This window comes from Lagenorhynchus albirostris, chromosome 3, assembly GCF_949774975.1.
Source record: "Lagenorhynchus albirostris chromosome 3, mLagAlb1.1, whole genome shotgun sequence".
Lineage (NCBI taxonomy): Eukaryota > Metazoa > Chordata > Mammalia > Artiodactyla > Delphinidae > Lagenorhynchus > Lagenorhynchus albirostris.
In genome coordinates, this window is record NC_083097.1 from 110,023,608 (window position 1) to 110,153,019 (window position 129,412).

Below are 129,412 nucleotides of genomic sequence, written 5' to 3' on the forward strand. Positions count from 1 at the left end.
ATATGGAATCTAAAAAAAAAAAAATGGTTCTGAAGAACCTAGGGGCAGGACAGGAATAAAGATGCAGACGTAGAGAATGGACTTGAGGACACGGGGTGTGGGAAGGGTAAGCTGAGATGAAGTGAGAGAGTGGCATTGACATATATATGCTACCAAATGTAAAAAAGATAGCTAGTGGGAAGCAGCTGCATAGCACAGGGAGATCAGCTTGGTGCTTTGTGACCACCTAGAAGGGTGGGACAGGGAGGGTGGGAGGGAGATGCAAGAGGGAGGGGATATGGGGATATATGTATGCGCATAGCTGATTCACTTTGTTATACAGCAGAAACTAACACAACAATGTAAAGCAATTATACCTCAATAAAGATGTTAAAACATACCTCATATGATCATCTCATTAAATGCAGGAAAAGCTTTTGACAAAACTCAATATCCATTTATGATTAAAAAAACTCTCTAGAAAGTAGGTATAGGGAAACATACCTCAAAATATAATAAAGGCCATATATGACAAACCCAAAGCTACCATCATTCTCAACAGTGAAAAGCTGAAAGCATTTCCACTAAGATCAGGAACAAGACAAGGATGTCCAATCTTGCCACTCTTATTGAACATAGTTTTGGAAGTCCTAGCCACAGCAATCAGAGAAGAAAACGAAATAAAAGGAATCCAAATTGGAATGCAAGAAGTAAAACTGTCACTGTTTGCAGATGACATACATAGAAAATATACATACTATACATGGAAAGTAAACATACAATACATATAAAATCCTAAAAATGCCACCAGAAAACTACTAGAGCTCATCCAAGAATTCAGTAAAGTTGCAGGACACAAAATTAATGCACAGAAATCCCTTGCATTCCTATACACTAACAACAAAAGATCAGAAAAGGAAATTAAGGGAACAATTCCATTTACCATTGCAGCAAAAAAAGTAAAATACCTAGGAATAAACTTACCTAAGGAGGTAAAACACCTGTACTCAGAAAACCGTAAGACACAGATGAAAGAAACTGAAGACAACATAAACAGATGGAAATATGTACCATGTTCTTGGATTGGAAGAATTAATATTGTTAAGATGACCATACTACCCAAGGCAATCTGCAGATTTACTGCAATCCCTATTAAACTACCAATGGCATTTTTCACAGAACTAGAACAAATAATTTTAAAATTTGTGTGGAAACACAAAAGACCATGAATAGCCAATATAGCCTTGATAAAGAAGAACAGAGCTGGAGCAATCACACTTCTTGACTTCAAATTATACTACAAAGCTAGAGTAATCAAAGCTTTGGAACAGAACAGAGAGCCCATAAATGAACCCACACATGTATAGTCAATTAACCTATGACAAAGGAGGCAAGCACATACAATGGAGAAAAAACAGTCTCCTCAAAAAGTAGTGCTAGGAAAACTGGACAGCTACATGTAAAAGAATGAAATTAGAACATTCTCTAACACCATATACAAAAGTAAACTCAAAATGGATTAAAGACCTAAATGCAAGACCAGATACCATAAAATTCCGAGAGGCAAACATAGGCAGAAGACCCTTTGCCATAAATCTTTGCAATATTTTTTTGGATCTGTCTCCTAAAGCAAAGGAAATAAAAGCAAAAATAAACAAATGGGACCTAATTAAACTTAAAAGCTTCTGCAGAGCAAAGGAAATCATTGAGAAAATAAAAAGACAACCTATAGAATGGGAAAAAATAATTGCAAATGATATGGCCAATAAGGGGTTAATATCCAAAACATATCAACAGCTCATACAACTCAAAGAAACAAACTCAATTAAAAAATGGGCAGAAGACTTGACTAGACATTTTTCAAAAGAGGACACGCAGATGGCCAACTGGTACATGAAAAGATGCTCAACATCGCTAATCATCAGGGAAATGCAAATTAAAACCACAGTGAGGTATCACCTCACACCTGTCAGAATGGCTATCATCAAATAGAACACAAATAACAAATGTTGAGGATGTGGAGAAAAGAGAACCCTCATACACTGTTGGTGAGAATGTAAACTGGTGCATACACTACGGAAAACAGTATGGAGGTTTTAAAAACATCTAAACATAGAATTACCATATGACCCAATGATTCTGCTCCTGGGTATATATCCACAAGAAACAAAAACACTAATTTGAAAAGATAAATGCACCCCAGTGTTCATAGCAGCATTATTTGCAATTGCCAAGAAAGTAAAGTAAGCGCCCATCAACAGATGAGTGGATAAAGAAAATGTGGCATATATATATATATATGTATATACTCACGCATATATATACACATACAATGGAATACTGCTCAATCATAAAAAAGAATGAAATTTTGCCATTTGCCATAACATGGATGAACTTGGAGGGTATTATGCTAAGTGAAATAAGTCAGACAAAGACAAATACTGTATATCATTCACATGTGGAATCGAAAAATGCAACAAACTAGTGAATAAAAAAAAAAAGAAACAGACTCACAGTTATAGAGAATAAACTAGTGGTTACCAGTGGGGAGAGGGAAGTGGGGAGGGGCAAGATAGGGGTAGGGGATTAAGAGGTACAAAGAATTATGTATAAAATAAGCTACAAGGATGTACTGTACAACACAGAATATAGCCAATATTTTATAGTAACTGGAAATGGAGTATAACTTAAAAACTGTAACCTACTATATTGTACACCTGCAACATCATATTGTACATCAACTATACTTCAATTAAAAAACCCTCAAAATTTCAAAGGTAGAGATGAAATGGTGTTAGACAAAAAAATATTGAACCATTATTTCCACCCAGAGATATCAAAACTTTATTGATGTTAGGGTCAACATTTCCCTTGACCCAAGTTGGTTTCAACGTGTGAAAAATTCTAACTTAGTGTATCAATGTCAATATCCTAGTTGTGACAGTATGCTATAGTTTTGCAAGATGTTATTGAGGGAACTGGATAAAGGATACATGTGATCTCTCTATTATTTCTTACAATAACATGTGAATCTATAATTATCTTTAAAAAGTTTAATTAAAAAATTCTAAAGGTAAGATAATTTAGTATTCATTCAGCCTGCTTATGTAGTACCACCCCAAAATGTATTCCTCCACAGAATGTTCTGTGGTGCTGAACGCTCACTGTTGGAACTTAGGATAATAAAGGAAGTCTCCATTTCTCGTAGGTGATATATTTTTCCCGGAGCTGAGGACATCAGACTCTGTTCTTAAGCACACACAGCACCTGCCCATAGTCAGTGTTCAATAAATATTTATTCAATGAGCTAATTATTTCTGAGAATGCCAAAATGACATCCAGGCACAGGCTATGAACTCCTAACACTGCCAGTCACAGCACTTCAATGTGCAAAGACACCAGCACCACAGACAGGTCTGTAAATGACTCTGAACTGTTCACAAAGCACTTATTCTTAATAAGATGTCCAAAATATACAGCTGACTCTTATCCACATTTATCTAGTTACTCAATTCTTCCATACAAGTTGTATTACGTAGTAAGGTAGAACGAAGAAATTACTGTCAGGCCATCTATAAAATCCTGTTTTTTAAATGGATATTGAAATAGTCCTAGTCTTACTGACCAATCAAGCCCCTTTCCAAAAATTGACTAGTATAAATGGGGTTTGGGAAGGACATCTCCATCGGGAAGTAATTAACCACATGAAGAGAACCTACTTGGCTTGTCAATTCTGGTAAAGGATGAAGTGTCTAAATCTCCAGGTTGTGTTTATTTTTCCGTCTATTTATAGAACAGTTAATGTATAAAACAGCATACTTTTCTGCTCTATCATAATCCACTCAGCCAATCTCTATATTTAAGGAATGTTTTGGGGACTTAACATCCTCTAAATATTCTAAAGAGTATTTTAAGTGTTTTAATTTCATTTCAATTATTTTATAAGTTACAATCTCTCCAAAGTTGCAAATTGAAATCAATTACTTAAAATTTTGATATAAACCAAGTTCTTCTGTCTGAGCATTTTTCTTTTATCACTTTTATAGTCAGGAATACTTCCTCCTTTACCTCGTGAAAGAGCAACTTAATTTTTCCCACAGGCTGTCTAAATTGAGTTCTGAACCAACTCGAGCAGCTGCTGCTCCTGAAGCTGATTAGTAAAACAAAGTATTCAGCGTAACACAGGAGTTGATTTAAACCGATAAAGAGCAGGAAACTCAGAGCTGAAGGAGAACCCAGCTCCTGACATGGCCCATTGTTCCTTGGTACACTAAGGCACTCATCAAGTTAGGTGACCTCGTATCTCATCTGGACTAAATACCAAAGCTGAATGCACCTATTTAAGGCAGATGAAGCCTCATCCTTGAATTTCCAGATCTAAATCACTATGGTCCTTTCTCATTTATTTTCTAAATTGGCAGCTTTTATAAGAGTAACTGAAGAAACACAGGTTTCATACGGAGAAGGCAGTTAGGAGACTAGTGTATCCTCCTCGATTGTGTAGAAGAGAATCTTTGAAGTTTAAATTCAGCAGATATAGAAGCCCTGCATATTAGCGCTGTCCTCTGAATGAAAGAGACTAGATTTACAAATAAAGCCTAAAGGGATGGGGGAAGTAAAGCTTACGGTTTTCAAGCTATCATTACTCAGCTATAGCATCAAAACACTGTGCAACTGTTTTAAGTCAGTCAATTTTAGAACTTACCTATACGGATGAACTATAATATTTATCTACTCCTAATTTTGGCATTGACCCTAATACTTAACTTCCACCAAAACTACCCCACCATTTTCTTCTTTTCAAAACCTCTGATTGCCGACCATATTCCATACTCAGCCACAGAACTAGGCCATGAAAAAAAAAAAAAACCACCCCAAAACAACAATAAAGCAAAACAAACTCCCCTGTTTAAGGGGAAAAAAAATGTCAGTTTTGGGCATTTGGGGAACTATGAGGAATCCTTAAAGTTGATGTAGATTTCATGTGGTCCATTTGAAAACAGCCATATTTAAGGGAGATTTACCTTTAAATAAGCTCAGTTGTACCTTGCCACCATCACTCGTGCCCTGGCCATTCCAAATATTTTTTTACTCCTAAGAATGACAGAGAATGATACAAAACCCTGAAACACCATTTTATCTCTTATACTTGCAGCTTCATTTACCCAAGAGTAATGACTCCTTCAAGTTATACAACAGATGGCAAAGTTATTTGGAAACCAGGCCACCTAAAACTTTTCAGTCCCATTTTTTGGAAAAAATGTTTTTTGGAGGGAAAAAAATCATGAGCAGATAGAGCATTTTGGACAGTGTGTGCAGGTTTGTAAGGTGTATACAAGATAACACCAGGAAACAATTCAAAAATAAAGCTAAGAAAACAATTTCATTCCCAACAGCATCAAAAGAGAATACTTAGAAATAAATTTAATAATGTAAAGTGCAAAACATACTCGAAAACTACAAAATATTTTCTAAAGAAATGAAAGATCTAAATAAGTGGAAAAACTTCTCACACCTGTGGATTGGAAGACTTAACATTGTTAAGATGGCCGTACACCCCAAACTAATCTATAGATTCAACACAATCCCTATCAAAATCCCAGCTGACTTCTTTAGACACTAAGCACCAAGCAAAAATCATTTACAAGAATGAGAAGTACTTGCATCTTGGAGTTACTTTTGGTTTGTAGATAAGGGTTTTACAAACTCTGAAAAAAATCACTGCATCGGCCCCGGACTCTGCGCCTCCAGGGCTTTCTCAAGGTAGGTTTACTGAAAACCCACATAAAAGCCCTCATATCCAAACAAGGCCTGCTCTGTAATATAACCTGGTCACTGCCAGCTTAATTTAGTGCTAACAGTGCTATATCCACCTGGAAAAAAAACCTGTCGGGGTGGAGTGATAGGAGCTGAGGGAAAGCAGCAAAAACAAGCCAACCAGCCAAGAAGAAATGCTTCTTGACCTCCTTGCAATGGGTCAGAGTTTTAAAATATATAAAGGAGAAAATACATTTTAAAAACCTTGAACTCTGCATTTTCTTGGGAAAATTTGCAAGGCTATTTCCTTTAAATAAATGGGACAAATGTTATTGTTTGACATGAGTCAACCAATTTATATAAGCCATCTAAGGAGCAGAGTTAGTACCAATCACTAATACAACAGATATGGGTTATATTGCATACTCTCTAGTCTAATGACTCTCACTTCGTCAGGATATAGAGAAGTTAGTCTCTCTCACTCTGAAAAAGGGATAGTAAGTGGAGCTGAGACTATCTTTTAGACACATTTCCTCTCCCTCTCAAATGACCATTTAAAAGCAAATCTTTAATTAAAACCACACACAGAGAAAAGTTATGCCACTCACAGGAATTTATGGTTCCATTAAATAAGACTATAGCAATCTGAATTGTCTATTTAGAGCTGCAGTTCCATCCAAGATTTATGCTAATTAAGCTTTTTTTTTCTTACATCAAAAACAAGACTCCTACAAAAGAAAAAAATAATCACTCAGGGGAAAAAAATTTAAAGCTTTCCAAAGAAGTACATTTTATTTACATTTGGAAATGAGAAAGGCAGCTGTTATCCCTTTACAGTGATAGATGCCACAGAATGTGCTAATCTACACAGGCTCCTCCTTACACAACACACTGCATTACATTTAGAGATTTGATACATGAAACTTTCTCCCAAAGGCAGACAGCCGCACGATATTTACTTTGGCCAGGAGACTCACGGTTTTACTTGAGAGGAGCCTATGTTAACGACAGGTGCACTTAGTGGCTATCATATCTTCATATTCTTTATAAGCGATTGAGCCATCAGGCTCAATTGCCAAAACACTCAAAGGGCTGTACTTGGCAGGTACACAGGATGGTCTCGGCACTGAGGAATCGAGCTTCTCATGGATGATGTTCTGCACCATGGTGTGAACCGGAGAGCCATACCGATGTCCGACCGCCCTGGGACAGTCCCCTTTACAGTATCGAGGGTTGTATTTGTGTGGAGCCACAATCCAGTTGTCCCACTTCAGCTGACTAAAGCTGAGTCTAAAGTCATGGAGCTCACACTCATTTTGGGGAAAAAGAAACTGTTTGAAGTATTCACTCAGATTGAATGAAGCTGGAACCAGAGGCTTCTTCAATTCAGAGCTGACAGTTTCCTGATCTCTCCGGTGACGGGACGATCTTATACCCTCAGCAGCCTCTTCTCCCATGGGATAGGCAGACAGCTCTCTCTTCTGGTCAGGACCCTGTGAAGGCCTCTTTTTATAGTGGAGGGAATACCACCTGTGATAAGCCTGAGCACTTGTGTCATTCAGATATAAAAGCAGTGAGGGGGCTACCAGAAGAGTCATGTTAAGTGGACAGTCCTGCGCTGAAGGATGCTGCAGCTGGTCTTTTACACACGTAACGTTTACAGACATGTGAATACTCCTCTTGTTGGAGGCCACTAGAGGCTGAAGGAGAGCCGTCACATCAATCTCAATCCATCTGTATTTCTTTCTAAGTTCAAACTGTGAGTGAAAGGTAAATGAGTATGGAACTCTTGGGAGAGTCTTGCTAGAAAACTCTGGCTCTTTTATCACCAGGTTGCACACACATTTAACAGGAGAGGGAAAAGAAACGGAGTTGTTGAAAGTGTATAGCAAGACTGACTTGAGTAAATGTTCAACAGCAGTAACACGATCCAGGTTAAACAGCAGGTCCACTGATGATGGGAGGGTACCTGAGGAGAAAAACACGCCACCAGTAATGCTCAATACAAATCGAAAGCAACACAAAGTCAGATCAAGGAATTAGCACCTCAGAATGTGCTTCCACCCTTCTTTTCCCACTTTCTCAAGTCTCAAAACAAAAGTTGGGGTGGGATGGGTGTTATAAAAAAAAAAAGCAGGTAACCAGTACCATAACTAAGTCCCAGCACTTACAGCTGGATACTTAATCACCAGCAATTCAGAACAGCTCTGGTGGTGAATTAAAACCGGGACTCACTACATTCTGAAGTTTCAGAATCTTAATAATTTGCTTCAAACATAGAGGAAGCTAAGGAGGAGAGCAGTATTTTTCTCTTGAAGAGTCTCTAAGGGGAAAAATGTAATAAAGACACTTGCCAGGCTTGTTAAGAAAACGTTCAAGTCCTTATGGACAGAATCAATAAAGAAAACATAATTGTCTAAGTTAATTTGGAACACTTGAGACCGACAACAAATGGAGGCTCTAAACCCACTGTAACAAAACAGGACATCAAGGAAGGAGGAAGGGTTTTAAATAGCCACAAAGGACCTGCTGAGTTAGAAGGGTTTTCTGTAAGTTATGAGCTAGTGAATATAGATTCTGTTTTTTAATAGTGCTGTTCTGTTCTCTCTCACACACAAAATTGTTGACTAATGCTTTGTTCTTATAAGGATCTACTGTTCCACGTAGGTACTTAAGCTTTCCTCTCACAGAAAGCAACAAACATGGGTAAATATCCTGTTTCATAAAACACACCAACAACTGAAAAAGATTCTTTAGGCACATATCCAGGCCAGAATTGGTAGAATGAGAAGAATATGCAACTAGAAGTCAAAATACCTCTTTTCCAGTCTTGATTTTGTGACCTTGGACAAGATGCTAACCTCCAGCAGCGCTTTCCCAGCCTTTAGGGCCATTAAGTCTCTTCTATCATATTAGCGCAGCTTAACCCATGAGAGAGCATTAGGAAGAAACAATAAGATCAAGTACCAGATTTGTCTGGAATTTGATATTGAGTATCATGCAAAGTAAAATGTAAGTCAAGGAGCAAGGGCCAGATCCTTTCTGTAACTGAAATGCAGAAGGTCTATCTTCTTCCCTCCACACATTAACCAGTCTGCTCCTACACACCTGTCACCTGGTCCCCAGGAGCCTGCTTGTGCTGGGCACAGGGGGTGAAGAGCCGAACAGTGTTGTAGAGGTGACTTCTGTTGGATTTCGGGATCCCCTCCTTGGTAGCACATGCCTTATAGAGCCTCTTCATATAGTGCAAAGCTCTGTCATCTGGCTGCAGCCTGGGGGCCTCCATTTGCCCATCGTACAGAACCTTAAAGAGAGGGGAAAGGAGGCCAGGTCTGTGTCTCCCATCTAGAGGCTGCAGAGAGGACTGAGGCTCAGCCTCAGTTTCCAATGGAGCACTAGCTGCAATCTGAGCTTCTCCCCTAGAAGCCTGAGAACCAAGGCTAATAGGAAAACAGAGCCAGGCAAAGCAGCAAAAACAAAGGAAGAACTTGCTGGGAAGTGCCATGGCTTGGAAGAATTAGCAAGAAACACGTTTCCCCATACCAGTCTTCTTCCTAAAAGCCAGGAAGAGCCTCTGTTGGTCTCTTAAATAAATGTTAGGTGTGTGCGTGGGCTAGGTTCACTTCTGTAATCAGACATCAAGGATGCCTAGCTGAAGGTAATTTTATCAGCTGTATGTCAAACAGCTGATAACACCCTCTTTATCCAATTTTTCCTAACTAGATACAGATTTACTTGGTTATGTAGCTTTCCTTTTCCTTTTCCCTGGCATTTATTTAAAATCGCTTAAGTTAATGGACTAGTTATGTAGCTGAAAGGCTAAGAGGAATTGAGGAAGGCTCTTAAAATAAAACCACCCATTTTCTGAGAGAGATTAGCATCCTTAAAGTGTTCCTTAGGTGCTTGCTGAAACTTCCAAGGGACATGGAAAGGCTAACTAATTATTCATGATGATACACAGATCTGTTGGTATGCAACTTATGGTATTCGGTTTACTCTCCCTCTCTATTCTCATCACCTCTCCCACTTCCAGGTGCTTAGAATAATTTACTGCATGTTGATTTGGAGGGTGAGAGAAAGTCACAATTGGCAATGAAATTCCAGAGAGCACAGAACTATTAAGTTGCCTAGTTCTCTCAGGTAGCTTAGTAAGGATATGTACTTGGAATACTGCAATATGCTTTTAAAAAGGAGGACATCGCCTTTAATCCTGACTCATTTTTAAATATAATTATCTTGATGCCTTTACTTTGGTCTGCACATTCATCTATACATACTTTAGTTGAAAGGTTTAGAGGTGTTTTCAGGTGCTAGAAAATAATTGAAAGTTTTATTTTTTATTAATCACTCTAATGGTAGTAGAATTTGCTAGGATATTTTTGTTCTTAACTGTTATAAGTATTTATGTTCTTGCCTCTGAGCTAAAATCAGGTTAGAGATTATGTTTTAGAAAAAATGAGATGCGTGCACAATGAAGAGCTGAATATACTCATGGTATAAGATACAGACCAGTCTATGCAGTACCCAGGCTGATAAAACCGAGGTATATTTGTAAATATTTTTAAAATAAATTTATTTATTTATTGTTTATTTTTGGCTGCATTGGGTCTTCATCGCTGCACGCGAGTTTTCTCTAGTTGCCGCGAGCGGGGGCTGCTTTTCCTTGTGGTGCACTGTCTTCTCATTGCGGTGGCTTCTCTTGTTGCGGAGCACGGGCTCTAGGCGTGCCGGTTAGTAGTTGTGGCACGTGGGGTCAGTAGTTGTGGCTCGCTGGCTCTAGAGCTCAGGCTCAGTAGTTGTGGCACATGGGCTTAGTTACTCCACGGCATGTGGGATCTTCCTGGACCAGGGCTCGAACCCGTGTCCCCTGCATTGGCAGGTGGATTCTTAGCCACTGCGCCACCAGGGAAGTCCCTATTTGTAAATTTTAAGTTCATTGCCTGCCAAGCCTCCCTGGCCCGTGGCTGGTAAGCAGGATTATAAAACACAGCCAAACTGTTGAATGAGAACTTAGTCCTAGATTACACATGGCCAGCAATGCCATGAACAAAACATTCACAGACATGCTGCATCAAGTGGAAAAGTCAGTCAGCTGTACAGGACAGCGGCATCCTTAAGCAGACAGCACTTTTCCGAAAATGGAATCGCTTCCCTCCTGGGAAGTGGAGTGAACTGTGGGCAACGTGACATCCCGCCCGCGGCAGAACCCTGTCCGAGAGAAGCCGGCTGCTGTGGAGGTCGCTTCTTTCTTCCCTCCTACCACCACTAACAGCTGTTCAGCAGTTGCTGGACTATTACTTGAGGGCTCCTGTGGCTAAATTTGAGGAAACATTTTTATTCTCTCTTGGGAAAGTCTACACCCTGCCAGTGGATTCTAATCCGGTGGGTGCCAAGAGAAGTCCCAGATCCGTGTCCCTGATTCGGGGCCTGAGGTCGCTGAGAGCTTGAACATAACCGATTCCTGTTCCAGCTACTGGACAAAACCCTACAAAACGTAGCGTCGGCTGCCAGGCGGCGGCTTCAGGGGCGCTCTCCACCACGGGAGAACACCCGACCCTAAGCGCGCGGTCAGCGAGGCCCTCGAGGCCGGCGGGGCCCTGGCTCTTCAACTCTTAGTCCGTGCGGCTCCCGGGAAAGGCGGGAACCGAGGAGAAGTTTGAGAGACTCGAGAGGGTGCCCCCAGAGCCCACTCAGTCGCGCTTGGCCCCACCCCCAAGCAGGCACCACCCACCTCACGTCACTCGGCCGGGGCGCTCCTCTCCCGCCCGGTGAGGATGGCGCCTTCCTCCGGAGACAGCCGAGAAGGGGTCCTCCCGGAAGTGACCTCACTGCCTCCTAGCGCGGCGTCCGATCCTACCGGAAGTGGTGGACGGAAGCCGGTGGATCCCGCGCTGCGGAGGGCGAGGTGACCTCGGTGCGGGAGTGGGGTCCGGTAGTGCGGTCTCGGTGGCCCTGGCGGGGTGGGGGCGCCGTCTAGGCTGGGAGGGATGAGGAGCGCCGGGGAGAGCCTCGGGTTGGGGGCGGCATGTCCGGGGCCTGAGCCCAGCGCCTTTCCACCCTCCGTCCTGCAGGCGCCACCGCGACCATGGGCCGCGAGTTTGGGCATCTGATGCGGATGCGGCATGTAATCACCTACAGCTTGTCGCCCTTTGAGCAGCGCGCCTTCCCGCACTACTTCAGCAAGGGCATCCCCAACGTGCTGCGCCGCACTCGGGCGTGCATCCTTCGCGTCGCACCGCGTGAGTGTTCTGGCCGGGCGGGGGGCTGGACTCCCATCCACAGTGGGCACTGCGGGTCCCTCACTGAGCACTCTACAGCTCGCCATACACACGTTTTCTCATTGAATAGTCCTGAATGACGTTGAACTGGTCATATCCTCCCCATCTTATAGACGAGGGAGGTGAGTCATAGAGAACTTAAATGACAGGCCCAAGGTCACTTGTGTGACTCCAGCGTCTCCCTCTGAGGTCATCTTTACCCACTTCTTAGCGATGAACTGTTTTGTGTTAAAGGTGCAGCAGACAGTGATGATAGTTGCACAACATTGTGACTTTGCTAAAAACTACAGAAGTGTACGTTTCAAAATGGTTAAATGATGAAGTTTATGTTATGTGAATTTGATCTCAGTTATCTCATTAAAATATTTTAAAATGTGCAACAGGGGAGCCATAAGGGAAGAGTTGGTCACCAATTTTCCTGGGTAAACCCCTTTCTTTTACACACCTGTAAAAATGGGTTTGTAATGTAACTTTTCTTGATCGTCTCGTTTAAGAGTGGTTTCTTAAAAACTAGAGACAGGAAGGCAGAATATGTTGTGAATCAGAAAAGAGGACTGAGATCCATGTGTCTTGTAAGTGCTCACTGCTTATTTTCATTTATTATTTTTATAGCATTCGTAGTGTTTTATCTTGTCTACACATGGGGAACCCAGGAGTTTGAGAAATCCAAGAGGAAGAATCCAGCTGCCTATGAAAATGACAAATGAACAACTCATCTGGATAATAGTTCCTTGTCTCTGAAAGACCCTTCTCTGGGAGAGGAGTCTACATTGCAGTGTCTTGAAGACACAATAAACTTATTGTAGGCTGCACTGTTATGATTTTGCGTTTTGTGTGAGCAGAGTCCTTGGATGTGACTGTTACTTTTCAAGTTCATGAATTCCCCTCCCCAGCATGAGTCCTGAACGGTTTTGGCTAGTCTGAGTTTGGTGAAGGATTGTAGCTCGCTCCTTGTTCCATAACCTACAAGAATGTAGCTGCAGCTACTCCTGTAGCTGAACAGTCGTGGATGGCATCGACTGTGGGTAATGTTGGCTCCCTGCCCACTATTTCCATACTGACAATAAAATCTAGTAGTTACAGTGTGTCAGGTACTCTTCTTAGCCCTTTACACAAAAAAGTTCTTTTAAACCTCACAACTACCTTTGGTTTTTTGGGTTTTTTTCCTTCAAAACTACCTTTGAAGTATCATTATTACACTCATTTTGCAGATGAGGACACAGGCACAGAGACGTTAAGTAATTTGCCTCAAATTATACAGCTAGTGAATGGTAGAGCGCTAAAGTTTGTGCTCTTAGAGCTGTGCTGTACCACATGATAGGAAGTCAGCTATGAAAGGAAAGGGTGAGGTGACCCCTTTGCCTCTAGAGCTGGGGTCAGCAAGCTGGCTGTGTTTGTACCAGGTTGCTAACAGTGGTTTTTAGCTGTGTATGGAAGGAGATTTCCTGCTGGTCCAGAGCAGCAACTTTCACAGGGCAGCCAGCATCTGGCCCAGGCTGTGTCTTTCCTTCTTATTCTAATGATTGTTTCTGCCTTTCAGGAACCAAAACTACCTCAAAACAAAACAAAAATCAGTAAGATGGCACTGATCGTGAGGCAGGAGAAGGAGGTACAGCTGAGACTGACAGACTTGGGCCCATAGCCTTTAACTGTTGCTTCCTCAATGTGTTATCACACCCTCATTCCTTAGCTGTGAGCTTCGCATTCATCAAATAGATGTATTAAGACAAAGCCATAGGTCTGAGGTTAACAGTGAAATGAGTGGCGTGTAAGAGTCTGGCAGGGTGGTACAGGCTTAACAAAGGACAGCGGTGTGATGAAAACTCTTGTCTCACCAAACATAGTCTAATTTTCCTGTTTGGCTTTTTGTCCAAGTTTATTCCCAGGGCTTGCTGCCTGATCTGCAACGTATATGGGTTATAGACTCCTTTGAGAATCTGGTGAAAGCTGTGGGCCTGAAGAAGGTATAAATGCATCCTTAACCTGGCATAGTTGGAACAGGTTCACCGGCCAGGGGAGGATCGATCACTGCCTTGACAGGCCATTGATCTCTGGGTTTTTTTTCCCTCCAGTTTTAGCCCCAAGCTTCCTAGGGACTATGGCCACCCTTCCTTATCCCATATCTTGGCTTCATTTTACCCTTAGACTTTTATTCTGGTTCTTTTGAGTCCTTTGGAGATATCAGCCCAAAATCAAACTTACCCTTTCTTAGCCCAGACCAGGCACTGAGCCTCTTGGTCTGAAACCTTTTATCCCAGGAGTGCTCTACGGAGACGACTGTCCTATAAGCCCTTGCTAAGCTTCTGCTTTTGGATAAAATTGTTAAAGGCTGCTTTAAGCCTGTCCCTCACCAAGGGGCTTCCCTCTCTACGCTTGGAGACCCAGAGCTCTGTGTAGCAGGTTCCTGCGGGGGTGGTGTGGGGCTGGTGGATGGTGTGGAATATGAGTTATATCTCAGTGCTCCTGTACATGATATGTATGGGATCTGGGATCATTTTATGGTTTATTCTATCTGTAGAAATCCATAAAGAAAAGGAAAATGGGTGAAGTCTCTTAACGAGGGATCACTGTTGTGGGCCTCTGTGCCTATAACCCACCCACCTGGAGCCTCCAGCCAGGGTGTGGCTCCTTCATCTGCTGCTGGGGCACAATCCTGTGTTCATTTAGCCCTTCTTTTCCCCAGCAGTGCACTTGCTCCCACAAGGGCTTTTATCTCTGCAGAATGCGGCAAAGGGGATTTTTCCGTCGGCCAACAGAGTCCCAGAGATACAGGCCCAGAAGTCCGTGCCAGTTCTAGCCAGTAATTGAGCAAATACACTTTGACCCTTTGTTGAAGTTTTACCTGGAAAAGTCTTTCCATTTCAGAGGCTTTCATTTTTCATTAGGCATCTCCTGCTCAGGGGCAGCAAAAGTTTCCAATTACTGTCAAGCCCTTCATGATTTCCCCTCTACCTGGAATGTGTTTCAGATAGCTGCTCATATAGCTACACACTCTGTCTCCCATTTCACCCTAGGCACTTAACCTCAGAAACACTTGTATTGTTGTATTCAGAGTTTCCAAGCTGTAAGCTATCAAACATGCTTCAGTCTCACTTTCTTCTTCTAAATTAATCATTTGAACCCCCAAATGTCAGTGCCTGAGGGGCCTCAGAGATATGCTCCCATCTCATTGACAGAACAAGAAACTAAAGCCCAAAGAGGGGCAGGGCTGGCATCTGGTCAGCTCCCCTACCTGGGCCCCTGGCTCCTGCCTCCCAGCCAAGCATTTCTCCTTATGGACGCCTAGACCTTTCTGCTGGAGGAAGGAACATGTACTTTGGGTTGATTCATTCAGCAAAATACTTGATTGTAGAGAGCCCCTAGACTTTTACAATTTTTATTTTTTAATGTCAGGAACAGGCCACAGCTACTCAAGGGATGTGGGATGGCTGTGGACAACTTCTGTCACTTCAGTTTAATGCTGTTTGGATGCTGCTTTGCTTTTAAAAGTTTGATTTTGCTCCATATTTAAATAAAACAACTACAGAGTTTGTAGACACATGAAATACTCTCCCTCACAGTGATTCCTTCCACAGGCAGTAACTAATGCATCTTTTCTTTTGGGAGGAGGGATGGCATACAAGATAGAGGCTTAAGGGACTTCCCAGACGGTCCAGTCGTTGAGACTCTGCGCTTCCACCTCAGGGGGCACGAGTTCCATCCCTGGTCGAGGAACTAAGATCCTGCATGCCTTGCGGTGAGGCCAAAAAAAAAAATAAGAGGCTTGAGCTACAAAGGCTTCTGCAGTGTTGTCACACCCATGATGATGAATAGTCCTTCTCCCCGCGCACAGAGGGGGCCCAGAGCCTCAGGCCCTTATCCTTGGCTGTCGTATTGGCTTTATAAGTTAATACAAAAGGCTACTTTGATTTTCCTTGAAATACAGGAAGGCAAAAATGGAGGATTAGGAGAAAGTATCCGTCTTTGGAATCAGCACTTTCCAAATCCCATTTGGCACATCCGTCTACGCTCAACAGGAGGCTGGCACTCAGTCCACAGACCCAACTGGCTCTAGGATATCACGCTGTTCAGTCTTTCACTTAATCAGATTTGTGTTCTTACCCAGTGTTCACTAGGTCACCACACAGCCTCTTCCCCACCCCACAAAAGTTCTAGCTAAGCCCCTACTTGGGGTCATTCTGTATCAAAGCTCAGGAGTAAAGGGAAGGAACAGCTGACTAGTCTCAAAATTGCAGGATTGCTTAGGTGAGTTTGGCATAGTTCTGCTTCTCAATGTTCCTTAAGTGCAAGCAGTGGTATCTCCCTCCAGGCCTTGCCTGGTCCTGAGAGGACTGGAACCAAGCAGACAGATCTGTGGAGTCACAACCCGCCCAATCCCAGCTCTGAGGCCCACCATACCACCCTCTTCTCCCTTGGCAAGAGGATTCGTGACTGTCCTGTTCCACCTTCAGCTGTGCCACATCTCCTCCACTTTTCCTTGGGAACAGGCAGGCCCTCACCACATATCCAACCTGTGAAGATGAGAAGGGCTTTGGGAAGAGGTAACAGCCAGGTGTTCAGGAGGACACAAGGCTGAAGAAAAATCTTGTTGCATTTGTCTTCTTGGCTTTTCCTTCCAGGTTATAGGAAAATCTGAAGTCCTATTTATCTTACTCAGAATTCACACCTTTCCACACAAATTTATTAAAATGTCTATGTCATTTAATGGGTACCCATAACTACTCATGGTTTAGGTACATGCTCTTTCTTGGTCTAGAAACTTGTGTTGGTTCCTACTTAAGGTGACAATGTTTTGGGCTTTGGAGAGATCTCAGCCCTATGCCTGCTTCCCTGAGGCTGCTGGAAGGATGTGCTCTGTAAAAGGCCCAGTCAGCTACTGGCAAGAAAGCTAGTAATTCAAGGTTGACAATGTTTATCACCACCATCAAGCTCTCTCACTGATTTAGGGGCCCCTGCTATCTCCTCATTCACATTTTAAAAAAGGAAACAAAGTCAACCTATACTTATTCATTCAATTCACCCATGATTGAAACAACCAGTCAGTCCTGATTGCCCTTCCCCTGGGAGATGGCAGGTAGGCCAGACTTTGAACTTTCTGCAACTGGGTTTCCATTCTTTACAGAGATGATGTGGAACAAATAATTAGGGTGATAGTCCATCTATACAAATGGGGATCTGGGGCACTTGTAGACCATGCTTGCTGAAGTATCCTCCCACAGATGGGAGATAAGGGCCTTATCCAATTGCCTGTAACAAAATAGGTCAGTGCTTTCCTAGACAAGGCTGAAAGGGGTCAACACTATTTCTGAAGACCTCATTATTAGAATTCTGTTTTGACTAAAGTGATCTCACTAAGCTATTTTGGAATCAAAACGTGGCTAGGTGTCTGGTCTCCCTCAATGGCTTCACGTGGCTTTTCAAAGGGGAGGCGGTAGTGCTGACTTTTGGCAAAATGGGTGGAAAGGTCCACGCCAGCAACAGATCACTCAAAGTCCAGATGAGGGATCAGTAAATACTACATGCCTGAAAGGCAGGCCTTGAGCACATTCCTCTCTGGTAGACATTAACTTATTAAATTGACCATGACTGCAAATATAAACTTTGCCCCCATCTCACTTGGCAACCATAGAAGAGGCAGATCTACCTATAAAAGGGAGTGGGAACTGTCTCCAGCCTTCATGATCCAATATCCCATCTACTGAGATGTGGCACCTCAAACTCTTTGCAGTACTCCTGGTCTGCCTGTTGCTGTTAGGCCAGGTAAGAAGAGAAGGATACATACGTGGGTGGGTGGGGATGGTAGTGGTGGTGGAAGAACTGTAAGCAGACCTTGAGCACCAGACTCAGTCCTGAGGAATGGACCCTCTGCTCTGAGTCTACAGTATCTGGTGGGGGGGGGGGAATCATTATTCCAAGTTGTACAGCAAGGCTTCAACTCTTCCATACCTGAGGTGAATCTGTCTTTGTCCTACAGGTATATGGCTCCCCAATACCAGAATTGAGTTCAGCAAAGAGAAGGCTGAGGAGAATGACCCCATTTTGGAGAGGGGTTTCCCTCAGGCCCATTGGAGCCTCCTGTTGGGATGATTCTGAATGTATCACAAGGCTATGCAGGTACTCCACAAACCTGGGCCCAAGAGGCCTGGGAAGCTGCGCAAAGGAGAGATCAGCACATACACAGACCTAAAAATAAAACTGGGGTGGAAAAGTGCCTGGGTTGAGGTGGGAGCTCCACGGGGGAGAATCCCTCAAGAGTTAAAAGCCAAGAACGGCTCCACACAGGTACCATGAAAGAGTAGTTCCTTTCCTTTCTTCGCTCTACCCTGAGATTGGATATCAAGCAGAGGAAGGAAATGCAGTAGACGTGGCTCTGGGCACTGCTAGACCTCTGTCTTAAAAATCACCTTTTCTTTTCCCTTAGAAAAAGACGCTGTTCCCTAAATGTGGCCCAGGAATGATGTATATACACCAGGGGAAAAGAGGACAGCACTTACCTACAACAATGCTCCGTTCTATGGAATATTGATTAACTGCATTTGGTTGGAGGCACTTAAGTAAAGCAATGTTGTGTTTTTAGATGTTTAAAGACAGGTGTATGCTTTAAATTGGTCTCCGTATCTTCTTACAATGTTGATATGCAGATAAGCATAACTAGTCAACTTAAGAGTTTATTTTTCTATGTATACTATAAAATGTCTCAAACTGAAATTCTGGCAGCCTGGAATTCATGCTTTTGAGGGGAAGAAGGATTTATTTTGTATACTATAGAAAACCCAGCAAGGCCTAATAATGTGTTAACTTCTCAATCCGGAAAGCGCAGTGAGAGTTAACATTTCTTGAAGAAATAAAGAACACAATGGCAGGCTAAAGGCAGAAGTTTACTAATAGCTAGTGATTAACCTCGGCAAGTTCATAAACTATGGCCCTGGATCCTAACCCTTCACTCCACGTAAAGAACATTTCAGTGAAGTGTCAAAAGACAGGCGATACTGGCACTCAGTGATGTGCCCTAGTTTGTCTATGAACAGAGAACTGGAAGAAAATGAAACAATAAAAGCCCAAGCCATGAAGAATAACAAAAAGGATGTGTATGAGATTTCTGTTGGAGCAGGGTGAATTCTGATCTATGCAGAAGGACCCAGCCAGTTCAGAATTTCTATAATCAGAAATTAAGACCTGGACTGATGGGACCAGACTTTTAAAGAAGAGTAGCACTGGACCCTAAAATACAAAACAGAAATTACACGAAAAGGGCAAAGTAGGAGTTGAAGAAGTGTAGAGAGCAGTGTTTATAAACTTTAATACAGAAAATCTATTTGATATTTATTAAACTTCGTTTCTCCAGCTATGGTTTGGCATTATACAAAGCATCTTAATGACACAGTAGAGTTAAAAAGATCTTTACAAATTGAAATGTGATACCCTTGTCTCCAAATATTTTAATTGCCATAAATTTGTTTAAAAATACACATTAAACGCATGTTTGACACTCTAAACTTTCTATAATCTCAATACCACAAAATACATATAATATACTATACAGATGTGGAAAAATCTAGTTAGTATATAATACTTTGCTCACCATTAACAGCTTTGTTATGTGAAATGCACATACTGACTTAGAAATCCTAGCTTTTGAGCCCCAAAGTACCTCTGAAATTTTAATGTATTACAACAAATAAAAATCACAGTATATAATTGAAATTTTGGTTGAAAATGTCAGATGCCTAAATATTTTGGATAAAAGAAATGTAAAACAAAGATTTGGATCATGTACAAAACAAAGGCATTCTATCAGACACTAACAGTACCTTTCTGCAGAATCAACAAGGCTTTTATCAGCGGCATTACCTCCCCTCCAAAACCCTCCCCAAATATCAAACCATTATTCACCAAATAATTTTAATTTCAAATAAAAGGATTTTCAATAAATATATAAGTATTTCCCTCCTCCATATACAAAATTTCTTAAAACCATTCAAAACGGAGGCTAGATAGAAATTTTCATAACTGTGCTTACCAACCCTACATCCGGTCCTCAAAGGTGATGCCTTTTCAGGCACTACCACCTGGGCCAGCTCTGTTGGTGAGCCCCGTCCCGTCCCGCCCCGACCCCAGTACTGCTGAATGCTCATGTCAATGATTTGCCAGGTGTGTGCATAAAGTTGTAAAATGGGGACACTTCTTGAACAGCAACAACAAACTCAACAGTATGGATAATCATGGCATTGATTTGAAAGGCAGCATTTCCAAATAGATATTTTCCAGAGAGGAACACAGCAGGTAGAAAATTCCAATGGATAAAACCTGAAAAGAAACCCTATGTGGAAGCAGTAAGAGGTCAAAACTGAATATTACTAGAATTTCTGGGTGAGAGCTTTTTTCCCCATGCTCATTTAGAGAGCTTTTTAGCTGTTTCTTTTTAAAAATGGGAATTTATGCTTAGCCGAGCAATGGTGGCAAGGAGAGGTCCAAGCTGACATTCCTGAAAGTCAACTTCATTATATGACGATTACTTAGGTTGCTATTTTAGGTTGCTTAAAGATTGTAAGACTTGGTTTAGACTTAACTCTAATGCCTTATTCTGTGACCAAATTCTATCAAACAGAAGAGACTGAGATATTCTTTCCATTCGCTTTTCTGGAGACTGTAAGTTCTTTTTAATTAACCATATGGTTCGAGTAAATAGAATCTGTATCTGCTTTACCAACTGTTAATAACTTACTTCCTATCACTTGCCAGCTTAGTTACAGGGTCTAGGCGTCTAAAATGAATTTCTCTATTAGTGAATATGTGAAAGATATGCTCACAAACATGAACAATTTGGCCTCTTGTCACTACATATTCTAAGTCATTCAATACTTATCTCTTCTATTTATTTTACTGAATAGCAACCTTAGATGTGCAATATTATTTATTATTGGAAAAAAGTTTGCCTCTCCAAGACATAGATAGATACATGAAATTGAAATGAAATCTGTGTTCCACATAATTAGGGAATATGAGTTATAGGAATCTATATGGATTTGAAATGTTTTGCTTCCCAATTTATTTAGGAAAAATAAAAAATCATCACAATCTGCCTAAAGCATCATTCCCAGTAGATGTTCGTGGGACCCAGAGGCAAACTTCTATAATTCAAAATACATTATGAGGCCCTTTTGTTCAATTAGCAACTGGAAAATTAAAATCCTTCCCACCCTGTAAGAGCCCTATTATACTACGGAAGGGCTCAAATATATTTTAAAAGTTAATTTACTACAAATCATAGTAATTAAGCTTTAACAATCTAAAAGGAATATACATTGCACCCTTGAACATTAATATTCAAGGTGTCAACAAGAAAGTGTCTTAGATCAATTTAATAAATAATGTGGAAATAGTTGCACTAAGCTAAAATACTAAACACACACATTTTTGACAAACTAACTTCATGTTTTCATACATACATACATACATATATATAAAGTGTGTATGTGTACATAATTTTAAAATCCAAAGTCGCATACCCTCACACTTCTAAGAGTGCACAGCGTACCTCTCCCCTACATAACTAGGCATCACTGACTGGAGCGATCACGGGCTGTGCTGAAACTCCGCAGAGTGCTGCTGGCCTCCAGAGCCAGAGATTTCACTTAGAACAGGTGTGTTTTGTAGGCTCTTGCTTCACAATGCAAGCTTATTCAATAAGGTAATTTCTCGAAGTTACTGTCATTAAATATAAAAATGATGCTGTCTGATCTAGCTGATTAAACCTTTCTTTAATGAAAAGAAACAAACAACAATTAAAAAACAACAACAACAGCGAACCTAATAAAGCCATAAGTGTGTCGCTCAAAGTGCAACCCAGATGCCTGTGGATCCACCAGCATGAGAGCCCCACAGAGCACAGGCATGTGTGGGCACGTGCACACATTTCTCTAGACAGCTTTTACATTGGAGAGTTAAACTAGTGATGCTCAACCTTCTCTACTCTTCAGCAACTACAGCTGTAAATTTATCTGAAGTACTCATTGCTTATAAAGTCAGTTCTTAACTACTTGCCCAGAAAAAGGTGGCACTGAGGCAAGAAATGGGCTGAATCCTCCCCAGCCAGACCGGACCTGTGCTGGATTGAGGAAGCCTGAATCACCTGGAGGGGAGTGCTCCCCACAGCCCAGCCTAGGCCGGGCAAGACTATACCATGTGACAACTTCATCCACCATAGTATGTTCGTTGGTTGCCTGTAAAGAGTCCAGTGGGGTAGGCTACTGCCTCCTGGCATACAAGTGTGGTCTTAAAGCAGTCAACAGAGTAATTTTTTAAATAGCTGCTATTTTTATAATTAACTATATTAAATACAAGTCTCAGACTAAGTAAGTTTTTAGCTATTTGTCAAAATCAGTTGTAAATAGTTAGAGAACACTGAAGACACCTACTGAGGAAGAAGGAATGGTCGCCTGTGAAGGAGTGCAAAGTATGTGCTGGAACAGATGAAGACAGACAGAACTTCTGAGGAGATGGACACAGAGGAGAGGGAGTGGTGTTTCCAGAGACTATTACACTGAAAATACAATTATTTAGAAAAGGATTTTGATCCATTGCCCATTACCACCTGGTGGGAAAAACCCTCAACAATGAAAAGCTTATAAAAATTCATTTTCCAAGAATTAACACAGTTTTAGAGAGAGAGTACTTTACCACAGCACCAAAAAACATGCAGGAAATTCTGCTTTAACAAATTATCACTGTGATCTGGGAAATGCTCCTGCTACCTCTCAGGACCCACAAGAGACTAGAACACACTGGAACTCAGAAGTGCCCCACTGGCTGCTGTTGCTGGAAGTCTAAAAGCTCAGAGGATACTTTTTCCATTTCTAAGATATCATGGAAAATTAAGGAATCAGAGTCAGAGAAATCAGAGAAGAACAGGACAAACATCTACTTGATTAACTGTGGCAAGTTTCTTACTGAATAACGATCACTGAGAAGCTGTTCTCTTAAGGAAAACTGTTCCTAAAACACACTAAGATTAAGTTAGCAAGGTATCAGAGGCAATTTCTCCAAGGGAAAATTGTTAAATTCAGCATAATTTGGAGATCTGAATCTTCAGTGATATGCAAAAACAACTTGAGGTACAAAACCATTAAGAAGCTCTATAGAGGCCACAGGACAATGAAAGTTCACTAGCTTCATAAGTAACTGTAGACTCAGATGCAGAGGAGTCATTATACCACTGGGCTTGGAGATTTTCTATCCCTTCTTTCCCATTTCAAGCCTTAGCAATCATCTATAAATAGCAAGGCAATCCTTTTTTCTGATTGGATGGATTCATTTTTGAAATTGGGAGAAGGACAAACTATTTTTTGAAGCAGCATTACCCAACAGGTTAGACTAAGTCATGTACCAAAGCATTAGCTTTTCTGAAAGAATTAATCTTTATGTGACCCTAAAGGACGATTGAAAAGGAAAGAGAATTTAACATTATTACTACAGAATACCAACCATACGGGTGATCTGCAACTAGTGTAAAACTTCATCTGTAAACAATCCATAGACCCTTCATTTAAAGGTAAGATTTAAGGCACACCAGACATGATAGGGGCACTAAAAACAAAAGATAGAAGGTATATTTCTCACTTTTGACTCCTATATGCACCTTATAGGGAAAGGTACTTTGATATACAACTCTTACAGAGCTGGCTTCTCAAGCTCTACCCCTGCTTCCCTCTCCTTCCCAAGAGAATTCATACTGAACCAAGTTAGGTACTTTTCTAGTGTGAATTTTCTGATCCCATCAGAAACATACATCATTGATGAGGGCCTTCATAATACAAAGGTAGTAAACACAAGACAGGTTTAAAAGGAGAAACTGATCATCTCTACATCAGGCATTAGAGCTCTAAGTTGTATAGCAAAAGCACACACACCAAAGCTCCAGCCCATTCCTACATCAGTCACTGAATGCTCCTATCAGAGCATCACAATCTAGTGTGGGAAAAAAATTTTAAATTAGAATTCTGAAGAGAGATTTTACCCTACAAACATCATCAATGCAAGAGATATAGGCAGCAACGCTCAGGAGTTAGATCATCCTTTGTTCAACAGTAACTTATTCTGTTTCAGTTAAGTGTCAAATTATTAGTAACAAAAAACCCCAAAAAACAAAAAACATGGTTTTAATAAAATCCATAAGGTTCAAGATTGTCCTTTTATGAAACCCTTCACATGATATGCTTCTCCTAGAAAGTTTGCCTGCCCTCTTTTGTAATGCATTAAATGCAAGTTATAGTCACCTTGTGATTGCTATAGTGTTATTAACACATGTTCACAGTTCTTGAAATAATGCATACCAAATCAGACACATTTCCTTGAACATCCATGTAGAACGCCATCTTCTCATATTTAAGTGATTTTTCATGTGTAGAAGAATATCCTTAATACTAAGTATAAATTCTGCAATAATAAAATTGTACTTAAGATCTGAAGTAATATCAGGTAGTAGGTGTAGAAAGAACATGTCCACATTCTAGATGAACCAACTCTTACTCTTAGAAGAGTTACCACAAAAAGACATTATTTTTAGGTAACAAAGCTCCCAAAGTATATAAATAAAAATGCCTACATTAAATTTACACAAAATATTCAACAGAGTAAATTCATAGGCAGAAATAACTAAGTTTTAAACTAGCCCCAATCTGGGCACTTAAAAAAATTAAAATAAATAGAATTTCAACTGATTAGTTATGAATTGCAACTGAAATTTCAATCTTATTACAGATCATTGAAACCAGCTTATCAACGTGCTGCAGATTTAAAAGCATTTAAATAATTTTTCATATTGGGAATATTGAAGGGGTCAAACTACATGATGGCTTTGGGTTATAAAAAACAACACATGAACCAGGGAGGAGAAAACCATTCCTCATTCTTAGTGTCGACTAGGTGGTATGTTATGGCAGTTTTCCTTCGTGATGTGACACAGTGTTGTGGAGAAAATCAGAGGCAACAAGAATGTGTTCAGTTCAGGATATCAACTTGGCATCCTGGCGAAGCCAGTGCAGTCCCTGCCGGGTATAACGAACTAGGTCTGTCATGATGCTTGCGTTAAAGATGAGAGGACCCATTACTTTATCCAGTTCAGCAAAGAATTCTAGAAAACCAAAAACACTTATTAAATGATGCACACTCTTTTAAATAAGTGCTTTATAAAGTTTTTAGTCTAGACTGTAAAATGCTATTCATATAAAGTAAAAAGCACTCCCTCCTGCACTAAAATAACTCTTCGTGTTTTAAAACAAATCATCCCATAGTTTGTCAAGTTATATTTTTTCCCTAAGTCACGAAACATTTTTAAAAGACTATATGGTCAGGAATTAAGAGTTACACATATAAACAAAATGTCACTGATGGAAATTGCTAGTATGCAGCAAACATTATTAAAATGGAGACCTAATTCTACAATGTACTATGACTCAAAACATTCTCTGCGTACTGTTTTTGTATAAGAAGCAAGTGGTACAAAAAAGGAGGATGTTATCTGCATTTTTCCCGATAAGAGCCACTGTGAGGTTAGACAACCTTTCTGCTATAATCATATGTCATACAACTTTGATACATTAAATCTCATGTTTTAGACAGTAGTTTAAAAATGTAAGAGACAGAAATGAAAGGATTCTTCCTATGCAAACAAATACAGACTGATGTGCATGTAAGGCAGGGTGCAGAGAGGAGGAAGGAATGATAATATCCTGACATTTGATCCCAATGCAATTTTGGAAGAAGACGGATGTAGGACTCAGTAAGGAGAGTTTTTACATGTGCAGTGATGACAAAGACCTCAGTATACTTAAACAAGATAAGAAGTAATCAAACAGTTGAGGAGAAAAGAATCTTCTTTATAGAATTCCAGCTAATAAATTCCTGATGAATTTTCTGTTTCCTAATGGAATAGCACATGTAGGTGATGACCATCAATGGATGCTAAAAGCCTAAGTTAAAGTTTAATAGGGAATCTTAACATCAAACTGAGTCAGGCCGACACCATCTGAATGAACCAATGGTCAAATCTTACTGACACTAAAAAAGGGATAACCATTACATGCCTCGTAATATGATGTAATAGGAAATATAGAGTAACACCTATGAAAAGTTCTTATCTAAAATAATGAACTTGAATCTAATCAAGTCTCAAGATATAACTATCAGCATGAACGAAATGAGGTGGACAGAAGAGCAAGCTAAATGTACCATGAAGAAGTAATCAGCCAAATCTAGACTATGACACATGCTATGCTGCAGTTTCTCCTTGACATCAATGGCATGCCTGCCCCCCCACCCCCCAAAAAAAAAGTGGAGAAGAGGGAGATACTTAAGAGACTGATTAATGAATGTTTGGATCCTGTTTGAAACAAACCCAACTGTTTAAAAAAAAAAAAAAGGCATATTTGAGAAAATAGGGAAATCTGATGGGAGACTATGTCTTAGATGACATAAAGGAGTTATTGTTAATTTTGGTGGCTGTGATAAAGGCATGGCGGTCATGTTTTTGAAAACTCCTTATCACCTAAGGATGCGTACCAAAGTATGTTCAGGAGAAATGTCGTATCTGATACATGCTTTAAAATACACAGGGTAAAGAAAAGTAGGACGGGGGGCAGTGGGGAGTGGTCAAGGGTGGGAGATAAAACAAGATTAGCAAAATATGTTGCTGAAGCTGAACTTGAGTAAAAGGTACATGGGGTTCATTATACCATTCTCTTTCCTTTAGTCAATGTTTGCAAACTGCCACACAATAGGTAGGTAGGCAGACAGGCAGGCAGGCAAGTAAGTGTGTAAGCAAGGAGCCCGGGAGAGAAGAAAGAAATGAGGGGGGAAGGGTTGGAGGGAGGGAGGGAAAGGAAAGGAAGAATGATGCCAGAAAACTGGCATCAGGGAGAAGAATGTAAAGTAGGGATGACTTAAGAAGAATTTCAGCTTTGTAACCTTTCCTGAGTAGCACTGACAATATTTAAAATTTTAGAAACAAATTAGGTTTTCAAAAACACAACTTTTTATTGCATGTTGGGGTTCCCCTTCTACCTTTCTCCCACTATTATCCCTCTTTAGGGATAGGAATTTTTCATTTTCATCTGATTACCTGTTCATGCTATAAGTATTTAAATATACTCTGTGACAAAAGGACACTTGATTGATTTGCTACTTCAAGTGTTTCTCTACAAAGGAACTGCCTGAATAGATGCTACACACACATATTTACTAAAAACATCTACTAAAATAAGATGGTGTTTATCTTGTTCTTTTCCAAAGATCCTTAATACTTTCTAATTCTCAGTGTTCTTAGTTTTGGAGATAACAAACAGGGTGCAAGACCTCAAACGACCTAATATTAAAGAATGTTATACGTCTATTCATTTTGTAGTCTCTTTTATCATATAAGTTTCTTCCAATATACCTAAAAATTCAATATGAACATGCTTTCTTATATATTAAACATCTCATATGTACAAGATGTCTGGATGTAATCCTATGCCCATAGCCAAATTTACTGTTAACTATCCCAGAGTAGAATATACATTTTATTACTTTTACAGTATAAGCTGTAATTAAATTTGCCTGAATAAAGGCATATTTGTCTTAGACCAAAAACTATTTTTTGTTTAGTTTGTGTCACCACTATAGTACAAGGTATTTTTTGACTGAATTCAGTATATTCACGATTGATAAGCAATGGCAATCAGCAAACTGATTGTCATTAACTCTAGACTAGATAATAAACTAAATGCATACCAGAGACTTATACTTAATTATATCATAAAAGCTCTTTTTAACAATTCCATCATTCAGATTCTCTCCAGAGACCTCCCTACCTTTCTGTTCTTTGGAAAGCTGTTCAGCTTGGTCCCAAATTTCGGTGGCATAGAGGAAGTTGGATGTAACCTGAACATAGCTGGCTGCCATGTGGTGGATCCTCTGTGGAATGGTCACTGAAGAACCACTTGCTGAAGCACTACTGGCCCCAGAAGAATAATTTCCCGAATTGCCTGGTGACAGCTTTGGAGAAACAGGGGAAGGCATCCCAGCAGCTTTGCTACACACAGAGAAATAGGAAGTTTATTCTTATGAATATGGTGAATGTGAGGAAATCAATGTACTACTGGCTCTTCCTACATGAAGACTTTTAAAATTTAAAGATTCTTTTAAACTAGAAGAATTTCAAGAGAAGTACAATTTCTTTTAAATAAATACTTAGCTCACTGAAGACCACTGCGAATTATCATTTTATCTAGACTCTTTCCTTTAACAAACGGCAACAGAACAAAAGATGGGAAAGAAGTGAGGAAGTCATATACCTTAGTAGTAGCGGTTCCAAGACCTAGAAGCTACATCATCTCACTCCCAGCTCAACACACTTTCCACCTATTTGGGCAAATAATTGGGTACTTTCCAACTGTTTCATAGAAAGCTGGTTGGATTAACAACTAACGCACAAAAAAATGTGGTAGTAGATGGAAACATCTTATTTTGAACTCCATAATTTCTGGTACTTTCCTAGTTTAACCAACTTATTCAGAGCTGACAAAGAAGAACAGCTTTCTCAATCAACTGCAATCATCTCAAGCTTCCTGTCAATTAAGCATTTCCTAGAAAACACATGTTGAAATCTGGCAGGTTCATTTCAGCAGTACTAAAATTTCTGAAAAGGCCCAAGACCGTAAAAAAAGGAAAATCAAACAGTAGTTGAGGGGAGAAAAGCTATTTGTTAAGAATATTTTTATCTGCACATTTCGCACTTTAAATGTGGTTAAGAAAATACATAAAGGCAAAAGACAGACTGTTGATTAGCATAAACAAAATAATTGAACAAATAAACTTAGGAAAAAAAGATTTCATGGTGTTTTTCCTCCTTTTTGTGGGTGGGTGGGCTGGGAGTGATGTGGGAATGGAGAAGAAACCGTAATCATGCCACTGTTATTAAATTCGTGTCAAAACATGAGTAAAGATAAGCTCAAGGTGATAAAAACCAGGCTAGCCACAGAAATCAAACTGTGAGAAGGGTTGAGGTGCTGTAAAAAACTTAAGACTTCTGCAGGTGAAATGTCCCCTCTTTAATCTTTCTAAGATCATGTTCATGATATTTTCAACTTAAAAAAAAAACAGAAAAAAATACTTTAAAAAATACATTATTAGACATGGCCTTAATTTTTTTTTAAAGTTGTCATCTTTCCATTTTTGGAAAGTGGCCAAACCCATTCCACTTTTACATAAAAATAAATAAACTTGTCACATAATATTTTATAGAATAAAATTTACCCACCTTCCCAAACCTGGTGATGGTGCTTGAGAATTATTATAAGAATTCTGTAGAGAAAAGAGAACGTACTTAATAAAAAACAACAACAACAAAAAACACTACTTATGAGGTACTAAATATATTCAAAAGCTTTGGGCCAGTACTGATCTTACGAAAGTTTACAAACTTAAGAAACCAAAATGTGTGTGTGTGTGTGTGTGTGTGTGTGTGTGTAAATGTGCAACAGAAGGAAGTTATTTAGATGGGAGCTGGGGTGTTGTGGAAAACTGAAAGGGAGAGACAAAGAATGAGTAACATTCAGATGGATAAAGAACAGGGGAGAAGGCAAAGAGAGGTAAGTCATACTATGTACAAAGGCTGCAGAAAAGAGAATGTATATGACCCATACAGTTTATCTACAGCAAAGGTTTAGAAAAGGAACGAGAGAACGACAGAGAGAGAGAGAGAGAGAAATCTTGAGGGCCTTGCAGGTCAGGGTAAGAATCTTTGACTTGACTTGACTCTGCAAGGAATGATAAGCTATGAAAGGGTTCCAAGTCATAATCAGGGCAGAATTTTAGGAAGACTTATGTAGTGCTATCATGAAAAAACATATGAAGATATTTTAGGAAACTAAGAGAAAAATTTAAGGAAGGATGGTAGTGAAAACAAAAGACCATTTAAAAAGTATAAATTAGGTTTTGTGATAAAAATAGGCTACATCTACTGAAATATTATTAAGAGCTACTGAATATGGCTACATAGGTTCTACAATCAGATACTTGTGCAGTTTAAACATCAAATTATTTGAAAGTTCCCAAATAGTAGCTTCTCCCCTGCTCTGGTAGGGAAAACATGAGGGCACTTCTGGGGTGGAGATAGGAGACTTTATAAGTTTTTTCCCCTGGGAAACAGATACTCCTCTTTTGCACACTTACCTTCAGGTGCTCTGTTAGTGTCTTTGAATACTTCAGAGCAGTTTCTTTCTTCAGTTTGAATAGCCTCAGGTACAGCAAAGACTGGCATCGCAGGCTAGCCAATGGAAAAGGGCAGCTTATTTACCAGGACAACAGACTCTGGCCACATCTGTATAGACAACCTTTGCGTCGTGCCAGACTACATGACTGGCTCATGTGAGCAGACCATGGCATAAGGACAACAACACTAACTCTTAGGCAAAACCAAAAGATGTGATCTTCTTATGGTACATACCCTAGGGAGAGGAAGGAAGGGGAAGAGACCTAGGACTAGCCTCCTATTTGTTGACATTCAAAAATCAAAACCTCACCTACAGGACATCAACATGTTATTATAACATATGGACTAAAAAAATCCCTGCGGGGAAATTCCCTGGCATCCCAGTGGTTAGGACTCAGTGCTTTCACAGCCACGGTCTGGGTTCAATCCCTGGTCAGGAAACTAAGATCACGCAGGCCACGTGGCATGGCAAAAAAAAAAAAAAAATCACTTTGGGGCAGAATCTCTACATCAAATTACAATATAAATAATGTAAAATAGTAAAACTAGGAACTCAACTATGAATATCACAATTCTTTCCTTTTTATACATTTTTATTGGAGTATAATTACTTCATAATGCTGTGTTAGCTTCTGGTGTACAACAAAGTGAATCAGCCATATGCATACATATATTCCCCATATCCCCTCCCTCTTGAGCCTCCCGCCTACCCTCCCTATCCCACCCCTCTAGGTCATCGCAAAGCATCGAGCTGATCTCCCTGTGCTATACTGCTGCTTCCCACTAGCTAAATATTTTATTTGGTAGTGTATATATGCCAATGCTACTCTCACTTTGCCTCAGCTTCCCCTCTCCCCGGCCCCATGTCCTCAAGTCCATTCTCTATGTCTGTCTCTTTATTCCTGCCCTGCCACTAGGCTCATCAGTACCATATTTTTTAGATTCCATATATATGCATTAGCATACAGTATTTGTTTTTCTCTTTCTTACTTCACTCTGTATGACAGACTCTAGGTCCATCCACCTCACTACAAATAACTCAATTTCATTTATTTTTATGGCGGAGTAATATTCCATTGTATATATGTGCCATATCTTTTTTATCCATTCACTGTTGATGGACATTTAGGTTCCTTCCATGTCCTGGCTATTGTAAATAGTGCTGCAATGAACATTGGGATACATGTCTCTTTTTGAATTATGCTTTCCTCAGGGTACATGCCTAGTGGTCAGATTGCTGGGTCATATGGTAGTACTATTTTTAGTTTCTAAAGGAACCTCCATACTGTTCTCCATAGTGGCTGTATCAATTTACATTCCCACCACCAGTGCAGGAGGGTTCCCTCTTCACCACACCCTCTCCAGCATTTACTGCTTCTAGATTTTTTGACAATGGCCATTCTGACCGGTGAGAGGCGATACATCATTGTAGTTTTGATTTGCATTTCTCTAATAATTAGTGATGTTGAGCATCTTCTTATGTGCCTCTTGGCCATCCATCTTCTTTGGTAAAATGTCTGTTTAGGTCTTCCTCCCATTTGTTAATTGGGTTGTTTGTTCTTTTGATATTGGACTACATGAGCTGTTTGTACATTTTGGAGATTAATCCTTTGTCCATTGTTCCATTTGCAAATATTTTCTCCCATTCTGAGGGCTGTCTTTTCGTCTTGTTTACTGTTTCCTTTGCTGTGCAAAAGCTTTTAAGTTTAATTAGGTCCCATTTGTTTATTTTTGTTTTTATTTTCATTACTATAGGAGGTGGGTCAAAAAAGATCTTGCTGTGGTTTATGTCAAAGAGTGTTTTTCCTGTTTTCCTATAAGAGTTTTATAGTGTCCAGTCTTACATTTAGGTCTTTAATCCATCTGGAGTTTATTTTTGTGTATGGTGTTAGGAAGTGTTCTAGTTTCATCCTTTTACATGTAGCTGTCCAGTTTTCCCAGCACCACTTATTGAAGAGGCTATCTTTTCTCCATTATATGTTCTTGCCTCCTTTGTCGTAAATTAGGTGACCATATGCGCGTGGGTTTATCTCTGGGCTTTCTATCCTGTACCATTGATCTATATTTCTGTTTTTGTGCCAGTACCATACTGTCTTGATTACTGTAGCTTTATGGTATAGTTTGAAGTCAGGGAGCCTGATTCCTCCAACTCCGTTTTTCTTTCTCAAGATTGCTTTGGCTATTTGGGGTCTTTTGTGTTTCCATACAAATTGTAAGATTTTTTGTTCTAATTCTGTGAAGAATGCCATTGGTAGTTTGATAGGGATTTCATTGAATCTGTAGATTGCTTTGGGTAGTATAGTCATTTTCACAATATTGATTCTTCCAATCCAAGAACATGGTATATTCCTGCATCTGTTTATGTCATCTTTGATTTCTTTCATCAGTGTTTTATAGTTTTCTGAGTACAAGTCTTTCGCCTCCTTATGTGGGTTTATTCCTAGGTATTTTATTCTTTTTGTTGGAGTGATAAATGGGGGTGTTTCCTTAATTTCTCTTTTTGATTTTTCGCTGTTGGTGTATAGGAATGCCAGAGATTTCTGTGCATTGATTTTGTATCCTGCAACTTTACCAAATTCATTGATTGGTTCTAGTAGTTTTCTGGTGGCATCTTTAGGATTTTCTATGTATAGTATCATGTATGGTATCTGCAAACAGAGACAGTTCTACTTCTTTTCCAATTTGTATTCCTTTCATTTCTTTTTCTTCTCTGATTGCCGTGGCTAGGACTTCCAAATCTATGTTGAGTAAGAGTGGTGAGAGTGGATATCCTTGTCTTCTTCCTGATCTTCGAGGAAATGCTTTCAGTTTTTCACCATTGAGTATGATGTTGGCTGTGGGTTTGTCATATATGGCCTTTATTATGTTGAGGTAGGTTCCCTCTATGCCCACTTTCAGGAGAGTTTTTATCATAAATTGATGTTGAATTTTGTCAAAAGCTTTTTCTGCATCTATTGAGATGATCATATGGTTTTTATTCAGTTTGTTAATATGGTGTATCACATTGATTGATTTGCGTATACTGAAGAATCCTTGCATTCCTGGGATACATCCCACTTGATCATGGTGTATAATCCTTTTAATATGTTGTTGGATTCTGTTTGCTAGTATTTTATTCAGGGTTTTTGTATCTATGTTCATCAGTGATATTGGTCTATAATTTTCTTTTCTTGTGATATCTTTTTCTGGTTTTGGTATCAGGGTGATGGTGGCTTCATAGAATGAATTTGGGAGTGTTTCTCCCTCTGCAATTTTTTGGAAGAGTTTGAGAAGGACTGATGTTAGCTCTTCTCTAAATGTTTGATAGAATTCACCTGTGAAGCCATCTGATCCTGGAACTTTTGTTTGTTGGAAGATTTTTAATTATAGTTTCAATTTCATTACTTGTGATAGGTCTGTTTATATTTTCTAATTCTTCCTAGTTCAGTCTTGGAAAATTGTACCTTTCCAAGAATCTGTCCATTTCTTCGTGGTTGTCCATTTTATTGGCATATAGTTGTTTTTAGTAGTCTCTTATAATCCTTTGTATTTCTGCAGTGTCAGTTGTGACTTCTTTCTCATTTCTAATTTTATTGATTTGCATCCTCTCCTTTTCTTGATGAGTTTGGCTAAGGGTTTATCAATTTTGTTTATCTTCTCAAAGAACCAACTTTTAGTTTTTATTTGTTTATTTATTTATTTATGGGCTGCATTGGGTCTTTGTTGCTGTGTGCAGGCTTTCTTTAGTTGTGGCGAGCGGGGGCTACTCTTCGTTGTGGTGTGAGGGCTTCTCAGCGTGGTGGCTTCTGTTGCGGAGCACGGGCTCTAGGTGCGTGGGCTCTGTAGTTGTGGCTCGCAGGCTCTAGAGCATAGGCTCAGTAGTTGTGGCTCACAGGGCTTAGTTGCTCCGCGGCATGTGGGATCTTCCTGGACCAAGGATACCCATGTCTCCTGCATTAGCAGGTGGATTCTTAACCACTGCGCCACCAGGGAAGTCCCAACTTTTAGTTTTATTGATCTTTGCTACTGTTTTCTTTGTTTCTATTTATTTCTGCTTTGATCTTTATAATTTCTTTCCTTCTACTGACTTGGGGTTTTCTTTGTTCTTCTTTCTCCACTTGCTTTAGGTATAGAGTTAGATTGTTTATTTGACATTCTTCTTGTTACTTGAGGTGAGACTGAATTGCTATAAACTTCCCTCTTAGAACTGCTTTTGCTGTGTCCCATAGGTTTTGGGTTGTCACGTTTTCATTGTTATTTGTTCCCATGTATTGTTTTATTTCTTATTTGATTTCTTCAGCAATCTCTTGGTTACTGAGTACCACACTGTTTACCCTCCAGCTATTAGTGTTGTTTTACAGTTTTTTTCCTGTAACTGATTTCCAATCTCATAGAGTTTGTGGTCAGAAAAATGCTTGATATGATTTCAATTTTCTTAAATTTTCCAAGGCTTGATTTGTGACCCAGGATGTGATCTATCCTGAAGAATGTACCATATCCACTTGAGAAGAAAGTGTATTCTGCCACTTTAGGGTGGAATGTCCTATAAATATCAACTAAACCTATCTGGTCTATTGTGTCATTTAAAGCTTGTGTTTCGTTATTTATTTTCTGTTTGGATGAGAGGTCCATTGGTGTAAGTGAGGTGTTAAAGTCCCCTACAATTATTGTGTTCCTGTTGATTTCCCCTTTCATGGTTGTTAGCATTTACCTTATGTATTGAGGTGCTCCTATGTTGGGTACATAAACATTTATAATTGTTATATCTTCTTCTTGGATTGATCCCTTGATCATGATGTAGTGTCCTTCCTTATCTTATAACAATCTTTACTTTAAAGTCTATTTTATCTGATATGAGTATTGCTACTCCAGCTTTCTTTTGATTTCCATTTGCATGGAAATATGGAATATATTTTTCCATCCCTTCACTTTGTCTGTATGTGTCCCTAGGTCTGAAGTGGGTCTCTTGTAGACAGCATACATATGGGTCTTCTTTTTGTATCCATTCAGCCAGTCTGTGTCTTTTGGTTGGGGCATTTAATCTATTTACATTCAAGGTTATTATTGATATGTATGTTCCTATGACCATTTTCTTAATTGTTTTGGGTTTGTTTTTGTGGGTCTTTTTCTTCTCTGTGTTTTCCACTTCGAGAAGTTCCTTTAGCGTTTGTTGTAAAGCTGGTTTGGTGGTGCTGAATTCTCTTAGCTTTTGCTTGTCTGAAAAGCTTTTGATTTCTCTGTTGAATCTGAATGAGACCCTTGGTGCGCGGAGTAATCTTGGTTGTAAGTTATTCCCTTTCATCACTTAAGTATATCCTGCCACTCCCTTCTCCCCTGCAGAGTTTCTGCTGAAAGATCAGCTGATAACCTTATGGGGGTTCCTTTGTATGTTATTTTTTGCTTTTCCCTTGCTGCTTTTAATATTTTTTCTTTGAATTTAATTTTTGTTAGTTTGATTAATATGTGTCTTGGTGTGTTTCTCCTAGGGTTTATCCTGTATGGGACTCTATGCGCTCCCTGGACTTGGGTGACTATTTCCTTTCCCATGTTACGGAAGTTTTCCACTATAATCTCTTCAAATATTTTCTCAGATCCTTTCTTTTTCTCTTCTGCTTCTGGGATCCCTATAATTCAAATGTTGGTGCGTTTAGTGTTGTCCCAGAGGTCTCTGAGATTGTCTTCAATTCTTTTCATTCTTTTTTCTTTATTCTGCTCCTTGGCAGTTACTTTCACCATTCTGTCTTCCAGCTCACTTATTTGTTCTTCTGCCTCAATTATTCTGTTATTGAATCAGTATTTTTCATTTCAGTTATTGTGTTGTTCATCTCTATTTGTTTGTTCTTTAGGTCTCCTAGATCTTTGTTAAACATTTCTTGTATTTTCTCAATCCGTGCCTCCATTCTATTTCCAAGATTCTGGATCATCTTTACTATCATTACTCTGAATTCTTTTTCAGGTAGATTGCCTATTTCCTCTTCATTTATTTGGTCTTGTAGGTTTTTACCTTGCTCCTTCATCTGTGACATATTTTTTTGCTGTCTCTCTCTCTTTTTTTTTTCTTTTGATGGTTGGGATTGTTTTCCTGTCTACTGGTTGTTTGGCCTGAGGCTTCCAGCACTGGAGTTTGTAGGCTGTTGGGTAGAGCTGGGTCTTGGTGCCGAGATGAGGACCTTTGGGAGACCTCACTCTGATGAATATTCCCTGGGGTCTGAGGTCCTCTGTTAGTCCAGTGGTTTGGACTCGGAGCTCCCACAGTAAGAGCTTTGGCCCAATCCCCAGCTCGTGAACCAAGATCCCGCAAGCCATGCAGGGTGGCAAAAAAAGAAAAAGAAAAAGAAAAAAAGAGCAGAGCAATAACAAAGAGTGAAAAATAAAATGAGACCAGGAAACTAACAGATATGTTAGAAAGAATATAAAAATACAGATGAAACAACAATCGGAAGGTAAAACAGAACCACAATAGTAAAAAAGGGGGAAAAAAAAGGAGAAAAGGCCTTGGCTGTGTGGGTGGGGCTTAGGCAGGGGTGGGGTTTTTAGGCTGTGGGCAGGGCCTATGTTTAGGACCCACAGGGCTGGAAAAGGCCCTGGCGGGGGGCGGGGTGGGGCCTAGGCTCAACAAAACAGAGGGGTCCAGGCGTGCCCCTGGTTTGCCCTGAGTGGGCAGGGCAAATGCCATCCTCACCTCTCCTGCTCCTCAGGTCCTGGAGGGTCCCTCCCACTTGCCTCTCCTGTTCTCCCCCGCCTCCCTCCTATGCTCCCAGGACCCACAGGGCCTGGGAGGGGCCTGTGGAGGGCTGGGGACCCAGCCTGGGAGCCCAGCAGGCTTCCTAGGCTGAGTGGGCAGGGCAAAGCCCTCTGCACCTCTCCTGCTCCTCTGGTCCTGGAGGGTCCCCCCACCTGCCTCTCCTGTTCTCCCCCACCGTCCCTCCTATGCCCCCAGGACCAACACAGCCCGCAGCGGGCCTCTGAGGGCGTAGGATCTGGCCTGAGAGCTGGGCAGGCTTTCCGGGCCAACTGGGCAGGGGAAACGCTAGGTGCACTCCCCACTGATCCGAGCCCCTGAGGGTCCCTCCAGGTGTGGGAACCCCTCCCCCATCCCAGCCACCCCTCAGCAGCATGGTCCTGTCCCGCCTCCACTTCTCCTCTCCCCTCAGTCCCCCCACATCCTACCCGGTCGCTTGGGGGTTCCTCCCGTCTCCTTGGGCGTCAAGGTCTCCCGCCAGCGTCCGGCAGGCGCCCTAGTTGTGGGGAGACGCTAACTCCGCGCCTTCCCATGCCGCCATCTTGACTCCTGGCTCTGAATATTACAATTCTGATGTAACATATATAAACCCAACACGGCTTACAAAGGCCCTGCATGATCATCACTGCCTACCTCTCCAGTTACTTTCACTTACTTCTCCCTGTCTTTTAGTTCCTTGACAGAAAGTTTCCAGTTTCTTTCCACTATCCAGCTGTGTACATGTTTCCTCTACCTAAGGATTAAGTATCCCTACATTTTACCGTTATAGTTACATAAACTTTTGCTTCAAAGTACTTAATTCATATACTTGTGTGGTTATTTGATTAATTTCTGTTTTGTCACACTAGACACTAGACTCCATGACAAATAGGACCATGACAGTTTTTCCCAAGGCTGCACTCCCAGCTGTTAAACATGTGCCAGGTAAAGTATATACCCACAACAAATAAACTATCCCTCTGGGAACAAGCAAACAAACCATATTCTTTATCCTGAGCAAGCTAGATGTTTGCTCCCTAAGGTAAGGCATATGTATATGTAAATGGAGAGAGAGGCTACCAAAAGAAAAAAAGCCTGGATTTTTTATGGTGTCCACCTTTACTTCAATACACAACAGAAGTCTGAGAGTAATAAAAATAAACTATAGTTAAATATAAAAACCAAAAAAAACCCCAGAGCCTGAATAAGTGACCACTTAAGACAACAGAAAGTTCTCATATCAGTCCCCCTCTACCAAGGCTTTTGCCAAGAGGGCAATGGATCAGAGACTCACAGCAACTAAAGTATTTCTGAAGGAATTCTGAGTTATTTTCTACTTTACCCATAAAGAACAGATTTATGACTGAGTTATGGAAGGAAGATTCAAGGATAACTTTCAGAAGAATATAGCACAATTCATTATGAAACTGCTTTGTCATCTAGCAGAGGCTAAAACACATAACACTTACCAAAGTACTGTGAGTCTTTTATCTGCAGCTGTAGCATCTGGTGCCAAGTAATTCTTTAGCTTCATGGTGTATCTGTGAGATAATATAAGAAACAAATGACACAAAATGAAATACTTCATCTGTCTTATGACCTCCTTAGTCCTCTAAACATTAGAATCAAACCTAAATAAAGGCAAAAATACCCACTAAAGCAGAGGTCCCCAACCCCTGGGCCACGGACCGGTACTGATCTGTGGCCTGTTAGGAACTGGGCAGCACAGCAGGAGGTGAGCAGTGGGCGAGCAAGCGAAGTTTCATCTGTATTTACAGCTGCTCCGCATAATTCGCATTACTGCCTGAGCTCCATCTCCTGTCAGATCAGCAGCGGCATTAGATTCTCATAGGAGCATGAACCCTACTGTGAACTATGCATGTGCGGGATCTAGGCTGTGTGCTCCTTATGAGAATCTAATGCCTGATGATCTGAGGTGGAGCTGAGGCGGTGATGCTGGCTCTGGGGAGTGGCTGCAAATACAGATCATCATTAGCAGAGAGGTTTGACTGCACCGAGACCATAATAAATCAATTGCTTGCAGACTCATATCAAAACCCTATCGGTAGGGCTTCCCTGGTGGCGCAGTGGTTGAAAATCTGCTTGTCAATGCAGGGGACACGGGTTCGAGCCCTGGTCTGGGAAGATCCCACGTGCCGCGGAGCAACTAGGCTCGTGAGCCACAATTACTGAGCCTGCGCGTCTGGAGCCTGTGCTCCGCAACAAGAGAGGCCGCGATAGTGAGAGGCCCGCGCACTGCAATGAAGAGTGGCCCCCACTTGCCGCAACTAGAGAAAGCCCTTGCACAGAAATGAAGACCCAACACAGCCATAAATAAATAAATAAGAGTAGCCCCCGCTCACCACAACTAGAGAAAGCCCACATGCAGCAACAAAGACCCAATCAGCCAAAAATAAATAGATAAAATCATTTAAAAAATAAAAAAATAAAAATAAACAAAATAAAACCCTATCAGTGAGTGGCAAGTGACAATTAAGCTGCATCTTACAGAGTAGACGGGACATAAGCAACACACTTTGGGTGTGACTGTCTCCCATCACCCCCAGATGGGACCATCTAGTTGCAGGAAAACAAGCTCAGGGCTCCCACTGATTCTGCATTATGATGAGTTCCATAATAATTTCATTATATATTACAATGTAATAATAATAGAAATAAAGTGCACTATAATGTAATGCGCTTGAATCATCCCAAAACCATCTCCCACCCCCAGTCCGTGGAAAAACTGTCTTCCACGAAACCAGTCCTTGGTGCCAAAAAGGTTGGAGACTGCTGCACTGAAGGGTCTAGTTCTCCTTATCCAAGGACAATAAAGGACTAAGGATCCTCTGTAGCTTTACTGTATATAACTATATTAGTCTTTTCCTAGAAGGACCAGAGAAATGTTATTGCCAGTGATGTGGCAAGTCGTCCCACTTACTTGATGAGCTCCACTGTCTCTGAATACATAAGGAATGGGGATTTGGATTCCTGAGCATTTTTCTCTAATGCATTCCCACATTCAATGAAAGATACCACAGCATCAAGATAGTATACAGCTTTCTCAAACCTATCAGACTGAAGAAAGGAGAATAAAGGTAAATGAGAGCCGCACTGATGTACTATGAGAACAAATGAAGATTTAAGTTAATTTGATTAAATATATAAATGTGAGGAGAATATTTACATACCAATGCATCTGCATTGTGCTTTAGCTTTTTTGCTTCTTGTAAATAATGGTCTGCTGAATAATTTCTGCAATGTAAATTTTTATTAAAAGTAAAATGGTAAATATTTTCATGATACTAGTTCACTTTAGTCTCTAATATTCCTCAGTTTTCATGTCCTCAAGTAAAGAAAATGAACTATTACTAAACATTCAATTCAGTTTTTTCTGATGAATGTTTAAATTGGGTTAAGAGCATAAATCATTTTGGCCAACTTGGCAAATTTTCTACTAGGAAAACAGAAATCAAACTCCCTAGTATTAACTGCTAACTTACCCAAGTTGTTTGAAAGATTGAGAGTAAACAAAATGTGGGTAGGAAACATAACCTTTTATCAAAATGGAGGGAAAAAAAGCAACATTGCTCTTACTTATTTAAGAAAGCCCTTATTTTAAACAGTAAAGTCAGCAGCAGTAAGATTCTACTGGAAGGTACATTATTCACATTCCCCATGAGAATCATGGAGTTAATAAGGTAAAGGAGCAATACTTGGACTAGTAGGTGCCTTTCAAATTAAAATCTGAATATTCTTTGATCACAATTCAATCAATTCTTCTGGTCACTGACAGAAATTAAAATGAGTTTTTTATATGCTGACTGGAATGACTTCTTGAATGCATAAAAATTCATATTTATCTCACCTGTCATCAAAGGCAAGCTTCGTTCTCCGAGGCTTAGAAGCATCAGGAGTTGGTGTAGATGGAGGACAGTTAGAAGAGCTATTTGGAGCCTTTTCCTGACCAAAAAAATATATATAACTATGTTGAAAATTGTGAGATTAAAATTAAAAGTATTTGAGCCAGTGGTTAAAAAGCAAACAAAATTCCATTGCCTTTGGTAATTAATTTCCTTGTTATAAAATATTAAAATTTCAGAATGTAAATGTCCTTTTTATGGAATAAGCCCATTTTATATAACCAAAAATATTCTTTATAATATCAGGGGTCTACTATGTGCCAGGCACTGACCCTGGCACTTGTAAAAACATAAGGAAGACACAAAACTATTATCAATATAGCAGTACTACTTAAAACAAAATTTACTGGTAATAACTGGTCGATGAAAACAACAATAATATCTAACATCTACTATGTGCCTCCTACTTACTAGGCACTCAGTTAACCAAGTACTTAGCACAATCATTAATCCTTCAACAACCCTATGAAATATGTACTGCTATTAGGATAGAATAAAAATTAGTCTCAAGGAGGCTGAGTAACTTGTCCAAGTTCAAACAGCTTTAAGCAGTATTCCTGGAAACTCGGCTTTAAGTCCAGATCTGTCAGATTTCAAAAGCCTGGACAGGGACTCCCCCTGGGTCCAGTGGGTAAGACTTCATGCTCCCAATGCAGGGGGCCCGGGTTTGATCTCTGGTCAGGGAAATAAGATCCCACATACCGCAACTACTGACCCCGAGTGCTGCAACAAAGACCCACCGCAGCCAAAAAAGGAGCCTGGACACTTTCTTAAATTTTATTCTGCCTTCTATCAACATGTCCATCCTGTCTCCTATCAACACAGACCTCTATGCAATGGCTATGACCCTGTCCTCCCAACTGCTTCCCCATCCAGCCCTATGACACAGTAATATATATTTTATTACTTCTGCTTAAAATCTATTTTTAAAAAACCATGTAACCATTTTTTTTTCTTTTCTTGTAAAAGAGTCCTTCAGTTCCACCCATTACAGTTTCCTTCAAGAATGAAAATAAAAGCCCTGAGATTTGAGAAAATGCTAAGCTCTTTACACAGTCTGCATGTTTATGAAATTGCTTCCTAAATACTGTTGCAATCTAACATTACTTGGACAGCTTTCCCTCTGTGTTTTATAAACAGATCTACAAATGCCTAAGTTTAAGTTTATTGATGGAAAACTGAAGTTTCTGAAAATAAAAAAAGAAATTACTATGTGTGGTAAGAGATGCTAACTAGACTTACTGCAGTGATTGTTTTGCAATATATACATATATGTAATCATTATGTTGTACACCTGAAACTAATATAATGTTATATATCAACTATATCTCAATTAAAAAAAACGAGAAGAACTTCTCTCAGTGGACAACAGGACAAACTGACAAAATATCAGTCAGCATATAGGTGTGAAAACATGATTAATCTAATTGAATTATATAGCTCCCTGTCCCCAATTCATGTGGAAGACACAGTCTTTTCAAACAAATATAGAACATTACAAAAATCTACCGTATACTATGCTCTTTTATAAAGCAACTCTTAACAAATATCAAAAGACTGCTACACGCAGATCACTTTCCAGCCCCATTGCAACTAAGGTAGAAGTACTAACCAAAAGACAACTAGAAAAATCTCTATGTTTGGAAAGTGAGTAACACACGTTTAAATAAGTCTTGGATCAAAGATGAAATCAGAAAGGAAATTAAAAAACATTTTAAACTGAATTATAAAAATATTATATACCATATCTTGAAGATTAAGCTAAAGCAGTATTTAGAGGAAAATATATAGTCTAACTGCTTATATTAGAATATTAGAGAAAAAGGACTGAAAATTAATTTTAAAAAACTTGAGCTAGGTATCCATCTTTAAAAGTTAATAAACAGAGCAGCAAAACAAAAAGAAATTAAAAGGAAATTATAAAGCATGTAAGTTAATGAAACAGAAAACAAAAATAAACTACAGAGAATAAAGACAAAGAAAGGTTGTTTTTTGAAAAGACAAGTAAAAGTGATAAGCCTCTGATGAGACTGATCAAGGAAAAGAGAAACATGGCACAGAAAACTAATAACTAAAAATAAAAGAGAATCATGGGCTTCCCTGGTGGCGCAGTGGTTGAGAGTCTGCCTGCCGATGCAGGGGACATGGGTTCGTGCCCTGGTCCGGGAAGATCCCACATGCCGCGGAGCAGCTGGGCCCGTGAGCCATGGCTGCTCAGCCTGCACGTCCGGAGCCTGTGCTCCGCAATGGGAGAGGCCACAACAGTGAGAGGCCCACGTACCGCAAAAAAAAAAAAAAAAAAAAGGATCATAAGTAGCAATATTATAGATATTAAAAACATAAGAGACTATAATGAACAAAATTTATGCCAGCATATTTCAAAAATTTGATATGAGCAAATATCTAGAAAAACAAAATAAAAATTATATGTAATTTTGGTTTTTCACGTTATCTAATTTTTCTTTAGTTGACATGAGAAAGAGCATATTTTCTAAGTTAATTATAGAATTTTCTTTAATAAACCCATATATAATTGCCTAAACTGGAAACTGCCAAGACTAACATTAACAATTTTAACAACTGTTAAGTGCCATAAGATCTTGAAATCAAAGGGGTCAGGGCCAATACATTTTATATTCTGTTGATAACAACAAAGAACCAAATAACTACATTTGATCCAAATGTTTCCTCATTATCCAGTAAGTTAAACACTGGATAAAACACAAAACATGTGAGATACAAATCCCTGCTTTCAAGAACCTGACAAACCAATAAGGAAGAGACACAGAGAGTGTTACCTATGAGCTAACAGAAGCCAAATGAGCAGGTGAACTCACTTAATGAGTGCATTGAAAGCGAGAGACAGAGACAGAGAGAGAGAGACAGAGACAGAGAGAGACAGAGACAGAGAGAGGGAGAAGAGATTTAAAGAAAGAAGCACACAGGCCTGAAATCCTACAGTTCCAGGATGGGAAATGGAGAAAGAGCCAGTCAGGAGGTAGACAGAGAACTGGGACAGTGAAAGAGGCCAAGAGGACAGGTTCCTCGAGGGCACTAGGACTAACTCTCTAAACTACTACGGAAGAGGGTCCAGCAGGAGAAAACATCTTCTGTATATCTCAATTGAGATGTTCACCATTTAAATTACCTCAAAATTTGAAATATTTAATTACCACATTTAATAAGCACAACTAACTGCCTTTAACAGTCAATTTTTTTCAACTCTTAAGTCTCTGTTTATTTGTCACAAATAATTCAGTAAATTATATACTTAAAAATCTAGGTATTTTCTTAATTTTGTCAGGTAGTTTGCTCCTGATCAGAACACTTTAGAAAGCAATACAAATAACCTGGTAAACAAATTCAGGGTGAGAGCCTAAAGTATAGCCTTGAAAAAGCTTCTTTGATCTAATTACATACCCACAAACATTAACAGTATTCCCCCACATTATGATCATACTCTAGAAATAATTCCAGTGGTAGCTCAGCTAAAGAAATTTTTTCTTCTTCATGAAACCAAATGGTTGCTTTATCACTTTATAAGTAGTATAACTTGCTTGTAAAATCTAATTCTAAAAAATCCAAAGTCCATTTAAAACTATAGATAAGAACCCAATCAGAACAACTGGAGCTATTTACAAATTTGATCATAATCAACTGTTTTTCCATAACCAACTTTTCCAATTATGGGTTTCTACCCTAACCAATATGCATATGGCCAGATGACTTCATTCCTTTCATGGTCTCAGACCACTGCACAAGTTTATTAACAAGATTATGACATTTTGAGAGTAAAAATGCACAGGTCTACAAAATTAAGATGTTTACGAAATTTTCAAAGCACAGTGTCACCTTGGAGAAGTCACATGGCAAGGAGATTTTTTTTCAAAAGGCTCAAGCCCCCAATGCCTTACCTTGACCTCCTTAGAGCTACTGGAAGTCTTCCCTTCAGTCCTCTTCTGCTTTGATGTGGAGGAACTGTTTTTGCTGCTGCTGCTATTTTCCTTGTTGCTGTTATTACTTGACTTTAAGGAAGAAGACTGACTAATAGTCCTCTTCCGAGAACCATGCTCTGTTTTTGGATCTTTTGAAGGAACAGGCCCAGCAGGAGAAGGCAACAAATCTTTTTCTTTAGCAGCACTCTGTTTAGATGACCTGCCAAACCAAACAAATGCCCTCATTTCTCCACACGGTCATACAGGAGTGATGGATTTTTTCCACTTGACTTTGCCTGCTTTCAAGACAAATTTGTTTTTCCCTATTTGATTACTAGAACACATGATTTCTGCAAAACAAAATAAAACTGTAAATTTCATGAGGGCAGACATTTTGTCTGGTGTTTCCCCCCATCATGGTTGTATACCCAGTGCCTAAACCTTGGCCTGCCACACAAGTATTCAATAAATAGTGGTTGAATAAATTAACGAAAAGATGAATGGTGAATGATGATATTAATGCTCGTAAGTCTCCTGCAAGTTATACCTAAGTTTGTCACCGAGCCTGAAAGTGGTAAAGCTTTACTTTAATTCTTATCCTATAAATACCTCCTATTCCACTAAAAAAAGGAGAGAGGAAGATGTGACTGAATCTTAATTGCTTTTCATCCCAATTAGCTAAAAGCAAAACCTCCCACTATTTGGTATATGACTGTGTATAGATGTGTATGACATACACTTACTAAAAGGAACAGTCTAAGAGCATGTTAGAAAGTACCCAATAGCAAATAACAGATTGACACACACGTAACATGTTTTGCAAACGTACTCTTTGTTGCTGGATGGCTTGTGGCCTGCCGAATTCTTGTCTTCCGTTTTGGGTTTCTTGCTCTCATTGGCTCTGTTATCATCTTCATTCTGCATGAAAAATAGAAAAAAAGCAGCTAGGTTTGATTTCTATTCATCAAATTTCAGTTTCCAGTACTAGTTACCCTCAAACAGTTTATCTCTGATAAACTTCAGAAAGAAGATAAATGTGAAGTGAAAGAATTCATTTGAACGATGTTCAATAAATTCGGTTTTAAGTCTGAGAAGGAGCCTCCTATTTTAGATGAGAAGAGCTGAAATGCTGCAATAGCCTTTTAGTGGCATCTTTTCAGCCTAATGATTTGGGGAGGGCTGGGGATGAGATTATAATTCAGATATAATTCACATACCATAAAATTCCCTTTAAAAGTACACAATTCAATGGCTTTTAGCATATTCACAAAGTTGTACAACTATCACCACAATCAATTTTAGAATATTTTCATTATTTCAAAAAGCACCCTGTTCTCCATTGGCACTCACTCCCCATTCGCTCCACCCCCAGATCTGGCAATCACTAATTTACACATTTTGTCTTTATGGATTTGCCTATTCTACACATTTCAAAAAGTGTAATCATACAGTATGTGTGGCCTTTGTGTCTGGCTCCCTTCACTTAGCATAATATTTTTAAGGATCATCTACGTTGTAAGATTTGTCAGTACTTTATTTCTTTTTATGGCTGAATATATGGTGGTATGGATATACCACATTTTATTTATCCATTCATCAACTGAGTTGTTTCTACTTTTCAAGTACAGGTTTTTGTATGGACATGTTTTCACTGTTCTTGGGTATACACCTATGAGTGCAATTGCTGGGTCATAAGGTAATACTACATATTTACTTTGTGAGGAATTGCTAAACTATGTTCCAAAGTGGCTACATCATTTTACATTCCCACCAGCACTGCAGTTCTCCATATCTTCACCAATACTTGTTACTGTCCATCTTTTTGCTTATAGCCAAGCCTAAAGATTTTTGAAAAACGTTTTTGCTGAAACAAAACCTATGGGCCTGTCTATAATCCCCAAGATACTTGCTTGATGCATTTAAGATTTCCTATTGACTTAAATATCAGGGCATGAATATTGCAAACTTTCTGCCATAACAAAAGAATTTGTTCCCATACACAAATGATTAAAGTTGGACATGTGAAAACATGCGAAAAAGGAATCCACATTCTTCATTATCCTTGGCTGGGTCTCTTCTCAGTACTATCTGCTGTATCTTCAGGAACTGCCCCTGACACTTAATTTTACCAAAGCAGCAAATCTCAAAAATCATCACTGGGAATTCCCTGGCGGTCTAGTGGTTAGGACTCGGTGCTTTTACTGCCGGGGCCTGGGTTTGATCCCTGGTCAGGGAACTAAGATCCCGCAAGATGCGGGATCATCACCCAGTTTCCTGGTGATATACATACATTTTATAAAATCAAAATTTGACTTATAGGTATTGATATAAAAAACCTGTGAGGGGGCTTCCCTGGTGGCGCAGTGGTTGAGAGTCCGCCTGCCGATGCAGGGGACACGGGTTCGTGCCCCGGTCCAGGAAGATCCCACATGCCGCGGAGCGGCTGGGTCCGTGAGCCATGGCCGCTGGGCCTGCGCGTCCGGAGCCTGTGCTCCGCAACGGGAGAGGCCACAACAGTGCGAGGCCCGCGTACCGCAGAAAAAAAAAAAAAAAAAGTGTGACTTGGTCTGGGTGTTAAGAGAGAAAAAAGTGTTAGGGACTGTGACAACCTGAAGAGTAAATAATCCCAACTAAAGACATTGAAAACCAAAATTTAAAGAATGTTGTGAAGGCCAGTTTGCAATCTCTGCTTCACTCTCGCCTCTATACTGGCCAGCACACATCATGAACAGAAGCACTGGCTCATTTCTTATTTGATTAGAAACTATAATTCTTTACTAAAGGAGACAGGCAAAGGCAGAATGGTCTTCAAGAGTCTCTTATGTCTGGAGCTTCATTGGGGCTTTAGGCTCATCTCTATTTTCCCTCATAGCTGACTCAACTAGCTATTTTTTGGCTCACTGAGATTTCCATTGCATTTTAGATGCTGATGTTCAAAAAACAACAACAACAACAGAAACCCTTTACAAACCTTATGTTTCCTTTTGCCTTTGTTGGAAACTTTTTCTGAGGCTTGTTTCTGAGCCTCTCTTGTGTGCTTTTCTGGAACATTTTTCTTTTCCCCCTTGGGTGTCTCTGTTTCTTTGTAAGGCTTTCCTGGTATTCTAGTCAAGAGATTCAGGTCAATCTTCACAATAAGTGGATACCTGTCATCAGGCTCACTGAGGGGTGAAAGAAGTTCCTTCTCTTCCATAGGAGAGAACATTCGTTGCCGAAAAAAGCTATCTTCTTCCTCCACTGAGGAGGGCTTAACGGGAGTCCTATTACTCTCAGGGTACTTAGGAGTTTGTGAGGAAGGAGGAAGGCTCTCGCTTTCATCCGAATCTGAGGATGAGGTATCTGTTTCTATGATTTCCCTTGATTTCTGGGAAGATTTACTTGTTGACTTGTATTTCTTTTTCTCTGCTGAAGGTCGAGGGGAAGATTTGGACTCCTTTTTTATATTGGGTTTCCTTGAGCCTTTGGTAGCTGCTTTGTGTCTGCTGGAGGGCATGCTGGTAGCCATGTCTACAGGAGTTTCACTCTCTATCTTCAGGCCTCCGCGGGGCTCTTCAGCAGCTGCCTTCTCAGTCTTTTTGGGTTGTTTTTTGCCTACAGTTCTCCTCTGTGCTGTGCTGTCACTCTGTGCAGGAGACTTCTGCCTCCCACGCCCACTCTCTGATCCCTTTTGGACAGTTTTGGAGTCTCGTCCAGGAGTAGCAGAACTTGTTTCTTTAGGACCACCTGGATCAGTATAGCTATTCCCTGTGCCCTGTTCTCGGCCTTCCTTTTTATAGCCTTGAGATGATGGGATATTACTGTCCACAGAAGAAGCTGGTGACACTTTATGTGGGTTCACTTTATTCAGCCAATTATCAAGTTGCCATTTGTTTGTGGGTGGTGGTTCAGGCTGAAAAACAGAGAAAGAAGTATGCTTTTTCAGTACTGAAACTTTCTCCTTCCTTTAAAATCTCGAGGAAGAGGGAAAAACATAATGCCTAATGCCACAAAGGCATTTGTTTTTCATTGTTCTGACTGAACCAAAGCAAAAGGCTTAATGTTATATATAGCATTTAATTACTGAATATCCCTGTCAGGAATCCAAATGACCATACAGTACATTTAATTCCAGAAAGTAAACAAATGATGTAGGTACCACAGAGATTTTTAACAACATTTTATCAACCTATAGTGAAATTATACTATTTAAGACTTTTTTTCCACCATAACTAAATAACATTACCAGGTTGAAACAAAAATAAAACCCAAAGTAAATAAATCCAATATTTTAGTGACCTGAAATATGACTGCAAATAGTCCCTATTCTAGACCAAATATGTTCACATAACAAGGACACTGAAGTATCTAAATTTCCTCCAAGATACACAGTTCAGTTTCTTTTTGTCAGAATATGTAATCTTCTTTCCTTCATTTTTATATTTGAAACTAGTGTTTACTGGCCATCACCAGGGGCCTTCCGAGGGCCTATGGAAGGCACCCCCTTGCCCCCCTCTCACCTCAGGAGATGCACTCTGGGATGGCTCATTTGCCTCACTGTCACTGGAACTACTTTCACTCTCTGAGTCAGATCCAGAGCTGCTTTCAGATCCACTGTGGCTGCTAGAATCATCCCTGGAGTTATCTGCCCCTTCACTATTATGGTGTGAAGGTTCAGAGTTACTAAAAGAGATAAAACATATAAATGACCAAAAGTTTTTTTTTTTAGAGGGACAACAGGTAAGCATTCAAATCTGACAATGAACTTTATTTAAAATGTTTACTATTTGTTAAGCTCTTATAATTCTATGAATCTAAAACTTCATTATAAATGAAATAATACTTCCTTAAAAATATCTGAAATGCAGCTCAGCCATTAGTACTTACCTTTAAAAAACAGTTTTACTGTGGTATAAATTACACACCATAAAATTCACCCATTTTAAGTATACAATCCAATGATTTTTAGTTAATTTACAGAGTTGTAAAACCGTCATCACAATAGATAATATTTACTTTATAATCGATAATATTTACTTTTATAAGTATATTCAATTACTCTATCACTACACTGTTATCAGACTGACCCTTCCAGTCTAAATAAAACAAGAAATAAAAGGATGCCTACCTTCCAGGTGTACTCCTTGGCATTGTCTTATCACAATCCTAAAATTAAAAAATGAGAGGAAATCTGTGAATGAATAAATAGTACTCTATCTGCTTGATGTGAACAATATCTGAAATCTTAATAGAAAAACTGGCTTCTCTAATGTATGCATCAATGGTCACTTAACACTTACAAAAATACTGTTTTTACCTAAAGAATAATTGCCAGGATAAGATTAAAAGCTGTGTTAATAGTTCTTGTCAACAATCTCATGCTTCATGAGTATATTCTGATATATGATAAGTATTAAGGAAAAGCCAGTTTTTTTAAATAAGAAAAAAATGGAGGTTTAAAGACAAAGTGGAAAACTATAACATTCTAGTGTCAGACAGCAGGAAGGAACTTATTTTAAATAACTGAATCATAAATGTATTATTCAATTATAATTCTTATAAACTACAATGAAAACACTGTATGAAACTGGCAAAATTATATAGTAGTAGACACACCTGTTCCCCATCACTGTCTTCACTGCTGCTTAGTTTTAAGTCATCTTTTAACATACTAAAAGGAAAACGCAGAAAGAATTATTATTTTTGGAACTTCATCATGGCATACCAGAGTATTAAATATCTACCAATAATTCTAGGAATAATCACTGTGGTAGCCAAAGATTTACTTGAAAAATAAAGAAAACAACAAGTAAGTCTTACTCTATCTGGTCTGGTGCACATCTAGAGTAAAAAATTAAGAAAGGTGGAATTTAACAGTTTTGGAAGCTCACTTTTCCATAAGTACAATATTCATCTTTCTTTTCTAATTAAACAAAAGCTACCTTCCACAAACTCTTATACTCACTTCTGTTATCTCTAGCTTTTCTCCAATTGCATACACACAAACTCTTCCATTATTAAAACAAATGACCATATGCATACCCAACAGTCCACTAGAGAAATATAACTCCTAAAAGGAAGGAAGATAAAATGAAAGCATCAGCAATTCTCTTTCACTGTCCCCAATGTTTCATGAAGAGATATGTACACTTGGGTGATTGTGAAAACCAGAACACACAGTCAAAGTTCTAGTTCATAAATGCCTTGCTATGAAAGACGACTGATCCTTGCAGATGTAACAATTTTGGGTAAGAACCTTGGTTATACAAGAGAAATAACCATGCATAAATTAAAAATAAACTCCAGTCTCCAAATCTTCCTTGATCAAAAAAACCACAAATAAATACTATAAGTTGATAGTTTCTGGAATTAGTTTTTGAAAGTAAAATTACAGATTTAAATTTTCCTTAAGGCCATAAGACCAAAATTAAAAACTGAGTAATGAACCACAAAACACTCCTTGCCTTTTTACAAGAAAGGAAAAATTAATACAAAGCTTAGGGAGAACTACAACTAGAAAATGTTTAATTTCTCATTACCACTAGCTCCATTTACCTTTCTTCTTAAAATTTCATGACAGTCTCCAATCAGCGGAAAGGAAATCTTCTTTCACTCCAACAACTACTTATACTCCCCGCTCAAAGCTTAACCTGAGTTTCTAAATCTGATCCCAAATTCAGAGTACCACATAAAAGATCACCTTGAAACAAAGTAACCACATGCTTACAGAATTAGAAAAAGTGTTCTAAGGATGACCAATTAAGTGGGACAGAGAGAAAGAATTTTTTCTTTTGGACAAGGGCTTAGTGAATCTTTATGACTGATTTCCTGTAAAGAAATGTACTTACTCTGAATTCTCTCAGCCCTTATGCTTTAATAATGGCAGCTCAGTGAACCTGTTTACACATGTGAATATGTCAAAGCTTTTACCAGACCGCTCAAGGTCCTTCATGCTTTTGTTCTGTCAGCAACCAAAGTGATATGCACATACATGGTAAGCTCCCATCAGTTTTCTGCCCATGAATAAACATGATAAATAGGAATTTACATAATTTGAATTCTTCAGCAGTGAGGCTAATCTCCTTGCATTCATATATTTTCATTCTCAGCTCCCACTATGTTTAGCTGAAGAGGCTGAGGTTATCAGTATAGACTGTGGTTATGGTATAAAGCTAGCACTGTGGCCAGTTTCTTTAGAATTTTGTTTTAATCATTGGGTTAAATTGTGGTCTCAGGAATTCAGTAGTTAGTTCATTCTTTAAGCTTGGAATTTATTATCATCCAATATACAACCCTATCGTATTTTGATTTATTGGGATGGCCAAAAAGTTAATTCGGGTTTTTCGTAAGATGTTATAGAAAAACCCGAATGAACTTTTTGGTCAAGCCAATATATTCCTGGGTCTACCTACAAAATAAAAGCAGGAAAACTTATACAGTATGAACTATGTTGCTTTAATATTCTACACTTAGTGGTCAAATGGAGGGCATACTAAGAAGAATCCTATACTTTTTCATGTTTTTTTTAAAATTAAAAACAAGCTATCAACACACACAAACACACACACACTTCTGAAAGATGAGAAAAAAGTGTAATCGCAATCGCAGATCAGGGGTAGGCAATCTATGATCCACAAGCGAAATCTAGACCTATTTTGTAAAGGAAGTTTTATTGGAACATAGCCACACCCATAGTCTATGGCTGCTTTCATGCTACAACTGCAGAATTGAGTAGTTGAGACAGAAGCCATTTGGCCCCTAAAGCCTAAACTATTTCACTATCTGGCCCTTTATATAAAAGTTTGCCTACCGCTGCCTTAAAAGATTAAGTACATATTTCTAAGTGTTGTTCTAAATATCGAGACTACAGTTAGACTTTTAGCAAAAAAAGACAAACATTAAACTTACTAAGCCATAAACTTACGATTTAGACTGGTGCCCATTGGAAGTTTTAGAAGAAGGATTATATCTTTCTGGAACAAAAAGGAATGCAGAAATCAGCAACTATAGTATGGCTATTTATATTTTTAAATATCTATCAATATAACCTCAAAGAAATATAAATCATAAAATTGGGATAAAATTCTTCATCCATCAATTTGGTTAACACCTTAAAATGCGATAATATGAAATACTGGTGGAAATAGGCATGTTCCTATGTCATTGGTAGGGCTCTAAACTCATACAATCTTTCTGGAGAGCAATCTGATAATATTATCTTACCAATACTGTAAATGCACATATCCACTGACCTAGCAATTATAAGGAAAGGAATTTACCTTACAGGTATATCTAGAGGAATACATAAACACACAGACACGCGGACACACACAGACACACACACACAGTTTATTATAGTATGATTTGCAACAGCAAAAACTGGAAACCAATGTCCATCTACAGGGGACTAGATAAACAAATTACAATACTTTCAACAATATAATACAATTTTGCTTTTTAAAAATAATGAACTAGAGCTTTATACTGATATAAAAACAGTTCTAAAATAAATTAAGTGAAATATACAGGTAATAAAGAGTAGGTGAAGCTTATGAGCCCAGGTGCCAATAGGGAGCTTTGGGGAGAGAGAATGGGGGAAGGGGAGAAGTAAGGATGAGACATTCTTAGAAGATTTTAAGAGAAAATGTAAACTTTCTGGCCTACAGCTAGCTATTTGCTGTATATCAACAATGTTGGGTCCTTTTTTTCCTGTAACTGCAGCTTTAAGGCAGAACGAAGAAACAGATACATAAAAAGTTTGTTAACCTTAAAATGGATATTCTTCTAGTTTTGTCTCTGCTTTAAGATCACTAAAGACAACTAAGGATTAAAATGCTCCACATATTAATCTCCCAAAATAGCTTATTACCAGAGTAAATCTACCTGAAAAGTTATTGCTCTTGGCAAAAGAACATTTGTTTTGTTAAAGAGCTATATGGTGAAGCCCAAACATTTGCAAGGTTCCTGACCTTACCATTACCAATTCACACAGCCATCAACTCTTTGAATCACACTTGAATTCCCCAAGGCTATCTTCCCCTCAAGTTCTTTTGAGAGGCCAAGAGAGTGGAGGTGGAGGGGAGTTGTGTAGCAGACAGGAGACTTTCTTCCCAGCCAAAAACACCCAGGAAGAATAGATAAATATAGATATGGGAAGAGAAGAGCCATGGTAAGCTACAATGACTCCTTCTTGCCTGGAGTTTTACCATAATAGAACCCAGTATCTTCATGAAGGAGATGGAAAGACAGAAGTATGGCTCTTGGGGTTATGAGGTGCCCATCAAATTGAATTCATGAACTCTGAACTATTAGTTCAAATACTTAGTAAAAACAGTTAATTTTGATCTCCAATGATCTTTAATTCTTCATCTTTCAAGCCAAGATTCAGTTCAATCCATTACTGATCATCAGATAAACACTGGGATAAGGGACTTCCCTGGTGGTCCAGTGATTAAGACTCCTCGCTCCCACTTCAGGGGATGCAGGTTCAATCCCTGGTCGGGGAACTAAGATCCTACATGCCATGCGGTGTGGCCAAAAAAATTTTAAAAACTGGGATAAGACATACAAAAGAATTATTAAAGAAATACATGATGTGACCATGAGAAATGAATGTGCAACAAACAGCTTAATTTGAAAACCAAGAGGAAAAGAAATACTCACTTTGTTCTCCAGGGCCAAAATTGGACTGCTGAGACTCCTAAGAAAAAGGGACATAAAATTGTATAGTGACATTAAGAGAAAAAGGTTCATTAGAGAAAAATGCTTCAAATTAAACTATTCAATTCCAGCTAATTCAATGAAAGATCCTGTTGAGTTCCTAAGAATGCATAAAAGAAAAAAACACCAAAAGAATTTAATGATTCCATCTGATCAGCCTCAGCAATTTTGTGGTCAATAACAGAGTTTCCCAGAGCTTAATACAAAAAGCATCAAGCTATGTAAGTCTTTATCATTCATTTCTATTCAGCAGCATTCATGGTACTCATATCCTAATTTAATTCTTGGTCTTAAGAAAATATTATTTTTAAAAAAGTAATACTAATAACCATATACTAGAGTGAAAATAGCTGTACAAACTATATAGACTCAAAATATACCACTTTTATGAACTAGTAACTCCTACTATGTTATTCCCATGTCATTTTACTTCCTCTCCCTGCTCCCAATATCTTACAATTAGCAAACTGAGGAAGAGATTTTCCATACTCGTTTTATATACTTCTTTGTAAGCCCTACTAGCACAGTGCCTGGCATTCAGGAAGCATCCGTAAAAAGAAAGTCAAAAAGAAAAGAAAACCAAAACGTCACTGTCCGTGAAAGAAACATGACTTTCCAAACTCAACTTTCAAGATCAGAACAGCTGTTTCACAAGTGCAAATTGTGCATTTTTCTAGGTGAAGTCTGTGGTACACAATGTAGTACTAAGATTACACAAATATCCCTAACATCTGTAACAGCTTACTTAAAAATAAGCACAATCTTCCTTTAATGACAGAATTATCTGTGAAAGAGAAATCCTAACAGTATTTAAGCTAAAATATAGTTTTGGTGTTAAAAAAAACTGTAAACCTACATCAATTGTCAACTGATTTTCAACAAGGGTGTGAAGACCATCCAACAGGGAAAGAATTCTCTTTTCAACAAAAGGTTCTGGGACAAGTGAACAGCCATATGCAAAAGAATGAAGTCGGATGCTTACCACAGACAATATTAAAAAAAATTAACTTGAAATGGATCAAAGACCTAAATGTAAGAGATAAGAGATAAAACTACAAAACTCTTAGAAGAAAATGTAGTGCCCAAATCTTAATGACCTTGGATTTGGCAAAGAATTCTTACATGACACCAAAAGCACAAGACACAAAAGAAACAAACAGGTAAATTGGATTTCATCAATATTAAGAACTTTTGGGCTTCTCTGGTGGCACAGTGGTTGAGAGTCCGCCTGCCGATGCAGGGGACACGGGTTCGTGCCCCGGTCCGGATGGATCCCACGTGCCACGGAGCGGCTGGGCCTGTGAGCCATGGCCGCTGAGTCTGTGCGTCCAGAGCCTGTGCTCTGCAACGGGAGAGGCCACAGCTGTGAGAGGCCCGCATACCGCAAAAAAAACCCAAAAACAATATTAAGCACTTTTGTACTTCAAAGGACACCATCAAGAAAGTGAAAAGACACTACCATAAAATAATAATAATGCCAATAAAAACAAAAATATTCTAAGAAAAAAAAGTGAAAAGACAACACACAAATTGGGAGAAAATATTTGCAAATCATATATCTGATAAGAGACTGGTATCTACAATATATAAAGAGCTCTTACAACTCAATGATAAAAGTCAAGTAAACCAATGATAAAGGGGACAAAGGATCTGACTATATATTTCTCCAAAAAAGATATACAAACGGCCAGAAAGCACATGAAAAGATGTTCAACATCATTTGTCACTGGGGGGAAATACAAATCAAACCCACAATGAGATAACCACTTCACACTTACTAGGATGACTAGAATCAAAAAGACAGATAATCACAAGTGTTGACAAGAATGTGGAGGAATTGAAAGCCTAATGGGAAATACAAAATGGTGCGGCTAGCTGCTTTGGAAAACATTCTGGCAGTACCTCATATGATTAAACATAGAGTTACCATATGACCCAGCAATTCTGCCCCCAGGTGTATAACCGAGTGAAACAAAAACATATGTCCACACAAAAACTTGCATACAAAGGTTTACAGAAGTATTATTCATAGTAGGCAAAAGCTGAGAACAAAACAAAACAAAAAGCTCAAAACAACCCAAATGTCCATCAGCTGATGAATTCAGAAACAAAATGATATACATCTATACAATGGAATATTATTTGGCCATAAAAAATAATGAAGGAACTGATACATGCTACAACTTGGAAGAACCTTGAACATTATGCCAAGTGAAAGAATCCAGTTGCAAAAGACCATATATGATATGATTCCATTTACATGAAATGTCCAGAAAAGGGAAATCTATAGAGAACAGATTAGTAGCTGGGTAGCACTGGGAGGGGAACAGAGGGGAAAAGGTTGATAGCTAAACAGTAGGGAGTTTCCTTTTGAGGTGATAATGTTCTAAAAAATTATTTATTTATTTGTTTGTTTGTTTAGTTTTGGCTGTGCCATGTGGCTTGTGGGATCTTAGTTCCCCGACCAGGAACTGAACCCAGGCCCTTGGCAGTGAAAGCACAGAGTCCTAACCACTGGACCACCACGGATTTTCCAAAATGTTCTAAAATTGACTGTTGTAATGGTTGCATATGTCTATAAATATAATCAAAACCATTTAATTGTATACTCTGAATGGATAATTTGCATGGTATGTGAATTATATCTCAATAAAGCTATTCTAAAACACTCTTTAAATACAGCAGTGGCCAAGAGGTCACTCCTGTGAATCTTATTAAAAATGAAGAGAATTCTCCACCCCCCTTGAAAGGCTAATTGTCTTATACTCATTTACCTAGTAAATGGCCTAAAAGTTTAATAGCCCAAGCTTTTAAGTAATCTCTGACTCCGTCCCCTCAGCTCTGACAATAATCAGTCAGCTAGTTACCAATGCTACTGGATTCTGTCTCCAGACCATCTACTACATGCAACACTTTCTCCTCTCCATCTACGCTGCAAAGACTTTAGGTCCTCACCTCTCTTCATCTACGATGGCCATCTAATGGATTTTCCTGGCTCTAGTCTCTCTCTCCTTCACTCAGCTATAGCCTCTAGTTGACCTTTCTAAAGCCCAAGCCCAGTATTTGTCATAATTACTCCTATTTTTCACAGAGCCTCCAATGGCTCTTTGTTTTTCCTAGGGATGAAACCCAAACTCCTTGATAAAACATTCACTCACATATCTAAGTACTGGAAAAACAGAATTAAGCAAAAACTAACATGGGCCTTGTCCTCATGGAGCTTAATGTCAATGAATATCTTTGCAACTACTCATGCAAATCACGGTAAAATAGCAATTGTGTTAAGTACAATGAAGGGCAAATGCTTACACAGCATTATAAAAGAGCTTACAATTGTGTGTGTGTGTGCACGCGAAACAGACACATACAGATACATACATACACGCACAAACACACACACACACACCCCTGATTGGGAAAATGAACAAAGGCTTCCCTGAGTAGGTACTGTTCAATATGAAATTTGACGGTTATGTAGGAAGTAAACTGGGAAACGAAGGGAAAGGTTAAGTGTTTAGGGTAGAGAGAAAAGCATGTGTAAAGGCAAGAAAGAACAGAAGCACAGCTAGTATAAAGAACTTAAAGGCAGCCCATGGGAGGAAAAAGTACAGAAGGAAGAGGGTTAAGAAACTAGACTCAGGACCAGAGAGGCTAGATCACATAGTTTATAGACTTTATAGACCATATTAAAGATTTGTGTGTGTGTGCAATTTACTAAGCAGAAGAATTATACAAGCACATCTGCATATTGTGATGATTACCTTGGCTATTAAGTAGAGAACAGCTTTGAGAAATCTAGAATGGAAGTAAAGATATTTGTTAGGAGATAACTGCAGTGGTACAAACAGGAGATGACAACAGCTTAAACAAACTGGTCTCCAAGCTTTTTTGATCATGTACCTCCCACCACTAAGAAATTTTTGCATTTGTATCTCCCAAATACGTATACTGTATGCACTGTTATTTAACTAGTATATAATTATGTAAAACCAAAATACTGAAATTTTAAAGGGCTCAGATAATATTCTAGAGTAATTTAAAAATTATATTTATCAATGACAACAACACTTTTCTTACACACACACAAAATATATAGTGCTTCAAAGGTCTGACACCAAAACTGGCTTGATATTTGGTTTCATTGGACATCACAAAGACACAGCTATACAAATGGAAGTGCTATACTTACTAAATCACGATATCAAAATTTCAATTTATACCTTAATTATGCAAAGGTTTCTGTTGAAATTGAGCTAATAGATTTCCAATGTTCAATGATACAAAACAGGTTTTCAAGAAAATAAAAGGTTGTGGTTTAATATTTTTAGGAAATAGGTTCAAAACCCACTGAAGTTAGAAAATTCTGTTTCTAAGTCTTTAAAGTTTGCACATATGACAATCGTCATAGTTTCTGTCAACAATAAAAATACATAGTAATGACATTATTTTTTAAATCCTGTTTTCCTAGCTTGAGGCAGTCACTTTTTCACTCATTAAGACATCACTTTTATTCTAAGAAGAGGGTTTAATTTATTATTATTTTAAATATGTTATGAAAAGATCTAATGTATTTGGGACTTGTGTGTGAAAGAGTGAGAGGGAAGAGGGGAGAGGGAGAAAGGAGTGAGGGAGGGAGGAAGGAGAGAAGAGGGAGGGAGAGAAAGGAAGGGAAGGAGATGTCTAATTCATGGTTTTTTTAGCTTGAATTATGCGTTTATATAATTCAAGATAGAGAGGTACAGAGACTACATTTATTTTTGATGTGATTATTTTAAAATACTAACATTGTAGTGGTTTGGGCGACTAGGTCAGAGCCAGATATTCTTCAGAATCATTATGGATTAAGCACTGCCTTTCGATGAATTCTTTTCTTTTTTTTTTTTATAAGTGAGCTAACTTCTTATGTCATTAAACAATCAGTGAACTTCTGCATTAGTATAAAAGGTATCTGGGAGTGCCACACAGGTTCTCCATGAAGGAAGGAGGAAGAAAAATTATTTATACTTTAGGATTTAACTTCTGTTATATCTTTCTTTGAGTGGTATACACACAAAAAATTGCTTTTCAAGTATTTTATAACTAAAAAAGAATCTAACAATATCTTAAACTACCAGAAGCACCTGCACTTTCATCAATCTATATATAGCTAACTTTGTACACTGCATGATTTATTCTAATATTTGTTTCTTGAATCTTTAGCTTTGCTTTCTAAGCCTGTTTCAATAGTGTTTCCTGACAAAAGAACGCATTTTAGTATGTTTTCTCTGTGTTCTCTCTGTAGTGGATTTCAGTCATTTTCATTGGAGTAAAAAGACTGAGTTTTTAAACAAAGATTATAGAACACTGGGAGAAACATCAAAAGAAGTTTTTAATAAAATTTTATTAGGCCTGATCTACGTATAACGACTGAACTGAATACCACATAATTCAAAATATCACTAAGTACAAATTATGATGCTTTCAGTTTCATCAGTTACTATCTCAAGGCACTTGCTATATACACTAAAGGCAAGGTTAATGATAAACATGCATTTTTTCTGCTTATGGCATCTTTGTTTCTACTTTGTAGTGGCAGATGAAGAGCTCATAACAGGAGAAGGACAATCTCAACTCTGCCATTTTCTTGTTTGGTCAGAAATGCATTTTAGTGTTACTTTCATCCAGTAGTTTCACTGCAGGTAGGTCTTTTAAGCCATTTGTGCATTAGTGAAGATTAGTTGAATTAAAACCAGTTAATACAATCTGTAAATCATCTTAACCAAGCACACTTAAAACTGCAATATGACACAGCTAGGAAGAACAAATGAATGAAAACAACTCTATCAATTTTCCATATTGAAAAGACCTAAACTTCTCTTGGGATACCTCACATACCAGACATAAAATGTGACCATCTGCCATTTGGATCAAGAGACAGCAAAATGTACGTATTTGATTTTTCTTTTAAAATTAAAAAGCAAATAAATTGGGATTTTTAGAACTAAAAAATAAGAATAAACTTTTCACCCCCATCCCCCATTCTCTAATGCACACAACACTGGGGTATATGTTTTCCACTCTGGAGACCACTGACTTACCACAGCGGTAACAATAAAGATGGAGAAAAATGAATGAAATTGAAATGCATTAAAGGAGTTAAAATCATTAGGACTTGGTGACAGTCTATGAGGTGTGATGAAGAGCAAAGTGCCAAACATAACTCCTATAAGGTTTTCTAGCTTCACTAAGATATGGAACAGCAGAAGAGAACCATGCTTGTTTTTCTCTTTGCTTTTTGGTTGGGAGAAAAATGACTTCTCCTCATGTTTAACTGTGCATCCAATTAAACACTAACATGTAATTCTTTTTTCTTTCTTTTGTATTACTTCATTTCCACAACCAAATGCTTGACACATTGGCAGAACACATTTCTTCTTTTGAATTCTCTTATAGTACTCAACACAATGCCCGGAAAACTTACTTTTAATGGTAGAGGGAGAGACAGAAGAGAAAAATGAGCAACTGAAGAAACAAAGTAAATCTAGATGAGCAGTGTATAGTGGGAGACAAGGAAGAAATAGGTTAAACAACATTCAATACTCATGAGAAGCTCAATGAAGATAAAAAATGAAAAACATTAATTGGAGTTGCCAAAATGGGCCCCTGGTGATCTTAATGTTTTTGGTGAGACACTGAGAGTGAAAGCAAGATCAGCTTGCACTGAGGATTAAATGGAGGAAAGTATATAGACAGCAAATATGAACCACTCTTTAATAAGATTAACTCTAAAGTGGAGGAGTAGCTGGAGAACAACATGGAACAGACTGGATTTTTTTGTTGTTGTTGTGTTGCTTTTAAATGGCACAGATAAAGAATGGTTAAGCAAATGATAGTGATTCACTAATAAACTAGCTCTCCAAGTATGTTCTTAAACTCAAATTCTCACCCATGACTGTGAACTGCTCTTTCAGATCTGTTAATGGGTAGGAAATCTTCTCTGTTGTGGTCCTCTTCTTCCCATGTGCTTCTGGCACTCCTGCACTTCCCGCTCTAATCCCGGTTGTTGTCATCTTCTCTAGGATGCCGTCTCCAAATTCCCTGAGTATCAAAACTTTGTCCCTTCTCTGTCCGCTCATTAGACTTAGTCCATACGGTCAGTGCACAAGGAGAATAAATACCTATTAAAGCTTCATATAAAGCTTTAAGCTATATTATATGTGAAGCTGTATTCACTGAAAATTCAGAGCATGAGACAAGCTATAAAAGAGCAAAACCCTGTAAAAGCAACCCAACCAAAGCAATAATCATTAAGCAGCTAACTGAGCTGTTTAATAAATATCAAAAATCTAAACATAGTTACCTGAGTATATATACCCAAATTCAGTCAATAAACATTTACTGAATAGCTATTATGTGCTAGGAACTATTCTACACATTGACGCCATCTAAATGGTTCAGTGCTGCGTGTACAGCACCTAGAACACTGCCAGGGATTGTTCAGAACATACAGTGAATATGAGTAAAGGCAGTCAAAAGCTTTAGTTTGCTTGAAACTATCACTGGAAAATCTACCTACCTATCTCTAACTACACCCATTCACTCTGCTTTCCCTCCTGTGAAAAAGAATGACCTAATTGTGCTCTATTCTAAGGCCAATCTTCTCTACTTGGGCATGAATGTCAATCCCTCTTGTGGAGATTTCCTAAGGTTACCTTCTCTCTTTCCCATATATCACTTGTTTTTCCTTTTTTACAAAATCATTTTCATCAGCATATAAATACGATAAAATGTCCTCATCTTATAAAAAATGCCCCCCTGATAATATCACCATACCCTTTTGGCACCACCACATTTCTCTGCTCCCTTTTACAGACAATGCCTCAAAAGAAAATCTCCATTTATATAATCATTGCCTCCAATACTTTTTGAGCCCACTGCAATCGTTCTTTTGCCCTCACCTTTCTAACTAAAAGTGTCACCAATAAAGAATACATTGTCAGGGATGTGATGGTGGTCCAGTGGTTAAAAATCTGCCTTCCACTGCAGGGGACGCAGGTTCGATCCCAGGTTGGGGAACTAAGATCCCACATGCTGTGGAGCAACTAAGCCTGCGTGCCACAACTACTGAGCCCTTGCACTCTAGAGTCCGTAAGCCACAACTAGAGAGAAGCCTGCATGACACAACAAAGAGCCCACACACCACAATGAAAGATTCCACATGCCGCTATGAAGAGCCCACGTGCCACAGCTTAGACCCAATGTAGCCAAATAAATAAATAAATATTTTTTTAAAAAAGAATACACTGTCAAGTACCATATGATATCACTTGTATATGGAATCTAAAATATGACAAACATGAACTTACCTATGAAACAGAAACAGACTCACAGACATGAAGAACAGCCTTGTGGTTGCCAAGGAGGAGGGGGTGGGAGAGGGATGGATTGGGAATTTGGGATTAGCAGATGCAAACTATTATATACAGAATGGATAAACAACAAGGTCCTACTGTACAGCACAGGGAACTATATTCAATATCCCATGATAAACCATAATGGAAAAGAATATGAAAAAGAATGTATATGTTTGTGTAACTGAATCACTGCTATACAGCAGAAATTAACACAACATAGTAAATCAATTATACTTCAATAAAATTTAAAAAAAATTTTTTTAAAGCTGGAAAAAAAGAAAAAGCATTGCAATAAAAAATACATTCTCGGGAATTCCCTGGTCGTCCAAGTGGTTAGGACTCCACGCTCTCACTGCAGAGGGCTCAGGTTCAGCCCCTGGTATGGGAAATAAGATCCTACTAGCCCTATGGCGTGACCAAAAATACTGTAAATAAATAAAATTTTAAAAAAATACATTGTCAAATTTAGTATCTGAAACATAGTAAGAACTTAGTATCTGTTTGATAAAACACATAAACATACCAGGTTTACAGAGATGAAAACTAAAATATCTGAGATTAAAAATATGTCAAATGGGATTAATAGCAAACTAGACAATGCAGAACAAAAGTTTACTGAACCTGAAGATACAGCCATAGAAAGAACTCAAATGAAACAACAGAAGATAAGAGATTGAGAAAAATGAAGAGCACATTGCTACACTGTTGAACAACTTCAAGAGGCCCAATATACATGTAATTGGAGTCTCTAAAGAGGAAAAAAGAAGTGAGTACAGAAACATATTTTGAGGTAGTAATAGAAAAATTTTTCCAAATATGATGAAAACTATGAACCCAAAGTTCCAAGAAGCTAAAATCAAACAAACCCAAGCACAAGAAAGATGAAGAGAATCACACCAAGACACATCATAAATGAACAACTTAAAATCAGTTGCAACCAGAATACTCTTAAAAGCAGCCAGAAAAAAAAAAAAAGACACATTATACACAGATGAAGAAAGAACAACAATAAATTACTTATCAGAAACAATGCAAGCCAGAAGACAATGGATCAACATCTTCAACCTAGAAATCTATATTTAGTGAAAGTATCTTAAAAACAAAAAAGAAAAGGTGAAATAAAAATTTATTTCAGACATACAAAAGCTAAAAGCATTTATCACCAGCAAATAAGCACTATAAAGAAAAGTTAAAGAAGTCCTCCAGGTAGGAGGAAAATGATACCAGAGAGGAATCTGGATTAACACAAAGGAAGAAAGAGCAAATGAAATGGTAACTATATGGGGAAATACAAAAGCCTTTTTTTCCTATTATTTAAATCTCTTTAAAAAATAACAGACTTTAAAAATGATTAACAATTTTGTGGGGTTTATAACTTACATGAAAGTAAATGTATGCAACAACAGATGCGGAGAAGTGAAAAACACAAGCATAATGTTGAGAAATTTTTATATGATAGAAAAGAATGGCTTAGTATTACTTGAGACAGATTTCAGTAAGTTAAAGATACATTCTACAAACCCTGAAGTAAACATTCAATAACACAAGAATGACAGCTAATAAGCCAAAACTGATATGTAATAATAAGAAATACTCAATCCAAAAAGAAGGCAAAAAAGACCAGATGGGGCAGGTAGATATCAAAAAGCAAGATGGCAGAGATAAACCCACCCATATCAATAATCACATTAAATATAAATGGACTAAATACCCCCCAAAAAAGGAGAGTGTCAGACTGAATACAAAAAAGCTCTAGACAAAATTACGTTACCTATAAGAAATGCATTTTAAATGTAAGAACACAGGTTAAAAGTAAAGGATAGAAAAAGGTATACAACCTAACATTAATCAAAAGAAAGCTAAGTGGTTATATTAATATCAGGCAAAGTAAATTTTATAGCAAAGAATAATATCAGGATTAAAGGGAGGTCATTTCATAATGATAAGGGGCCAATTCATCTAGAGCTAATCACAATCCCAAATGTTTAAGCACCTAAAAGCAGAACTTGAAAAAGCAGGAATGAATAAGTAAGGACAAAGAGACAAATTCAAAGTAATAGCTGGAGATTAACTATAAATTAATAATTGGCAGAACGAGAATTAAAAAGAATAAAAACACAGAAAACTTGAATAACACCATAACTAACTTGATCTAATTGACATTTACAGGACACTCCACTTGACAATGGTACACTCTTTTCAAGGGTACACGAAACATTTACCAGAAGAGACAATATTCTGGGCCATAAAATAGTCTTAACAAATGTAAAAGGATTCAAGTCACACAAAGTATGTTCTCTGACCACAATGGAATTAAACCACAAATCAATAACAGAAGATATATGGAAAAAATCTCCAAATATTTGGAAACTAAATGACACTTCAGAATAACCCACAGAACAAAGGAGAAATCAAAGAAAGCAGACGTTTCTGTTGACGGAATTCCCTGGCGGTCCAGTGGTTAGGACTCCGTGCTTCCGCTGCAGGGGGCACAAGTTGGATCCCTGGCCAGGGAACTAAGATCCTGCATGCCATGCATGATGTGGACAAAACACAACAAAACAAACACAACAACAACAAAAAGTTATGTTGAACTGAACAAAAATGAAAACATATCAAAATCTCTGGGATGTAAACAAAACATTACTTAGAAGGTAGTTTATAGCATTAAAATCCTATATTAGAAAGTGAGAAAGATCTCTAATCAACAACCTTAGCTTCCAGTTTAAGAATTTTTTTAAAAAAAGAGCAAAATAAAGCAAAACAAAGCAGAACAAAAAAGTAATAAAGATCAGTGTAGAAATCAATGCAACAAAATTGAAAAACAATGGAGAGAGGGGAAAAAAGCAGTTTTTTAAAAATAAGATCAATAAAACTTACAAACCTCTAGACAGATGAAAAAGAGAGAGAAGAAACACATTACCAATAACAGGAATAAGAGAAGTGGCATCACAACAGATTTTTAAAAGTATAATAAAAGAAAATTATTGAAAACTTCACATCAATAAATTTGACAACATTTGACAATGAGTGGATAAAATGGACAAATCCCTTGAAAGACACAACTGCCAAAGCAGATGCAAGGAGAAATAGATAACATGATTATAAATTCAATTTTTACAAAACTGTCCTACAAAGGAAACTCAATACTCATAGGGCTTCACTGGTTAATTCTAGCAAACATTTAGGAAGAAATAATATTAATTCTATACAAATTATTCCAGAAAATGGAGAAGAGAGAATAATGTGCCAACTCATTCCATGAGGTCAGCATTACTCTGATACCAAAGCCAGACAAAGACAACAAGAAAAGAAAATTACAGACCAGTATCCCTCAGGAACATAGGTGCAAAAATTCTGAAAAAAAATTTTTTTGAAAATCAAATTCAACACTACATAAAGCAGATAATACGTAATGACTAAGTGCAGTTTTTACCAGGAAATGTAATGTTGATTTAAAAATTTAAAATTAACCAATGTAGTCACCATTTCACAGACAAAAAAAAAAGGAAAATCCTCTCACTATATCAATAAATTCAAAGAACACATTCAAAAAATCCAAAATTCATTCCTGATACGAACCCTCAGGTAAATAAAAATAGAAGGGAACTTCCTCAACTTAATAAATGACAGCAGGCTTCCCTGGTGGCGCAGTGGTTAATGCAGGGGACACAGGTTCGATCCCTGGAATCTGCCTGCCAATGTAGGGGACACGGGTTCGGTCCCTGGTCTGGGAAGATCCCACATGCTGCTGAGCAACTAAGCCCGTATGCCACAACTACTGACCCTGCGCTCTAGAGCCCGCGAGCCACAACTACTGAGCCTGCATGCCACAACTACCAGAGCCCACGTGTGTAGAGCCCATGCTCCGCAACAAGAGAAGCCACTGCAATGAGAAGCCTGCACATCGCAATGAAGAGCAGCCCCCGCTCGCCGCAACCAGAGAAAGTCTGTGCGCAGGAACGAAGACCCAATGCAGCCAAAAAACAAAAAACAAGAAGATCCAGTCACAAAAGACCACATGTTGCATGACTGTATTTATATGAAATGTCCAGAATAGGCAAATCTACAGAGATATAATGTAAGATTAGTGGTTGCCTAGAGGCTGGGGGGTGGGGAGTGGGGCTGGAGGAAACAGGTGGATGACTGCTAAAGGGTACAAGGTTTCGTTCTGGGGTGATGAAAATGTTCTAAAATAATTGCGGTGATGGTTACACAACTCTAAATATACTAAAACCCAGTGAATTGTACATTTTAAATGGATGAACTGTATGGTATGTATATTACATCTCAATGAAATAGTTACGGAAAAAAAGGAAAAGTAGCTATTAGCCAGAATTACAAACTTATATTCAAAGTCTTCTGATAAACTCAAGCTTTAACTTACAACTAAAAAAGAGGTATAGTTATTAAATAATATAAAAGACAGAATATTAAAAAATAATTATTTAACCCAAAAGGATCTCAAGAAAGGGAACAAAGAAAAAGCTGATGGGACAAATAGAAAACAAGTAGCAAATGGAATATTTAAAGCCTACAACACTAATGATTACATTAAAGGGAAATCTTTTTTTTTTTTTTTTTTTGCTGTACGTGGGCCTCTCACTGCTGTGGCCTCTCCCACTGCGGAGCACAGGCTCCAGACACACAGCCTCAGCGGCCATGGCTCACGGGCCCAGCCACTCCACGGCATGTGGGATCCTCCTGGACCAGGGCACAAACCCGCGTCCCCTGCATCGGCAGGCGGACTCTCAACCACTGCGCCACCAGGGAAGCCCCAAGGGAAATCTTTTGAATGTGCCAAGATTACACACTACATGGGCAGAGTAAATAAAAAATCAAGACCCAATTATATGCCACCTATAAAAAATTCACTTTAAATATAAAGACACAAAAAGATTAAAAATAAAAGAATAGAAAATGTTAAACCATGTTAACCATAAATTCTTAAAAAGCTGGAGTGGCTTTTATATGAATATCAGACAAAGGAGAGTTGATTGTCAAACTAAATAGCACAGCAAAAGGAACCATAAACAAAATGAAAAGACAACCTACAGAATGGGAGAAAATATTGCAAAGAATGCGACCAACAAGGGCTTAATTTCCAAAATATACAAACAACTCATATAACTCAACAACAAAAAAACAAACAACCCAATCAAAACATGGACAGAAGACCTAAATAGGCATTTCTCCAAAGAAGACATACAGATGATGGCCAACAGGCACATGAAAAGATGCTCAACATTGCTAATTATTAGAGAAATGCAAATCAAAACTACAATGAGGTACCACCACACCCTGGTCAGAATGGCCGTCATTAAAAAGTCTACAAATAGGGACTTCCCTGGTGGCACAGTGGTTAAGAATCTGCCTGCCAATGCAGGGGACACGGGGTGAGCCCTGGTCTTGGGAAGATCCCACATGACGTGGAGCAACTAAGTCCGTGCGCCACAACTACGGAGCCTGTGCTCTAGAGCCCGTGAGCCACATCTACTGAGCCCACATGCCACAACTACTGCAGCCCACGTGCCCAGAGCCTGTGCTCTGCAACAAAGAGAAGTCACTGCAATGAGAAGCCCACACACTGCAACAGAGTAGCCCCCTCTCACCGCAACCAGAGAAAGCCCGCACACAGCAACGAAGATGCAACACAGCCAAAAAATTAATTAATTAATTTTTAAAAAGTCTACAAATAACAAATGCTGGAGAGGGTGGGGAGAAAAGGGAACCCTCCTATACTGTTGGTGGGACTATAAGTTGGTATAGCCACTATGAAAAACAGTGTGGAGGTTACTCAGAAAACTAAAAATAGAATTATTATATGATCAAACAAAATAAACTTCAGAACAAGCATTAATACCAGATACATAGAGGGAAATCTTATAATGAAAAAAAGAGATCAATTCATCAGAAAGACACAGAAATCCTAAATATATATGTACCTAAGGACAAAGCTCCAAAATGCATGAGCCCAAAATGGACAAAACTGAAAGGAAACATACAAAGCCACGAATACAGATGCAGATGTCATCACTCTCCTTTCAGTAACTGAGAGGACAAGTTGATAGAAAGTCAGTAAAAATATAGATGACTTAACTACTCTCAACCAACCATATCTAACTGACACATATAGAACATACTGTGTCTGGTGCACATGGAAGAGTCACCAAGAGAGATCATTTACTAGGCCTTAAAACATTTGAATAAATTTAAAAGGACTGAAATTCTACAGCATATATTCTCTGACAAGAATATAAATAAATTAGAAATCAGTAACAGAATAATATCTGGAAAATCCTCAAATACTTGAAAATAAAACTACATATTTCTGGGCTTCCCTTGTGGTGCAGTGGTTGAGAGTCCACCTGCCGATGCAGGGGACACGGGTTCGTGCCCCGGTCTGGGAAGATCCCACATGCCGCGGAGTGGCTGGGCCCGTGAGCCACAGCCGCTGAGCCTGTGCGTCCGGAGCCTGTGCTCCGCAACGGGAGAGGCCACAACAGTGAGAGGCCCGCGTACCAAAAAAAAAAAAACAAAAAAAACCCCTACATATTTCTAAATAAAACAAAGAAGAAGTCACATAGGGAATTAGGAAATATTCTGCACTGAATGATAATAAAAACACAATATATCACCATTTGTGAGGTACATTTAAAACAGGGCTTAGAGGGAAACTGATAGTTTTATATACTTAAAACAAGAAATGCTTACAATCTATGATCTAAGCTTCCAACTTAAGAAATCAGGAGAAAAGCAAATTAAACCCAAAATAAGTAGAAAGGGACTTCCCTGGTGGCGCAGTGGTTAAGAATCTGCCTGCCAATGCAGGGGACACGGGTTTGATCCCTGATCCGGGAAGATCCCACATGCTGCGGAGTAACTAAGCTCGTGCGCCACAACTACTGAGCCTGCGCTCCAGAGCCTGCGGGCCACAACTACTGGAGCCCATGTACATAGAGCCTGTGCTCCGCAACAAGAGAAGCCACTGCAATGAGAAGCCCCACGCACTGCAACGAAGAGTAGCCCCTGCTCACTACAACTAGAGAAAGCCCACGTGCAGCAACAAAGACCCAATGCAGCTATAAATAAATAAATAAATAAAAAATTTAAAAAAAGAATCTTCAAAATAAGTAGAAAGAAGAAGATAATCACAGTAAAAGCAAAAATCAAAGAAACAGAAAACTGAAAAAAACTAAAAGATGGTTCTTGGAAATGACCAACAAAACTGAAAAAGGTCTAGCTAGACAAATCAAGGAAAACAAAAAGAAAGAGAAACTACAAATCACCAATAGCAGGGAAAAGAGTACTTCACTATATATCTTACAGACATTAAATAGTAAGTATAGATTATAAATAACTGTGCCAATAAATTTGACTGAAACGAACAAAATTACCAAAACTGACATAAGAAATCGAAAATCTGAATAGCTCTATATTTAATAAAGAAATTTAATTTGTAATTTAAAACCTTCCAATATAGACTACTAGGGGTACAGACAGCTTCACTGATTAATTATATTAAACATACAGGGAAGAATTAATACTAATATTTCACAAATTATTTCAGAAAATAGAGATGAAGGGAACATTTCTTTGCTCCTTTTAAGAAGCCAGCACTATCCTGATATCAAACCAAAGACATTATTAGAAAAAACAAAACAAAACTACAATCATCACCCACCCAACTCTGGCATCACCACAACCACCACACACACACACACACACACACACACACACACACACACACACACACACACACACACACACACACACACACACACACACACACACACACGGCAAAGGCCAAAGTTTGAACTGATATTTCAAAAAGAATGGCCAATAAGCTCATAAAGAGGTTCAACATCATTAGTCATAAGGGAAATACAAATTAAAATCAATATGAGATACCTCTACATGCCCACTAAAATGGCTAAAACTAAACAGAATGACAATAGAAAATGTAGGCAAGGATGTAGAACAAATGAAACTATCATACACTGCTGGGAAATGGGAGTGGGATAAGGTAGGAGTGTGATACAATCAATTTAACACACACTTAACACATGACCCAGCAATTCTACTTTTTTCCATATGACTCAGTATTTACCCATAAGAAAAGAAAATATAAACACAGAAATGACTGTTAGTGAATGTTTATAAATACTTAATTCTTAATAGCCCAAATCTAGAAACAATCCAAATGTTCGTCAACAGGTGAATGGATAAATAAATTTTGGTATTTTCATACAACAGAAATAAAAATGAACTATGAATAAAAAGGAAAAAATTACTGATATATTCAAGAACATGGAAGAATTCCAAAAGTATATACTGAGCAAAAGAACGCAAATAAATATGCCAAAAAAGTATACACTGTATGGAGTACATTTATATGAAATTCTAGAAAAAGCAAAACTTACCTATAGCAACATAAAACAGGTCAGCCATTGTGTGCAGCCAGTGGTGGGGGTGAGGGGGACTGGAAAGGAACTTGAGGGAACTTTGTGGGGTGACAGAAATGTTCTAATTCTTGATTAACATGGTGGTTACACAGGTGCATATGTCTATCAAAACTGAGGCTGTACATTAAATATATGTGCATTTTTTATGTGTAAACAAAGTTGACTTAAGAAAGTAAAAGAGTGGTATGGCACACATATAGGCAGATGTGAGTGATATACCCCACATCACTTACAAAAATAAACTGGGCTAAATATAAACAAAGAAAACAAAACTGCAATCACATTAAAGGAAAAATAAGAAGATATGCTTATGATCCTGGAGAAGGAAAAGCTTTCTTTAACAAGACATTAAAAAGCAAAAGCTTTATAGAAGAAAAAGATAAATTTATTCATCAAAATTAAAATCTTCTAGACCATAAAACTTAAAAGGGCTCTAACTGGGAGAAACATTTGCAGTATATGGAACAAATTATTTGAATCCAGAATTCAAACAACACAAAACAAAACAAGAAATTCTGCTGAAACTTATTCAGTGAAAGACGTAGCCCAAAAGGCAGAGGAAATAGGCCAATTCATCCACATAGAAGTTAAATGGACTAAAGATGATGGAGCTCACTAGCAATCTAGGAAATGGAATGCCATTTCCCACTCAAAAGACTGGTACTTAAAATAACAAATAGTGCTGTGCATGTAAGGAATAACAGAGAATACAAGTGGGAGTACTGACTAGTACAATCACTATGGAGGGGATTTGAGAGACTATATTAACTATATACCCTCAATATCCAACAACTATACTTCTTGCTCTTTACACAAAAGAAACTCATATGCACACAAGAAGGCATGAACAAAGTTATCCACTATAGCAATGTTTACAATTTAACTTGGCAACAAGTTAAATACCAACAGGAAATGGCTAAATAAAGTAAGATATACTTATAAAATGGATGCAGTTAAAAGAACTGAAATACCTCTATATGTAATATATTATCTATATATAATCTCTCTCTCTCTCTCTCTCTCTCTCTATATATATATATATACACACATAAAATAACATGAAAAAATCTCTAAGACCTATTGCTGACTGATGAAAAATACAGTAGACTGTATCTGTACAGAAATTAAACAAATGAGAAAATACAAGTATGTAACAATTACATTACATGTGTATGTAAATGTATATGAAAAGACTTGTAAACGTATGTATGAAGTAGCTCTGGTGAGATGTAGGAGACAGAATATAGGGAAGACTATTATTAGGGGTCCTGCCCAAACTTTCACAAGGAGAATATATCTTTGCATTATTTGTATAAGTATAAATTAATGTAAAAAAACCAAATCTGCTGATTTTAGATGAGCTTGGAACTGTTGTCTGAGGAACCTTTACCATATGACGTAAGTACGGTTGTTGTGTCTTCTGGAAAGGAGTTCCTCATACAAACAGTTTGGGAAGTCCTTATCATCTGTGGCCTAGCATATCATAATAGTTTGCAACAAACATTGATAGCTTCTAAGTCTCTTTCCCATGTTGCCTTCAAAGATTTTCCAAGTATCTCTCAATCCAAGTTAATCCGATTCTATGTTCTAGTTTTATTTTCTTCATAGTAATATCACTATCCAAACTTACCTATTTATTCACTTATTATCTATCTCCCACTAGAATGAGAATGGCAAGATAATTCTGAATTCACATGATTTTAGTCAAGCCATTTAGAGTTTTCTTACAGTATATAGACACACTTCATTTACTTACCTTAGTTGGAAAAGGAAATTTGGAAGGTTCGGTTTTGCATGGTGTATGAATAGCCGTTAGAGGGGGAGGCCATGAATGCGTCATCTCCTGAAATGTAATTATTACAGTTTGTTTTCAAGCAGGTCAAGGATAAAAATTACACAGCTAAAAACCAGATTTGTATTATAAATGCTGGTTTCGTGATTGCTCCTCCAAAAGTATACATATTTAATCAATCAATATTAATTAAGCACAGTGTGTGCAAGGCACTATGTATGTTATGGGGTAGGTAATAGGAAGATAAACAGTTTACACTCTCTAGCTTCAAGGAGCTTAGAGTTAAGATGGTAAGACCTGTGAACAGTTATAGAAATCAGCCTGTAATCAAACACAAGGCTAGTAAAATGCTACTGAGGAAGAGCTTGCTGTGGGAGTGGGAGGAAGGGATTAACAGTAAGAAAAGCAGCCAGCATTTACTGCGTACCTTTAATGGGCCAGATACTGTTATTTTACATGTTTGTAACTCAACTGGTCATCATAATGACATTATGAAGTAGATACCGTTATTATCCTGATTCTATGTAGGACAAAACTGAAGCACAGAGATTAAGTTATTTACCCCAGGTCACACACTTAGTAAGTAATGGACGCAAAATTTGATCCTAGGTAGTCTGGCTACAGAGCCCATTCACTGAAAGGATATTTTGGTCAGGTGGAGGAAATAAGAAGAGAGCTATCAAAAGCACACAAGGAGGAAAACAGACAAGAAAGGCCATAGGTCTGATTTTATTCAATGCCTTCTGTCTAATCATATGCCAAGTATGTCCAAGTAGAGGTTTGGATATAATCACAATGTATATGTTAGAGAAGCAGGAAAGAGAGAGGTATCAGAATAAGGAGGGAGTGTTTTATCTCTGGCATTTAGTTCAAAGTAAGCCATCAAGTAGTCTGAGAAAATACAATAAATTAAAGGTGATATAACTTCTAGGAATTTACCCTATAGCTATACCCACACAGTTATGTAAAGATACATATTCAAGGGGTTCACACTTTTAAAAAATGAAAACAACCTAAATATCCAACAACAAAGGATTAGATTACCAGACATTCATACAATGGAACACACCAAGCAGACAGAAAAATGAGAAAGCTACCTACTGAAATAAAATGATATCCACAGTTACTATTAAGTGGCAAATACACATCATAGTGTATATCCTCGTAAATGCTTATCGATGAAAAAATCTCTGGAAGACAGTTAACAGTGGCTACCTCTGGACAACAGAATGACTGAAGGAGGAAGAGACAAGGGCACTTGATGCAGCTTCTACCACTTGAATCTTCTGAAACAGCCACCTGCACTAAACTTGCTCTTTATCCTCTTACAAGGCTTTATTTTTTAATAGCATTTCACTTTCTGAAGTAATTGTATATAATTGATTATTTCCTACATCCTGCTCGAGAATGTCAGCTCAAAGGATGCAACACTATCACTATTATCACCACTATGTCCCTAGTGCTTGACACACAGTAGGTACTCAATTAGTAAGCTTTGAATTAATACATCATTTTTTACAATAAACATGTATTACTTTTAGATTAGAAAAACTTTTTTTCCTTTAAGTTCGTGATGGGGTTCCCAGAAACAATATGACTACAAATATCAAGAAAACACAAAGGGGGACTTCCCTGGTGGCACAGTGGTTAAGAATCCGCCTGCCAATGCAGGGGACACGGGTTTGATCCCTGGTCTGGGAAGATCCCACATGCCATGGAACAACTAAGCTCGTGCGCCACAACTACTGAGCCTGCGTTCTAGAGCTCATGCACTCTAGGGCCTGTGTGCTGCAACTACCGAAGCCTGAGCACCTAGAGCCTGTGCTCCGCAACAAGAGAAGCCACCACAATGAGAAGCCCGCGCACCACAATGAAGAGTAGCCCCTGCTCGCCACAACTAGAGAAAGCCTGCGTACGGCAACAAAGACCCAACACAGCCAAAAAAAAAAGAAGAGAAAAAAAGAAAACGCGAAGGGAATGTAGACCTGAACTTCCTTGCACGCTGTACATAGGGAAGGGAAAAGAAACAGAAACTCATATGCCCCAGGTTTTCAATGTTGGCATTTTACACCTCAAATACCAAAATACTCTCAATAGAAAATCTATTTAACTCCCTACCATCAAATGACTGAGCACCTATTATACCCAAGGCCACGTGCCAAGTCCTGCATATACATAAAATGTAGAATAAATGGTCAGTAACATCAAAGATATAATTAAATATAAGAAAATCTAAGATTTCTTCCAGGTATTAAAGTGCCATGCATTTTTGAGGATTTAGGAGTAAAGATATATGCTCCCTTAAACTTTTTATGTACATGGCAACTGAAAAATGAATGCAATATGAGTTATCACTGTAGTCTGATGGCCTGATACAGGGGGAATAAGGATTTCAGTGGGATTCTAAGAAAAAACAGAATCTATGTATAACTGAACAGGAAGGAGAAACACATTCCATGAAAGTTTACTTTACAAAGATGAAAGAGCAAGAAAGTGTACGGCTTAGGGAAACCAGTTTGGCAAAGTGGTCAATCAATAGTGCGAGAGGGTGAAACTGGCCTGTGGACAGCCTAACATTTAAAATGTTAAATTTGCACACTATTCTTTCTAGGGTCCTTAGAGAGCCACTGAAAACTTCTAAGAAGGATATCATTTTATGAAGACAAAGGATTAAAGCAAAGAATCTGGCAGCAATACAGAAGACAGATGAGCAGGGAAACTCTGGAGACAGGCAGAGTGAGGACTGTATATTACAATTACTGAAGCTCAAAGTGGCAGAAATGGAAATGAAGGAATGAATATTTTCAAGGAATTTTCAAAGTCTACATGAAGTTTTTGTGATTAAATAGAACATGAGAGAAAGAAGTGGAAAATAACTAGGATTCTACACTTATAAGCAAGGGAGAATGGAGATACTACTAACAGAAGTTAACTCTGATAAATATGGCTTTAGACATGTTGAGTCTGAAGAAGCAGGGAGAAATCCAAATGGAGACCCAGCTAAGAAGCAATTAAGAGACACAAACCAAAACCCAAAGGAGGCCAAAGCAGGAAAGACTGAATAGCTGTCTAACAGATAAATCCCAAAGGATGGAGGAAAATCACATCAAAGAGGAGAAAGAAAAGAGGAGAGGCTAGACAATGCACTCATATTTAAGAGATAAGAGAAGACACAAGTGTTCCCAAAGGGCAGAGAATGTGAGACAAGAAAGGTGTGCGGAAAATAAGAACAGAGAAGCACAACAACAGTCAAGGAAGAAAGAATGATGTTTTCTGAAGAAAAAAATAAAAATTCTTCAAAACAGCAGAAAGAACTCAAATGAAGCCTCTGATGACATGGAAGATAATGACCTTGGAGAAACAAGTTCAGCAGAATGGTAGAAGTAAAAGAGATTTTAGCAAGCTAAAGGAAGGAAGGAGAAAATGAAGTGGAAGCAGCCATTACAAGTAGTCTTTCAAAAGTATCCATAGTGAAATACAAGTACAGACACAAAAATTCAAGAGTGTACCCAAAAAATACAATTAATATGTGACTGATGCTTTTTGTCTATTGAGCCAAAAGCACTCACTGTCACTCAGTTCACTGGACTTTCTCTTCTTCCAAAGGACAATGTTTTCTTTTCCCAACAGAAGAATGTACTCTTTGGTCATGTGTCAAGTTTAAACATATTCCATTAAACACTCAAAATGTGTAGTATTCAGAGAAGATCTTTCATCGTAGGATTTGACCAGTATATACAGATGAACTACAAAGCAAGCTATTTTCAACACAATCGTTTGACTGATAACTACTGAGATTTTTAGTACTTCAAATTATTAACCAATAAACCTGAGAAGGTACAGTTTATATTTGGTTTCTTCCTCTTTTCAAAGCAAGCTGTTAAGACTAGAGTTTGTTTTTACTTACAAAACAAAAAAACAAACCAAAAAACCCCAGCTTTTTGAGGGCAAATAGTAAACAAACCAAGTGATTTAGAACTTAAGTATGAATATAAGTAGAACAGAGTCAATTATTTTTGACGGCCATAATCAGGTTATACATGTAAGCAATCTGCTGCAGTTTCAGACACTTTGTGAAATACAAAGGGAAGGAGGGTAAGAGGTAGCAAAGCATCATAATTAAAGAGACTAAAACTATTTTTTAAAAAACTTACTTTAAGAATTTCATCCACACAGCTCACATCACCAGAAGCAGATGCCTAAAGAAAGAGGAAAAGAAACACACGTTAGATAGGGAGTCATTTCTTATTAGATTTTCATCATTTGTTGCACAGCTTTAACATTATTAGAAATGAGATTAAAATTAAAGGCATATTTAGTATCGCACTACTCTAAGTCAGAACACTAATTAGAATCTTTGGACTAATTTCCTTAAATACAAATTTTCAAGCACTAAAAAAATTTTAATCACCAAGCTGTACATGACTGGAAGAACTTTATATTTTAAAAAAAATTTTTAATTAATTAATTTATCTTTGGCTGCATTGGGTCTTCGTTGCTGCGCACAGGCTTTCTCTAGTTGCGGCGAGTGGGGGCTGCTCTTCACTGAGGTGCGCAGGCTTCTCATTGTTGTGGCTTCTCTTGTTGCAGAGCATGGGCTTGAGGCACGCAGGCTTCAGTAGTTGGGGCAGGTGGGCTCAGTAGTTGTGGCATACGGGCTCTAGAGTGCAGGCTCAATAGTTGTGGTGCACGAGCTTAGTTGCTCCGCGTCATGTGGGATCTTCCCAAGACCAGGGCTCGACCCGTGTCCCCTGCATTGGCAGACGGATTCTTAACCACTGCGCCACCAGGAAAGTCCCAAGATAAGATTCCTTAATAAAAAATTTAAGGACTTCCCTGGTGGTGCAGTGGTTAAGAGTCTGCCTGCCAATGCAGGGGACATGGATTCGAGCCCTGGTCCGGGAAGATCCCACATACCGCAGCGCAACTAAGCCCCTGCGCCACAACTATTGGGCCTGCGCTCTAGAGCCCGTGTGCCACAACTACTGAGGCTACACGCCTAGAGCCCACGCTCCAAAACAAGAGAAGCCACCACGATGAGAAGCCCGTGCACCGCAACGAAGAGTAGCCCTCACAGCAACAAAGACCCAACGCAGCCAAAAAAGGAATCTTATCTTTTTTACACTTGGATTAGAAATAATTTTTAAAATGTACTTTTTTCAGGTGAACAATTTGTCAAAAATTTAAAAGCTGGTTTATATACAAAATATACCATGGTACTGAGATCATCATTTCACATAAATAACAAACAATAAAACCAATATTATTGAAAGATTAGTTGTCTGGAACATGCTGGACATTTTACATAGTATTTCTTAAATCTCGAAAGTTAATTTTATTCTGAAGTACAAACAGGAACTGGAGAGCTACAGTGAAGTCTAACTCTAAGGATCATGTTATATTATTTGAAGAAAGAACAAGTTACCACTTTACTGTTCTCTTGAGAGGAGTAATTATATGACAAATGCTACAAACAATGAGTTTCCCAAGGCCACAAGAAAGATTTTTAAATGTCCTTAAGACAGCATTTTACCTATTCCTGATCCCTTCCCCCACCGTTTTAAGCTATGATTTTCAGCTACTGATATTACTTAAAATATTTTTATTGCAAAAACTAGATTAAAAGATAAAATTTCAGCTATTTCACAACGAATACTCACTTCTTTGGTTATTCTGAATAGCATGTTTTGGTACATAGTTATAACTACTGTAAATTTCAAACCACCACTATGCCTGGAGCAGCTGCCTCAAACCTTTAAGTGTAACCAGAGAAAAGGATCATGGCCTCCAAACCATAAAACATTACCATCTTCATGTACCCAAAAAAGTTCCAACATTCACTGCAACGAACCATGCCCACATCTCATTGATGAGCATCACAATGAGAAGAGAAGTAATTTTTTTTAAAACAAAAGAACACAAGATGTATTATTCCATAAAATCAAAACGAGGAAATCTAAGGTATTGATAGACCATGTTTTAATTCTGTAACTGACTTGTCATTTTAATATTTGAGAACAATGAATGACATTTTCTCTACTGCTCAAGAGAGGCAGCTAAGAGCTCTACAGATTCACTTGGGAGTCAATCACAAGTCTTTCCTTAAACTTTTACATTCCTTACTATTAAGACAAAGAGACAGTTCAAGTTCAAACATAATTTCAGGGTGAATTGCTTCATATAGTTACAATGTTAAAAAGCTCTAAATGTGTGACTTACATCCAATGGTTGGGAAGGTATTTTCAGCTTGGTGAGATGAGCTTTGCTGCTGGGCTTTAGTTCAGTCATACTGTTGCCATGAGATTGGCTGCTGTAGTGTTCAGAGGACAGTTTTGGTTCCATGGATTCCTGTCCATCCATAGGCCGCACATAGGCAGTGGGTTTCTGTAACATTGAACTGGACTTTGACATCAATGAAGGCGGGAAAGACTGATTTGAGTGCTGCCCACTTGAAAAAGGTACTCGGGAAGGAGAATCCCAGTTTGCATCAGGGTCCCGAGGTGATTTGGAACGTTGATGTTCCTTGCTATGGTGATCATTCCCATGAGACCTGGAATGACTGGAGCTTAATGAAGAAACAGCCTGGGGTTTTCCAGGGCTGGAAGAGCGTGATTTGGAGTGTTCTGATCCATGCTGGCCTTTTTTCCGGCTACTGCTCCCACCACTGCTGTATGAGTCACGGTCATGCCTCTGGCCACTGCTATTAGCGCCACTGCTGGCACCTGCACTGGCCCGCTGGCTACTGTGTCCACTCTGTAAACCTGAGGACCGTTTCTGAGACTGAGAAGTGCTGGGTGCAGGTCCTACTGGAGTCCATTTGCTACTCTGATGAGAGCTCCCATGTCTCTGTTCAAAGAAATTTGGGTTAGATTTTTCATCTGCTGTCGGCGGTACTGTAGGCTTGGGAATTGCAACAAGCTTTGGTATAGATCTGTCTCCTATGAAATCCTTCATTTCATCGTAGTTTCCAAGCATACTCTGAATACGACTTGACAGCTTATCTTCTTTGCTAGTCTACAAAAACAATTGTAAAATAAAATTAGCAAAACTAGAAATAAAAGATGCTTCTAAACTAACTTTACAAACTTCAAATGGAATGGAACTTTTCAAAAGGAAGTCTCATCTCATATCTTAAGGTTAAAATCTCAAAACAAACTCCAAATGTATATATTTTTATGATAAAAAAATGAACTGAAAGTGAAAAACCTTCATGTTGAAACACAAATATCCTAGAGGACACTGAGAAATATACACAATAGACTACAGGAGATTTTTTAAAAATCCAAATTCACCAATAAATATATTGGAACAGTAGTAAAATCTTTTGAAAAGCAGGAAAATTATGCCTTTATGTAATTAAGTTCCAAGTCACAGATTAGCCAATACGCACATTTTGGCAGTCTAGGAAAACATCATATTCCTTATAATTCAATGTTATAGTTAGAGGCAGAAATAAAAACTTAGTTAAACAAGTTATACGCAAATGACTTTTTAGAATTCCTTCTGTTACTGTGACTCAAGAAGTTAATAAAAATCAACAACAAATTAAGCATGGAAAATCCAGTAATAAAGTTTTAAATCTTGACTATTAATTCTGACCATCAAATGCTCCAACTTTTGAAGTCAATAATACATACTTTAAGTTTCAAGAATTATTCTTGAATAGTAAGGTCTAAGATGTCTACAAGCTTTAGGACTCTTTTGTATTCATATACATGAAAGAAAAAAGTTGACTGATTACATTAAAAGGGAAATCAAGACTTTGAAACAAACAGAAAAGCCTGAACCACCACTATTTATTTTGAGGTTGGCAGGAATCAGTAATGACTTTAGATTATTTGAAAATCAGTCTGAGAGGTAAATCTACAGCAATTTATTGACAACATCAAGATCAGAAATCAAATCCAATTCATTACAATGTAATTACAAAATAAATTGTAGTATGATTCAAAGAATCTGGACCAAACTCCTGTTTTTTTTCAAAATGTCTTTTATCCCAAAGTTTTGTGTTACACTCATAAATGATGTTAGTATAACTGGCCTTCACTGGACAATCCTTATAAGCTCTGAATAAATGGTTTTTATAAAGCTCCCAAATGGTTTCTACAAACACCAAATGTTATAAGGGTAAACCCAGGATATGTCGTTACATTCATATTTCATCAGAAAAAAGTCTAACCCACTCTCAATCTCATACTATAAAGCCAACAATGGTCACTAGTGCTGCAATACATAGTATTACAACTATTATACACAGTACAAGCCTTTAAATTATAATAATACTTCCAATGAAATCCAAAGCCAAATCAAACATTAGAGAGACATTTGTGGCCACTACAGCTACAACAGTCATCAGATTCAGTGTTTTATGTAATCCCAAATCAAGTACCATGATAGTTAAAAAAAAAAAAAAAAAGCAATTAGTTCAATTTATTGAACGTTTGATAACATGCTTTAATCTGAATTTGATATTGTTAATTAAGCATTAAACATATAGAAAATCAGAATTTAGTATATAATAACAGAAAAAGAATCAGATTGATGCTGAAGACACATTTATTCAAACTTACTAATAATCACTGAAACTTAGTAAACTAAGTAAGCAAATGGCAAGAAATAGGGAGAAACAAAAGAATCTATGAAATATTTGTCTTTGATGTTATACCCAAACAGCCAAGGAAACAGCAGACAATGCATAGTGATTCACAAACTTTTAATTTAATTCAAGGCTCAGAAAGGTGAAATGCCTGCTCAGGGTTAGTGGTAGAGCCAGTAATACAGATATGAATGTTTGAGCTACTCCAGACCATATTTCAAGAGTATAGGGTAGCAATGGGGGTAGGGATGGGGGGTTGTGAGGATGACGTTAGGGTACTAGTGATGCTGTAGTTCTTGATTTGTGTACTAATTATGTGAGGATGCTCATGTGGTGAAAATTCTTTCATTTGTAACACATACTTTGTGTACTTTTCTATAGTATGTTATACTGCAATGAAAAGTTTACATCAAAAAAGTATATTCTATTATGAGAAAAGGAAAAACTGTTAAAAGGTGTAACATAATAACTCTTTCTAATATAAAAACTCAAGTTTAAAAATTTTAAAAGCAAAAAATGTTATGTTACAGGGGAAAAAACATTCAACAGACAACTTACAACTTTGTATGGCTCAGCAAAGAGAGGAGAGCTAGGTGGGAAGGCGTCGTCCCCCTGCTGAATTTCTTGATTCCGCCTTTCCCGTTCTTTCATACGCAGCACATTCCGGTCTTCACGGTTCATGTTGCTATGAAGAGAAACACAACCTTTACATCACAGGAAGAAAAGGAAAAATTAAATGTTCTGTACTCATTTTGTCACTTTAACGCTTCAATCGGAGATTCCCTTTCAACTTTCAAGTAATAACAGGCATTAGCACTGAAGTTGGGTTTTGGCAACGGTTTTATCAACTAAACCAACAGTGTCTTCCACAACTATCCAGACAGGAAACATTAGCCCAGAATATTAGGATCCACCCCACTGAAATACTTAACCTTATGAACTTTTAAATGTTCTGCTAGCTAAAAGTCAACTAAAACTTCTATATTCAAAGGGAAAGTAGTACTTAAACCCATAATTCTTAATATTTCCTATAAGCCTTCTGTGGTTTCCTCTTCAGAAATCTAGCTATTCTTTGCCATTAGAGGCATACAACCCACTCCCACCTACCACCCTCTCCCCCCAGGGTCCAGTGCTTTTCTCTACTTTGCATCTACCTTATCTTGATTTCTTTTTGTCCCAAACACAGCTTCCTTGGTGTCCATCCTTATGGCAGTTTGACCTCAGCTTTGCTGTTGCTCTAGATTCCCTAAAAAACGACATTTCTGCTCTAAATACATTAATATTTCAATTAGCACCTCAATAAATGGCAAAACTGAGGCTTTCAGCAATAGAATCTAAAATTAACTTGGGTTAGTAACAGTAGTCGAAATTGTATGGAAAAAGAAAAAGTCTTTTGGGAGAAAGGGTAAATGAGGGTGTCATTTCTATAATCATGACAGTATGTTGTCATACTGTTGTCACTAAGAACAAACCAAGGAAAATAGTTTATTTATAGCAGCAGGAATTTTGGTTAAATAGATAATGAAAAATGTTGTCAACACACTCTTCCCAGGAGATAGATTTAATCATCTGTCCTGGTTATGTTTTGTTTTGTTTTGAAAGTCCTGTTGGCGGCCAAAGGGAAAAAACAGGTTATACTGTGGAGTATTTCCAGCCTTATGATTCATAAATCAAATCAAATCAGAAAATTAAAGTCAATCAAGACTGGGGGAAACTATAATCATAAAATGAGAATGGACAGCAAAACCAATATATTCTTGAGGACTTTTATAAGTACAAATAAACATTCAAAGATAAAACATCCTGATTTGCACAGTTTAATATCATGCAAATAAAGCAATTTAGTGTTTAAAAAAATGTTCTAAGTGTCCAAATGTGTATTCAAGTTCTTTCTTACATGCACAATTTTCTAATAAATTTATAAAAGAATATAAACTATTTTGAGGTTATGGAAATAGTGTGTGCTTGCTTTGGTCTCCCATCAGAACCACAAAAAGTATTTGATTCTTTCTTTAATAAATACCATAAAACATCTACACTTTGGTACTCAAAAATAAAAACAAAGAACATTTATTATCCTCCAGCACACTTGAACCAACTAATAACTGTATATCACCAACAGTCAGGTTTCAAATAGACCTCTACGGCTATGGTGCTGCAACATACAAACTTATCTGTATCTGTTAGGGTCTATGTTAACGACCGATTTCCTTATGTTTCCCTAAATTTAATTCTTGAAAGATCAGAAAACAACAGAAATGCCTTATTTAAACTATGATTTAATTTTATGTATTCAACAGCACTAAAATAATCATGCAAGAAAAACGTGAACATTTACTTCAAAAACGGATGATTCCCACAACAAAATTCCTCCTATAATTCAATAATAAAAAACCTTTTCTTAAACAATAAGTCATCACACTGAATACTTCCTCTTTTAAACAAGGCTGCCAAGAAGCTCATAATGAAATTAAATGATTATAAGAACTAATATTAAGTTCTATAAGCTTATAGAACTATAAGCTTATAGAATAACTTATATAGAACTATATAAGCTTATAAAAACTAATATTCTAGTTGTAGCTCTTATTCTCTAATTTTTTTCTGATTTGACTTATTTTCACATCTAATATGTCAGTTCTATTCTTTTCTCCTGTGTCTTTCAACATCAGTATCTCTGCCTAAAATAAAGTTTTCCCCAAAGCAGTAATTCCAGTAATTCCACTTGAGCTGCCCTAAAATTATTATGAAATTTAAGTATGACTCAATTTGAAGTATATCTCTGTTTGTAGAGGCAAAACGATATTCCTCAGGACATCTGCAACTGTACTGAAACAGGATTCAGTAAAAAATAACAAATTGCTGTATCACAACAATATGTGACTACTAGATAAAAAAATTTTTAAAAGAAAATTAGCAAGTAGAAAGGAGGTTCTTCATCTAAAATTTTTAATTACTTAAGGTACATTGTTTAAGTACCCATCCGGTACTTATTTTAAGTTGATATATTAATGACAAATTTTTTCTTCCAGTTTTACTGAGGTATAATTAATATACAGCACTGTACAAGTTTAAGGTGTACAGTATAATGATTTGATATATATCATGAAGTGATCATAACAGTAAGTTGAGTGAACATCCATCATCTCATATAGATACAGAATTAAAGAAATAGAAAAAATTATTTTTCTTGTGATAACTAATGATTTACTCTCAACTTTCATATAAAACATACAGCACTGTTAATTTTATTAATCATGTTGTACAGTACCTCCCTAGTACTTATTTATAACTGGAAGTGTGTACCTTTTGACTGCCTTCATCCGATTACCCAGACCCTGACCCCAACACCCCCCATCTCTGGTAACCACAAGTCAGATCTCTTTTTCTGAGTTTGTTTTTTTTTTTTTTTTTTTTTTTTTTTTTTTTTTTTTTGCGGTACGCGGGCCTCTCACTGTTGTGGCCTCTCCCGTTGTGGAGCACAGGCTCCGGACGCGCAGGCTCAGTGGCCATGGCTCACGGGCCCAGCTGCTCCGCAGCATGTGGGATCTTCCCGGACCGGGGCACGAACTTGTGTCCCCTGCATCGGCAGGCGGACTCTCAACCACTGCGCCACCAGGGAAGCCCTCTGAGTTTGTTTTTGAAGTATAATTGACCTCCAACACTATGTTAGTTCCTGTAACACAACATAGTGATTTGATATTTCTATAACATTTGAAACTGATCACCACAATGAATCTAGCTAAGATATGTCACCATACAAAGATATTACATAGTTATGACCATATTCTCCACACTGTATATTTCAAACCCTTGACTCATTTACTTTGCAGCTGGAGTTTGTACCTCTTAATCTCCCTCACCTGTTTCTTTCCTTCCCCCCCAATCCCTTCCCTCTGGCAACCACCTGTTTGTTCTCTGTATCTAAAACTCTGTTTCTGCTTTGTTGTTTGTTTGTTTTTTAAGATTCCACATATAAGTGAAATCATACAGTATTTGTCTTTCTCTAATTTATTTCACTTAACATAATACCTTCTAGGTCCATCCATATTGTTGCAAATTGCACAATTTCATTCTTTGTTATGGCTGAGTAATTTTCCATTATAAATATTTATAGATCACATCTTCTTTATCCATTCATCTACTGATGGGAACTTCAGTTGCTTCCATATCTTGGCTATTGTAAATAATGCTGCAATGAACATAAGGGTGCACATATCTCAAGTGTTTTTGTTTTCTTCAGGTAAATACCCAGAAGTGGAATTGCTGGATCATATGGCAGTTCTATTTTTAATTTTTTGAGGAATCTCCATCCTGTTTTCCTTAGTGGCTGCACCAATTTACATTGCCACCAACAGTGCACAAGGGTTCTCTTTCCTCTACATCCTCCCCAACACTTTTTATTTGTTTTCTTTTGATAAAGGCTATTGTGTGTGAGGTGACATCTCATTGTGGTTTTGATGTGCATTTCCCTGATGATTAACCATGCTGAGTATCTCTCCTGTGCCTCTTGGCCATCTATAATGTTTTCCTTGGAAAAATGTCTACAGATCCTCTGGCCATTTTTCAATTGGGCTGTTTGTGTTTTTTATGTTGAGCTGTATGAGTTCTTTTACATTTTGAATATTAACCACTTATCTGACAGAGCATTTGGAAATATCTTCTCCCACTCAGTAGGCGGCCTTTTCATTTTGTTGATCATTTCCTTCACTGTGCAAAAGCTTTCTAGTTTGACACAGTCCCATTTGTTTATTTTTGCTTTTGTTTCCCTTGCCTGAAGGAATATATCAAAAAATATCACTGAGACCAATGTCAAAGAGCATACTATGTTTTCTTCTAGGAGTTTTATGGTTTCAGGTCTTACATTTAAGTCTTTAATTCATTTTGAATTTATTTTTGTACATGGTGTTAGAGAGTAGTCCAGTTTGACTCTTTTGCATATAGCTGTCCAGTTTCCCAACACCATTTACTGAAGAGGCTATATTTCCCTCATTGTATATTCTTGTCTCCTTTGGCATAGTTTAATTGCTCATGTACGTATGAGTTCATTTCTGAGCTCTCTGTTCTGTTCCACTGATCTATGTGTCTGTTTTTGTGCCAGTACCATACTGTTTTGATAGCTGTAGATTTGTGGTATGGTTTGAAATCGGGGGACATGATGCGTATAGCTTTGTTCTTTCTCAAGACTGTTTTGGCCATTCAAGGTCTTTTCTATTTCCATACAAATTTTAAAATTATTTGTTCTAGTTCTGTGAAAAGTGCCACGTGTATTTTGATAGAGATTGCATTGAATCTGTACATTGCCTTGGGTGGTATGGTCATTTTAATAACATTAATTCTTTTAATTCATGAACATGTTTATCTCTTTCCATCTATTTGTATCATCTTCAATTTCTTTCATCAGTGTCTTATAGTTTTCCAAATACAGATCCTTTACCTCCTTAGTTAGGTTTACTCCTAGGTATTTTATTCTTTTTGATGCAATTGTAAATAGGATTATTTTCATAGTTCATTGTTAGTGTATAGAAATGCAACAGATTTCTGTATAATAATTTTTTATCCTGCACCTTTACCGAATTCACTGATGAGCTCTAGTAGTTTTTCGGTGATGTCTTTAGAATTTTCTATTTATAGTATCATGTCACCTGCAAACAGTGACAGTTTTTACTTCTTCTTTTCCAATTTGGATTCATTTCTTTTTCTTACCTGTTTGCTGTGGCTAGAACTTCCAATACTATGGTGAATAAAAATGGCAAAAGTAGACATCCTTATCTTGTTCCTGATCTTAGAGGAAATGGTTTCAGCTTTTCACCATTATGTTGTTAGCTACAGGCTTATCATATACAGCCTTTATTATGTTGAGGTATGTTCCCTCTAAACCCACTTTGCGGAGAGCTTTTTATCATAAATGGACACTGAATTCTGTCTGAGGCTTTTTCTGCATCTATTGAAATGATCATTTAATTTTTATTCTCCAATTTGTTAATGTGTATAACACTGATTTTCAGATGTGGAACCACCCCCTTGAACCTCTGACATAAATCCCACTTGATCATGGTGTATTATTCTTTTAATGTATTATTGAATTCAGTTTGCTAACATTTTGTTGAAGATTTTTGTATCTACATTCATCAGTGATACTGGTCTGTAATTTTCTTTTTTTGTGTTGTCCGTGTCTGTATCAAGGTAATGCTGGCCTCAAAGAATGAGTTTGGAAATACTCCTTCCTTTGCAATCTTTTTGAACAGTTTGAGAATGATAGGTGTTAACTCTTCTCTAAATGTTTGGTAGGATCCTCCTGTGAAGCCATCTGGTCCTATACTTTTGTTCGTTGGGACTTTTTAATTTTTTTTTTTTTGCGGTACGCGGGCCTCTCACTGTTGTGGCCTCTCCCGTTGCGGAGCACAGGTTCCGGACGCACAGGCTCAGTGGCCATGGCTCACAGGCCCAGCCGCTCCGTGGCATGTGGGATCCTCCCGGACCGGGGCACGAACCCATGTCCCCTGCATCGGCAGGCAGACTCTCAACCACTGCGCCACCAGGGAAGCCCGGGACTTTTTAAATTATTGATACAACTTCATTACTGGTAATTCGTCTGTTCATATTTTCTACTTCTTCCCAATTCAGTAAAATTCAAAACAGTTTTAAATGAAATCCTAGGGACAAAAAGAAATGCAAAGAAATATCTACAACTTTAGTTGGTTGGTTGCTGGTAAAGATAATGGTGTAGCAATTTTATTGCTACAAGACTGAACAAATAAGTAAATGTAAACATCCTGAAACTTTTAGGGAACCAGGGACCTTACTATGAGGAAACAGATACAAATATAGAGTGGAATAAGGAGAAAAAGAACCTTTGGGGATTAGGAGGTAGTACTATGAACTCATGCTTATATTAAAAATAAAATAAATTATACCTAAGTATATATACACACATATACATATATACACACATACATATATGGTGTCTCTAGCTCCATCCACTGAAAGAGTCTAGAAGCAGTGACAATCTGGTAGAAAGAAGCACCCGCAGCAACCAAATTTTGTTTTCTAATATCATTCCCTGCTAAAATGGAATAGGACTTCTTGGGGAAATAGTGAATTCCAGAGTTATAGCAAGGAAGGTAAAAAGTGAGCCTAAAGTATCTTGTTGTAACAGTAAGAAAATGCTCAAAAACAGATGGAGACGTATCAAAAGGACACAAGATCCAGCTTGAAGGGGCTCTCACTGGTCAAATTTTAAAACATGAGCATCACAATGAACAAGCAACAGAATATAACAAATTGAATGAAAAAAGAATCCCTGAGAACTATACCCAATATCTTGTAAAAATCTATAATGGAATATAATCCTCAAAAAAGCCAGAATCACTATGCTGTACACCTGAAACTAACACAATATTGTAAATCAACTATACTTAAAAACAAAAGAAAAATCCCTGAATCTGCAGAATAATAGCAAAGAATAAAATTAAAAGACAAATAAGTCAGGGAGCAAATGTACTTCTTCATAGAAAAATGCCAACTAATAAATGTAGGAGAAATGAAAGAATTAAAAAATCGCTTTTCTGCAGCCACTAAAGTAATAATTAAGGCAAAAAACATCAATGGATGCTAAAACCATTGGGTAAAAATTTGGGAGGCAATGGAATATTCAGTATCACCCCCACAGAACATCAAGTATAAAGAAAAAAATCTTTGAAGTAGAGAAGTAAACACTACCCATAATCAAGTGATCAGACTTATATCAATAATGGGGCAAACTGACATCATGTGCCTTCTAATGTGATGCACTAAAGACATATCACCACCTCAGTATTCTACCTGCTAAAAATATTTAACCTGAATCTAATCACAAGTAAGCAGACAAACCTAAACTGAGAAACATTCTTCAGAACTGGCCTGGACTCTTCAAACAATGTCAGAGAACAAAAGGAGAGACAAACAGACAGGGGCAGGCACTGGAGATTATGTCTATATTCTACATTCAAGATGACACAACAGGACTTCCCTGGTGGCACAGTGGTTAAGAATCCACCTGCCAATGCAGGGACACGGGTTCAATTCCTGGTCCAGGAAGATCCCACATGCCGCAGAGCAACTAAGCCCATGAGCCACAACTACTGAGCCCACATGCCACAACTACTGAGACCACATGCCACAACTACTGAAGCCTGAGCACCTAGAGCCCGTGCTCCACAACAAGAGAAGCCACCGCAATGAGAAGGCTACACACTGCAACGAAGAGTAGACCCCGCTCGCCACAACTAGAGAAAGTCTGCGTGCAGCAATGAAGACCCAACGCAGCCATAAATAAATAAATAAATAAGAAAGAAAGAAAGAGGACACAACTAAATGCAATGCATGATCCTTCATACCCCAGACCCTGGATCTGAGGAGGAAAAAATGATTGTGAAGGTCATTAATGGAAAACTTGGGAAAATTTTAATATGAATGGTATTTCAGATAATCATAGCAATGTGATAACTGTATTTGTTTATGCAGGAGAAAATCTTTGATTCTTACTTAGGACATACACAACACACAGGCTAAATGTCATCATGTTTGCCAACTCTCAAATGGTTCAATGACCACTGGAATATATATTTATTATGTATAGATAGCATGTATATAGATAGTATGTGTGTGGAGGGTGGGAGAGACAGACAGAGAGACAGACAGAGAGAGATGGATAAAGGAAGGAGGGAAAGACAGAGGGTGAGGGAGGGAAAGAGTCAGGAAGAGGAGAGGGAAGAGTAGCAGCAGCAGCAATTAAATGTTTGCAGTAAAAATGTTAACAATCTAGGTGAAGGGTACACAGATGTATATTATACTTTTCTTATAGGTGTGAGATTTTTCAAAATAAAAGATGGAAGGATAAGAGTGATAAAATTTACATATTAGAGCACTATGGGTGCTTTCCAACATTTTTCAGCCTTGGGATTTACCATCAAACTGTCTCTTCTCTAGGGCTTAAAGTATTTCTCTCAGGACTAAGGTGCACTCCTGTCTCCAAATTCACACCGATATCCAATTCTCCTCAACTCCTCTGGGTCACAATTTATTACATTTCAGAAAGAAATTACATTTATTACACTGCTAGGAGGGGACAACATCCACATGCCAAGCTCCGTTCCCTAAAGTAAATGGGCATCCAAAATTTATCTAAAGCAAGATTTAATGTTTATTATTAAGTGTACTATTAACTTAATATGCAACAAGCATCTATTAAATACTTAGCATTGGGGAGAGAACAAGAAGAATTGGCCACACTAGATTAAAACTTACTATAAGCCATCACCATTATCAAAATAGCATGGTAGTGCACAGAAATGAACAAACTGATCAGTAAAACAGAGGGAAGAAATAAACCCAAAGATATATGGGATTTTAATAGTTAACAAAACCAATTCAATAATAAAATGTTTTGGGACTTCGCTGGTGGTCCAGTGGGTAAGACTCCTCGCTCCCAATGCAGGGGGTCAGGGTTCAATCCCTGGTCGGGGAACTAGATCCCACATAAATGCCGCAACTAAGAGTCAGCATGCTGCAACTAAATGATCCTGCATGCCACAACTAAGACCTGGCCCAGCCTAAATAAATAAATAAATAAAATTTTAAATAAATAAATAAAATTTTTAAATAAATGTTTTATTTAATAACAACAGTTAAAAACCACGTACTTTTCTAAGATAACAGTTATAAAATGGTGAAGACATTTCAAACTCAGCCAGAAAAAAGACAAATCCTTCAGCCCAGTAACCTCACTCGTGGGACTATATTCCACAGAATTAAAAGCACAGCCATATGCTATGAAGATGTTTACTGCAGCACTGTTTTTAGCGGTAAAACAATTTAAAATAACTGAATGCCCAAGAACAAAGAAATGCTTAAATAAACCATTGTTTTTTAAAACAAATGAGGTAGATCATTGCCAGTTACCTTGGAGAAATTTCCATAAATGCTGTTTTGTGAGGAAAACTAGATGCAACACAATGTATGCCATATGACTGATGACCTCATTATTTCTTTAGGGTAAACTCAGAAGTAGAATTGTTAGGTGTTGAGTATATAGAAAGAATGAGATACAACTAACTCAACTAACAGCAAAATATGCCAACTACTATTCTCATAAGCTAAACACAAGAAAACTGAAATCTGAATATCCAGTTTTCACACATAATATGAAGGATGTCTCTCTATTTAGGTAAATCTTCTTTCTTGTCCCTAATAAATATTTTGGCTGTTCTTGTAAATGTTAATAAGGAACAGTCTTCCACTTTTGTATTTTCCAACAGAGATAAACCTTTCTAAAACAATTTTTATTGAAATATAGTTATTTACAACATTGTGTTAGTTTCAGGTATACAGCAAAGGGATTCAGTTATACACATATATATATGTATATATTCAGATTCCTCTCCATTATGGGTTACTACAAGATACTGAGTATAGTTCCCTGTGCTATACAGTGGGCCCTTGCTGGTTACCTATTTTATATATAGTAGTGTGTATATTTTAAACCCAAACTCCTAATTTATCTTTCCCCTCTGGTAACCATAAGTTTGTTTCTATGTCTGCAAGTCTATTTCTGTTTTGTAAATAAGTTCATTTGTATCATTTTTTTAGATTCCACATATAAGCAATATCATATTTGTCTTTCTCTGATGACTTACTTTACTTAGTATGATAATCTCTAGGTCCATCCATGTTGCTGCAAATGGCATTATTTCATTCTTTCTGATGGCTGAGTAATATTTCATTGTGTATATATACCACATCATCTTTATCCATTCATCTGTTGATGGACACTCAGGTTGCTTTCATGTCCTGGCTACTGTAAATAGTGCTGCTATGAACACTGGGGTGTATGTATCTTTTTGAATTATAATTTTCTCCAGATATATGCCTAGGAGTGGGATTGCTGGATCATATAGTAACTCTGTTTTTAGTTTTTTTAAGGAACCTCCATACTGTTCTTCATAGTGGCTACACCAATTTATATTCCCACCAACAGTGTAGAGGCTTCCTTTTTCAAAAGAGATAAACCTTGATGGGTCTGTTTTTCCAATTACACAAGTAATACTCGCTCTTTGCTCAAAAACTCTAATATGATTAACGTAAAGTAGAAAGTAGAAGTCACCAATAGTTTCAGGGAAGTGAAACTATTGCAAAGAGTCACACATTAGTCGTGTAGAAAACTGTTACACATACAGTTCTTATTTCATTTAATAAGTAATGAACATAGTTCCATATCAATACATATGAATTTTCATTCTTTGATTGACTGCATAGTATTCATTTAGCCAGAAAGCCCCTGATAGGTAGGTTGTATCCAGAATTTAGTATGATAAACATTATAATGATTGTGTGTGTGTGTGTGTGTGTGTGCACGTGTGCACCCGCACACTATTTCAGTTTCAGATAAATTTCTCCACATGAAATTGCTGAGTCAAAGGATATATGCTATACCATTTTAACGTATATCACTAAACTGCTTTTCGAAAAGATGTGTTAACTGACAGCGCCCCAATGGAGTATGAAACTGCCCTTTAACCATGCCATTTTCAATCCCAGGCATTATGAGTCTTTTTTAATTGTGCCACCAATCTGAGAAGTAAAAAAAAAAAATTATTCCAACGTTATTTGTTTATTTCATTCATTTAACAAATACATGAGCCTGTCTACTATGTCTAGGTACTGTCTTAGGAGCCAGAGATAAAACGGAGAATGACTCATGGTCTTTGACCTTATAAAGCTCATAGTCAACTGCTTTCTAGTCAATTTCTCCGATAGTTAAACCACACATCTTTTTCATGTCCTACTTAGCCATTCATATTTCTTCTCCTGTGAACTGCCTATTTACATCTTTTGCCCATTTTTCTATTAAAGTGATAGTCTTTTGATTATGTAATAACTATGCTTTCTCAACCTGCCCTATATCTTAGCTGAGGAATATAAGGTTAGGACTAAATCTTATGCTAAACTGCATCCTAATTCTACTGACCACCTCCTTCAAGTCGTCTGCCTCCTCTTTCAGGACCACTCCCAAACTAGGGGAAGGCCATGCCTAAACTCTCCTCAATCTAAGATGCAAACTTCACACTGTGGTTTTCAAAGTTTGTCAATGCTCTCCCCAAGTCTCTTGATTTGTTTCTGACTGGCTCTTTTTTTTTTTTTTAATTTATTTGTTTGGCTACGCCTGGGTCTTAGTTGCAGCACGTGGGATGTTCAGTTGCGGTATGTGGGATCTAGTTCCCTGACCACGGATCAAACTCGGGCCCCCTGCATTGAGAGCATGGAGTCTTAGCCACTGGACCACGAGGGAAGTCCCTCTGGCTGGCTTTTTGACTTTCACCTTGATCTGAATCTGTTTAGCCTCTCTGGAGTTTTCCATTCTTTATTTCTGTGGTCTAACTAAAATCAATCTAAATAAATAACTTTAAATGTCTATACTACAGATAATGTGCTATCTGTATCTTTACTTCTCAGTTACCTAGTATCTGAAGAGACTAAAAGTGAATTATACTATGGACTACATGGGACTGAGGTACTAAAGGAAGGAAAGGGCTGGCTTTGATAGGCAGCCTCTGCTACCCATTGCAGTTATTCTAAGTCTTATCCACCCACTACTAGCAGCTCTGTCCAAGTGAAACTGCATTTATAGCGGAACTGGACAAATTTGAAAGCGGTTATTTCTCAGTCATTTATATTTCTCTGAAGATCCTTGGGACCTCCTGGGGAGAAAATGGAAGGAAATGAGAGAGAGGTTAAGAATACCAATCTCAGGGAATTTCCTGGCAGTCCAATGGTTAGCACTCGGCACTTTCACTGCCGGGGCCCAGGTTCAATCCCTGATCCGGAAAGACACTGCAAGCCGTGCGGCGAAGCCAAAAAAGCAAAGAAAAAAAGAGAATAGCAATCTCAGAAGAGCATCAAAAATAACTCAAAAAAAAAAAATAACTCAGAGCATATGGTACATGTGCAGTAACTATATACTGGAAGAATATTTGGGGGAAAAAGGGATGTCCTCCCTTATTTCTCCATAATCAATATCAAAGAAGCTAAGGTATTAATTCGCAAAATGACCCTCTATTTCCTAACACACAGTTCTTCAAATCGTAGTGATTCAGGTGGTTTAGTTATAAGCAAAGACTATTGGATAATCTTGATGTAGAGTGGTATCCTTGCTAATAAAAACTCTCAAACATAAAACATCTAGTAACCAAAAACCAATACAGGCAATTACCTCTTTATTAACTTCTTAAATACCTTAACAAAGTAACGTAACTTCCAAACTTCAATTGAGCTGTAAACAGCTGAGGCACCATAATTTTATAAATGGGACAATTAGGGATACCTGCTGTTTAGTTGTGATTATATAACATACTAGACATATGATTTAGGCAAATAATCTCCCTAAACCTCAGTTTCGTCTATTATAAAATGTTCATACTAATCTGATGGTAAGGATTAGATGAGAGAACTATTTGAATGTAGTTGAGTATTTAACACTATACAAGAGGGCTTCCCTGGTGGCACAGTGGTTGAGAATCTGCCTGCCAATGCAGGGGACACGGGTTCGAGCCTGGTCTGGGAAGATCCCACATGCCGCGGAGCAACTGGGCCCGTGAGCCACAGCTACTGAGCCTGCGCATCTGGAGCCTGTGCTCCGCAACAAGAGAGGCTGCAATAGTGAGAGGCCCGCGCACCGCGATGAAGAGTAGCCCCCGCTTGCCACAACTGGAGAAAGCCCTCACACAGAAACGAAGACCCAACACAGCCATAAATAAATAAATAAATATTTAAAAAAAAGTAAACACCTCACTTGTAACCAAATACAGCAAACAGCTAACATAATAAATAAATAAATAAATCCCACTATACAAGAATAAAGGCGGGACTTCCCTGGTGGCACAGTGGTTAAGAATCCGCCTGCCAATGCAGGGGACACAGGTTCGATCCCTGGCCCAGGAAGATCCCACACGCTGTGGAGCAACTAAGCCCGTGTGCCACAACTACCGAAGCCTGTGCGCCTAGAGCCTATACTTCCCAACAAGAGAAGCCACCACAATGAGAAGCCCACGCACTGCAACGAAGAGCAGCCCCTGCTCACCGCAACTAGAGAGAGCCCACGCGCAGCAACAAAGACCCAATCCAGCCATAAATAAATAAATAAATATATATATTTAGGGGAAAAAAAAAGAAGTAACAGGAAGCCTGAATAGACCCATAACAAGTGAAGAGACTGAATTAGTAGTCCAAAAACTGCCTATAAATAGAAGCTCAGGACTGCATGGCTTCATTGCTGAATTCTAACGAACGTTTAAAGAACAATTAACACTAATCCTTCACAAACTCTTCCCAAACAATGGAGAAAGGAGGAAACTCCTTCCAATTCATTTTGTAAGGGCAATAGTACCCTGATATGAGAACCAAAGACAAAAGACATTACAAGAAAAAAACCTACAGATCAATAAAAAGCTTATTACATATACATAAAAATCCTCAACAAAATATTAACAAACCAAATCCAGCAATATTACAAAGGATTGTACACCATGACTAAGTGAGGAATGCAGGATTGGCTTAATATCCAAAAATCAATTAAAGTAATACACCATAACAACAGAATATAGGAGAAAAACCAAATGACCATCTCAACGGATGGAGAAAATGCATCTGACAAGTTGCGACATCCCTTCTTGACAAAAACACTCAACAAACTATGAATAAAAGAGAAGGGGGCTTCCCTGGTGGCGCAGTGGTTGAGAGTCCGCCTGCCGATGCAGGGGACACAGGTTCGTGCCCCGGTCCGGGAAGATCCCACATGCCGCGGAGCGGCTGGGCCCGTGAGCCATGGCCGCTGAGCCTGCGCGTCCAGAGCCTGTGCTCCGCAACGGGAGAGGCCACAGCAGTGAGAGGCCCGCGTACCACTAAAAAAAAGAAAAAAAAAAAAAGGAAATTTCCTCAAGCTAATAAAGTGCATCTACAAGGAAAACACAGCTATCATATTTAATGGTGAGGGACTGAATACTTTTCCCCTAAGATCAAGAACAAGACAAGGATGTCCTTTCACCACTTCTATTCAATACTGTATGGAGGTTCTAGTCAGTCAATTAGGCAAGAAATAGAAATAAAAGATATCTGAGCTTGAAAGGAAAAGTAAAATGATGATGTTGTACATAGAAAACCATGACGAATCCACTGAAAATCTGTTAGAGCTAATAAACGAGTTCAACAACATTGCATGATACAAGATCGATACACACACAAAAAAGGATTGTATTTCTGTACAGTAGCTATAAACCAAAAATGAAATTAAGAAAACAATTCCATTTACAATATCATCAAAAGGAATAAAATACTTAGAAAAAAATTTAACAGAAGAACAGCAAAATTTACACTCTGAAAACTACAAAACATTACTGAAAGTAATTAAAGACCTAAATAAATGGAAACAATCCTATTCACAAAATGGAAAATTTATTAAGATGAAAATACTCCCTTAATTGATCTACAGTTTCTACAGAATCCCTATCAATATCCCAGCTGACTTCTTCACAGAAAGTGACAAGTTGATACTAAAATTCACATGGAAAGTCAAAGGATCCAGAACAGTCAAAACAACCTTGCAAAAGAACAAAGCTGGAAGACACACACTTCCCAATTTCAAAACTTACTACAAACCTATAGATCAAGAAAAGAGAACTGGGAGTCCAGAAATATACCACACTTTTTTTTTTTTTCCTGGCCGCATCACGCCTCATGCGGCATTGTAGTTCACTAACCAGGGGTCGAACCCATGCCCCCTGCAGTGGAAGCAGAGTCTTAACCACTGGACCACCAGGGAAGTCCCTATACCTCACATTTGTAACAGATTTTCCACAAGAATGCCAAGACAAACAACTCAGTCAAAAAATGGGAAAAGGATTTGAATAAGTTTTTCTCCAAGGAAAATATACAAATGGCCGATAAACACATGAAAAGCTGCTAAACATCATTAGTCATTAGAGAAATGCAAATCAAAACTAAGAGATACAACATCACACCCATCAGGATGGCTATTATCAACAAATTAAAATTTAAAAAAACAAACAAAAAAAAGTGTTGGCAAAAATATGGAGAAATTAGAATACTTGTGCAGTGCTGGTAAAAATGTAAAATGGTGCAGCTGCTGTGGAAAACAGTTTGATGGTCACTCTAAGAGTATAACATAGAATTACCCTATGACCCAGCTATTATACTCTTATGTATATATGGCCAATGAAAGCAGGAACTCAAACAGGTAGTTGTACACACCATGTTCATAGCACCGTTATCCACAACAGTCAAGAGGTGGAAGCAACCCAAGTGTTCACCAACAGATGAATGGACAAACAAAATGTGGTATACACATAAAAGAAATATAATTCAGCCTTAAAAAGGAATGAAATTCTGACACATGCTACCATGGATGAAGCAGTCACTTACATGAGGTATGCAGAAAAGGCAAACTGATAGAGATAGAAAGTAGAATGGTGGTTGCAAGGGGCTGGGCATAAGAGGGAATAGGGAATTATCGTTTAATGGGTATGGAACTTCTGTTTAATGGGTATGGAACTTCTGTTTAGGATGATGAAAAAGTTCTGGAAATGGACAATGGTGATGGTTGCACAACACTGTGAATGTAAATAATGCCACTGAACTGTACATTTAAAATGACTGAAATGATAAATTTTGTTATGCATATATCACAATAAAAAAAATTACAGTACTCACAGTTCAAAAAAAAGTGTGCATTCCCAATGAACCAGAAATTCATCTCCTATAATCCTTTTAATAAAAACATGTATTAGTTTTATAACCTTTTAAAATTTAAAACTTCAAAAATAGTTTAAAGAGTAAAATGTGACCTTTAACTTGCCCCTTTCAAGTGTTCAGAACCTGTTACAATGGGTTTTTTTCAATTAGTATCTTAGAACTATCCTACTGAAAAATGAAGCCATTCAGCTACCAGATTATTAAATGATTTACACTCCAAAAGTCAAAATGAGACTTAAGCTAAGATTTCAATTATTTTAGAATCCAGCTTATTACAACTGCTATTAAACTGTAACTTTAAAATACACTATCTTAAAGCAAAAAGCCTTATAGGTAGAGAAATCCCTTTTGGCCTCATTTGGCAGGATTTCTCTACCCATGAGAGTCTGAAGAGGTCAGTTCCTACAAGGTAGGCAAACAGAGGTTGTACACCTGGAGATCAAAGCCAACAATAACAGAACATCAGGTCCCAAAATGGTGTTTTGCATAAAAGGACCTTTCACCCAAAGTTAGTCATGAGATTTCTATAGCCTTCAGGTTTAAAATAACATAGAAAAGGGACTTCCCTGGCAGTCCAGTGGTTAGGGCTCTGTGCTTCCAGTGGGGAGGTGGGGGGGGGGTTGTTTGATTCCAGTTGGGGAACTAAGATTCCACGTGCTGTGCTGCGTGACCAAGAAAAAAAAAGGTAGTAAAAAACATGAAAGCAAAGATAATTCCATACCATTTTTGCTTTCTTCATCATATCTTTATACATTATCTAATTTCTCATAATCACGTTTCATGAATCACTTTCAACTAGGCCCTCAAAGTTTCCCGGAAATTTACTATCCTTCTCTGACGAATGCTCTTTCCTATTCTGCACAAGTATTTTCATGGAGTTCTATGACTCTTCCTCCTAGCTTCCATTCCACAAATGACCTTATCTTACTGAACAAAGATTACAAAGATTAAAGACCAGAGAGAAATCAACTATCAACTTTCAAACTATTAACATTGCATCCATTCTCTTCTTTCCTCTGGCTAAAAAAGAAAAAGCATCTCTCTATCAAAGAACAATTATGCCCATTTTGCTATCTTCTCCTAGATCTTTATCAGTTACTGCCTTCTCTCCAGCAACTTCAACTTTTCTCTCTTTAATGAATCCCTTCCATCATCATTCAAATATATTCTTCTTTAAAAAAAAAAAAAAAGTCTTCCCTGATCCCATAGATCTCTCCAGCTATCACTCTATCTCTCCTCTATTCTCCTTCACAGCCAAAAGGACTCTTGGTGATTCCCCACTCTCTCTGCAACCATTTGTTTGTTAAAAAGTGACCCAAAAACGTGTAAGGAGCAATATAGTGAACACTTGTGTTACCCATGAACCACCTTGGGAAATACAGCACTGCCAATATAGTGGAAGGCTACTGTGTACCCCTCCTGGATCACATCTCCTATGCTCCCTTCCCCTTCAAGAGATAGCCACTATTCTGATTTTGGTGTATACTTTTACTATGTATGTATCCCTAAGTAAGACATTGAATTGTTCTGCATATTTTTCAACCTTTAAAAAGGGTACACTTTAAAGACTCTGAGCCTTTTAAATTCTCAGCATTATGTTGAGGTTAATCCATCATGATACATGTTGCTGTAGTTCATTTATTTTCACTACTGTGTATCCACACAATTTACTTATCCACTCTCCAGATGATGGATATTTAGGTAGTTTCCCCTTTCTCTGCCATTACAAACAATGCTGTAATTATCTTTTTTTTAAATAAATTTATTTATTTATTTATTTATGGCTGCGTTGGGTCTTTGTTGCTGTGTGCGGGCTTTCTCTAGTTGCAGAGAGCAGGGGCTACTCTTCGTTGTGGTGCACAGGCTTCTCATTATGGTGGCTTCTCTTGTTGCAGAGCATGGGCTCTAGGCATGCGGGCTTCAGTAGTTGTGGCACATGGGCTCAGTAGTTGTGGCTTGTGGGCTCTAGAGCGCAGACTCAGTAGTTGTGGTGCACGGGCTTAGTTGCTCCGTGGCATGTGGGATCTTCCCGAAACAGGGCTCAAACCCGTGTCCCCTGCAATGGCAGGCAGATTCTTAACCACTATGCCACCAGGGAAGTCCCTGTAATGATCATTTTTATACACTTCTCTTTGTACCAGTGAGTGAGAGTTTTCCTGGAAGAGACACCTACAAGTGGAATTGCCAGGTTGCAGGGAATGAGCATCTTCAATTTTAATTGATATACACAAACTGCTTTCCAAAATATATCCAATCACTATTCCACATTGTTTCCAACCTCCCAACATTGTTTCCAACTTCCCACACTCCACTCCTTTGCCAAGATCACACTGATTTGCAAGTTGCTAAATTCAACAGACACTATCATTTTAGTTGACCTACTGCTCAACATATTCAGCCACTAATGGCTCCTTAATATATTTTTGGCTTCTATAACCCCAGCCCTCCCAGTTTTCCTAGCACCTCTGGCTTCTCCCATTCTATCTACCAGACTTCTTAAAAATTGGTGCTCCTCTGCACTCAGCCACAGGTCTTATTCAGACTCTGATTAAGTCTACATTCTTTCCCTACATTCTCATGGCTTAAAATACCATCTATATGTCTATAATACAAATACCAAAATATACTCCACATCAAGCCTGTTTGATCATGTCCTTTGACTGAGGAATATCAATCTTAATACATCCAAAATTGATTTCTTGATCTCTTTTCCCTACCGCCAACAACTTCTGCTCCAGTGATCCTCATCCTACCAACCACCTGCTCTTGCTGAACACTCCCTTCAACCTCTCTCCACATCCACTCCATAACCATGGCCTCCAAAATATGTTTTGAATTTATCAGTTCCCTTCCTTCTCCACTGCCACTGTTCAAAACAAGCCATCATTTTACCTCAGACTTGGACAAATGCTACAGCCTTCTAATTGGGACTCCTAGTTCCCCTCATCTCTCTCTAATCCATATTTCATACAGCAGCTAAAGTGATCTTTTTTAAAAAAAATAAATTTATTTTATTTGTTTATTTATTTTTGGCTGTGTTGGGTCTTCGTTGCTGCGCGTGGGCTTTCTCTAGTTGTGGCGAGTGGGGGTTACTCTTCGTTGTGGTGCGCGGGCTTCTCACTGCTGTGGCTTCTCTTGTTGCAGAGCACGGGCTCTAGGCGCACGGGCTTCAGTAGTTGTGGCTCGCGGGCTCTAGAGAGCAGGCTCAGTAGTTGTGGCACACAGGCTTAGTTGCTCCGCAGCATGTGGGATCTTCCCGGATCAGGGCTCGAACCCGTGTCCCCTGCATTGGCAGGCGGATTCTTAACCACTACACCACCAGGAAAGCCCTAAAGTGATTTTTTTTTAAGTGATCTTTTTAAAACACAAACCAGATCATTTCACTCAACCCCTGCTTTAAAAATTTTAGTAAGCTTTCCACTTGCCTTAGGATAAACTTTAAGGTACTTAACATGGCCTTCAAAGCCAGGATTTGACTTTCTACTGATGTGACTCCTGCCTATCTCATCAGATTTATTTTATATCTCACTGCCCTCCCCTCCCAGCTCCCACCAAGGGCCTTTTTTAGGCTTCTTGAACTGTGGCGCTCTTTCCACCTTAAAAAAATTCATGTAGACAATTCCTGTTTCCTTCAGAGTACCTGATCACAATTAAGATAATAATCAGGGAACGTGCTTGTTTTTCAGCATTGCATACCTAGAACATAACCTAGTAGAAAATCACTTAAATGAGTAAACTAATGAACTTCACAACTTGGTTAGAAAGTAGAGGTTCTCTCATTTACTAGGGGTTATCTCATTTACTACCTCATTTCCTGCGTTCAATATATTATCACCAAATAAAGCATTAATATTGATACTAAATGAATTCGGTTGTTTTTAAAGCAATTTCTCTAAAAGAGTTTATCTAAAAGAAAAAAAACAACATATGTACAAGAAAAAAAAACACTTGTACAGAAATGATCAATTTCTATTTTTACTTAAAACCTACACTCTCAAATGTTCACCAAATACAAGTGCTAGACTGTAAAATCTCATAATCATACTTGGCAAACTGAGACGGTATAAAAACTGAGTGTTTCAGTAACAACACCCAGAAAGAAATGATCTGTTCAAAAGAGTACTTCAAGACTGCTTTCATTTATAGTACCTGAGGAAGCCAAGAGAAAATAACACACGTCAAAAGGCAAAATAAAGGCAATTTTATTACTTAAAATGCATATAGCAAATTAAACAAAAGTTAAAAAGCATTACACAGCAAAGGTTCTTTAGAGTTTACACTAAAAAGGAATTATTTCTGATTAATTTCATCTTCATCTGCATATGTGGAAGACAAGTGATAATAAAGTATCTGGGTTTCCTAAAATATATTTACTGTCTTAGAATATTACAAAAAAGGTTAGAGAGAAAACGCTAATGTACTGAATGAAGAAGGCGTATACTCAAAGCTTGTGAACTTAAATTAGCCCCTATCCTAATTACCCTGACTTCTTGTTAATAAGGTTCTATTAAAATGTAAATAAGCATATTGCTTTAAAAGGTAGTTAAGGTCATTTAAGGCTATTGCTCTTTAATCACGGAATACAAATTTATATATTAAATGAGTTATTATGGCAGAGAGAATATTTACTTTGAAAAATCAATTTATAAAGTGATAAGAGTAAACTTATTGTCAAACTATTTTCTAATTCAGACTTGTAACATATTTAAACAGAACTCAGAAGATTCTGAAGGCTTTATAACTCTGATTTTAAAATCTGTCTCTTCAGTATAGACCAATATTATATATACGGTACAACGTTAATACTGTAGTTAACCAGGGCATATGTTGTGTCACACACTGCACTAAGGCTAAGGATATAAAAATAAAAATTACCCATGATCTCCAAGATTTCGTTGCAGCTAGACCAACTACAGAAAGGTGGCAGGAGGATAGGAGGAGGGAAGGGAAGGAAGAAGAGGAAGGGAGGGAAGTTAGTTCTGAGCAGAAAGAATACCATGTGGGACAGCCCTAAAGAGAGAACATATAGCATACACCCAGGGAATAGAGACAGATCAAGAGTAGTTGGAAAATAGGATTGGGGGAGTACAAAATGAAAGGTAAGACTGTTGAAATACAGGGGATCAGACTAGACCTGTGGGTTTGTTTCTGAAATCTGAAAGACATAGGATACCTTTCCAGAGAAAATTAATATCTCCCAGATCTTGAGTGATGACCTTTTAAAAATTATAATATTAAGAATCTGGTATGGATATAAAATTACGTATGAACTCATTATGTTATATAGCTCTTATGCAACCGTAACACTAAAACAACTTTAAAAAATTAAATACAAAACAAAAATTTAAATAACACTAGTGGGACTTCCCTGGTGGTCCAGTGGCTGGGACTCCATGCTTCCACTGCAGGAGGCACGGGTTCCATCCCTGGTCAGGGAACTAGGATCCTGCATGCCACGCAGTGCAGGCAAAATAAATAAATAAATAAAATGCTAATGTAACAGATTATGTTGTTTTACATAAACTAGACCAATGATGTATTCAATCCTGGAAATATGTAGTCTCAGGTCTAGTTTTATACACACACACACACACACACACACACAATTTTTTTTTTTCGGCTGTGCCGCGTGGCTTGTGGGATCTTAGTTCACCGACAAGGGACTGAACCCGGGCCCTTGTCAGTGAGAGCGCAGAGTCCTAACCATTGGACCACCAGGGAATTCTCATAGTCCTATATTTTTAAACCACTTCTGTAATTTGACTTCAATAACAGTAGTGCATAAAATGCTTATAAATATGTAAAACTAAACAGATTTAATAACTGCAAATGTTTATTTGCTAATTTAGGGAAATACAACCTTATATATATACTACCATACCAGCTAGCGGTCCTTAAATGTCAGTTTTAAAGAGGCCAACTTGTTAACTCTGGCAATCTTTCTTGTTCATTTGTGGTTCAGTACCTTAATGAAAACTACATTAAATGTGTATCTAGTATAATCACTGCTGAAGTTTGGAATAAAACACACACACTGCAAACAAACTGTTTCACGTTGATTAATTACAAGATGGGATCTACCAGATACATCTCACAGTGAAAATATGATACTAAATACTAAGCCGGGGTTTGGCCTGCCTATACTAACATATACCATGACATGACCTAATTTAACTCACCATCTTTCCCTGTCTGAGCATCATCAGTACAATGCTTTATGAGTTGGCACAAACACAATAATAAACAAAATCTAAACACAGCAACAAACTCCCAAGGGATTACTTGGCTATAAAGCAGTCCTTTAGAAGTTACATAAAACTCATTAATGTACAAGAATGCCCAGTTAGAAAAATACTACAGAAAATACAACATTACTAAGGAGTTCTAAGAGAAGTGAATTTGCAGTTTAGAGGGGGAAAAAAATCACTTTGGTACAGGATGAAGTAGATTATAAGGAAACAAATGAGAAGAATCCAGGTAAGAAATGAAAGCCTAGATTAAGGCAGTAATAGTAGGAGTGTTGATAATGTAGATAAAGGGTTTGGAGTCAAAGATGTTAAGGAGGTAGAATCTTGGGGCCAGACAGATGTGAGATGTAAAATGGAGGAATCAAGGACAACTTGCAGGTTTCTAGAAAAAACAATGATAGTGGTACATCCTCCAAGGCAAGGAAAATAGCAGAATTTAAGGGTGAGGGGATTGAGAAGTAGCAGAATCAACACTTACAGGGACTATTTGATCATCTTCTACTCTCACCTCACTCACTCCCAGCTTTCCTCAAAATTCTCTCCCCCATTCACATAGCTGTACTAAGAGCAACCATGTTACAATGTAACCTATAGTGTGATCCTACCTGCAGGGTACAGTTGACAGATAAAGTCTGAATCCTTAACTAAAGCTAGGCCAATATGCAGACTCCACCTGTTTTATTTATATCTCTATATGTATATGTAAATGGGTATGTACACACATATGTATACACACATGTATACCCACATTTATACATACATACACACAGAGATATGTATATATACATATACATATATACACACACACACACAATCAAACAAAAAATCCCCTAACAACCACCATAGTAAATAGGACCTTGTAACTAACTGCTCAACCCTAAGGCAATCCTCATACTCAAATATCCACTAAAGGCCATTTGATCTGCTAAGACAAAAGTTGACAAACTGTTTTAAAGCCACAAAGTAAATATTTTAGGCTTCACAGGCCATAAAGTTAGGACTACTTAACTCTGCCACTGTATCAGCAAAAGCACCTACATACAATACATAAACAGATGGGTGTGTTGTCTGTGCTCTAGTAAAACTTTATTCATGGACACTGAATTTTGAGTTTCCTATAATTCTCACATACCACAAAATATTCTTGTTTTGACTTTTTCCCACCATTTAAAAAAAATGTAAAAACCATTCTTAGCTCTCAGGCCATACAAAAGCAGGCAGCATTGGGCCTACTAACCTTAGTGTGTCAACCCTTGTGCTAAGGTAACACAGAACTGCCCTCTCCTTTCTTTCAAATGTCCTCTAAGTGTCAGAAAGGGAAAATCTTTCTAGTGGACAGAATTGAAAATCTTCATTTGGCTGCCAAAGAACTCACTCCATTTGCAAGGAAGTAAGTCAACAAATGAAGCCCCATGCCATTTGCTGGTTCTATCATTTACCTTCTACTGTACCTGTCCAGCAAGATACGGTGTTAAGTTTCGGAACAATGATACCTTCCTCTTCCCTCCCCTCATAAGAGTTTTTAGCTATTTTTTTTTTCCTACCACTGTGTATCAGTTATGCTGGGGATGGTTAAATTCAGTACTTAGTCCACAATTTTCAAACATGTGACAAAGCATAGCTAGGCCTGATTAACAAAGAGCATCACCTTTAGAATCTGGACTCAGAGAACAATGACCTCTGGATGTGGTAAGTAGATATGAATTTGGGTTGTTTCCATAGAAGAGATGAGAGTGTTTGCTGGTATATAGAGATAGTGAGATTATGTTAAAGAAAATATTTAATATATATAAGAAAAGTAGGACTCTGTGTGGGTGCGCGCAATAGCCATGGAATGAATGAACTGGACAACTATGTTTTAGAGTGTCCTTTACTCCTCTTCTTTCTGGGATGTAGCCCGCTAGCCAGAGCTGTGGTCCAGAGCTGGACCTATAACCTAACGAGTCCCTTTCCTGAGATTTGAGACTGAGAATCAGGTCAGTCTCTCTGATGGCAGAAACTATAAGATTTAAAACTCAAAAGATATTAGTAAGTGTTAAAAACTGACCTGCAGCAAGAAAGAACTAACTGAACACACAAAGAGTATCTTGTGTGAAAAAAAAAAAAAAAAGAGTATCTTGTGAGACATAAAGAGATACTCTTGACCACATATGGAGTCCCTGGATCTAGCTGTTCCTGAGTTCCAGCTGTCCTCCTATGGCTTGATTGCCTTTCTGAGAATTCACAGGATACCCGTATGTTTCCAAAAAATTCTTCTTTTTGCTTCAGTTAGGTATGTGTCGCTCTCCTAACTAAAACAGAGTACCTACTGGACAATCTAAACAGGGATATTCAGTTGGATCAAAGAGTTCTGGTGAGTTTAAAACACTTAAGGATGGTAGCTACAGCAACAAAAATGGAAGAAATCACCAGGAAGAGTGAAAAGAGGTGGTCAAGGTGGAACTTCATAAATATCAATATGATTAGCAGAGAATTAAGAGTCTGCAAAGAAGCAGCTAGTAGTAAGAAAGGCAGGAAAGGGACAGTCACAAAAGTCAAGGAAAAAAAAACAGTATCAAGGAGACAATGGTTAACAATGTCAAGTATAGAAAGAGGTAAAGGAGTAAGCAATGATTATACAATTTGTCAATGTACAAGTCACAGGTGGCCCTGATAAGAGTTATTTCACTGGCATGCTAGGATGAGAAGCCAGATTGAGGGTTTAAGAATACATAGGAAGTACACAACTCTACCTATGAAGTACTATTCCCATTGAAAAAAAAAACATTCAAGCCTGAATCGGAGCAAGCTTCTAGAGGTAACTACCAATTTACAGGAAAAACTGTGGACAGAAGAACATATTACATGAAACCAAAGGGATGCAATCAGCAAAATCCAGACTGTGAGAAATCTCATAGGGCAAAAGCTTGGTTTCTTTCACAAACCAATTGTATAGGAACAAGAACAAAAAGACAGAAAGAAAAGAGGGTTGAGACACACATCAACACAATAAAATGTATGAACCTTATTTGTATCCTAATTCAGACAAACTGTTAAAACAAAACAAAAACTGTAATCGAGGAAATTTGAACACCGACCAGAATATGTGATGATATTAAGGAATTAGTGTTAATTTTTTTAGTAAAATCTTAAATTGGATTATTATTTTAATTCTTAGAGATATACAATAAAATAGTATAACAGAGTCTTTATTCTACTAGTGAGTCTTCACTGATTGTGCTCAAAGTCATCCAGCCTGCTACAGTCCCATAGTTAGCTGCATAACAAATATTAAGAGAGATACAAAGCGATACAGGGATTCAAAGGAGATAAGTCACTATTGGGGTAGGGAATCAAGCAAAACTTAAGGCAATGGTATTTGCACTGTGCCTTAAAAGATGATGAAATGTTAAGAGACAAGGAACAAGACAGGAAAAGTGATATTCCAGATGGAAGAAATGATAGCAATTGGAAAGAGGTGGGAAGGCCTATCTATGAAGAGTATTGACTCTACTCACCTTTCCATAAAACTGTCCCTACCCTAGTGATGACAAGAAAAGGAAAAGTCAAAGTGAAACATCATAACCCACTAGGCAGCTCCAAGTTGACAAAATCATGGGAGACCCATTCAGGCCCAAAGCAGACAGAGGAAGCCCAGTTCCAGAACAGATCACGACAGTATCTGGGTAGCCAAACCATACTGGCTTTCCAGAGTAATCTATTCATGTCAATCTCTGGGTGTGGGGAGTTACTGCAAGTAGGGGTGCTCTCCTTAAACCAAAGGGAAAAGTAGCAAGGTAACAGGTCAGGTTAGCTTTAAGCAATTTTTACTCACTGACTACACCTTATTTCACAATTAACTGAGACTAGCAAACACCCTCCCAGAAATCAATATAATTGTTCCAACTTTTCAGAGAAAATAAAAAAGGAAATGGGAAAACCATAATGAAGACTGGGGGTTCAAAAGCTGGAAATCCTTTACATTATACAGGAAAGTTTTATAGTAAGTTATCTGTAGAAGAGAGCTGAAATAAAAAATAAAATCTACCATATGATCCAGCAATCCCACTCTTGGGCATATATCTGGACAAAACTATAATTCAAAAAGATATATGCACCCCTATGTTCATAGCAGCACTATTCACAATAGCCAAGACATGGAAACAACCTAAATGTCCATTGACAGATGAATGGATAAAGAAGATGTGGTACATATATACAATGGAATACTACTCAGCCATAAAAAAGAACAAAATAATGCCATTTGCAGCAACATGGATGCAACTAGAGATTATCATTCTAAGTAAGGTAAGTCAGAAGGAGAAAGACAAATACCGTATGATATCACTTATATATGGAATCTAAAATATGGCACAAATGAACCTAACTACAAAACAGAAACAGACTCAAAAGACATAGAGAACAGACAGGGGGGCAGGGGATGGACTGGGAGTTTGGGGTTAGTAGATGCAAACTATTACATACAGAATGGATAAACAAGGTCACACTGCATAGCACAGGGAACTATATTCAATATCCTGGGATAAACCATAATGGAAAAGAATATAAAAAAGAATGCATATATGTATATAACTGAGTCACTTTGTTTTACAGTAGAAATTAACACAACACTGTAAATCAACTATCCTTCAATAAAAAATTTAAAAAAAGTAAAATAAAATCAAATCTAAGTTATCAATTTTTATAATACACACTGCACTTCTGGGTCACTGTCCAGGTGTGCCTTCGATATTTAAGACTACCTCTTTGGGGACTTCGCTGGTGGCGCAGTGGTTAAGAATCTGCCTGCCAATGCAGGGGACACGGGTTCAAGCCCTGGCCCAGGAAGATTCCATATGCCGTGGAGCAACTAAGCCCGTGCGCCACAACTACTGAGCCTGCACTCTAGAGCCCGCGAGCCACAGCTATTGAGCTCGCGTGCCACAACTACTGAAACCTGCGCACCTAGAGCTACAAGAGAAGCCACGGTAATGAGAAGCCTGGTACCGCAACAAAGGGTAGCCACCGCTAGCAGCAACTAGAGAAAGCCCGCGCACAGCAATGAAGGCCCAACACAGACATAAATAAATAAATAAATAAATTTATATTAAAAAAAAGACTACCTCTTTGATTTTTATGAAAAATACTATGAAGAGAAGGCCTCATACATTTTGGACTTCATTCTAAACCAGTAGGTGGCCACAAAAGAATACCTGTTTTCTTTGTTCCTCTCAGGTACACATAAAACCATGACATTTACCTTAACTCTTAAAAAAAATGTAAGATACATAATTTTAGAAGGCTTCACCTTCTGTCATCTTCTGTAGCTGATAGCTACTTTTTCCCCTACAAATAAATACTGATCACTTGCTCATACAGCTTTTTTTTTTTAAGAGTACCCTTTTGTGAAATCTTGGGTTGGATATCACATTCAAATTCAACCTAGTAATTGTATAAAATACTGGGAAGGACACAAAGAGGTATAAATATAGTTCTTGCTCTAAAGACATGACAGATCTATAAAAAAAATTACAATACAAAGCAGAATGCATCAACTGTCACAAAGGGGGTACAGTATCTCAAGAGCACAGAGAAGGGAATGTACATCATCTGACAAGAAGAAACTGAAGCTGAATGAAAATATGCTATCTTTAAGAATGCTTAATTACACAGCTTCAAAGCACTGTAGAATCACCTTTACACCTCAAAACTGTAGAGCATTTTTGAATAATCACAGCTAAGCTCTTTTTTTTTTTAAATCAAACAGTAAAAGTTTGGTCACTCACAAACATCCTATCTTGCCTCCACTTGACACAGAATTTTATTTAAAGCAAAATCTGCCTACTGTTCCAGTAGAGCTAACAAAAACCAAAGCCGTCAGCCTGCAAGCCACCACAAACTGAATGAAAATGCTGGTGTTAAAAAAAAAAAATTTTTTTTTTATTGCCTCAGGTAAGTTAATGCTAAAAGATAATTTAAAATAACTTCTTAAGATTTTTTTTTAATGTTTGGAGACTGAAGGAGGCATTGATGAATGAGTAAAATAAACCTGAGCAATTTAAAGAAGCCAGCTTTGTTAAAAACCAGATGGCCACTTGCCAACACTTCTTCATACACGTAAAACCAAAGATGATTCTAGGCAAGATTCACAGGCCACAGAGGCTCTTTATTAAATGTCAAATTAAGAAAGTTTTCATATTTCAATTTTGATAAGTTAAAGGACAGTTAAATAAAAGGAGCACTTTACAAAGCTTTGCAGAATCAATATGGAAACAAAGCTTTGCGCTTTTAACATCTGAACCCTCAAAAACAAGACATTTTAAACGTCACATTTACAAACATCCTATTCACAAGGAACTATCGCTTAGATTCTGTAAGGAAAAACAGTGGTAACTGGAAAAGGGACTGGCCTTAGTTTAAAATCTCCAACAGGCCAGCTGAAAAGAAATCGCACAATTCTTAATTGCAAGTGACCGTGAGAACCCTAAATCGAACTCTTCGTCTTAGTTTGAACTCCATACAAAAGCATTTCAGATTTGTATCTTTGTACAAATTTGCACCTTTGTATCATTCCTACAAATGATACCGTTTGTGAAAGAAAAGGCAATAAGAATACAACTCAAACTCCTATATCCCATGATCCATCCTCAAAGAGTGGAAGGAACAGCAAAGTGGAAGGAACAAAGCACTGACGTCAATTACGAGATTAACCCCGGGCACAGGCAGCTGGAGAAAAGGCCTACACATCAATATCCAAATGCAAGGTATCGGGGTAACTAGCTAACCGATTCTGAAGTTATGGGGGGGTATTCAAGTATTACACCCCCACATTCCCATTTTTAGTCAACCCCCTTCGCCAGTCGAAGGCGGAAATTTTTTTCCTTTTTTTTTTTTTTTGCGGGGGGGGGCGGGGAGGAGGAGGAGGAGGAGGAGGAGGAGGAGGAGGTGGTGGAGGAGGAGGTGGAGGAGGACGTACGCAGGATCGCGAGAAGGAAAGCGAGAACTAGTTGGGTAATGATAGCCAGAACCTAGGCCTATTTTCTCTTTAACTAGAAATAACTTGAAATTGAGAAGGGTATTAAAAAGTAACAGATCAGTCGATGGAATTTCTGAGGGAAGGAATGGATTAATGGACGAAAGGGGAAAGGAGAAACAGTGAAAAGACTGATTTCTGGTAATTTTTGTTAGGACTGGGTTAGCCTTTTTAATTAATTTGTATTTTTGAGGGTCGGGGGTGGAACGCGAAGACGAGGGAAGCCGTCTCGAGCAGCCCTAGCCCGAAGAGTCTCTCCGGGCCCCCAAACGGACCCTGTCCTCCCCTCCCCCCAGCCCCTCCCCGCGGCCGGGCCCGGCCCTCAGTCCGTCTGTCTGCTCTTCTCACCTCCAGTCCCGGCTCCGCTAGGCCCGAACCATTTCCCGGCTGCGGCAGAGGCGGCGCCGGGCCTGCACCTTCACCGGACGCGCATTCGAACCCGCTCGGGGGGCGGCGACAAACTGACAAGGGCGAGGAGCTCCGGGCGGCGGCAGGGGTTCGGCAGGTCTCGAAAAGCGCAGGCGGCGGCGGTGGCGACGCACCTCACACAGCACAGGCGGAGGTTCCGCCCCGCTCCATGACTGTCGAGCCCAGACCGGGACGGCTGGCTGAGGAGGCAGGGGCGGGCTGACGAGGACCTGGCACAGGGATCCCCCGCCCCGTCCGCTGGCGGCGGCAGCGACGGCGCTCGACTCCCGCAACCAGGACAGTGACTGACGCAGCGGCCGCGCCACCCATGTGACCAGGCCCGGGCGGGGACGAGGCGTCACGTGGCGACGCCGCGCCCCTCCCCGTCAGAAAAGCGGAGGGTTGCGGATCCTACAGCGCCGGGAGGTGACGCTGGAGGTGGTGACGTGCTCCGACGACGCCGGGCTGGCCGGGTACTGGCCCAGGTGGCCTAGGTCCGAGCCCCTGAGCCCGGCGGCCGCGTCTGACAGGGAGGGACCGGCAGGATCGGGCCTCCACACTTCGCGCGCGCACGCTTCACGCGCGCACACTTCGGCGCGCACACCCTCCAGCGCGTAGCCGCTAGCGAGGTTCAGAAGGGCGGGGCCGGGTGGAGCCGGATCTATTAGTTCTGGGGCTCAGGAGGTCAGGCAGTCCGGCCCTCCTGAGGGTGTGGTCGAAGCTCGCAGGCCCGTGGTGCGGTGCTGCCGTCGAAGACCGGAGTCAGTGCGGCGGCCCTCGACAGGTCCGGCCGGAAAAGGAAGTCCGCTGGGAATTTCTCTGCAGGAGGCCGCCTAGAACCTCGCTTGAACTTCTCAGACGAAGCCAAGCCAGCCCTTTTTCTTGATCATCTAAACATCTTCTACTGTTAATACTTCTTTTCAAGATATCATTCCGAACACTTTTCTTCAGTTCTTAACATCCTGCCAGTCAGGGCAAACTATAATTTAATTGAGAGTAAAGCCATAGTTATAGATTAGACAGGATTTTCAAAGGGTCTCATAAAACCCAGTACGGTAACTGTCCAGAGAAACTACTTTGGGTTCATTTTTTTGGAAAACACTTTATAATTTCCTGTTTCTTATCTGTTTTCTTTCCATGAAGGAGCCTCATGAAGGTGTTTTTTTCACTCTCTACTAATTTTGAAGCAAGCATTTAAAAGATTTTTTAAAATAAAATTCAAGGATTTTGAGGAACTTTATGATAAACTATACAGAGTGTGCATATGAAAATGTTTTTATTAGCCCTAAAAGCTGGTAATTCATCAGCAGCAATAGTAGTATAATATTTTTCTTTTTAAAATTCTGAAGTGACCACATATTCTTTTAAGCTAAACTCTATATAGATTTTTATCTATCTATATAAATTAGGAAATGATTTCATGCAAAACTCAAAATGAACTGTGACAAAATATAGTGAAAAATAATTGGCAGTCCCATCCCTGCCCTTCAACTACTCCAGTTCCGGAGGCAATCACTTAACATTTTCTAATGTAGCCTTCCCAAGATATGTTGTAAATATATATTAAAATACACTTATATGTACCTCTTTTTATGCAAAAGATAACGTACTATATACACTGTTAAGTTCCTTCCTTTTTCACTTAAAATATCCTGGATATCTTTCCATATCACTGTGTAAAGAACTGTCTCATTCTTCCTAGGGGCAGTATAATATTCCATTGTATGCAAATATCTATTTCAACCAATCTCCTACAGGTGGACATTTAGGTTGTTGCCAAGCCATTACTAAATTACAAACTAAGCCGCAACTAATAGTCTCATAAAATGGATAAGTATACCAATAACTCATTAGACTGCAATCTTTAAATCAAAAGGTATTTTCAGTTTGGATAGAGATTGCCAAATTGTCCTCCGTAGATGTAATGCCAATTTCACGTGTTATCTTTTGTATTCTGCCTTGGAAGATTTACAAGCCTGTATAGGAAGGGAGGGAAGATGGAGACTGACAACAAGAAAGATTATCATTTTACACAATTAAAGAAGTATTAAAACATTGAAGATATGTCATAAACTTTACAAGAATATTCCTTTACTTATTCTGGTGTAGATGTTACTTGGCTAACCAAAAGATAATATGCTTTTGGTTCCATAAATTATCACAATAATTTTTCAATATAAATGAGACCTTACTTAAAAACCAAAAGAGGGGACTTCCCTGGTGGCACAGTGGTTAAAAATCCGCCTGCCAGTGCAGGGGACACGGGTTCGATCCCTGGTCTGGGAAAATCCCACATGCGGAGCAAATAAGCCTGTGTGCTACAACTCCTGAGCCTGCGCTCTAGAGCCCACGAGCCACAGCTACTAAAGCCCATGTGCCTAGAGCCTGTGCTCCACAACTAGAGAAACCACCGCATTGAGAAGCCCACGCACCACAACTACTGAGTGCCTGTGCGCAACAACGAAGACCCAACGCAGCCAAAAAAAAAAACGAAAAACAAAAGGGGGCCTGGGTTGGAAAAAATAGACTTTCCTTTGGAATTATTCTGCAAATAGGAATTTCTTTCCCTTTTAGCAATGAGAGAAAAAATTCCTAATTATATATTTCTCAACTCGTAACATTTTAATACTCTGTCATTTTATTTAATCAGATGCATCCATTTTAACAAAGTGACTTTTCTGTCTCTAACTTCATGTTCTAGAACAATGTAAGTCAACTGCACAGTTTGGTGTAATCAGAAAATACAAACCATAGAACTTTAAGAGAAAATAATCTCAAAGAAAAATATGACTTTTATTAACAGGCAATATTTGAACAAAGTATTCAGTATATATTGTTACAGCAGCAATTCTCAGTAGAGTTCTGGGGTGTTTTTAAGTCAGATTTTTGTGAAGGTATAATTTACATACAGAGAATATATATATATAACTGAGTCACTTTGCTGTACACCAGAAACTAAGACAACATCGTAAATCTACTATAGTTCAATAAAAAATTAAAAAGTAATAAAATTTACATACAGTAAAATTTATCCTTTTCAATGTATGGTTCTATGAGTTCTGACAAATGCATACAGCTATGTGACCACCACCCCAATCAAGATATAGAACATTTCCTTTACCCCCAAACATTCACTCTTGCTCCTCTGTAATGAATGCCTCACCTCAACCCCAGTTCCTGGCAACCACTGATGTGCTTTCTGTCCCTATACTTTTACCTTTTCCAGGATATCACATGAATAGAATCATACAGTATGTAGCCTTTTAAGTCTGCCTTTGTTCACTTAGCGTAATGCCTTTGAGATCCATCTATCGTTGTCGCGTGTCTCAGTAATTTATCCCTTCCTATTGCTGAGTAGTATTCTATTACTATAACATAGCCTGTTTAGGCATTCATCCATTGAAGGACATTTGGGTTGCTTCCAGTTTTTAATGATTATGAATAAAACATATAAACATCCACGTACAAGGTTTCACTCAGTCTTTAAAATGATTTTCTGAAAGTCACTTCTAGACATAGGAATTACTGTCGTAAATATATCTACATAAATATTATTCTATGTTATTTTAGAAACTCAAATAATTTATTCATTATGTATCAAATGTTTATGAAACATCTACTATATAGCAGGTACTGTTCTAGGCATATGGATAAAACGATGATCAAATGCTGGCACCAAAAAAAATAGCCCCAAAATGGTGGGTTGATAAGGCAAAGTTGAGTTTATTACTTACTGATAAAAGAGACCAGTGCCTTGATGTTTTCAGTAGCATTTCCAAGGGGAAATTGGAACACATATAAGGTTTTGGGGTCTGGTCTAAGGGGGTTTTTCAGTTTAGGGGGCTTGATTAGGATTGGATAAGAATCATGGTATAATAGATTAGGATTAGAACACACAGCAAGGTAAAGGTTTTAAAGAGTCTTGAGAGTGTGTTAGTTTTTATTGCCGCTTTAACAAATTACCACAAACTTAGAGGCCTAAAATAACACAAATTTATCATCTTACAATTTTATAACTCAGAAGTCTGACACAGGTCTCCCTGTGTTAAGATCAGAGTGTTGGCAAGACTGCTCCTTTCCAGAGGCTCTTTTCCATCTTCTAGAGGCTGCCCACATTCCTCGGCTTGTGACCCCCTTCATCCATCTTCACAGTCAGCAAGGGCTGGTTGACTCCTTCTTAAATCACATCCTCTGACCTTCTGTTCTGCCTCCCTCTTCCGCTTTTGAGAACCCTTGTGATTACTGCAGACCAACTCAAATAATTTAGGATAATCTCTCTATATTAAGGTCAGCTGAATTAGTAACCTTAATTCCATCTGCCACCTTAATTCCATTTTGCATGTAACATAGCATATTCAAAGGTTCCAGGGATTAGTACGTAAACACCTTTGAGGGGCCATTATTCTGCCCACCACACAGTGTAAACTGTCATTTAAAGTCATCTGTTGAATGGGGAAGGTATGGGTTGGGAGTTTGAGGTTAGCAGATGCAAACTGTTGTCTATAGAATGGATAAACAACAAGGTCCTACCATATAGCACAGGGAGCTATATCCAATGTCGCACAATAAACCATAATGGAAAAGAATATGAAAAAGAATATATATAACCTAATCACTTTGCTGTGCAGGAGAAACTACACAACAATGTAAATCAACTACACCTCAATAAAAATAAATAGGGAATTCCCTGGCAGTCCAGTGGTTAGGACTCTGGTCTCCCACTGCGGGAGGCCCGGGGTACGATCCCTAGTTAGTTGGGGAACTAAGATCCTGCAAGCCGCGTGGCGCAGCCAAATAAATAAGTAAAATTAAGTCATCTATTGAAAAGTTGACTAGGTTTTTGTTCATTTAAATGAGACTTTGAGAAGTTTCTGAAATGAAAAGTTGCAATTTTTCTGTTCCTGGTCCAATGTTCCTGGAATAGTAGTAATGTTGAAGATGACAATGAAATAATAAAATTATGTTAATGTTGACAGTAATCCATGTAGATATTTAATGTTGATAGTAATCCATGTGGATACAGACAGTTTCAATTCTCAGTGTCTGACTTTGCAGCCATTTTTCAGCCTGAGTTGGAGAACATTAACATCTAGAACCATGATCAGTCCAAATCTTCACTGTTACATGAGGTGTCATGATTATGAATCAAATTTCTGGGGGATGGTTGTTTCAAATTGCACAAGTACCAGGTTTTCCCATTCGTAATCCTTCTGGGGAACACTGGAGAACACATATCTCAGTTACCACATCTGAGGGGCAAGGAAGCTGGAGTACTTTTTTTATTATTATTTATTTATTTATTCATTTATTTGTCTGCGCTGGGTCTTAGCTGCAGCACGCAGGATCATCCTTGCCGTGTGCGGTATCTTCCTTGCCGTGTGCAGCCTCTTCGCTGAGACACGCGGGATCTTTTAGTTGCTGCATGCGGGCTCTTGATTGCGGTATGCGGGGCCTAGTTCCCTGACCAGGGATTGAACCCGGGCCCCCTGCACTGGGACCCCGGAGTCTTAACCACTGTGCCACCAGGGAAGTCCCTGGAGTATTTATATAACTACTCCTGTTGATCACTGTTGAGGGCTTTCTAGCAACTTCGGCCTGTTACATGTAAGTAGAGCAAACTACAGCAGCCAGAGACATTTTTCAGGCAAATAAAATCAGGAACATCTGCATAATTCAGAGTTACACTGATATTCCTGAAATGGTAGAGGTGAGGGACATGGGCGGGCAATATCCATGTCTGCTTCAATGATAATTACTGTACATACTATGTGCCGGGCACAAAGCTAAACATTTTCAGATGCATTATTTAATTTTTTTAACCTTTTCCTCTCTATCTTTTCCGCTACCAGCATGCCACTGAAACTCCAAGATCACCATCAGTTCCCACACTGTCAAATCCAAAAGTTGAATCTTTGTCTTTACCTTACTAGTGTTTAACACAGTTAACCATTTTTTCTTGTTTGAGACACTTTCTTCTCCTGGTTTTTGAGAGGCCACACTCTCCAAGTTTCCCTCCTGGCTGCTGCTTTTCAGTCTCATTTGCAGGAGATCCTTTCCCTTTCCCTGACTTCTGAATAGAGGTGTCTCAAGACTTGATCTTTAGCTCTTTTCTCTCTCTTTCTTTCTGGGATCATTCACTTAGCATAATGCCTTTGAGATCCATCTATCGTTGTTGCATGTCTCAGTAATTTATCCCTTCTTATTGCTGAGTAGTATTCTTTTTCTGTAAAGGCCAGATAGTAAATATTTTAGGCTTTACAGGCCAAGTGGCAAAAATCAAAGATTTCGTGTAGGTACATAATAGGTTAAAATTTTTTTCTGTCAATTTTTCATGAAATTCAAAATGTAGTAATTAAGCTTTGTAATTCAAGTCTACTAATGAGAATAATAATTTTTCTTTTTCGGCAGGGAGCGGGGATAACATTTCACTTACTTGGGATTCAAAGTTAATATTTCCTATCATCAAGTGTGATTTCAGATATTCTTCTGTTAATGTTTATCTGTTGTAAAGTTTTATGTATTTAATTTTGAAAACATCTTTTCACACAGATAGGTACTGCCAAATACTGATATCAATACACTGGCATGTGATATTAGTTAAGAATATTCATTGCTGGGAATTCCCTGGTGGTCCAGTGGTTAGGACTCCATGCTTTCACTGCCACAAAGTCCAGAAACCTCCATGGGCACTGTAGTTCAAGCTTAGAAAAAATATATGCTGCAAATCTGTATGGTAATAGACATTTTACTTATAACTTTGAACAGCACAGGAAGTATACAAAACAACTTGATATTGTGATTCAAAAAAAGTTGTTGCTGAAATGACTTGTCTGCAGTAAAATTTCATATATAAACAGTTTGCCTTGTAACTTAGGTTGAACTTGTTAATAAGCATTATTGAGTCTTCAGTAAAAGTTAATTTCCAAGCCATTTAGTGTTCAACAGTCGTTGAGGGCACTTATTCACAAAAACTTCCATCTGACAACATTATTCCCAATAGCCAAAAGGTGGAAGCAACCCAAGTGTCCATTGATGGATGAATGGATAAGCAAAATGTGGTATATTCATTAACAAAATATTATTCAACCTTAAAAAGGAAGAGAAATTTGCACATGCTACAACATGAATGAACCTTGAGGATATTATGCTAGGTGAAATAAGCCAGTCACAAAAAGACAAACACTGTATGATTCCACTTATAAGAGATACCAAGAGTAGTTAAATTCATAGAGACAGATAGGAGAATACAGTTGTCAGGGGCTGGGGTGGAGGAAATGCGGAATTATTGTTTAATGGGTATAGAGTTTCAGTTTTGCAAGATGAAACAAGTTTTGGAGATGGATAGTGGTGATGGTTGCACAATAATGTGCATGTACTTAATACCACTGAACTGTACATTAAAAATCGGTTAAGATGTTAAATTTTATTTTATATGTATTCTACCACAATTTAAAAAATTTCTATCTCAGTCCAGAGCTCAAATAATCACAATAATACTTTACCATTACTAAGCCATCAAACTGCTCTGTGGTACAGCAAGTCAGAATATTCAGGTTTATTTCTAAAAAAATTCCTGGGACACGTGGTGGTTAAGTCCAGAAGAGCAAATGAAATTCACTGTTGATAATGTTGGTCTGATGACACATGATAAATTCAAGTATTTGCAACAGGCTTTAAACACCTTACATTTTCAAAAGCTTTGTAAATCTGTCCAACTAAGCTTTTTCTCCTCCACACATATTGGTACCACCATCAATTATAACACATCTTATTCAGCTCAACGGCAGGTTATACTGAATTAGGGTTTCCTCAACTTCTTTGAAAATATTCTCATGTGTAGTTGTCCCACACAGACTACTCTTAGTGGTAATTCTTCAAACTCAACATTGATTTCTTGAATAAGCAACTGACTGGTATCAGTAACTTCTGTGTACTCATCAAGAGTCAAGTACATATATATGAATGGAATAGGATTGAAAGTCTAGACATAAGTCCTCATATTTATGGCCAGTTGATTTTCAACAAGGATTCTAAGACAATTCAATTGGCAAACAATAGTCTTTTCAACAACTTGTGCTGGGACAACTGGATACCCATATACAAAAGAATGACATTGGACTCCTACTTCACAACATACAAAAATCAGCTCAAAATGAATCCAAGCCCTAATTGTAAAAGCTAAAACTATAAAACTCTTAAAAGAAAACATAGGCATAAATCTTCAATGGTTTATTAGATTAGATATGACACCAAAAGTACAAGCAACAAAAGAAAAACATAAACTGGACTTCGACAAAATTAAAAAGTTTTGTGCTTCAAAGGACAAACATCAACAAAGTGAAAAGACAAAAGACAAATACCCAGTTTTTGAAAAATGCACAGAGGTTTTGTTTTGTTTTGTTTTGGCTTTCCTCAAAAGGTTAAGCATAAAGTTACCATATAACCCAGAGTTTTAAGAATACACCCAAGAGAATTTTTAAAAGTCCTCAAAAAACTTGCACATGAATGTCCATGGCAATATTATTCATAATAGCCAAAAGATGGAAAACAACATCAATGTCCAACTAATGAATGGATAAACAATGTGGCATGTCCATACAATAGAATATTATTTGGCAATAAAAAGAAATGAAATACTGATATATGCTACACTATAGATGAACCTTGAAAACTTTATGCTGACTGAGAGAAGTCAGCACAAAGGACAATACACAGTATGCTTCCATTTATATGAAATGTTGATAATAGGCAAATCTACAGAGACCGAAACAGATTAGTGGTTACCTATGGCTGGGTGCCTGGGGGCGAAATGGGTAAGGACTGCTAATGGGTACAAGGTCTCTTTTGAGGGTGATAAAAATGTTCAAAAATAGATTCTGTTGTTGGTTGTACAGCTCTGAATTGTATAGTTTCAATGGGTGAATTGTATGGCATGTTCATTATATCTCAAGAAGCTATTACAAAAACATTAAAGAGTCAAGGAAAACCAGTCGATATGACTTAGCTTGTGTCTTAATTGACTATTGATGTTGCTCTCAATGTCTTCAGCTCTGAGTAACTGTTCTCACAGAAAGGCTAATAATCTTAAGTTTATTTTCTGTGGATATATTTCTTTGGCTGCTACAATCAAACATGAGGTAATGAACCTGCCATCAGTCAATGACTTTCCTTGCTTGCATAATGAGTCACTCAGAAACTTGGGTTAAAGCCTCTTTTTCATTTTTTAAATTGTTTGAAGAAATTCAGTTGGAATGAGATATTCCATTTAAAATTTCCAATGTCTTTTATGATCAGAAGTCCCATTCATTTCTGCAATATTCTATTGGTTGCACAAGTCAGCCCTATCCAGTGTGAGAGGGGACTGTACAAGGACATGAATACCAGGACTCAAAAGTCATTGGGAGCCATTTTAGAGGCTGCCTACCACAATGCCTTGTTAAGAAAAGGGGATCAACAAAAAATGTTGCTGTAAAAATGATCCTAATTCAAACATTAAGAAAAGTAGTTAGTACAAATTCACACATTGCTCATAGTCTCTATACATATCTGCATCCCCAAAATAAAATCCAAGTATACTATTAAGGCAAATGAGAATATTAATGATTTTGTTATTATTAATTTATTCATTCTTTCAACAATGATTGGTAGAGTGCCTATGATACACCAGGTAGCATTCTAAGCACTCTCGGTCTTAGGGGCAGTAGTGAACAAATAGTCCTTGTTCTCATGGGGCTTCCATTTTAGTGGAGAAGAAAGACACACACACAAACACACACACACAACTCTAAATTTCTGGGTATAAATATAAAGAACAAAAAGCAGAGCAAAGGGATAGAATGAGTTCAGGGGTTATTTCAGCTAGGTTGTCTAGGAAAAACTTCTCAAAGGAGATGAGCGGAAGCTTGAATGTGGTCTTTGAATAAATGTTTACTTTAAAATATATGAGCATTAGGTTTTTAAAATTATTGCATAACAAATTGCTCAAAACTTAGTGGCTTAACACAACAATAACCAATTATTATCTCTCACAATTTCTGTGGGTCAGGAATTCAGGTGTGGCTTTGCTAGACAGTTCTGGCTTGGGTCTCTTAAGAGGCTGTAGTCATATGAAGACTTAACTCCGGATGGAGGACCTCCTTCCCAGGTGGCTCCTGGATGTGACTGGCAGGTTGTTGCTGGTTGTTGCTTGGAGGACTCAGTTCCTCTCCATAAGAGTCTTTCTACAAGGTTGCTTGAGTATCCTCATACCACAGAGGCTGGTTCATCCTAGAGTGAATGTTTCAAGAGACAAGGCAGAAACTGCAATGCCTTTTATGACCTAGCCTCTGAAGTCACACACTGTCACTTTTGTACTGTTCTACTGGTCACAGAGGTTAGCCCTTATTCTTTTTTTTTTTTTTTTTTTTTGGTTAGCCTTTATTCAGTGTGGGAAGGGACTATACAAGGCCATAAACAACAGGAAATAGGATCTTTGGGAACCATCTAGGAGGGTAGTTATACCAATCCAAACCATAGTTTTCCTTCATATGATTTCAAGCAATTTACACAGGAAAAAAAACTCACTAATGAACAGTAAAGTCTACATTTTTTTAATATTGGTTCAATTTCATTTCCAGTCCTTATCCACATGCATAACCTGTGTACATTAACACTTATAGAAGACTCCACCCAACAATAGCAGAATATACATTCTTTTCATAGGGCACTCAGAACATTTACTAAAGTGTATTTACTAATGTAGTCCATATTCCAGATTGTAAAACAAGTCTCAATAAAGGTAAAAGAATTCAAGTCATACAAGATATTTCCAGGTATTATATCTGACCACAGTGGAATTAAACTAGAAATCAATAACAGAAACATCTCTGGAAAATCCCCTAATATATGGAAACTGAATAATACACTCTATATAACCCATGGGTCAAAGAAGAATTCCAAAGGAAAAATTAGACAATATTTTCTATTTCATGTATAAATTTAAATGTTTATAAAAGTACGAAATCACATTTTTGAAAATGTGAGTTCTCTTTGTGGGAAATTTTTTAACTAAAAATTCAATTCCTTTATAAATATACAAGTATTTAGTTCATCTGTTTATTCTTGAGTGAAACTTGTTAGTTCGGGTTTCAAGGAATTTTTCCATTTTACCTAATTTATTTTATTATTTATTTTTGGGGTATGTGGGCCTCTCACCCTGTTGTGGCCTCTCCCGTTGTGGAGCACAGGCTCAACGGCCATGGCTCACATGCTCCGTGGCATGTGGGATCTTCCCGGACTGGGGCACGAACCCGTGTCCCCTGCATCGGCAGGTGGACTCTCAACCACTGTGCCACCAGGGCAGCCCTTACCTAATTTATTAAATGAGTAAAGTTGTCTTACTATTCCCTTAGTGTCTTTTTAATATATGTGGAATCTGTAGTGATAGCATCTCTCTATTTCTGATATTGGTAATTTGCCTCTTCTCTCTTTTTGTTCTGAGCTGTCTGGCTAGAGATTTATTGATTTTATTAATCTTCTCTTAGAACTACCTTTTATGTTATTTTTTTTTTTTACCTTTTATGTTATTTTATTTTATCTCATTTTATTTATTTATTGGCCACACTGAGGGGCTTGTGAGATCTTATTTCCCTGACTAGGGATCAAACCCAGGCCCTCGGCAGTGAGAGCGAGGAGTCCTTACCACTGGACTGCCAGGGAATTCCCATAGAACTACCTTTTAGATTCATTGACTTTCTCTATGGTTTGTTTTCTATTTCATTGATCTCTGCTCTTGATCTTTATTATTTCCTTTCTTCTGTTTGTTTTGGGATTTATTCCCTCTTCTTTTTCTAGTTTCTTAAGGTGCAAGCTGAAGTCGTTGTTTTGAGAACTTTCTTTTTCTCTAATATTTAGTGCTATTAGTTTTCCCTAAGTATGCATCAGAAGCATCCCACAAATGTTCTGCTTTCATCTTTGGTTAGTTAAAAGTATTTTTGGGAAAAAAAAAGTATTTGGGGGACTTCCCTGGTTGTCCAATGGTTAAGACTCTGTGCTTTCACTGCTGAGGTCCCAGGTTCGATCCCTGGTCAGGGAACTAGTATCCCACAAGCTGGGCGGAGTGGCCTATATATATATATATATATATATATATATATATATATATGTAATATTCCTTTTGAGTTTATGAGTTCATTTTTTTAAATTAATTTATTATTTATTTTTGGTTGCATTGGGTCTTCGTTGCTGCACACGGGCTTTCTCTAGTTGCGGTGAGCGGGGGCTGCTCTTCATTGCGGTGCATGGGCTTAATTGCGGTGCGCGGGCTTCTCTTTGTGGTACGCAGGCTTCTCATTGCAGTGGCTTCTCTTGTGGCAGAGCACGGGCTCTAGGCACTTGGGCTTCAGTAGTTGCGGCACGAGGGCTCAGTAGTCCTGGCTTGTGGGCTCTAGAGTGCAGGCTTAGTAGCTGTGGCGCACGGGCTTAGCTGCTAGGCAGCATGTGGGATCTTCCCGGATCAGGGATCGAACCCATGTCCCCTGCATTGGCAGGCGGATTCTTAACCACTGTGCCACCAGGGAAGTATGAATGAGTTCATTTTTGATCCGTGAGTTATATAGAAGTGTTGTTATTCAGTTTCCATATATTGGGGAATTATCTAGAGATGTTTCTGATATTGGTTTCTAGTTTAATTCCACTGTGGTCAGATAAACCTTGTCTGTACTGTAAACAAAGAAAAACAAAAGAGCATTTTTGCTCACCACCCAATTCTATAGGGATTAACCTGCTGCAGACACTCATAGACAGTGCAGTCCGTGCTTCAGACAGAGGAAATGACGATATCAGGATGCTCTGCACTTTTGACAAGGAGGCCCCTTAGATGTATATCTCAGGAAGAATTTTAATGAACTCAGATTCTTGCATCTTCCCACACATAGGAAAGCACTAAAATCGTATAGACATCATGAGATATCTATCTTTTACCAAGATGTATACTTGAGTGCCAAAAATATCACATATAAACTGGCTTCTCTCCCACCTCTTCGGAGCAGTTTACTCAGAGCTACTGAGTAGCTGTCTGCTGGGCTATAGTCCTCAGTAAGACCTTGAATAAAACTCATAACTCTGACTCACTTTGCTGTACAGCAGAAACTAACACAACATTGTAAATCAACTATACCCCAATAAAAGTTAATTTAAAAAATTTCTTTCAGGGACCTCCCTGGTGGTCCAGGGGTTAAGTGTCCGCCTTCCAATGCAGGGAACGCAGGTTCAATCTCTGGTGAGGAAACTAGGATCCCACATGCCGTAGGGCAAGTAAGCTCAAGAGCTCTAGAGAGCAGCAACTGGAGAGCCCTCATGCCGCAACGAAAGATCCTGCATGCCACAGCAAAGATGCCGTGTGCTGCAACTAAGACCTGACACAGCCAAATAAATAAATATTCAAAAAAATTCTTTCAGTTGACTTGAATCCTTTTAGCTTTATTGAGACTTGTTTTACAATCTGGAATATGGGCTTACCTTAGTAAATATTCTGGATGCACTTTCAAAAGAATGTGTATTCTGCTATTGTTGGATGGAGTGTTCTATAAATGCTAATTATGTCAAATTGGTTGGTTGAATTGTTCAAGTCTTCTATACCCTTAGTGATTTTCTATCTACTTGTTCTGCCAGTTACTGAGTATCGGTATTGAAATCTTTGACTATACTTGTGGATTTGTCTATTTCTCATTTTATTATTTCCATCAGTTTTACTTCACATATTTTAAAAATCTGTTATTATGTATAAATGTTTAGGATCATTATGTCCTCCTGATGAATTGACCACATTGTCATACACAGTGACTTTCTTTGGCCCTGGTAATATTCTTTCTTCTGAAATCTACTGGTCTGATATTAATATAGTCTCTCTAGTTTTCCTTTTATTAGTGTTAGTATACCTATGTGTGTGTTTATATTTAAGGTGCATTTCTGGTTGGCAGCGTGTCTTGCTCTTTTATCCAATCCGATAATCCCTAACTTTTAATTGGAGTGCTTAGATCATTTATATATAATGCGATTACAGACATGATTAGGTTTAAATCTGTCATGTTGATATTTATTGTCTATTTGTCCCATTTGAGTTTGTTTTCTTTTCCTCTTTTACTTTTTTTTTTTTGAATTCCATTTATTTCCTTTGTTGGGTTATTAGCTATAGTGCTTCCTTTTGTTATTTTATTGGTTTATAGGGTTCATAGTATATTTAATAATTCCCCGCTAGGACTTTCCCCGAGAGAAATGAAAGCATATATCCACACAAAGACTTATACATGAATGTTCATAGCAGCTTTATTTGTAATAGCCAAAAACTAGAAACAGTCTAAATGTCCATCAATACATGAATGGATAAACGAATCTGGTATATCCATACAGTGGAATACTACTATCAATAAAAAGGAATGAACTGTTGACAGCCATAAGAACAAGAATGATTCCCAAAATAATTATGCTGAAAGAAGGCAGACCAAAAATGTACATACTATATAATTCTATTTATATAAATTCAAAAAATGCAAACTATTCCATAGTTAAATAAACTATATTTGTGGTTGTCTGGGGATTGGTGGGGGATAGGGTAAGCAAAGAGGAATGGGTGGGAAGGATTCCAAAAGGGCACATGGACACTTGGTGGGGCAAGGTTTAATTATCTCGCTTGTGGTGATGATTTCATGAGTGTATACATATGTCAAAATCCATCAAATTATACACTTTAAACATGTGCAGATTATTGTAGGTCAAGTGCATCTCATAAAGTTTTAAAAAGAAAATTGAAGAGAATTTCCTGGCGGCCCAGTGGTTAGGCCTCGGCACTCACTGCCGTGGCCGAGGTTCAGTCCCTCTTTGGGGACCTGCAAGCCACACAAGAAAGAAAAAGAGAGAGAGAGAGAAGGAAAGAAAGAAAGAAGGAAAGAAAGGAAGGAAGGAAGGAAGGAAGGGAGGAAGGAAGGAAGGAAGGAAGGAAGGAAGGAAGGAAGGAAGAAAGAAGGAAAGGAAGAAAGAAGGAAAGGAAGAAGGAAAGAAAGAAAATAAAATTGGAAAGTAAGGAAATAAAAAGTGTAATTTATAATCTTACCACCCAAATATGATAACTATTAGCAACTTGTTCACTATCAAACTCTATAGACACATTTTCAGATACCCAAGTGGTATCTGAAAATTTTCACAAACTGTAATATTCCATTATGTTAAAAATAGTTTGACGTTTCTCCCATTGCTAGCGTCAGTTTATATTTGCCAAGGTAGCAGTTGCTATTATTGTTATAATTATACTGAAATGAATACTTTTATTATACAGTCATCCAGACAACAGATCTTGAAACTTTCCTAGGTATACCTCTCTTACCACCAAAATCAACTGATCGCTAAATTCTGTCATTTCTACCTTCTCAATATCTCTCATATGTCACCTCCTTTCCACTCTCATCTTTAATGTGTTAAGTTAGTATAATTGTGTTAGGCTTGCATAAATTACAAACAAGAACACAAAAATCATACAACAGAGACTCTACTGTAAGGGGATGTGTTCCCTCTGGCCTTGCAGAGAGTGATGGGGATGAGTAGCTGTATCAAGGCTCTGAGGACCAACGTCCCCAGGAGTGACCCTCATTATTCTTCTGAAAAAGTGAAATAATATCTCTCATTCTTTTATCATAATGTTAAAGATATTAAACCAATAAATCTAGTAAAATGTGAAAAAATCAATTTTTCTTGGACATTTAAATGTTGATTACAAGCTGATCAATTAACTATATTTTATATATCTGAGTATTAATCACACACATATATATATTTGCATGGGCTCAACAACTCTTTCTCAGCCAAATACACCTCCCTTGAAAGGCTTTACCGAACTCTCCCTGCAATTTTCTACTCTAAGCTCTCTAGTGACTTAAGTTTGCACCACTTAAGACATGTCTATAAGTGTTTAATAGCCTATGAATCCTCAGAGGACAAAGACAGGTACTTAATACTAGCTGTTAAATTTTATGTGAACGAGTGTTTTCTCCTTTGTCCACATACACACTGATTCCCCTCAAGGCAGCTAACTAGTTAGGGATGATTTTCTTTGTGCAAGTATCTAGTTGTATTGGCTTATATGTTTAGTGATCCTATGGATTTGCCTAGTACAGAACCAATCTTTTCAGAGTACCCTCAGGACTTCTTAAGGAAGGGAATTGTTTTATCAAGTGTATACCACAATGTCCATGTAAAAATGTTACCCAATAGTTCCATGGTTTTTCATTCTTGATTTTGTCCAGAATTTTGGGGAGAGTAAGATCCAGTGCTGGGGATTTATCAACGAGGTTTAATAGCATTTATTATCTATAACCCAAGTGGCTTGTAGCATATGGCAACTTGTACTATGTCCTATTTAATTTTAAATTAACATAGTATTCATTAATCATAGCAGGTTGAACCCAGGTGTATACTACTGCTAACTCACAGTATGTCACATTCAAGTAATAAAAAATAATAATAATAAAAATAAACCCACTGAAACAGCACAAACAGGAGAGGAGTACACAGGGGCACAGTTTCTTACATAAACTTAGCACCACTCTTTCTGTCTTCGAGCACTCCCTGCACCTTGGCTGATGAGTGTATTGTACCATCAAGTTTGGAGCCTTTGCAAAGTTCTGTGGCATAAATTGGTTTGCTTACTGTTGACTTTCTGTCACTGTAGACCAACAATTTGGCCTTGTTTTGTTGTTTAAGTTGGCATTCAGGATTCTATCAACTATCCAGCTTCCAAAAGAGTTGCAATTTCTCATGTTTCATCTCCTCTACTTTTCTCTTTGCCTTATGGGTTTATGCTCTTTGTTTCTTTTCTACCATTTTAGTTAGGTGTGTAATAAACATGGGTTCAATTTGCTATGTTTCAATGAAAGTCTTCTTTCCGTTGCTCTCAATGATTTTGTGTGTGTCTCCCCAACGGATAGTGAACTCCAAGGAAATCACTGTTGAAGTGTTATTTATACATCGTGGTACAGTACCTTCCAAATAGGAGTTATACTGTTTGTGTTTATTACTGATTACCTTGAATAGCAGGTACAAGTGTCTTTGGGGGTACACAAAAGACTTTTCAAGGACATTGGCAATTTCCAGGTCCTCAACTTCCATCTGTAACCTCTCCTAAAATTCATCTGAGAATGTCTGCAACC

The 129,412-nt window shown here is 38.2% G+C and overlaps 3 protein-coding genes across 6 annotated transcripts; 1 reads left to right on the forward strand and 2 right to left on the reverse strand.

Annotated features, from left to right (window-relative positions):
- Positions 1 to 6,501: 6,501 nt before the first annotated feature.
- GDF9 (growth differentiation factor 9) lies at positions 6,502 to 11,731 on the reverse strand. 3 transcript variants are annotated; one of them, XM_060143578.1, is made up of 3 exons: positions 11,468 to 11,731; positions 8,845 to 9,040; positions 6,502 to 7,705 (listed from the first exon to the last, which is right to left on the reverse strand). In XM_060143578.1, exons 2-3 carry the CDS (start codon positions 9,020 to 9,022, stop codon positions 6,738 to 6,740), a joined length of 1,146 nt encoding a protein of 381 aa, XP_059999561.1. In that variant the 5' UTR covers positions 9,023 to 9,040; positions 11,468 to 11,731; the 3' UTR covers positions 6,502 to 6,737. The 3 variants fall into 3 exon arrangements, with proteins under 3 accessions (XP_059999561.1, XP_059999562.1, XP_059999560.1); XM_060143579.1 differs by having other exon boundaries at positions 11,473 to 11,522; XM_060143577.1 differs by lacking the exon at positions 11,468 to 11,731 and having other exon boundaries at positions 8,845 to 9,874.
- On the forward strand, positions 11,558 to 18,128 carry LOC132517059 (cytochrome b-c1 complex subunit 8). 2 transcript variants are annotated; one of them, XM_060143580.1, is made up of 3 exons: positions 11,558 to 11,650; positions 11,808 to 11,975; positions 17,989 to 18,128. In XM_060143580.1, the coding sequence occupies exons 2-3, from the start codon at positions 11,822 to 11,824 to the stop codon at positions 18,099 to 18,101; spliced, it is 267 nt and encodes an 88-aa protein (XP_059999563.1). In that variant the 5' UTR covers positions 11,558 to 11,650; positions 11,808 to 11,821; the 3' UTR covers positions 18,102 to 18,128. The 2 variants fall into 2 exon arrangements, with proteins under 2 accessions (XP_059999563.1, XP_059999564.1); XM_060143581.1 differs by lacking the exon at positions 17,989 to 18,128 and adding an exon at positions 12,627 to 12,832 and having other exon boundaries at positions 11,559 to 11,650.
- A 1,160-nt stretch (positions 18,129 to 19,288) lies between these two features.
- AFF4 (ALF transcription elongation factor 4) lies at positions 19,289 to 112,864 on the reverse strand. Its single transcript, XM_060143576.1, has 22 exons — positions 112,176 to 112,864; positions 82,919 to 83,010; positions 82,323 to 82,449; positions 79,388 to 80,182; positions 77,323 to 77,367; positions 73,133 to 73,219; positions 54,462 to 54,498; positions 52,723 to 52,771; positions 50,415 to 50,469; positions 49,927 to 49,964; positions 49,319 to 49,481; positions 47,794 to 48,711; positions 45,652 to 45,740; positions 44,802 to 45,042; positions 40,833 to 40,927; positions 40,156 to 40,219; positions 39,906 to 40,042; positions 38,434 to 38,505; positions 30,225 to 30,318; positions 29,311 to 29,354; positions 27,863 to 28,083; positions 19,289 to 25,146 (listed from the first exon to the last, which is right to left on the reverse strand). Exons 3-22 carry the CDS (start codon positions 82,443 to 82,445, stop codon positions 25,019 to 25,021), a joined length of 3,495 nt encoding a protein of 1,164 aa, XP_059999559.1. The 5' UTR covers positions 82,446 to 82,449; positions 82,919 to 83,010; positions 112,176 to 112,864; the 3' UTR covers positions 19,289 to 25,018.
- Between the last annotated feature and the right edge of the window lie 16,548 nt (positions 112,865 to 129,412).

Excerpts from the sequence above, each read along its gene's own strand:
- GDF9 (XM_060143577.1), bottom strand. The coding sequence starts at position 9,241 with ATGGCACTTCCCAGCAAGTTCTTCCTTTGTTTTTGCTGCTTTGCCTGG. Across the intron at positions 7,706-8,844 it reads TCCTGGGGACCAGGTGACAG|GTACCCTCCCATCATCAGTG; the intron begins GTGTGTAGGAGC and ends TTTTCTCCTCAG.
- LOC132517059 (XM_060143580.1), top strand. The coding sequence starts at position 11,822 with ATGGGCCGCGAGTTTGGGCATCTGATGCGGATGCGGCATGTAATCACC. Across the intron at positions 11,976-17,988 it reads CATCCTTCGCGTCGCACCGC|GTATATGGCTCCCCAATACC; the intron begins GTGAGTGTTCTG and ends TTTGTCCTACAG.
- AFF4 (XM_060143576.1), bottom strand. The coding sequence starts at position 82,445 with ATGAACCGTGAAGACCGGAATGTGCTGCGTATGAAAGAACGGGAAAGG. Across the intron at positions 77,368-79,387 it reads TACCTTCCCAACCATTGGAT|GCATCTGCTTCTGGTGATGT; the intron begins GTAAGTCACACA and ends CTCTTTCTTTAG. Across the intron at positions 40,043-40,155 it reads AGCACAATGCAGATGCATTG|TCTGATAGGTTTGAGAAAGC; the intron begins GTATGTAAATAT and ends TCCTTTCTTCAG.